At 31.5% G+C, this 144,179-nt stretch overlaps 4 protein-coding genes across 9 annotated transcripts in view; 2 read left to right on the top strand and 2 right to left on the bottom strand.

Moving 5' to 3' along the window:
• Positions 1-22,248, bottom strand: part of LOC103576305 (protein kinase C and casein kinase substrate in neurons protein 2) — a 160,070-nt gene extending 137,822 nt beyond the window's left edge. The window contains exon 1 of one of the 3 annotated variants that reach the window (XM_053742103.1): positions 21,891-22,248. The gene's annotated coding sequence lies outside the window, so the exon portion shown is untranslated. The remainder of the gene's footprint in view (positions 1-21,890) is intronic. The other 2 variants (XM_053742104.1, XM_014440621.2) reach the window with 2 other exon arrangements.
• A 12,239-nt stretch (positions 22,249-34,487) lies between these two features.
• On the bottom strand, positions 34,488-39,550 carry LOC128667253 (uncharacterized). The gene is made up of 4 exons (XM_053741686.1): positions 39,389-39,550; positions 38,257-38,547; positions 38,115-38,174; positions 34,488-34,604 (listed from the first exon to the last, which is right to left on the bottom strand). Exons 1-4 carry the CDS (start codon positions 39,434-39,436, stop codon positions 34,488-34,490), a joined length of 516 nt encoding a protein of 171 aa, XP_053597661.1. The 5' UTR covers positions 39,437-39,550.
• Positions 39,551-59,672: 20,122 nt separating this feature from the next.
• LOC128668676 (uncharacterized) lies at positions 59,673-62,123 on the top strand. Of its 3 annotated transcripts, none has more exons than XM_053742106.1 (3): positions 59,673-60,047; positions 60,680-60,742; positions 60,824-62,123. In XM_053742106.1, exons 1-3 carry the CDS (start codon positions 60,012-60,014, stop codon positions 61,025-61,027), a joined length of 303 nt encoding a protein of 100 aa, XP_053598081.1. In that variant the 5' UTR covers positions 59,673-60,011; the 3' UTR covers positions 61,028-62,123. The 3 variants fall into 3 exon arrangements, with proteins under 3 accessions (XP_053598081.1, XP_053598082.1, XP_053598080.1); XM_053742107.1 differs by having other exon boundaries at positions 59,673-60,193; XM_053742105.1 differs by having other exon boundaries at positions 59,673-60,242.
• An 11,074-nt stretch (positions 62,124-73,197) lies between these two features.
• LOC103578248 (N-acetylglucosamine-6-phosphate deacetylase) lies at positions 73,198-138,166 on the top strand. 2 transcript variants are annotated; one of them, XM_014440117.2, is made up of 8 exons: positions 73,198-73,239; positions 74,000-74,203; positions 74,276-74,550; positions 74,619-74,748; positions 74,805-74,893; positions 74,973-75,117; positions 124,345-124,521; positions 134,933-138,166. In XM_014440117.2, exons 2-8 carry the CDS (start codon positions 74,008-74,010, stop codon positions 135,133-135,135), a joined length of 1,215 nt encoding a protein of 404 aa, XP_014295603.1. In that variant the 5' UTR covers positions 73,198-73,239; positions 74,000-74,007; the 3' UTR covers positions 135,136-138,166. The 2 variants fall into 2 exon arrangements, with proteins under 2 accessions (XP_014295603.1, XP_014295601.1); XM_014440115.2 differs by lacking the exon at positions 73,198-73,239 and adding an exon at positions 73,396-73,620.
• The last annotated feature ends 6,013 nt before the right edge of the window (positions 138,167-144,179 follow it).

Below are 144,179 nucleotides of genomic sequence, written 5' to 3'. Positions count from 1 at the left end.
AATCTATAAGGTGTAATATGCTCATCGCGCCGTAAATCAAAGATGAATCTTATTGCATTATTTAAGGCACGTTGTAATTTCAAATCATTATCTGCATTAGAATCAATGAGAATAACAGAGCAGTAATCTATTAATGGTAAAATAGTAGTCAGAACCAATAATTTTTTAATATCAGTAGTATAATTGTTTTTCTGAATTTTCAGACAATATAATATTAGGTTGATCTTTTTAATAGTATGTGAGATATGATTATTCCAGGAGAGATCATTATTTATATGGAGTCCAAGGCATTTAGTTGAATTTACATTGGGTAGTTCAATATCATCAATAATAATGGGTGGAAGAGTGGTCCAATCAATTTGTTTCAGTTTACTGTTTGTTCCTATGATCATAGCTTTTATTTTCTTAAGATTTACAACCAGGCTATGTTCAATAGCCCAATCGGATATGGCTTGTGCGTCCTTAGTAACTAAATCAACCGCACTATATATATTACTAACCATAAAATGCAAGTAAATATATTTATCGTCTGCAAACAATCCATATTTATAATATATATTCCTACGTACTACCAAATTTATCACTATAAGAAATAAGATTACTCCAGATGATGTTTCAAGAAATTCAAGTGGTAAATTATTGTCATCAATTATTGATTGAGATCGCTTAGACAAATATGAGTAAAACCAAGTAATAGTATTTATAGAGAAGCCCAATTCGAACATATTTTTTAATATTACTTAAGAGTCAACAAAATCGAAAGCTTTACTTAAATCAAATAATACAATGAGTGTAAATTCACCTCTATCCATAGCATTTCTAATATCATCAGTGAATTGAAAGAGAGCAGATTGTGTACTGTGATACTTTCTGAAACCTGATTGATGTTTGTCTAATAGTTCATTCTCTTCTAAATAATTTACCACCTGATTTGCTACCAATCTTTCAAAAGCTTTACTTAAATGAGATAAATTAGCTACTAGTTGAGTATTCGATGGTGATTTTGGTGGTGTAACTTTGTTTAAAGGGATGATGTAAACCATTTTCCAAAGATCTGGGAAAGACCCATATTTAAGCAAGCGATTAAACAGATGAGTCAAATAGACCGTAATTGGCGGTATATGATCTCTTAACCATCTTCAATTGAGGGAGAGAGTCCATCCGGACTCTTACCTTTAGATTTTGGTAATGTTAGTTTTAATATTTTGGTTACGTCAACAATATCAATAATCTTCTATTCAAAGGTACAGTTTACTTGTCTACAATACTGTCGAGGTAACAAATCAAGAAAAGCAATATCACAGGGCGGATGGTATCTTACTATTTTTTCGAAATGTTCATTCAATTCTGAAGCTTCAAAATGATTTAATGGTGACGACACTCTACTTTTAACTAAACTAATAAAATATTTACATTACAAAATTTATAAAAACGTTAAAATTCGTAAGAATTAATTAAAGCCACAAATAATTCGATTTCTGTCAAAAAATAAGAATTCTGACAAAAAGAAGTTTCACTTTGGACCCTTATCACAGAAGTTATGAGCAAAAAAAAAATGAACAAAATGAGCCTATTTCTAAGTTTCTACGAGCTGTAATTTGTAAATTATTTAAATGTTAATTAATTTTCTCGTCAACTCGATGTTATTTTTTTAACACTAGCAATTCCGATGCCGAAACTTGCCGAAGCATAACGAAACATGTCGAAGCTGCGCTCGATTAGGAAATTCAAAATCTGAAAAATTACTTTTTTACTTTCTTGCTGAAAGACATATATATTTTATTTAAAGAAAAAATTAAAATGAAATTTAATTTTTATACCTATAAAAAATAATTAAATGGATCAATTCTTACCTTGAATGTTTTTTAACAATATTGAAAATTATATAAATGTTTTTTTCCGTAATTTATGTTATTTTTTATTAAAATCGATTGTCTAACTATTTTAATATCATAAAATTTTTAATATTTTCATAAAATTATTTTTTACAACTAAAGTATTAATGTAATATAATTATACACGTAAGGACGTTTGTGCGTAAGCTGAAAATAATTTATTTCGAATTACTCTGTCCTAGTGTCATAATAAACATACATTAAATTAAAATTTAATTAATTTATTTAATTTCAAATGTTGTTGAAAATCACTTAAGGTAAGTATTGATCCATTCAATTATTTTTTATAAGTATAAAAATTAAATTACTATTTAATTTTTTCGTTAAATAAAATATAAATGTCTTTCAGCAAGAAAATAACTAGTATCTTTTCAGATTTTGAATTTCCTAAACGAGCACGCGCGCAACTTCAACATGCTTCGTCATACTTCGGCATGTTTCGGCGTCGGAACAGCTGATGTATAAAAAATAACATCAAGTTGACAAGAAAATTAATCAACATTTAAATAAGTTATAAAGTACAGCTCGTAGGAACTTAAAGTTCCTACGAGCTAAAAATAGGCTTATTTTATTCATAATTTTTTTTTCGTTAAATTATATTGTTTTTTTTTATCCATGTGCTATAGTTTGTTAAATATTTGCGTAAAATCGGAATCTCGACCACTTTGTTATGAAAAAACATATTTGCAAAACATTTTTTTGTTGGATTTTTTCGGTTGTCGTACTTTTAGCATATTCAGAATCATTCTGTGAAAAAGTTAGGCGGCTAGGAATTTTGACCAACAAAAATCTTTATTTCGACTGAACTAATATGTGTCTTTCGCAAGATCGTGTAACAAGAAACCTATGTCAAGATTTGTGTATGTTGTACCGGGGTAAAATTCAAATATTTAAATTTGAATCAACTTGACTTCCCGCGATTGATCAATTACCTAGAGTACCCCGTACGCGTCAACTATTCTATCGGCTTGTCGCCAGGCGCGCTAATTTAAAGGGCTCGTCTAGCAGACCGATTCACAAGTAAAGTAGGGAAGGCAATTTTTCGAAGACTATCGAGAGGGCGCAAAGTAAATAGTTATAAGGGCAAGACAGTGCCAGTAAAAAGAGAATAGATATGGGCGATGTTGGAAAAATAAATCGATATTGGGATAATCGATTTTCTCAATAATAAATTACGTTTAATCGATTGTTGAGTAAAAACCCGCATGAAAAAGCTATATATTGTTAAACATATATGAAATATATATGGTGAGTATGTAATAAATATATGGTGGCAAAAATATCTATAATCATAAATATAGGTTTTTTACATGTATTGAATTATGTATTTTTAATAATATATCTCTGTTTATATAATGTTTCATATTTTTCTATATGTATATTCTCTCATATAATGCCCAATATATTTTTAACATAGATAAATGGTATATATGTAATTTATAAAGTATAATACAATAAACCTTATATATATTAATAAAAATTACAAGCTAAAATGTATCGTTGTTATTATGTAACACACCATATGACGGAAAATATGTATAGTATCATATATTTTTCAACATATTGGACGTTATATATTGTAAAATATATGGAGTACTATGTATTTTGCAATGTACTGGGAAACATATACAAAAAAAAATACATCATACTATGTATTATTTAATATACTATTTTTAATATAATATATCAATATAAAAAAAGGCCATTCGGCAGCAGAAATGGAAGGTAGATTTTTCGAAAGTAAATCATACTTTCAAATGTAAATGTGTCTTTCTTGAATAAGTCGATCGCAATAATTATAATAATAATAATAATAATAATAATAATAATAATATTGTTTCATATTTTTAATAATAATAATAGAGCTAGTATTTTAATATATTTATTATCATTATTATTTTATTGATAGTAAAATGTTTTAAAGATTAATGTAATTTTTAGTACAAAAAACATTCTCTCCACCTTCCATCTTGCGGTACTTAAATAAGTCGATCTATTGGAATTTGCAATCAAATTTGTAGAAATTCATTCCGATCTATACAGATTCAAATAGATCTTTTTCAAGCCAAAACAAAAAAATTAAAAAAAAATTTTAGGGGTTGGTTGGCCGTGCGGGCCAGCCCCAAAACTTCCCGCTGTTTTCGAGCTCAGGGAGCTCGAAAACATTAGTGCGGATGTATTTTCGAGCTCGAAAATACTATTACATGCCGTTGTTTTTTTATGATCTTTTCAAGCTCTAATAAATTACGTTTTTTACTGAAGTTTGAAAATTTAAGAATCGAAAATCATTCATAAAGAAGCGGTTTTAAAATTTAATCTCCGATTATGTTCAATAAAATCAGTGTATTAAAGCAGAAATCAATGTCAGGGATCAAAATCAAGATTTAAATAAGTTTTGACTCATATCAGAAACAATAAAATATTAAATTCCCGAGAAAAATATTGAAAATAGCATAAAATGTTATTTTTTTTAATTTTTCAACGCCAATATCTTTCGAACTAATAAATCGATTTTGTAGTTTAAGCTAGCAATCGGCGCGTTTCGTTGAATTCTAGAGCTGATTAAAATTTGAAATCGATCGGTTTAGCGGTTTAGCCCGTTTTTCACCATTTCTTTCTCCAATGATATCTCGCGAACGAATGAACCGATTTTGATGATTAAGGCGGCAGTCGACGTATTTTATTGATTTCTAGAGCTGATCGGATTTGGGAATTGTTTGGTTGAGTAATTTCAAAGATAATTCGCAAATAACTGTTTTTTAGCGATTCTTTCTCCCGCAACATCTCTCGAACAAATTAACCGATTGAGATGGCTAAGGCGTCAATCGACGCGTTTCATCAAATTCTAGAGCTTATTAGATTTTGAAGTCCATCATTCCAGTCGTTTCTGAGAAATCACTAAAAAACTAAAAAAATAAAATTTTTTTTTTTTTTTGTAATTCGCAAAATTTTTCAGTCTACTTGATCAAATGATCTAAAATTTTTAGGAAAGTTGATGGGAAAAAAGCTCTTTCGATTGCCGCCTTAACCATCCAAATTGGTTTATTAGTTAAAAAGATATAAAGAGTTTACATACGTACATACACACACACATACACACACACACACTCGGACATCATTCTGAAAATTGTCAGAATAGCGTCCTAGGACCTCAAAACGTCGACATCTGATGAAAACTCGATTTTCGAAAATCGGGGTGAAAACAATAACTTCCTGAAATTTTTGAAAATCGTCGATTTTCTTAGCGGGAAGTTAAAAAAATCTGAATTCCATAAATTTAATCCTATAAATATTCTAATAGCTTGAGAGCACTACTCAGATTATCCAATTGATGTTTTCTGTTGATTAAATAATCCTGACGACTGCTAAACTGAGATCTGGGACATTCCAACTCTTAGTTCTTCCTGTTCCTTGTTTAAATATATTGATTAAAAAGAATTAAAAATGATGAAATTCGAATTCTTTTTAATAATTTTAATTCTTTTGTTTGTATATATAAATATACAGTTTGCACGGAGTGACCGCTTCTCAATTCTTTTCAATCAGTATTTTTTAGAGGGTTATCTGCAATTGCGTTAATCCACGTCTTATTCATATCCATATTGAAAAAATTTAATACATAACAAACAAATGTATTTCAAAAAAAAATTAACTCATATTTTTGTTAATTATTTTAATTTTAAATATATATTATAAACAACCAAAATTAATAAATTATTTATCAAAAACGGTGCAGGCAAATATTTTGATATTTAAAAATTAAAACTTTATTATAAAGATCAAAGATTTCTTATGAAATGAGTAGAGAGTGATAATAGATTAATAAACAAATAAATCAATAACAGTTACAATTGATATTTATCTATTGTTAATAAATATAAATACAAGAGAGGTTAAACAGGCATATGACACTGGTATAGAGGCACTGTTGATTCGCTCCGCCATATCCCCATATATATATATATATATATATATATATATATATATATAACTTTAAAAATATAAAATAGCTGTAATGCTTACAAATAATTTTGTTCACAACAGAATACAACTTATGGAATTAGATTATCATGGGAAATGCATAAGTTATTCGGGATAAAAGCCATATTTTCTAATTTTCTTCATAATGTCAAAACTTTCAAGACTATCAAATTATTGGAAGAAATACTCAAAGACACAAAGTTTAAGGTTAAAATTTAAAGGTTATTACACAAGCTTTAAGGTGCTTTTGATGGGAATTGTCTATCTATTTTAGTTTTAAAATTATATGAGCTTTAACAGAGAATAAAAACTAATTTTTTCGAAAAATTGTAAAAATTTCAAACAGCAATCATTTCTAAACCAATCGAAGGTTTTAGTCCATCTCCGAACTTAACTGTGATAATCGTCTATAGATTAAGTGTAAAAAATTTCATTAGGATCTGATAAGAATTGTAGGTGCTATCGTGATAACAAGACCAGTTATAATTATAAGGCTTACAGGTACGTTTGAAACATCATAAGTAATAAAATATATACTTTGAAAATAAAAAATAGTAGTAAAATTTACAGATTATTTTATTTACAACAAAATGTAACTAACGGAATTAGAGTATAATGGAAAATACATAAGTTATGCGGAATAAAGAACATTTTTTCCAAATTTTTTAATTCCATCTGATTCTTTAAGAATATTAAATTATTGGAAGAAATAGTCAAAAAATAAAGTTTAAGGTGAAAAATTGAAGCTTATTAAATAAGCCTTAAGATACTTTTTACGGAAATTGTCTATCATTTTTAGTTTTAAAGTTATATGAACTTTAACAGAGAATAAAAATTGATTTTTTTCGAAAAATCGTGAATATTTCAAACAGCCATAACTTCTAAATTAATTGACCGATCCAGCCCATCTTCGAACTTGATCAAGATAATCGCCTATAGAATAAATAGTGAAACATTCATTAAGATTCAATAAGAACTGTGGTTGCTAACGCCATGACAAGACCAATAATAATCATAGGGCGTCGAGGTACATTTGAAATATCATAAGCAAAACAAAAAATACATTTAAAATGTAAAGTAGCTGTGAAATTTAAAGCTTATTTTGTTGACAATAAAATAAAACTGACGAAATTGGATTATCATGGGAAATACATAAGTTATCCGGAATGAAAACCATTTTTTCTAAATTTTTTGATTCTATCTAAACATTCGAGACTATCAAATTATTGGAAGAAATGGTCAAAACATAAAGTTTAAGGTCAAGAATTAAAGCTTATTAAACAAGCTTTAAAATACTTTTTACGAAAATTGTCTATCAGTTTTAGTTTTAAAGTTATATGAACTTTAACAGTGAATAAAAATTGGTTTTTTCGAAAAATCGTGAAAATTTCAAACAGCCATAAGTTTTGAACTAATCGACCGATTCAGCCCATCTTCGAACTTAACCGTGATAATCGTCTATAAAATAAGTGTGAAACATTTCAATAGGATCCAATAAGAATTGTGGGCGTAATCGTGATGACAAAATTGGTTACATTATATATATATATGAACATACATATATAAATTTTTTAACGAGTAGTAATTTTGAACTCTACTCAACCAATAATGATAGATTATGACAAAATTCCTAGAAAAATCAACCATGAGGACAAATACAAAAGTTAGATTTTAGAAAAATCTACCTAAAAACGATTCACCATAATATATATCAAACATACATAAAAAAAAAGTTATATTGATAAATACATAATTAATATATTGCTGAAATATATTTTTTTTTCCATACATTATCATATGTTAATACAGCAAAAATATGAATATTATTTTATATATGGTACAATATATCACATTATAATATTCATATATTTTAAAATATATTTTTTCATACATAAAGTTTTTTCATGCGGGAACATCGAAAAAAAACGATGTTTAGTTTGTACCTTATATCAGTAACACAATTATTCGGAAATTGTACTTTTTCCACGATGATTAGATTAATAAGACCGCTAATATTAAAATCAAATTTTAAAAATACATAGATTTTAACTGGAAAATAATGCAAAATATTTATTAAAATTAAAATCATTTGCTTTTTTTTTAACGTAACAAACATACATTTCAAAATTATTGTTATAATAGTAATTTTTCAACAATACGTAAATTTCTCAACAATTATAACAATTACTTTTTGAAAATTATTTTTAGGTAGATATTTTTAAAAATCTAGGTATTTTATTTGTCCTAATGGTCGATTTTTCAAGGGATTTTGCCATAACCTATCATAATTGATTGAGTAGCGTTCAAAAATACCATTCGTTGAAAAATTTATATATATATATATATATATATATATATATATATATATATATATATATATATATATATATATATATATATATATATATATCGGATAGAACCGACTTTTGAGGCCACGATTGCGCCTACAATTTTTAACAGATCCTGATAAAATTTTCCTCACTTATTCCAAGTGTAATTATCACGGTTAAGTTCGAAGATTGGCTAAATCGGTTGATTAGTTTAGAAGTTATAGTTGTTTAGAATTACTACGATTTTCCGAAAAATCGAGTTTTTATCCACTTTTAAGTTCACATAATTTTAAAACTAATATAGACATTTACTGTAAAAAGTATCTAAAAGCTTGTCTAATAAGCTTTAATCTATGATCTTAAATTTTCCGTTTTGACTGCGTCATCTAATAATTTGTTAGCCTTGAAAGTTTTAATAGAATCAAAAAATTTTGAAAATATGGTTTCCATTCCTGATAACTTATTCATTTCCTACTATAATCCAATTTCGTCAGTTGTATTTTAATGCAAATAACATAACTTGTAAATTTCACAGCTATTTTATATTTCAAAAGTATTTCTTTTATTATCTCGGGAAAAAATCAACATGCAAGACCGTGCTTGATCGAGCATGAATCAAGCAAGATGATATATGAATCATGTAGATCGTGGATGAATCAGGCATTGACATGCATGAATCATGCAAAGTCGTGCAAAGTCCTACTCAACCATATATTTCAATCATGAATAGTGATATACCGTAATGCATGAATTTGCACGATTCATGCTTGGTCAAGCCTGATCATGCATAATAATACTTAACCCAGTCAAGACCATCATGCACGACTGCGCATGGCTCTGAATGGACATCCATGATCATTCTTGATCATACATGACTAGCCATATCTATTTTCGAGCGGCCAGAATGATTGAACTCCAGCCTACATGACCGTGTATAGCTTTGTATGAGTGCATAATCAGACTTGATCAAGCTTGATCATTCACAATTATTTTTTCCGTACGTTATATGATCATTTATGAGCTTGCATGACTACGTATGACTTTGTATAGTCGTACACAATTCATGCATGGTGTTGGTCAAGACTGGTCATGCTCAACCATTTTTACGTCACTGAATCGACCATGCATGTACTTACAAGAGTGCTTATGAGTTTGTATGGTTGGGTATATTTATACGGATTTATACTCATACGAAATTATAATCCTGCAAGAACATGAATAACAACATAAATTTAATGATTAAAACGTCGATAGATTTATTATTAAAATAGTAAAATTATTTTATTTCGTTAATTATCTCCAATTTATTAACTTACTAATTACAAGAAAATAAAATTTCTTTACGAATAAATTATTACATACCTAAAAGTTATTTTTTAATAATTTCAAATTATCACATACAAAGTTTCCTGTACACTATACGTGAATTATCATCTTCACTTGATTTATAGTAAAAAAAAGTTAATTTTTGAATTTCAATGATAGATATTATATGATCTTTTTTAACTCGGTGTTCTAAATTACAAAAGAATTTCTTTTTTTCAATAACAAATTTCTCTAAAACGAAACACACAATTTTATTTATTTCTACAATAAAATTTTATTGATTCATAATTTTCAGTATTGTTAATTAAAGTTAATTTTACTGTCGAACTATTGATTTTTATAGTTTTATAAATCTCAGAAGTAAATAGTTTTTATTGAATTTCGCTGCTCTGCTATAAATTTGTAATCTTTTTGAGTCTATACTGAGTGATTCAAATAGATGTAACTCATTATCGTCTAATATTTAGTTGTTACAATTATTGCTTTTTTTTATCAATAATTAAAATAATTTTAATTTATAATTATTGATTCAGTTAATAATTGAAATTAATTTTTTTTTCAAAAAAATAATTAAAATAGATTTAATTAAATTTTATTTTTTAATTAATTGAAGAATTGAATCAATAAATTTTTGCGAAATCAATAATGGTAATCAATACAATTGCATTTTTTATTTTTTTAATTAATGATCAAGATTAATTTAAGTGTTCAATTTGCTTGTAATTTATAACCAGAATTCTTTTCATGCATTATTAAAAAAAATCTATCGATCAAATCTAAATTGAATTCCAATAATATTCTATTTTTTACAACCCTGAGTTTTTAAAAAATGTTAAAAATCTTCGTCAATTGAACGAGACAGGTCAGCCTAGTGGACAGCGGACGTGCTTTATAACACGAAGGTCGTGGGATCGAGACCCGTAACGGGTAAAATTTCAATATTACTTTTCAGCCAGTAAACACTAACTATATGACAATACTAGCAAAATAAGTTAATTTCAAGTTGAGTTATCGTTATTTTTATTTTTTCTTTAAATAATGCTAGGAATTGTATTCGAACAGGCCTGATCATGCTTAGTCAAACATGATTATGCTTGTTCAAGCATGATCATGCCCATATATTCGCCAGCCATGAGCATGCTTGATCATGCATGAGAAAGTATAATCATGCCTGACCAAGTATGATCACGCATGCTGATGGCTGGCAAATATTCATGCATGATATTAACACATGATCATGCTTGATCAGGTCTGATGATTTTTCCCGGGGAATTATCAAATTAAAATACTGTCCAGCCGAGTTCACTTTGACAAGACTCAAAATGATTGTCAACAAAATTGGATTCAAGTACCAAAGATCACCAGATGCGACAGAGCAACATTGAGGGGAAATGTTGATCGTAGTACAACGTTACTCATAAACTATATCAAAGTTACAGTAATACCTCTTAGTATATTAAAATGTTTCTACTTATATAAATGTAATAATAATTAGTCTAATTAGTTCGCAAGAATACATTAAACTGTTTACACGTACTTTTGTCTATCCTTGTATTAACGCCTATCCCTATCCAGCCAACATTATAATCATACATGAACAGATATGATCAATGCATTTTTTCCCGGAAAGCGTACGTAATACATAAGTCATAACAGTGACGTCATACAAAGAGGCATGCTTACATCAGTATGATGTCACAAGTTTTTACATCATACCAAAGTCATATAGAATATCAGATTTACGTCTAATTTACATAAAATGCCGTGACATTTCTATGACTTACGCATGACGTCAAATTAAGGTCATATTTTCACTAGGTACTCGGATTTGATCTGAAACACAAAGTCAGTTACCTCGGTTGATGAAATAAAAAATCAGTTATTTTATTGTCCGGAGACACACATACAACGTAAATATCAACGAAATACTTGACAAGTGACGTCAGAGTATTTTTCACGGCACAGCTCGACTGGGCGATTCCGAGTTGAGCGCGAGGCTCAAAATTTACCTGAGCCATGTCCGACTTGAGCGCAGGGTCGTAATCCGCGCGTCCGACTTGAGCGCCAGGTCGTAATCTCGTCCGACTTGAGCGCAATCAGTAAATTTATATCTGACCGGAGAGACACTCAACAGCGGTAATATCACCAAATGAATCTTTAAAATTTCACACGACAAAGTCTTGCATCCTCTTCTAAAAAGTTGATGACCGGATGTCGTATCGTTTTACGTCACTTCTGTGACTATTTTATTCGGTTGTCGATTGGTCGACTGAGATAGTGGCGGGATTTTTGAAAGAATGAAGGCAGGCGAAGCGAGCATGTTAGGTCTAGTATAGTAAACTTTTTAACGTTATGTTCCCACATGGCGGCAAAGCTCAATGTATATCTACACTAAAGTCACATGCCATAACCTTACTCTTCTGAAAGATCTGTTTTATTAGACTTTAGAAATATTTATAATAAATTCTATCTGTCTATTCCGATTATTTTTATTCGATTGTATTCTAGTGAACTGAAAAAGTTTGCGCATTGAGTTCAGAGTGGATGATTTTTTATTCGATATATTTTCCTTCATACTTTTCCCAAGCTTAGGACTAGCAGTCAGAAGTAATTTCTACTGGCAAGTTTAAAAATATTAAGAACCTAATATTCTTGCTGTATATAAATGTTAAATATGCGGCTTCAAAATGAAAAATATTAAAAGTTGTATTAAAAACCAAATGATCATTAAATTAATGCAAAAAATTGATAAAACCAGAAGTTCGGGCCGAACATTCAAATTCAGTTATGCGGACTACAAATAATTGTGAATCGTTCCATTCACAATTAAATTCAAATTTTAATAATGCCCCAAATTTATTGTTATTAATTGAAACATTATTAGATTTTCAGACAGAAATATATATTAAAATAAGTAGTAGTTTTCAGCCAAAAAGTAGAGAAATAGAAAAAAAAAGAAAAGTTTCTATTAAAGCGAATGTTGCTTTTAGAAAGCAATAGTTTATCTGTATTCGAGATTGTCCATGAAGTATCGAGACAATTTTTGCCAATTAAAATTTAATTTTTTATATCAATTTTTCGCATTAATTTAATGATCATTTGGTTTTTAATATAACTTTTAATATTTTTCATTTTGAAGCCGCATATTTAACATTTATATACAGCAAGAATATTGGGTTCTTAATATTTTTAAACACGCCAGTAGAAATTACTTCTGACTGCCAGTCCTAAGCCTAGGAAACGTGTGAAGGAAAATATATCGAATAACATTGAATGAAATATTGTTTTTAATTTATAAAATCTTTCAGTAATTCACTAAATTATATGGAGGCCCATTTTGCCCTCTTTCCCTTACTATATGTGAAACTATATTGAATTGAACTATATGAATTTTTAAAAATTCAGTTGGTTATATTGCCGTTGAAAGTTTCAAGTTGGTCAGATATAAAATTATTTCCTGTGCTCAAGTCGGACAAGGAGATTACGACCTTGCGCTCAAATCGGACGAGGAGATTACGACCCGGCGCTCAAGTCGGGAGCGAGGATTACGACCCAGCGCTCAAGTCGGACGCAGGCATTATGATTCAGCGCTCAAATCGGACGCGGGGATTATGACCCTGCGCTCAAGTCGGAATTTTCAGGTTGTTGGCGCTCAACTCGGCATCGTCCGCTCGACTGCCGAAACGAAGAAGGAACGGATAATCCGTAACTCTCAGAATTGCTCGAATGAAATAAAATAAAATAAAATAAAATATCAAATAATATTTTATTTCGGTAACGCGTTCACACACACTATCATACAATTATCACACGTAATAAATTAATTAATTCTTAATTATCATACGAAGGCGCTTCACTTGTTCATCAAAAATTCAATCGTACACTTTGTTCAGATATCGCGCCTATGCGTCGGCTTATTCACAAAAAGGCGGTTATTGTTCAATCGAAATCAATTCACTACCAGTTAATTGTTCGTTGATCAAAACTCGGATCGTTCTCGAAAGTCATAAATCAAAGTGTTTAAACGTCGGAATCCAAATTTTTCATTTGGTCGGAGTCGAATTATTGAAAATACAGAAAGTTTGGAATTTTTTACCTCGGCAATGGCTTATTTTACGAATAAGCCCAGCATACATTTTTGTAGGGAATTTAACACTAAAAAAAAAAAAAGTATCTCATCAGTTTTTCATAAATCCATCTGTTCACAAGTTATTAGAGCTCAAAGGCAAGATAAAGTAAATTTCGAGATCTGTTTACTTTTCCGGCGAAACTATCCGACTTATCATAAAATTTCATACAAACTTTTTTGTCGACAATTCTATTCCCTACAAATTATTTCTAGTAAAGTTTTTTTGAAATTTCACATTTTTCTAGTGATTTTTATTTTTATGTCGAGCTCTTAAAATCGATCAGAACAGCTACGTAACGTTTGACCTGAAGACAAAATACCCGCGACAAAATACCCGACGACGAAACACCCTCAAACCAAAATACCCGCAAGAAAGTACTCGCAAGCCAAAATATCTATAATTAATATACTATCAGATAAAATACTTACAACAATTATTATTATTAAATATGAATTTTGTGTGTGTAATTAAAAAAATTTACTCACACATGGAAAAGTGTGAAACATAGCGCCCTTTTTACGAATTTTGTGTGTGTGCAATTAAAATAATATACCCCCACAGAAAAAAATGTCAAAAGTGGCACTGGGCCCCTGAACCCTACCGGGGCTTCGCCTCTGAACCCCCTTATTGAGATACTCTTTATTCACGAAAAAAAAAAAAAAAAAAAAAAAAAAAACAAAGAGATTTTTTTCTCCTTACTTATTTTTTTTTTTTTATTTTCGGGACTAATTGTTGGGGATGAATTGTCTTGGACCCAAAAAGTACCACACCGTGTGGCGGGTGTTTTAGATTGCGGGTATTTTGTCGGGGGTGTTTTGGTTTGCCGGCATTTTGTTGTCAGATATTTTGGCATTGGGTATTTTGACGTCGGGTATTTTGACGTCGGGTGTTTTGTCGTGGGTATTTTGTCGCGGGTGATTTGTCTTTAAGTCAAAGATCGTGTCACCGATCAGAACACTACTTTTTTAAGAGGTTGACATCATAATGAAAATAACTAAAAAAAATACGAAATTTAAAAAAACTTTACCGGAATTAATTTGTAGGAAATAAAATTGTCTGCAAAAAGGTCACGTGATATCTTGTGATAAGTATGTTAGTTCAACCGGAAAAGTAAAAAGATCTCGAAATTCACTATAAATTTTAGTTCAAGCTTCAATAACTTTTGAACGGATGGATTTAATAAAAAATTATTAAAGACTTTTTTGTAAATCATTAAATTCCCTACAAACATACGTCTCGACCTTATTTGTACAGTGAGCCATTGCCGAGATATATGATTCTAAACTCAAATAATTTTTTTTTACGATGTTATTTAAATGGGAAATCAAAAATCACGAAGCGCCACCTCTTAATATTAATCTTAAGAGCTCAAACTTTATCAGAATTTCTTTTTCATCATCTTTAACGATATTTTCACGATGACTAAAAAAAAAAATGTCATTTTTTTGGCCCACCCTAATAATCATACATGGAATGTTATATATGATTATACACGGTTATACTAGGAATTTTATATGAACCTATATATAATTAGAGCTGATTAGATCTAACTGATGAAGGCTAAGTATAATCATATATAAGCCTATATATGATCAGGTCTAATTATATATGTATAAATATAAATAAATCTGATCAGACCTTGCTGATGAAAGCTACCCAGGTAGCGAAATGACGTCTTCATGAGTTCTGAAAGAGTTCCTATTTATGAGTTAGACGTCTTATCGAGATCTTAAAGAAGTCTTTAAGAAGTTCTCAAGATGTTGAATGATCCATCTAGCGAACTCATTAAGACGTCTTTAAAAAGAGTTCTCAAAGAGTTCTTTTTTCTGACTTCGCAAATAAGACTTCAGTATCAACTTACCATGACATCTTAATGAGTTCCTAACTTTGACTTCATTTTGACTTCAAAAAAGTTAAGAAAAAGAATACATTAAGACGTCACAAAACTGACGTCTTATTTATGGAGTCTTCAACAACTCTTAATTAAGAGTTTTTAAAAATGACACCTTTAAGAAGTCATTATAAGACTTCTTAAGGAAGCCTTCAAAAAGACGTCGTAAAACAGTCATTCTGACTTGAATACTGTCTGGGTAGGTATAATCATATATAAGCCTGTATATAATCAGATCTAATTTCACTTGAGTCTTTATATAATTAGATCTGATCAGACATAACTGATATTAACTTATATTTAGTTATATATATGTCTATATATGATTCGATCTAATCAGACTTAAATGAGATGAAACCTATAAATATTTAATTATCTATGTGGATCTAATATACCCGGGAAAAACTGATTGTATATGGCCATATATAAATGCGACATATATGGTCATCTATAGAAATTGGCGATATATAATGATGTATAATTTTATACGGCTATATATAGCTTGATATGACCATATAAAACTTGACCTGACTATTTATAGAAATTGACAATATATGGGCGTATATAGTTTGATATGACTATATATATATATAGCTTGATATGTCCATATATGACTGGATATGACTATGTATAGAAGTTTTAACTAAAATTTAAAAAAAAAATTTTTTTTTCAAGTATTTTGGCAACGCAGCGATTATCAGATCTGCGAGTAATTGAATTCCTAATCGAATTGGAAATTTTTTAATTCAGAGAAAAAACGCTCGACTTATTCATGACCGCACCGCTTCAGTAAGATTCGAACCCGGCACCTTCCGTGCGTACGAGAGACCGACGCTTGGATGACTAGGCTATGCGACCGAAAGTTACAACGAAGTTTAATTGAGCTATGTAAGATTGAAAGAATATAATCACTTTCAAAAAAGCAAAATATAATGATATTGGTTGATTGATTACTGTTATTACAGTAAAAATTGGTTAATTGATATTCGATGTGTATGATATAGAGATGTATGAAATTTTCGTGTTCACTTTTATGTATGAGTATGTATTATTATATATACCTATATATAGTTATATATATTCATATACAATAACAATCGAAAACTATATATTTCCATGTATCGTCATGCATATCCCAAATATGATCTGTATATGACCATATATAATTCGTTTTTCCCGGGTTACTTAAAAAATATTAAAAGGTTTCGGCAGCAATTTAAAAGTATAAATCCATATTGATTTATAGATGGATATTTATAAGTTTATGCATAAAAAGATTCGATTGAATCTATCTAATGAATTCTATTGTAATTTATGTACAAAACCAAATTCATTATTAGGTGCATTATTTACGTAGAATGTATCAATTTGATTATTTGAGTTGAGTGATGTCATGAATTTTTTTCAATTATAAGTGTATAGCAGACTAGAGGATCAGACTACCGTCCAGCGATTACCAGAGTTAAGCAGCATCGACGTGGGTCATTAATTAGACGGATGACCCCTTAGTATAGTAATAGTTAACCGATAGCCATTTTTTTTTGTAATTTAAATTTAACCGACATTTATAATAATAAAGACAATGAATCCTAATTAAATTACTTAATTAATAATTTACAGATATTTTCAATGAGATTTTGAAAATGAAATTCGTTCATACATGATTGTATCTAATCATATATGATTGCATATGATCAGATCTGACTAATTTTCAGATCTGATTATGTATGGACTCATTTCGTATAATTACATATAATTATACAAAATCATTCTTTATCGGGAAGTCTGTCACCCGTAATTTGTTTCCTAAGCAAGCAATGTACAAGATTAATATATAAACAACAAGATTCTTTTTTTAATTTCTAAAATTACATAGTTTTTGAAAAAGTAATGAGTTCTCTTTTAAATTTTGAATGTTTTCATTACTTAGCAATTGGAATTAATTGCTACAAACAATATAGGATTATGCTCATAAAAATATATATCAGTTACTTTTACGATAAATTTAATAGTTCAATAGATACTAATTTTTATTGAATTAATCAAACAGAATAACAATTTGTGTTGAGTTAAATTATTCCAAATTACTGCTTTATTTCAATTAGATTTAATTAAAAATTTCAATAGATTTCAGTCGGAAATTTCCGATTGAATCCTATTGAAATGGATCAGATTTCTCAACCAGGGTAATAAGTAAACTTTCACTTGCAGCGTTGCCGTCGTTGGTGTATCCCCCTCTTTCCAACTTCTCATGTTCATGCGCAGACTTGTGCTGACTGTTACCGACTGTTATTGTGTATGAAAGGTTATATGGAGGTAAATACACTAGTCCCAAAAATTAAGGGATAGAAAAAAAACTCGAAATTTTTGGGTGATTTCCAACATGCTGTAACTCGGTGAAAAACGATCGTCGAGTAAAAAGAAAAAAAGCAAATTGTAGCCTCAAGTTTCTAGTTTTTAGATCTGGACCTCAAATTTTTCTATCGGGCACGGTTCCGGAGTAATCTTAAGAAATCCGACGGAAAAATTTTCAAAATTTTTGCTCGTATTTCAACAAGTCTATGGACTTAAATAACTTTTTTTGGATAATCTGACGGTATGACTTTTTTAGAAAACATTATGCCCTTTAATTTAGCAGCCGCAAAAAGTCTCTACAACGATTTGGCGCCGAGTTATCATTGATTAACGCAAAAAGTCCATTTTGGCTTTGATAATCAATAACTCTGGGCGTATTGGTTGTACAGAGAATAGAAGTAGGATTTTGAAAACTGGAAAACATTCTCTGTAAGACAAAATTAGTGACTGTTGATGGAAAAATTTTTTTTGAAGAGACAATATTTATTAAAAAACAGGTAAAATTTCGCTTAATTAAGGATATTCGGAAATCTTGCTATAACTTTGGAAATAACGGATGAACAAAGGATATCGTCGTTTTTATTTTAACCTCAAAGTGTCCTGAAAAAACTCTAAAAATTTCAAAGCGCTGCGATTTTTCTTTCTTAGTGTCCCGAAGCTTTAAATTTATCGATTTTACCAAAAATCACCATAATTGGTAGTTTCTCGGTTTTTGTTCATTTTTTCGATTTCAAAAGGTTTTTTTCACCAATAATTTTGATTTCTTTGATCAAAAAGATTGTTTATCAAAAAAAATTGAATAAAAAAAAATTTTGAATATTTTTATTTTTTTTTCAAAATTTGTTTTTTTTTTGTTGTATCCGCAATGATTTATCATTGTCAATAAAAATTCCTCAACTTTTTGTTAGCGCCCGCATTAGCGTTTCCCAAAGCGTACCACGTGGAGATTGCACGGTCGAATTTACGCTTCTTACACACATACCGACGGTAAAAAAAAATTGAGGAATTTTTATTGACAATGATAAATCATCGCGGATACAACAAAAAAAAATTTTTTGAAAAAAAAAAAATAAAAATTTTCAAAATTTTTTTTTATTCAATTTTTTTCGGTAAACAATCTTTTTGATCAAAGAAATCAAAATTATTGGTGAAAAAAACCTCTTGAAATCGAAAAAATGAACAAAAACCGAGAAACTGATTTCGTTATATCCAAAGTTATAGCAAGATTTCCGAATATCCTTAATTATGCGGAATTTTACCTGTTTATTAATAAATATTATCGCTTCAAAAAAAATTTTTCCATCAACAGTCACTAATTTTGTCTTACAGAGAATGTTTTCCAGTTTTCAAAACCCTACTTCTATTCTCTGTACGACCAATACGCCCAGAGTTATTGATTATCAAAGCCAAAATGGACTTTTTGCGTTAATCAATGATAACTCGGCGCCAAATCGTTGTAGAGACTTTTTGCGGCTGCTAAATTAAAGGGCATAATGTTTTCTAAAAAAGTCATACCGTCAGATTATCCAAAAAAAGTTATTTAAGTCCATAGACTTGTTGAAATACGAGCAAAAATTTTGAAAATTTTTCCGTCGGATTTCTTAAGATTACTCCGGAAACGTGCCCGATAGAAAAATTTGAGGTCCAGATCTAAAAACTAGAAACTGGAGGCTACAATTTGCTTTTTTTATTTTTACTCGACGATCGTTTTTCACCGAGTTACAGCATGTTGAAAATCACCCAAAAATTTCGAATTTTTTTTCTATCCCTTAATTTTTGGGACTAGTGTATTTACTTCTTTTAATAAACATTTAAAAAATTTGAGATTGAGAAAATAATTTCTTAATTTGTTTCTTGATTTAATTTATAATAAATTTATAAAAATATTCTTTTCTGCCTACTATTAAAATATTTATATCTACTACCGAAGGCATTAACCTATGTTTACGTGATATTGTTATTTAAAAAAAAAATAGTTGAGTTTTTTTTAAGTTTAATAAAATTAAATACTAATAAAATTTAATTAAAAAATAAGTGTTTTAAAATTGTTTAAATAACTAATTACTTTAAACAGAGTTTAAAATTAATAAAAATAAAGTTGAAAACTTTTTTTCATGTTCGAAGTTTTACAATATTCCCGCCAGAAATAATACACCAATAGTAAACAACCAAAGCGATCAAGCAATGTTGCACTCTCAAAAGCATTCGGCGATACCATCATCACTTGACCAAAGTCGTTAGGTCGCGTTTGTTGACCAGTCCAGAGTTAATTTTGAACTATTTTCGATTGTTTGTATTTTAGTAGTTCGAGTCTAAACACCTTTTTTCAACCCGAAGAACTTAAAAAAAAAAAACAAATCTAGTAATAGTATATTACACATCAGGAAAGAGAGGTAGGAAATTATAATTCACATGTATAAGTGATACCTGAACCAAAGGCAAGGGTGGTGAAAATGTAAATTGGGATGTACTACCTTCATCCGAGGTGTGTACTATTTTTCACTAAATCTAAACTTGAAAGTTTATTCACCTGTTTGCAGAAAGAATGGCGCATGCGTTTATTTTCTCTTAAACGAAAAGTCAGACTTTCTTTTCGCTAAACGGGGAAGAAATTTAAACTTTTGGTGCAGTTACAGGAAAAATAGTTATGTAATTTACGTTCAATTATCTATTACAATAATTATCATCTGTAATAAAGTAAAATAAGAATATATATTTAAGTTGAATTTGTTGACGGTCAAAATTTCCGAATTTTCTGCCCCTCTCCGATTCATTTAGAGTTGATATATTTAGTTTATGACAAGCCTAGTTATATGGGAAAAAGGACCTTCAAATAAAATCTATAATTGAGATAAACGATTTTTAACTTTCCTATAATGAAATTGACAATTTTAAGAAATTGGGAAGTTATACTGATTTCAGTCCAATCTTCAAGAATCAAGTTTCTTAGTATGTGTTTGCATGAACGTTGCATGTATCATAAAACTTCAATGTTTAAAACTATCATCATTTAATTATGCTATCAATTTGAAGAGATTTTCCAGTATTGATATTATCATTTTATGAGTAAATATTTTCTACATAAAAATTCTGACATTCAAGTTTTACAGAATAGATGTAAATATGTCTTGTATTAAAAAAAAAAAAACCCGCCGGAAAAATATAACTTAATCAAAGAACATAATCAATTTGGATCGTTAGTGGTCTTAGCTATTTTTTTTCACGAATAGTATCACGCATCTGCTTACTTTAAGGTTATAATTGTCTTTTTTACTTTAAGTTCACTGCTTCCATTACTGAAGCTTGTAATTAAATCAACACAACTTATATTTCATTCTTCAAATAATAAAAAATTATATTAAATCTAATCCAAATAGTTAACATCACGATTCACAAGTACTCAAATTTGATGATATCTGCGATGAACTGCAATATTTGTTCAGGGTTTTATAAAACAAGATAAAAAAATTCAAGTGAATAAATAACATACATGCTGTATTAATATACATATACCAATTATTTCAATGTTTAAAGCTTTATAACTGTTTGAATAAACAGTCTTGTTCACTTAACTAAAACCAATAAATAACAAAAGTGTTGTCATAGTTATCCATTGAATAAGAATGACATTTTATAGATTTAATTCATTTTCCCATGGAGTTCCAAAACCGTTAAAAGTGAAACCTTCATTTAAAACAGGGGTTGTTCTATGCGTAAAAGAAAATAAAGTGCATTGATGGCACGTGGATTTCCGAATTTTGTTATTATTATTGTTGTTGTTGTCATGATGATGATTATTGTTATTATTATTAACATTATTATTATATTAATAATAATAATTATTATTATCATTATTATTAATATAATAATAATAATTATTGTTATTCTTATTATTACTATTATTATTAATATAATAATAATAATAATAATAATAATTATTATTATTATTATTACTATTATTATTATTACTTGTATGATTCACCTACGTTAAAATAATTCAGGTCACAATTACACCTATGTATTTTTGATATTCGATAATCACGTGAAATAATAAACTTGGATATTAATCAATGTCACTCACGTATTCCTTTACTCAACGATAAATATAAAATTGTCCCAACAAGAGAGTGTCCCTCGGGTGTTTTCGGTTTTTACTCCCACTGTAGGTTTTCTGTGTACTAATTATTCTCTCACTTGTCCTTACACATGCGCAGTTTATGAAAATTTGCTACTCAGAGCGATTTTCGAGGTTCACTCTCCCTGTGGGACGAGTTTACTATAGAGATTATGTACCATTAGCTATCATACATTCTACGTTTATATAAAAGCCACCGACTGATTTACTACCAAACTACTAAGATAGTGTACGAGGCGTGGCTTACTCAACGAATATAAACGAAACGCTTCGAATATTTCCGAAGATATCGCATACTTTGAATGACATCATCAAAAATCTTGAAAATTTGAAAAATTAAAATAATAGACATTCTGTAAGGGGGAGCCAGGGAGGTCCCTTCCCGGAATGTAGATTAACATGAAAAGAAAAAAGCAGCAGACGTATACTTTGATCGTAAAATAATTATTCAAATACCCTAATAGCACAGTTTGCTTTAGCATTGCAAATTGACGTCAACTTTAAAAACCAATTTTACCGAAATCTGTGACAGGAATTAAGCGACATATCGAAAGTAAAATGATAAACTAGTTTTGCAATCAATTTGCATAGTATGCTGAACTCATATTTACCCTCCCTGATAGCCAGGTGAGCTCAACCAACAGTCAAATTGTGCGTAAATTTGACGTCAAATTGAAGCCGCTTTTTGACGTACTCGAGACATCAAAAATTGAGCAGCAAAATTTGACTGCAATAGTAGCTCAAATAGACCTAAATCGTTTAGATTCGATTTTACCGTTTAATACATATTAAAGAAAAGTCAGCTCGTGACATCGAGCAACTATTCAACAAAGTAAATTCAAGAATCAAAAAGTAAAAAATATTTCTGTAATTGAGGTCTTGTTGACGTCACTTGTTGACATCGTTTTTTGCGTCTCAAATTTTGATGTCTCACAGACGTCAAATAGCAATTTTAAACTTACGTCAAATTTATGTGAAATTTGACCTCAAAGAGAGCTCAAAAGTCGACATTGAATTTTTTTATGTGTACCGTACGTCATTGAGACGGCAAAAGTTTCAGCTCAAAATGTGCGCTGAAACTCAGGGTATGTGGGTAGGTGATAAAAAATTTGGGTCATCGGGATTATTAGTAATTAGTAATTCAGGTAATAGGGATCTGGGTTATTGGGATACGTCTTATCGGTTACGTTTCCAATTGTAATCTGTCCAATGGACGTCTTCCCAACTTCTGCCACCAACTTTCTCACAAAGTGACCGTCAACGTATTGTATTTCCAATTTTGCCACGAACTTTGTCATAAAGTGTCTATGGGCTTCAGAAGTACCGACTTTAGCGGCCAACTTGGCGTCTAGTTGCGACTGTCATGTCCTCAGGGGCCGCAGGTGTCTCCACCTGTTAATTGATTAGTAAAGTTGAGATACATAAATAGGCGCGCATTTAAACTCCATGTGAAATTTATATATTAATACTTATTGCGTCTTATCAATATTTGGTCAATAATTTAGATAATAAATCGCCGTGGCACATACTTATCAAATTATATATTTAGATTATAAAAATTTGAATAAATAGAAAAGTAAATCTTTAATTTATATTCAGAGAAATATAAATACAGTTTGAGTGGTCTTAGAACATTTCCTGCAGAGTTACCAAACCTCGGGTAATTATCTGAACGGTGGATAAATTTGTTACATCCTGGGAGGTCACTAGGGTCAGAGCTGATGCCACCTCCTGGACAGTGGGCAGTTCGTTGTCACGCGGGATCAATTTTGAACTTAAAAACAGTGGATAAATTTATTGTTGACTACGATGCTGATGATTATGATTATTATTTAAAGAAATGATGAAGTTATGAATAAGGATAGATGTAATTGATAAAATAACTTTTATCTGAAGACTGAGTTTTATTATAAACTATGGACGAAAGTTGATCAATAATAACACTTGTATTCGTAAAAAAGTTCTCGGAGAGAAGTGAAGTTACATCAGACGGCAGAGAGGTCTGACCTCCACTCTTCAACTTCTCCCCACTACTGTCATGTTCACGGTCAGGCTCATACAATATACATATATATATATTAGTTTTTTATCAAATAGACTCATACATTTATACTTTCTACTAATACAAATTTGAGATATAAGCTTATACATTTACGTTCTTTACTTTATCCATTCTGCGTCTTCTTATTACTTATATTATTTATATTTTATTTTCCTGTACTTGGATACAATCTTCCAGTTAAATATTCTAGACTATCAGAGGTGTGTTCTATAATTGTTCTATATTTAGTTATTTGTTACAATTGACATTATCATTTATCGTGAAACATCATTATGATTATTCTAATGCTATATTTCAATATTTCTATTAATTCATTTATTATCCGAATCACTATTTGTTTAATATAGAACTATATATCAACAATAATAGTTAAGTTCTTGTGATATGGATTTCATTTATAAATAACATTTATTTATTATATATTTCCTTTTCTTATTTGTTTATAGAGTATACATTTATTTATAACCATATTTACTATTAAGTATAGAACAAGGTCCTCTTCATGATTTTTATGCGTGTGTTTTGTTTCGGTTTTAAATATCGGGTGACAGGAAAAGTTCCAAGACCACTCAAACTGTATTTATATTTCTCTGAATATAAAATAACGATTTGCTTATCTATTCGTTCAATTTTTATAATCTAAATATATAATTTAATAAGTATGTGCCACGACGATCTATTATTTAAATTATTGACCAAATGTTGATAAAGCGCAATAAGTATTAATATATAAATTTCAAATGGAGCTTAAATGCGCGCCTATTTATGTATCTCAAGTTCACTAATCAATTAACAGGTGGAGGCACTTGAGGACATAACAAAGGCTTAGGGGGATGGGGACACTTTGCCAACAAAATGTCTGTCTAGTCTGAAATTTACAAGGTTGGCGGCAGTGAAAGTAAAGGGGCAAGAAGGGATATTACCAAAAGTTCATAAAGGAGTTCACAAATAGAGTCATGAGTAATAATTGGTGCCATTGGCGTAGCGTTCAGGAATAGTATAAATATCAAATACAAGTACTATATTTAGATAAAGCAGATTTTACAAAATAGTCTGCAAGTTCATTGATAGATGGCATATTCATATTAAAAATTGGTTAGATAATAAATTTCTTAGGGAACTTGTATGAAAATAGCAAGCATGCCGATTGGTTTATAAATTGAAGCGAAGTGAATCTTTTAATATTATTATTTATAATAGTAATAAACAATTACAACTTATGTAAACTCTGATGATATGATTTTTATAATTCTAAATATAGTACAATAATATCTTTAATCAACATCTAGTGAGAAATTGTACGATAGTGCTATTATTATAAAAAAATGATCTTGTAACTAATTATAATAAGAAAGTTTAGTACATGTAAATAATATTATAATTATTTATAGAATTTTAAAAGCATTTTGTCAAAAATATTCCAAACACGGATTAATTAAATTTATACAATTTAATGATAAGTTTACTTTTGGTTTTCGATTGGAATATTTTTTGATTTTATTATTTTCTTGACATTAGAAAAGAATCGATTTGATTTACCTATAGGTTTTGTTAGGTTTAAAAAATAAATTAATTCTTATAATTTTTGTATTCTGCTTCTTATTGTTATAATTTAATTAGCCGGCGAAATGTAAGAACAAAACTTTCGTATAGAAACCTATTAGGTTACTTTATACTATTAACGTTCTTTAATTCGTTCTCAGATTAATCAGGGTTAGTAATTGATAGCTAACTTGGAATTTTATTCGATATAAATATTTTTGATGGACATCGATAAATATGACATTGTCCGCATGAAAAAGAAGAAAATCCTTAAATTTCGTTAAATATCAATATTTGTAATGAAATTTATGCACTTCTACATGATTTCTATCACGAACAAACAGTGCAACCTTGAAATTCTGATGTATGTCATTGTTGACCGCCAATTGAAGAGATAGATTCTAGCAGTCAATTCGGATGATTATATATAGGAATCGTATGGATTCGATTCCAATGCGAATTTTTTCAGTATTTATGTTATGCTCATCGTCATGCTGCCGTTTTTTTCACTAGAGATCGATAGACATGAAATCGTCCACTTAAAAGAGAGAATGCATGGTTTATAATAGAATGAATGACTATAATATGAATTAATTATCGAAAATGGAGTTCATAAGATACAATATTTATTAAAGACTTAGGAATTATTATGCTTAATAGCTTGATGATTAGAACAGTTAAATTTTACTACATATATAGGTAGATTTCGTTGATAAAAAATAAAATATATTAATGTTGAAGAAATATTAATTTTACTTTGCCATTTTCGACATTATCAAGCAAAATATTAATATTATTATTGTTATTCTTAACATCCTTATTGTTATTTTTATACAATTTTTTTGAGAAAAATAGTAGACTGCAAATAGACTGTAAGGCAGAAACAGAAGTAAATGTCAATTTTTTTTTATGAATCATCTATACAATCAGTACACAATAAAATTGAATGATTTTGACAAACCGGTTTCTCACATCTAGAGCAAATCGTGCGAACTTTTTTATCTGCCTTTCGAGGGCGAACAATACACCTGATAGGCTTATCTTTTTTTTGTCAAAAGTTTTCGGTGCACATTTGAGGGACCAATAATTCGCAGCTCCATCACGTAATTCTCGTGATAAGTACTGACAGGTAGCCCTCTTCTTTATCTGATATTTCACAAGTTCCAATCCAAGCCGCTTTAAAAATTCTTTTCGGGATAATGTATGATTGCATTTAGTGTGGCAAATAATAAAACTTTCTAGTCAGGCAACGTCGATCATAAAACACCAGAGTTTTAAAAGAAGTCGCTTGGTCTGTTTAATCGTAAAATACTTATTAAAAAGCTCGTCGATAGTAAAACCACACATATTTTTAGCGTCTTTTTTGGAGTGAACAAGTTGAATCACCGCAAATTTCCTCAGAAGTTTTACAATTTTCGTCTAATATCACCTTAGTGCCTTTATTTTGTAATTTCAATATATACTCAAGAGCATCTCGATGAGTCGAAGAATCGGTGTCGGAATCATAAAATTTCTTTTTATCCTAAAATTCGAAATTAGAGACATAACAGTAATTTGAATCCACAATCAAATACACAACGAAGCCTGGAGCTGTTCCAACTTTGTTGAGCCTCTCAACAGATTTAGTTTTTTATGTTAAATATTTTCTGCTTATGGTGATATTAGAACTTGTTTCAAAATTTTGTTTACAATTTTTAATAAACGCTCCTAATATCATTTCAATTTCATTAGAACCCTAGTGGAAATCGTTTTCTCGCAGCAGTCTGAATAATACTTGCAGCATTCTGAATAAAAATTCTACAAGTATTAATGGCTCTGAAAAGATCTGAAATATTCTGAAAAAAAAAAAATTTCCCAAAATTGTCAAAAAAAATGAAGAGAATGAAAAAATTTCAACTTGTTTTTTTGAGTTTGAAATTTTTTTTTTTTTGACATTTTTTGGAATTTATTTTTTGTCTTTTTCTTGCATTTGATTTGTAACGAATGCAAAGATTTGAGAAAAGTCGAAAAAAAATATTTTTTCATTCTGATTATGATTACACAATTAAAGGAACAAAACTTGTTCCTTTAATTGTTTTGCAAAACTTGTGTCAATCCAGTCCGCAAACGGCTCGATGGATCAATTTAAAAATTTGCAGGGTTATTAGGGGTACATTAAGCTAAAAAAGTCCCTGGCAACATTATTTTTTTTATCAATATTTGCAGAGTAGCGGTTGATTTACTAAAAAACCAAAAAAAGTCCTTTTTATGTACTTACTTCTAATGGATGTTAAAAATACAGAAAAATTTTTTTTCCCCAAAAATGATGAGGGGGTTTTGTAGAGGATTTATTCAAGTTTTTAACGCCGCCCTCCAATTTACTGTGCGATCATTGGTACCTGAAATACCGATGATCAAACCTAAAAATTTGATGAAAATGCGTCGAAACAAAATGCCTTTTTTTGTTTTTCGATACGATTATTTTTCATGAAATTACAGCGTTACAAAAATTACTAAAAAATTTCTAAAATTTTTCTGTTCCTTTAATTTAAGGCATGAGTGTATACTAGACTGGGCCAAAAAATCGACTATTTATTTTTTCGTTCGATACTGTGAAAATATTATTCCTGATGACCAAAAAAAATTATTGCGCAATTTTGAGCCCTTAATATTGATATTAAGAAGTGTATCGTTACGACAATTCGTTTTTTTGAAAGAAATTTCGTTTTTTACCCAAAACTAGTAAATCATCTATCTAAAAAATTTGAACAATTTATATTCTCAAAGGAAATTTAATTCTCTACAAAAAATCTCTCCTAATAAATTGACGTAAAACGAGCCGTCTTCTTGTAACCGTGCCGTAAATATTGATTTGTTTTTTAAATTCTTTGCTTCTATTTTGGATTTTTGTAATTACTAAAAATAATGAAATTTTTTCTAGTCAAGATACGTATTTTTGAAGGAAATTAAATGCTCTACAAAAAAGGTCTGTCAATATTTTTTGCTAAATTCACTCCTTCGCAAGTTATTCAGGTTATTTAAGTCGTTTCAACTCAACTTCAACCTTGAATAACTTTCGAAGGAGTGAATTTAACGAAAAATGTTAACAGACCTTTTTTGTAGAGCATTAAATTTTCTTTAAAAATACGTATCTTGACTAGAAAAAATTTCAATATTTTTAGTAATTACAAAAATCCAAAATAGAAGCAAAGAATTGAAAAAACAAATCAATATTTAAGGCACGGTGACAAGGAAACGGCTCGTTTTACATCAATTTACTAAGAGAGATTTTTTGTAGGCAATTAAATTTCCTTTATGAATGTAAATTGCTCAAATTTTTTAGATAGATGATTTACAAGTTTTGGGTAAAAAATGAAATTTCTTTCAAAAAACGAATTGTCGTAACGATACACCTCTTAATATCAATATTAAAGGCTCAAACTTGCACAATAATTTTTTTTTGGTCATTAGGAATAATATTTTCACAGTATCGACAGAAAAAAAAATAGACGATTTTTTTGGCCCAGTCTAATATATATTAAGGTGTCCCAAAAAAAACAAAAATTTTTTTTTAACCTGCTATGGGCTCAAAAGTAACTTTATTTTATTCAAAAAATCCTCACCAAATTTCAGTCATTAATATCTTTAAAATCGAGCTATCACAAATGGGGGTCTCTTTCCCATTTAAAATACACGTAAAAATTTTCTATTTTAGTTTTTCGTTATTAAGACTATGAAAAAAACTTTTTTTTTTAATTCCATCTAGTATAATTTTGTAGGAAATTAAATTCTCTACAAAAAAGTAATGAAGTATTATATACGATAAAGGAACTGGGGAAAAAGTTACAGGACTTTGAAGATCGACAAAAATTTAGTTTCCACAGTGTTAAATTTTTTTTTATTTTTATTCTATTAAAAAATTTATTTTTCAAATTTTGACAAGCTAGTCTTGAAGGAAATTTAATTTCCTACAAAATTCTACTAGGTGGAATTAAAAAAAAAATTTTTTTTCATAGTCTTAATAACGAAAAACTAAAATAGAAAATTTTTACGTGTATTTTAAATGGGAAAGAGACCCACATTTGTGATAGCTTGATTTTAAAGATATTAATGGCTGAAATTTGGTGAGGATTTTTTGAATAAAATAAAGTTACTTTTGAGCCCATAGCAGGTTAAAAAAAAATATTTGTTTTTTTTTGGGGCACCTTAATATATATATGGGGCGTTCCACGCCAAATCGGACACCATTTAGCTTTTGCATCTCGGATGTTTTGGAAACTTTTTTATCTTTTGGTATAGGTTGAAAGAGGCCATCATAATTTTTTTCAAATTTCTCCTTCAAACCACTATCGAGATATCAAATTTTGAAAAATATAGAGATTTTTTTTTCAAGCTATGCTCATAATGGGATAACGATGGGATCTATTTTTTTTCGGTTTTTTAAATTTTACATTCCATTTTTTTTTTAAAAGAAAATGTGTAAAAAAAATATCATGCTCAGGATTTACTATTAATAATTATCTGATTCACAATTATCAAAATTTTCAAATTTTATTTCCACAGAAAAATTATTAAACGTGTGTTATGTCCAATTAATTTTTTTTTATTAATTTATTTTATAAATAAATTTACGAAACTCCTCTTTACAAAAGCAGGCGAAAACGCAGCGTCAGTTTTACCACCATTTATGCGTATGAAAGTAGCACGACGATTTTTGCAATGATTGACGAATAAATAAAAACTTGTCGTCATTTTCCACCAATGACAACAATTTAATTACTCCTATCAAACATCAATTAAAAGTTTTCAAATAGCCTGAGCACCATGGCTCAGGGCCTTAGTTGTTGATCAAATTTTCAGATCTCGAGTTCTACGATCCGCGTAATACGGGGTCGTGGTTGTTGATCAGATCTTTAATTTCGAGTCCTAAGGTCCGCGTAAACGGCGTCGATAGCCCGTAATCTTATTGCAAAAATCTGTCCTAGAGAAAGCAATAAGTAACCGTCCTTAATAAAAGGTACTAGGCCGATATCATATCGTGTAGCGGTATTATTTTGTTAACAGCGGTTTATCTTATATTTAGATTCAGTTAAGTTGTAAATTGATAAAGGTACTAGGCCGATATTTTCATATCGTGTAGCAGTATTATTTTGTTATTTACAATTATTATAAAATTCAGTCCGGCTCGATCGAATGGTGACACAAAAAGCAAGTGTAATTATTTTCCGATCTCAGGTTGAGATAATCTGCGCATAGAAAGCCATAAGGCTAAATAAAGATGCATATATTAAAAATAATTAAAAATAATAATAATCAATTAAATGGTTTTACATCTTTTATAAGTGAAATCCATTGTAACAATTATAGTGTATAAGTGCTGTAATTGAAAAGTTGAATAAAAGACAAAAGATCACAATCTTAACCTAGTGAGTTCATTTGAAAATAGCACATAAGACTTTATCCTACAACCCCAGCCACGTCCATTCAACCAAATCCATCCGGAGGAGGCCGAGTGAGCTGCAAAGTTCTAGAGGGATAAAAGCCTGCCGTGTTAGAAGAAAGAATCAGCTAAAGGTAAGTGAGAGACAATATCTTTGCTCTCTGTTGATCGAGTAATAAATGCAACGTAACCAAGCTTGAAGGCGTTTGGGTTCACACTCTTCGAAAAACTCACATTAAATAATAAATATAGGAAGTTAAAATCTTCCTCGTATTCTTTATTGTTGTCCGCAACCTCCATATCGCTCGTTAAATTTTTCTATCGCTACCAAAGGGGGAAATTCTGGATAATTAATTTAAATCAAAGCGGCGGACATAACACGTGTAAGGAAATAGATGTGAATTAGTAATAATTGTTCTGTGGAAATAAAATTTGAAAATTTTAATGATAATTGTGTGTCAGATAATTATTAATAGTAAATCCTGAGCATGATATTTTTTTTACATATTTTTCTTTAAAAAAAAACTGGAATGTAAAATTTAAAAAACCGAAAAAAAAATAGATCCCATCGTTATCCCATTATGAGCATAGCTGAAAAAGTTGTAGAAAAGGTTACAGTTTGCTGTGAAAAGTTATGAGGAAAATCGATCAGTACGTGTTTTTTGTAAATCGACAATTTATACTTAAAATTTGAAATTTCAATAGTAGCGTGGTTCAAACAAATTTTTTTTTATTTTTCACTGAAAAGATGTCTAAAAACAAACATATTTTGTCTCTATGAAAAGTTTATTTAAACCACTTTTCGCGAAGTTATAGGCGTTTGAAAAAAAAATCTCTATTTTTTTCAAAATTTGATATCTCGATAATGGTTGGAGGAAAAAATTTGAAAAAAATCACGAAGGCCTCTTTCAACCTATACTAAAAGATAAAAAAGTTTCAAAGAAATCCGAGATGCAAAAGCTAAAAGGTGTCCGATTTTGCGTGGAACGCCCCATATATAGCAATGGTGCGAGGAAAAAATATTTTGCAGTTTACCTTTAATTATCATAACGAATGACATAATCAATAATGATTATTCTTTTTAACGTTATAAAAAAAGTGTTTTTTGACTTAATTTTTAAAAATTTACCAAAGGTATTTTTTGTTATCTTCGTGAATTAAACTCTCAATAAAGATCTGCGTTCTAAATATGTACATCGGTATTTTTACATTAACTAGTTTTTTTTCAATTACGTATTAAGAACTTTCGTGCAATATGGCTATACTACTTTTAAATTTGCTCAACTATTTACAAATGATTCATCAATGTAGATAAATATTCCTAATCACCAAAACATCCTTTTGGTATTTTAATAATATAATGTTGCCCTTGCACTTCACATAATATGCATGGCTGCTTTATCATTTCAGGCTTACATAAGCATAAATTTTCAGTGACAGTACATTTTTCAATATTGCGAACTGTTACATTTTTTGTTTGATGAAAAAATTTCTTATGTGTTTGTATTTTGTCATAGAAAATATAAATTTTTTTTTCAGCATTATCCGTGCTGAAGTAGCAAATATTTTTTATTTTTCCAATATTACCATTCTTTAGCTCTATGACAAAATCATTTATTTTTTGACACAAGCGGTAATTTTCTGAAGTATATCGTTTACCATTATAAATAAATCTGTTGAATGATCGACATTTTTCGGTCAGATTTAAAAGTTCCTGCTCTTTTATATTTAATTGATAATCTTTGCCTTTACCAATTAATATACAACCATTTACTTCAAAAGTTTTTTTTAGTCTTCCCGTTATGTTTTATTCGCAAAAAATTTTAAATTAATTGCTTTTCTTTACTTTATTACCTAATGATGGCAAAGATTTTTCGAATATATTTTCTAGCTACCTGAATATGAAGATGAGGTGGGCTTTTTTCCATTTTTAATACGAAGTGGTTCTCATTTTCGAAACAGAAAGCATTATGACACCATAATGGTCCAAGATTTAATATACTCTTTTCCATATGCAAAAGAAGGTGTATATTGTACGTCATCGCATTTTTACCAAAATATTCCTGATATAGAACCACATATTTGATTAAAAAAAAAAACCAGCCACAAACAATTCTTTTTTTTCAATCTTTTCTGATAGCATAATATTCAATACTTCTACTAGCAACGCCAAATGATCCAAATATTTCTTTGGGAGGATTCCATTAAGGCAAATCAATGAATAAAAGAGTAACCATGATCGCCATTCAGATGCTTTCCAAATTTCTCTTTCCGTTACGATTCTTGAAGACCGGGTTATGCAGGTTGGATGTTTGAAGCTCGTCATTCTCTCATTAATAATCTGTAGCTGATTTGGACTACCGACGTAATATTCTTTACCGAAAGATGTTAACAATATATCTGTGTACTGTTTCACTGCAACCAATAAAAAAGCATGCATATAATCTGGGGACATCCCATCAGCTAAATCAATATATTTCAAATTCATTAGCGATGATGGTCCCCAGACGCCCATAACATCTTTCTCATAATCACTCTGACTCGTGAGTACCATATTGCTTTTGATAGACGCATCAGTACGATCTGGAGGAATCGTTGTGGATACTGTAAATTTTCTATATCCATCAACACATTCTGTTGGATGCTCGCAAAATGTACATCCATATAAACCATTAAACTTTTTCATATTTAATAGCTTGCATCTCGCTACTGAATCAACAACAGCACATATTGGGATAAATTTGCTGACTACCATTATATCTCCTAATTTCCATTGAATGCCTTGCTCCGATAATTTATTCCCCTGATCAACAAATAGTTTCAAAAATAATTGCATATTCGGTTCTTTCTCATTAATCCATATACCACACATAATCATATGCTTAGTCTGTAGTTTAGGAGGCAATTCATTTATAATTGCATAGATGTACCAGGTTGCAATTTTACTCAATTTTAATGCTTGACAACCATCTGTATTAAATGTATATGTTAAATTAAAATTATTAGATAAGGTATTATTCCCAGTTGATAATTTTTTATATATTTGTCCATCGGTACGATCTTCTATTGTATTCTGGTCCAACTTTTCTTTAATTCTTTCAAAACTTTCGATTAAAGCTTCTTGTACTTCACAATCTTGCAATATTGTTTTAAATTGTGTTTCCATGTCTAAAGTTAAAAAAAAAGAAATTTTTGATGCAGTATCATCATTTCCACAATTTGCACACTTCAATTCTTTTGAATTTGAATTCTTATGAGCACCAAAATAAAACAAACAATTATTACAAAACATATGATAAGTAATGATTTGATCATTGAGCTGCATTATTTTAAAAACTTGATACTTTGATTCCGGAACCACTTTATCACCGAACAAAGTATTAATTATTGACAAAATTGCTGTTATAGTTGTCCACGATAGTTACCGCTGAACTCCCAACAGTAGCGTCATTAATAATGCTTCACCTCGTGTAATTGATGTACATTTACAAAGCGATTGATGGTAAAAATCTTCAGCGCTGTTTTCATTACCTTGGTTCTACAAGCAAAAATAACATGAAGCTATTATAACAATTATTTATTTCATAAATATGACGTCATTAAAATCAAAGGAGTGTATAGAGAACTTTTTTTACCAATTTATTAAGAAATTTGGCTATGCGAAGATCAGTTGAACAAATACAAAATCAATTTTTTTTTTTCAACATATGTTCTTTTGCCTTAGTTTATTATAATAAGAATATTATAAAAACGAATAAAATAACTGAAATTATGACTTCACGAGACAGAATTTTTAAATTCTTTTTTATAAAAATTCAAATAAGTGGTCATTGACTTATCCTTTTTTATTGAAATTTTTTCAATGAATTTTTTCACTTCGGGAAATTGAAATAACTTATGCAACAAAATTATTAAAATATTAAATAATTCATATAAGCATTACAATAGCAGTAACAAGAAGTCGAGTATTTTTATTGTTATTCAATTACATTAATATTTTAAAACATTAATTAGGTTGTAAGGCTTTGCAATTAGCGCTCCTGTACTTTTATTGCCTATGTTCATTGAAACTAAACTAATTTGGAGATATAAAAAAAATGTTTTTTTTTTTTAGTACGCCTTTCGGCCATTATTTTAGTTCTAATCGTTACTTCTTGAAGCCTTGAAGGCGGTTACGAAAAACAACTTCATATAATATCTTTTCAATACCCGGGAAAAAATATTTTTATCAAGTTATATCAAATGTTATTGAATTTCATAAGATTTTATAAGATTTCACAGCAAAAATTTATAAAAATTCATATAATTTTATAGAATTTTATAAAGTAAGATCTGAGTAAAGAATGTAATGAATGAATGAAATTTTATTAAATTTTGTATAACATTTTATGAAATTGTGTAAAATATTATGAAGTTTTACACAATTTTTTGAAATTTTATACAATTTTATAAGACTGTACAACGTAATTTTATAGAATTTCATATAATTTTATAAAATTTTATATAGTAAGATCTTAGTTAAGGACGTAATAATTAAATGAAATTTTATATAATTGCATGAAATCTTATAAAGTTTTATACGATTTCATAAAATTTTATACAATTTTATAAAGTAAGATCTTTGAAGGAAAGTAATAAGTAAATGAAATTTCACAAAATTTCATAACATTTCATAAAACTTTAGAGAATTTGATGTCATTATTGCATCTAGCGCGAGGTTGCATCTTGTAAAATTTGATAAAATTTCACACAGTTTTGTAAAATTTTATTGTAAGTAAGTTAAGTAAGTAAATTGTATTGTAAGTTTATAACGTTATAAAAACTGTCATATGACAGCTGTGTGCATACAGTTTTATCTGATTTTGCTATAAAATTTATTAAAATGTTATAGAAACATTGTCCCTGGGATCTTATTGAACTTAAAAAAATTTTTTGATCGGATCACACATGACTGATACATATCATACACATGAGTTTATACTCCCATATAGTTATGTCTACATATGATTAGACCTGATTACGCTCAATGTATATATGATCCAGAGAGCCAAAGCTGAGTATTTCAGGAAACCCTGAGTTTTTGCGGACTTAAATACTCTAAATCTTTTTTTTTCTAATGATATTCAAAGTAAATAAACAAAATTTTCAATTGCTATAAAAAAAAAATTCATTTTTGCGGGCAAAAATTTGTCAACTATCAATTTAAATTAGATCCTCATTACTCAAGGAACAGTTCAAAGGTTTCGCAATTAATTCAAAAATATGAATAATTAAAAGTAAATAAATTTAATCAATTTTTAACTTTTCTCGCCTCCAGCGGAAAGCGTCAACTTTCGTCCCGCTGTGCAAAACGAAGTTGCCGCTTTCTGCCTCCGTCGAGGAAAAAAATAGTATATACCTCGGCTTTGCCTCAGCCAACAATTACGTGAGATCTGAGACATTTCTAACTTTACTTCCCTAGGTGTGTAATGTACTATTATGTCCATTAAACAATCGATAGTTCAATTATTCAAATCGTTTTTTATATATAATTATAAATGAAATTATGTATAATTTAACCTGATCGTGTATGAAGAATAAGTCAAATTTGCAATAATGTCCGAATTATTATAAAGTTATATTATTATAAATGACTGCTATAAAATATGGTCGATAAGAATTCGTGTGTAATCTTAAATTCGTCCACGCATTTTCCATATCTACAAGTGGACAATAGACGAGCGGAGCAGACTCAGGGTAGCCACAAAGAAATGATTTCAAAATTCCCTGATATTCCCCGATTTTCCATTTAAATTTTTATTATCTTTTCATTTTTAATAATTTAATTTGATAATTAAATCATGCGAGACACCATAAAAAATGGCAATAAAATCAATTAATATTGCCTACTTTGGACTATTCGATGTTATAAATGTGTAAGTTAAAATATTTAATAAGAAATTTTATAATTCAAATAAATTTAAAATACACTGGTTACAAAAATTAAGGGATACTAAAAAAAATTTTAATTTCTTAGTAAATTTTAACAGTATGTAACTCTAAAAAAAAGGTCGTAGAACAAAAATAAAAAGGTAAACTGTAGCTTCGAGTGTCTAGTTTCTGATTTGGTCTTTAAATTTTTTTATATACACGGTTCCGGAGCAATCAAAAATCAATCATAATTATAGAAAAATATTGATTCAAGCTTGAAGACCGTTTTTAAGATGAGCATAAATTCGGTAAATGTCTCTTTTGATAGTTTTCTTAGAATTAATACGGAACCGCACAAAATAAAAAAACTTAAAGACCAGATCAGAGAACTAGAAACACTTAAAACTATAATTTGCCATTTTTGTTTTTACTGATAACCATTTCTCTTCAAGTTACAAGCTGTTGAAAATCACTTAAAAATTTGGAATTTTTTTCATATTCCTTAATTTTTGTAGCGTATTATTCTCGGTTTGTGGCCACCCTGTCAGACTACAATCCATCGATAACAAAAGTTGAGCTGCATCGAGGTGGAACATTAATTGGATGGGTGACCCATCCCAGAAAAAAAAAATGATTTTACAAAATTTTATAAAACTTTAGACTGAAAATGGCCTGGTAAAATTTCATAAAACTCTATAAAATTTTATCAAAATTTACCAGACCATTTTTAGCATAAAATTTTAGTGTATTTTTTTTATTGTTAAAATTTCTTAATTCATTAGGAACGAAAAATATTATTTTTTCTTCTACTCCTGCAGTAGAATAAACTTTATGAAAAATTTTTAATTATGAATTATTAGCAAATAGCTCCGATTACAAAATTTTTGAACTACATGTGTATATTATTTGGTTCTAATTATTTATAAAGATAAAATCAAAACTGCTAAAGTTTAGGATATATAATTTTTACAGCTTTCAGAATTTTTATATTTCAAAATTTATGAGAAATTCGATTTTTGATATTTTTCTATATTCTCACATTTTTATATTATTGATAGGGAAACAAATTTTTTTACTCACTCTTTTAATTTTAGCAACGTGATATTTATTTTCATTTTATTTGTATTTTTTAATATACCTCATCATGTCGATCATCAGCAGCCTCATGAAAGCGTTCATCTGGAAGTTCTTCTTCAGCCTAATCAAAAAAGCACATTAAAGATACAATATAAAAGAATTTTCTTTAAAACTTCAATTTCATATAATGTGAGGATAATTACGTCAAACCAAGCTTCTTTACATTCAGTTGATTCACTATATTCATCACGAAACCATAAATATCTTGTAGGTTCATGTTCATCTAATTCATCGTGTAGCCATAAACTTGAGCGACTTTCTTCTAGCTTCCCATTTTCCTTATGATTACTCATGTTCATATCAATAACTTCAACATCTTGCTTACTGGACAATTGTTTGTTATAGCCAACATTTTCCACAAAATAGTTTGAACTGTGGCTATAGCAATTTCCAACATCTTCGACCGCTGAATTTTTAATCTCTTGGTTCTCCTGCTATAACACATGAAGATAAAATTACAAATATTCCAATAAGGCTAAGAAATCATGATACTGAAATCATCAGATATGTGAACATGTTTTATTTTTTAAGCAAATAAATTACTATTGATAAAAAATTTTTAAAAAATTGCACTCATAAATTTTCTAAACTTCTACATGTGGAATTTTTTTTTTTTTGATTTTATTTATTAAAAAAATGTTTTAAAATTGTCAGATGTTCTGTAATTTCAGCATCATAAGAAATCAAACTATGCTTTTCAGCTAATGTTTCTCTTATAATCTTTTTGCGCTACAAACGTTCAGGTACTTCTAAAAACGTATCAGTTTATAAATTAAAATCATAAATATTAATTGCTTCAATTTTTTTGGCAACAAAATTACGTTTTTTTTTTTTCTATAAAATGTATTTGTTATTAAGATTTATATTATGAATATTTATTATATAATTATTCTTTACCTTTTTTTTAATTAATTATATCAATTATTTTTACAACTAAGCATTTTGCTAATTTATCGTTATCATTATAGAATAAATATTACTTAATTTATTCTAAACGCTATCAAATTGTTTCATTGAGTTTTCATGGTAGATGAAATCAGTTAATTTGAAAAAATTTCTGACACTTTAGCACTCCAATTTCAAAATAAATCATATTTCCGCTAAATTTATACTATTCTACGCATTTACCAACAAGAATATTACTCAGTTTCGTAGATTAATTATGATTTTGTTTTTCTTTAAAGCTTGCAATTTTTTAAACTAAAAAACATCATTATCACTAAAGTGTGCGTATTATTAATAAAGTTATTATTAGTCAAAATAATTAATACTTACAGTAATAATAAGCTGTTTCATTTTGTGATAGTAAGTTGAACGAGGCATTACACATTTGCCGTAACGATCGAGATATCGTTAGTATGGTCCCCGGCGCATGTTGGGGGATGATTGTAAACCGTTGGTTATTAAGTTATCCGAAGAATATATTTTATATTGTGCTTCGCTTGAAATTAAGGTTATAGTAACGGTTCTCAAAGAAAAAATATATTTTCGAGAAAAGTTTTTTTTTAACAATTATTAAATATAAAAAATAGGTCATAACAATCAATGTAGTGGAATAACCAAATAAAGGGTTATCAATATTAAACAAAAAAAAAACAATGTCTGAACAACACGTGTACTATAGGTACTGAAGTATACAGCCTGATACAGCTAAATGAGTAGGACTAATATTCGTTCTCTTCAACGCATGATCCTCTTACCCCCACCACTTGTTTCGAATGTAAACAGTCAGACCCAGAAAAAATTTCCTATCTCGCCGGGTTGCATATATGATATAAGCCTGAAGTTAGCAGAGACAAAAGAAAATAAAATATTTAACAACGAATATCTTAAAAAATTTTAATTATAAACAATTACATAAATAGGATAGAATATTCTATTGAAATAAATTAGATATGCTATTAAATTTTAATTATTTTTTTTTTTTTTTTTTTTTCAGTTCAATGTTTTGGATTCATTAAAAAAAAAAAAATAGTTTTTAACAAACTATCCTGACATTTTAAATGATCGGAATAACTTTATATTATTGTATCACTTGAGACAAACCGCTTTTCATTTCGCGATTTTTACCAGCAGCCACCAGAATTCGCGGGTTGAACCCTGGCTTAGGCTGGCCTCTAACAAATTTTATTTTACTTGGGACAGAGCAATGGGCTAGAGTTCTTGCAAAGCAAGGACCCGCACTTATTCAAACTCGGCAACGTATATAAAATTCTGTTAACTTACCTCACGGCTTATTATTTATAAATTATTCCTTATAATTAATTTATTTATCGTATATAACTTAGTCAATCAGTATTATGTCTTATTAAATAATTTTACCAGTGATTTAGGATATGACTAAAAGGTAGTAGATAGAATATGAAGTTATACAGAAAATATGCAAGTTTATTGCCAGTTATAATAATTCTCAATTACTTACAATAAATGTCGCTGAACAATACAATTTAGGTGGTCCGAACAATGGATGGCCACGTAGAAAGCGTTGGTTGTTTATATCAAAGAATACACTGATTTTATATTTTATAATTAATACGCTGATACTACAAATGTATCAGCGGTAACGTACTAATGAACTTAACAAATTAAATATGCCTTAGTCTCAAATAATAATAAGAATATATGATATATAATGAAATCGCAAGCTAAGTTGCCAGTTAGATGTAAAGTATAATAAGTAAATTAAATAATAAATGAATATAATGCAAGTAAATTGCCGGCTAATATTTAATTAAATTAGAATATTCGAATACGTCTAGACGCTAATAGATCCAAGATCGAAGTCTGAATTGTCTAACCGATAATTGAGGGTCTGGGACTTGCCGCTGAACTCTGTCCCCACTTCACCCTTACGGTCATGCGTCGATGTGAAAATTAGTCATGTGACCACGGCACTATGACTTGGGTAGTTTCAGACGACAAGAAGACGGGGAAAAATGGGAACCGCAAGGCTGAGGACGACGAAGACAATTCACATTGTCTCAATCCCCCCCACTAAGCCAAGGTTACCCTTTTGACCTCTTGTCTAGGTTGTCTGAAAATATTGCGAGTAGATCGCCAGAGATGCAAGTAAATTGCCAGATATGCAAGTAGATTGCCAGATGTGCAAGTAGATTGCCAGTGATTCTTATACAATAGGTAAAAAAAAATATGTATATTAAATTATTTACATTAAATTATTTACAGCAGTGCGAATAAATCGCTTGAAATTGCAAGTTTCAAAATTTTGCGAGTTAATCGCTAGTAATGCAAGTAGATTGCCAGTATGAATTTTAAACTTGAAGTGCGAGTCGATCGCCGGCTGTGCAAGTATATTGCCAGTGAATTTGAGTGTTTAAAATGCGAGTCGATCGCCAGCTATGCAAGTATATTGCCAGTAAAAAAAATAATTTTGAAAGCGATCGCAAGCCGCTAGGAGTATTGTGACTTAAATTCCAAGTCCAGCCACTCTAATCTCAATCCCACTTCGATCCTGGGACCTCGACCTGGATCCGGAAATCTTTACAACTTACGAACTAAAAAAATAAAATATACAATAAAAATAAAAATATAATTTTAAATATTTGTTTCCTACAGCCTCTGGGCTGTAAAGAAAGAATAGTAAAAATTTTTTTTTTTTTTTTTTTTTTTTTTTTTTTTTCTCTGCTACCAACTGCTACTGGACTCGAAGCTGTAATTGAAAATTATTACAATTGGCAACAATAATAAAATGAATTAATGAGATGAGTATGAGATTATGTATGTGTTTTTATTTAGATTTACAGTCTAAATCGGTAACGTAAGATATTTTATTCTAGTTTCTTGGTAGCGCGCAGGTGACTACGATGGAAGCGCTCAATGTCCTCCGGAGTGTACTTCGTTGAGATCCAATCTTTGTACCCCGGGTATCTGCGATTACAAAAGTTGCAGTGTGGGTCAAATAATTGGCTTGGGATGCCACAGCCTTGACAACGTCCCCGAATATAGTCTTTGTAGTTCTTGTCGTGTGGACGGAAGCACGTTGCCGTCGTCACTTGGTCCTGATAGCAAACATGGCACATGTCGGGTCGCCATGGTAATTGACATTCGGCAATTTTGTGGTCTCGTTGCCGACAATTCTGACACGCATTGGAGATGAACAACGACTGGGCTTGAGTCGTTACCGTCTGTGTCCATGATTCCCTCAATTCGGTATGGCATATTCGAGGCTTGACAGTGACACAAATTTTCTCAATTGCTTTACAGAAACTTGTGTAATCCAGAAAGTGAATACCATTATGGATCACAACTTGTGGTGTTGGATCTGTTGTGGCTGCGATGGAGTTTGATGCTGGAGTAGGTGGTAAGCCAGACAAAAATTGTTTATAAGCCTCTGTCGGTTGCAATGGAACCTCATACCTTGGCGCTGGAGCTGTCTGCGAATACGGTAACGAATTGGCGAACGTTACCATCTGGATCTTCGTTTTAATGTCTTTGGAGATGGCTCCCGAAGCTCGTAGTGTCAAAACTTCCCTTTCCGATAGCTCTTGGCGAGACATTCGCCTAGCAAGCAGTGATGATGGTGGAAATCTGGCATTTTCCGGCGGTGGACGTTGGTATGCACCATCGCGGATCTTGAGTCCTGGATTCGGACCGCAAGCAGAAGCTTGTTGAGCCAGTAATGGCAACACCGCTTTGTTGTTTGGCGTGATTCCGATGTCATACTCTACTTTGACTGGAGTAGAGGTTGTGGCTAAGGTCTTTGTGGTCTGACAACTGATATCGGTAACGGTCCGTTGCGTTTGCGAGTTGATCGCCTGGATTTTCTTGGCAAGTTCTTCGGGGCTTGGCAATTTAATATTTGCAATCATCTCCTGGCTTCGCTGGACTTGCTCATTTAGTTGTTGAAGTTGAGCCGTGAGGTGAGCAGTAGCACCTGATCCTTGAGCAGTTGATGACGATTTTAAAGAATCAAGTTGTTCTTTCAGCTCCGCGACTTGACCAGTGTTGGTCTGGATGACAATTTGAAGGTCCTCTAATTTTTCATCGATGCGTTCCATCCACTGGATGTCGAATCTTGATGTCCCAGATGATAGTGACGTGACTGCCGGACGGTGACTTATGGCACGGTCAATGCGAGCATGTAATTTACTAAATTCATCTTTCATGAATTTAGTCATCGTCTCGAACATTGCTGATGTGGGCGTGGCTGATGGACTTGACACGTAGAGTGCGGATGATGGACGACCAAAGTCGAGGCCAGTCGTAGTTTGCCATGGCGGCAACGCAAATTGGGGTCCAGTCGATGTTGCTGACCCAGTAGACCATGTTGGTGATGCTGCAACGGTGGTTGCAATTATCGGTGCCACCGGTGACGAAGTTGCTGTTGTCTTCTCAATAGCAAGGGGTAACTCAGCGGTGGATATTGATGCGGTGTTAAATATGGGTGATAATGAGTCAGATGATGGTATGACTGCATGACTTGATGATACTTCAGTATCAGACACTTCAGCCTCGGACTCATGAGATGAGGCTTCAGTATCTGATCCTGACTTTCCATGAATTTTAACTTTCATGATGAATGATCTGAAATATATTGAGAATAATCAGTTACATCTTCGAGACCGTCTAGGAATTTTTAAATCATTGTAATAGTATGTGCCAATATCGTTACCGGCATTATCTTGTAATTCAACTACTAAAGGACTTAAAATTTTAGAGACAATCGCGGGTCCCGAATACTTTGGTGCTAATTTAGCACTGTAACCGTCAACTTTTTTGCTTAATTTTTTATTTAGGTAATAAACTTGATCACCAATTTTTAAATCTATAGGAATGTCAGAAAATCTTTGTTCGTGTTGTTTTCGCGTGCGTTCCCTAGCTTTTAACATATTTTGCTCAACAAAATGTCTCAGTTCAACTGCACGGTCCATTCGGGCTTGCCAAACGGTAACGTCAGACACATCTAGATTTTCAAGAGGATCAGTGTCATTAATTAGTCGTGCGTCACGTCCGTGGTTTAGATAGAATGGAGAGACGCCTAAAGCAGTATGTACCGAGGTATGATACGCGAATTTTAAATCATCGATATGTTCATCCCAATCTTTTTGATTTTTGCTTGTGAACGCGACAATCATAGGTTTAATTGTACGATTGCAACGTTCAACAGGATTTGCGCAGGGGTGACCGATAGGAGTAGGTGTAAATTTGATATTAAATTGACTAATTAAATTAATTATATCTTTGTTGATGAATTCTTTGCCATTATCAGAAATAATTTGGCAAGGAGGACCCCAGTGATTAAATACAGACATCAGGTGATGTTTTATGATTTTTCCCGATTGTTGTTTCAGAGGAAAGATTTCAAGGTAGCGCGTATAAAGATCTTCAATAACCAGAGCATATTGGTTCCCCATAGTTGAACGGGTATATGGACCAATTGTGTCAATAGAAATAATAGACCAAGGCTGCGTTGGTGGTCTTGTTCCGATATATCCTTGCGGTTTTGTCTGATCACTTTTAGTCATTATACAAGTTTCACAAGCTGAAACGTAAGATGAGACGTCTTTGAACATTCCTGGCCAGTAAAAATGATCTCGTATCCGTTGATAAGTTTTGTCAATCCCAAGGTGACCTGATTGAGCTTCACAGTGTGCTTTCTCGATGGCTGGACGAATTTCTGATTCGGTTAGAACGACTTTCCAAGGATTTAATTCACCAAGTATTTCCTTGACAGCTAGTGGACGGTAAAAATACAACTTATCATCTTCATATTTCCATTCACGATAATTCTCTGGATATTTCTGAACAACTCGGACTTTCTCGTCATACCAAGCGGAATTTTGAGCAATTACATACAGTGAAGATGGATTAGAATCTGAAGCAATTAAATCAGCAGTCTCTGGTTCTTCGTATCGACGCGAAAGTGCGTCTGGAGCTTCATTTTGTGTACCCCGATAATGAACAACGTTGATGTCATAAGCGGAAATGTCAATTGCCCACCTGGCCAATCTACCTGCAGGATCTTTTAGCGAGTGAAGCCATTTTAATGCGGAATGATCAGTGTAGACCGTGACTGGTAAACCTTCAATATAACCGCGTAGTTTCCGTAAGGACCACACGACAGCGAGACATTCCTTTTCTGTTGTAGTGTAATTCATTTCGGCTTTGTTTAACGGTCGACTTAAACAAATAATTAAATTTTCTCGATCGAGTTCTGGATCATACTGAGTTAAAACAGAACCTAACCCAGTGTTGCTAGCATCGGTATATAAACGATACGATAAGTCTGGACGTGGCAATGACAATGTTGCAGCTTTTAACAAAGCTTCTTTCGTTTCCTCGAAAGCTTTTTCTTCGACGTCTGTCCATTCCCAAGGAACTCGGGTACTTGTTAATTTGTTCAAAGGACCTTGAACTTGTGCGACATTTTTAAGATGCTTATGGTACCAGTTGACTAATCCATTGAATCTTCGCAGTTCCTTACGATTTGTAGGTAGTTTATAGTTTGCAATTGGCTCCAATCGAGCTGGATCTGGTTTCAAACCATCTTCATTAATGATAAAGCCCAGGAAATGAACTTCAGAGCATCCAAAATGGCTCTTTTCTTCATTCATTTTTATTCCAGCCTTACGGAATCCTTCGAAAACGGCTTGAAGAAGAATTTTGTGCTCTTGTAAGTCATCACTGATTATTATCCAGTCGTCGAGATATGCGAAAATTTTATTTTCTGCTTCAGTGTAAGAAAACTGGGTTTTTAATGACTCAATAATTTTTCGTCGTACTATATCGGAAACTTCTTGGTACGTGCTGGGTGCATTTGTGAGACCGAATGGCATCCGAATCCATTCAAATAATCCTCGTCCATCTACACAAAATGCTGTGTACTGACGGCTATTTGGCTCAACTAAAACATGATGGAAGGCATCACTGACATCAAGTACCGAAATTACTTTAGCACCTTGAAGACTTGATAAAATGCGGTGCATAATTGGTAGCGGATAAGCAGATTTTTTCGTGACTTTATTTAATGGCCGGTAATCGATGCACATGCGCCAAGTATTGTTCTTCTTGGGTACCATCACTGGCGAACATGCCCAAGCACTATTTGAAGGCTGGATATAACCATTCGCGAGTAATTCGTCGACTTTATCATGCATCGCCTTCATTACTGGTGGACTTCGACGGTATGGTTTGGTACGTATTGGAGTATCATCTGTCAATTCGATACGGTGTTGAACTAAATGTGTTAAACCCAATTGGACTTGTTTATTTTTCTCAAATTCTTTTGCTAGGAAATTTTCAAGATCGACGCGTTCAGCTGACGATAGTACGTTTAATGATGCTTGATTTATGAACCCGGACCGAGAGAAAAATGTATGAATGACATGGCTGGTATTTAATTTCCAAGTACTCTCCTTGGAATTTACTTGGATATCTGCTAGTTGCCAGAAATCAAGACCAAGAATTACTGGAGTCGACAATTCAGATAGGACACTTAACCAAGTGATAATAGCATGACCATCGAGTTTAATTTTAAATGGAGCTCCACCACGAGTTTGCGTGGACTTGGAGTTAGCCATGGTTACTCCATGAGTGCTAGTGGGGTCAGGTGTGAGGTCTTGCAGTTGATATTCTTTGAGTTGTTCGTACGCAATCTCAGAAACATAACTGCGCTCACTCCCACTGTCCAGTAATGCTTCGAGCTCACATTTACCGATAAATATATTGGCAATCATGCGACTTACTGTTGACGGAGCTGTGAGGCTGTCTGAAGAGGTCAATGTGCTGAGTTTATTATCATTACTGAGCATTGGCAGTAATGTACTCTGTTTATTGTTTGAATTCATTTGAATGGTGAATTTTGGAGAGTAGGCAACGTTTTCACTCGAATCAGATCGATACTCGTCAATCTCTGAATCATATAAAGGACTATTATCCTCCCTTAGATCACAGAGAGGGGCATCGTCTGTCTCCGAGGTACTCTCAAGCTTTGTGACAGTTGGTTGTTGCAGTTCGTTTATTTCCAGGTCTAGTAGTAAATTTTTAATTGGGGATTTTAATCGATTTTTATTAATTTTATTTTGAGAATTACGCGACGGATTTATGGAATTTTTAATTTTGGATTTTAAAACTTTTACAGAATTTTTAATCTTTGACTTTTTAGTATTTCGAATTTGTTGAAAAGCTTCCGAACTGGTCTCCCAACTGGACTCTTCACTCACCAACTTGTCGGCAATTTGATCGAGGGGAGTTGAGAAATCAATTAAATCAGTATCGGGATTCTCATTACCAACCGATTTTGGAGTATCAGCAGCTATAGGATAATTTAAAAAGAATTTTCCACGACTGATGACGAATTCAGGAGCATCCGGATTTAATTTGAGCATATTTGATTTATCTTCAATATTGGCAATAGGCTTGTCCGAATTATTATTTGGTACAGGAGCCCTGGTAACGTGATTGGTGTCTACCAGGGCGCTTACGCGTTTTTTGGAATCGGAGGCCGTGGACGGAGAGGTAATCCTGCTTTAATACGTAATTCGTCGGTTACTGGTCCACAGCAAACTTCGGCAACGTGACCAATTTTTCCGCAACGACCGCAGACAGGAGTTTTTGTTGCATTATTATTTGATGATACTGGAATTGGATTAATAGGAGTTACGTTTCCCGAAGACATTTTTACCGTAGTTTGATCTAATTTCTCTAGAATAGTTTTCATCATAGACTCGAAATTACTTAATAAAGGAGAAGACTCAAAATCTACATTTTTACTAACTGGATTTGACTGTATTGAATTTTCAGTGTGTTTAGAATTATGAAAATTTTTATTATTGTTAAAATTATTATTTCTATTAAAATGATTGTTTCTATTAAAACTATTATTTCTACTGAGATTATTACTTGCGAAGTTATTATTGGGCGATACAGCAGAAGGCTGTAACGTCTCGATACTATTTACTTGACCTGTTTCTGTACTTTTTATAGAATTTAATTGGATGCAAGTTTTAATTCTACTATTATTTTCTTTACGAGTTTTAAAGTGAGGATTCAGCGCATCAGCTGTTGACTGCCAGGCGCTGACCCGCGTATATAATTCCGCGTATGTCATAATAGTCGTATCCGAAAATTTTTGTAAAAACTGAGAATTAAATCGCGAGGTTATAATTCGAATCTGCTTCATTTGCGGTAACGGATCTTCTAATTTTGCAAATTCGCTTTGCATCCGATTAATGAAGGCAACTCCTGTCTCGTCGCTGCTTTGTTTGGCCGAATATATCCCCTGCAGCACCGACTCGTCTGTTTGCTGAACCTGCCAAATCTTAAAAAATTCCTTGAAGGCCACCCAGCTGTGAAATAATCCTTCATTTTGGTAATACCACTCGAGTACGTCGCCGCGAAGGGTGTTAGTTATCACTGCATGGAAATTTTCAAAAGAAATATCGTTGCTGATCATCCGCTGCTCGATTATTTTTAGATATTTTTTGGCGTCAATGGGAGAAGATCGATCTTGAGACGGGAACGAAACATTCCAAGATTTCACGAGACGACTGAGATCATACAATCGCATGGAGTTAGATCCGCTCATATTTGAATTCCCCGCTGGAACTGTATACGTATTGTGCCAGGTTGACGGCTGAGCGTGTGGGTATGCTTGTACTGATGAGGCTTGTTGGTATGTATTTGTAAGTACGGGTACATTATTGTTGCTAGATGGATGTATGTATGTGTACGAGAGTGTCGGCTGAGCATTCGTATGCGTTGGAAGCGTATGAGCTGGTTGTGGGACCACTGAGTGCGCGTACGGTTCACGCGCAGGTAAGCCAGGCATGGTGAACTGTTGTCCGTTCGCTTGCGTTGCCGATACGGGTGCATGTGGCTGTGAGATGACTTGGCGAGTAGAGAGGGGGTTTGCTGCCTGTGACGTCACAGTAGCAGCAGGGAACAGCTCTCTCGGCATCCACATGCTTGATGCGTCTGGTTGAAAAGATGAGGGTGGAAATTGAGTACCTGGGGGTCGCAAAACCGTGCTCGATATACGAAGCAAGTGCTGACGTTCTGCCCGCAAAGCTTCGATTTCTGTCTGGAGGCCCGAAACTACATTTTGTAATACGGCAACGGAGGTCGTATTTTGGGACTCTGAAATTGGCACAACCCCACTAACATTGTGGTTGTGGACGCTAACATTACCGCCCGAACTGGTCGTACAAACATTGTTATTATTAACAGATTGACTTTGGGTACAAAGGGTACTATTATGTATCTCATCGTTCTGCGTAAGATCTACTAGATCATCCATTGCGCTTGATGCGGTGGGAAAATGAATAAGATTGCCCGGATTATTAACCGAAGTGACTGGGAGAGATGATTGTGGAATCGGCGTTCTCGGTAGTGTCATTTTGGCGGGAAAACTGTCTCAGTAAAATTTTTCAAAATAATAGTTTATAAAAGTTTATTATTAATAAAATTTTCCTAATCCGAACTAATAATAATCTTGTCAGATTACCAATAGGTTTATTTAATCACGAGTTATTGTAATATGAAACTTTAAAAATGTCAAGATTAATTATTTATAACTTAATAATTTATTTAAGTTATTGAGACCCTTGATGACTAATAAAAATTTTATTTATAACTTGTTTTGGGTTATTGAAGTTTTCAATGACTCATAAGATTTTTATTTATTAATGCAAAGATTCTATTGATAATTTACTTAAGTGCTTAGCTTATTTGAGAACAATTTTGTCGAGCAAAAGATATTTTATTTTAAACCGGAAACGAATATAGTAATCTGTTGTGTCGTACAGAAAATAATAAAATTCTTTACTTAGAAAATATTTAAACCAAAGTTTTATTTTAATATTTTAAGTATTTATTTTTATTAGTTACTTTGGGTTGTCTTTTGTGCGTAAGCAGAGGATAATAAACTGTGAAGAGTAAATACTAGTGTCTCGAGTTACAACACGTGTAGCTAGTATACGCTCAAGGTCAAAATATACGGAAATATTTATGGGAACGAAACCGGCACACAATATTACAATGATAAACAATTTTTAAAATAAATAATTTATAATAAATTGATAATAATTAAAATAAATAAGTTGAAAGAGCAATTAAATATTTTATAAAATTTTAATACAGGTGAATGAATGATGAATTATGAAATGTAATGGAATGATGAATGTAGAAAATGAAATTATTAATACTGGTAAAATTTTTGAGATTATTACTGAAAATTGTATAAAATTTTTGCTGTAAAGCCGTGAGAAAAATCAATAAAATTTTCTGTTACCCGTTTGAATTACTGCAAAGTCCCTGTTCGAGCGCCAGTTGAGACAAACCGCTTTTCATTTCGCGATTTTTACCAGCAGCCACCAGAATTCGCGGGTTGAACCCTGGCTTAGGCTGGCCTCTAACAAATTTTATTTTACTTGGGACAGAGCAATGGGCTAGAGTTCTTGCAAAGCAAGGACCCGCACTTATTCAAACTCGGCAACGTATATAAAATTCTGTTAACTTACCTCACGGCTTATTATTTATAAATTATTCCTTATAATTAATTTATTTATCGTATATAACTTAGTCAATCAGTATTATGTCTTATTAAATAATTTTACCAGTGATTTAGGATATGACTAAAAGGTAGTAGATAGAATATGAAGTTATACAGAAAATATGCAAGTTTATTGCCAGTTATAATAATTCTCAATTACTTACAATAAATGTCGCTGAACAATACAATTTAGGTGGTCCGAACAATGGATGGCCACGTAGAAAGCGTTGGTTGTTTATATCAAAGAATACACTGATTTTATATTTTATAATTAATACGCTGATACTACAAATGTATCAGCGGTAACGTACTAATGAACTTAACAAATTAAATATGCCTTAGTCTCAAATAATAATAAGAATATATGATATATAATGAAATCGCAAGCTAAGTTGCCAGTTAGATGTAAAGTATAATAAGTAAATTAAATAATAAATGAATATAATGCAAGTAAATTGCCGGCTAATATTTAATTAAATTAGAATATTCGAATACGTCTAGACGCTAATAGATCCAAGATCGAAGTCTGAATTGTCTAACCGATAATTGAGGGTCTGGGACTTGCCGCTGAACTCTGTCCCCACTTCACCCTTACGGTCATGCGTCGATGTGAAAATTAGTCATGTGACCACGGCACTATGACTTGGGTAGTTTCAGACGACAAGAAGACGGGGAAAAATGGGAACCGCAAGGCTGAGGACGACGAAGACAATTCACATTGTCTCACACTTTCTTAATACCACTACTATCTAATAGCACCTTCTTTTTTTTTTTTTTTTATAATCGAAAAAAAATTTTGGCACGTCATAATTACTGAAAAAATCTTTGAAAAAAAAAAAAAAAAAAAAAAAAATTCGAAAAATTTCTTGCGCCAAAAATTCTTTATTTTATGTGCGTACATCGACTGGATTATAAAGTATTTATAACGCACCAACTTCGGCAAAATATTATATATACATTATGTAACAAAAGATGAACAATAAGTGTGTGACATAAATATATTATTATTATGATTATAATTATTTTTAATTATTATAAAAGTGATCGATTTGATGATAATTAATGTTCTTACAATAGTACCTAATTGAGATAATACGCAAAGTACACTAGCACACACACACACACACACATACGCGCGCGCGCGCGCGTGTGAGTATTATGAATACTTTAAATAGGTATATTTTTCCAATTGCCGCCTGGACTGTAAGTCACAAAAGAAAATAGAATTTAAACATCTAGTTTAAATATATATTTTACCTAAGTGTTAATAAAATGGGTAAGAGAAGCACTCACTATGTGTGCGTACATTAAGAAGTGTAAAAAAAAATAATTTTTTTTTTTTTTTTTTTTTCAAGATTTCAGTCTCAAAAGTTTCTTTAGAACCTAAAAAAATCCTGATAAAAAATCAGCTCGATATCTCGAAAATTGCGCAGACGCTTAACAATTTTATTTTCCCATTAAGAATACACGGAAAAAAATGTATTTTTAAATATTTCCTCAAAAAATTAAATGAAAAATTTTTTTTTCCCAAAAAAAATCAAATTTCCCACAAAAATGTCCTAAATAGCCATATTCGTAACTCTAATGCAAAAAAAGTTAATGACCTCCAAAGTTCAAGAAAAATAGATTTTCTGTTAAAGATTGCGAATTAAAATTAAAAAAAAAAAATACCACCAATTAAACAACAACAAAGTGAAGACAGTAATTGCACAAAAATATTATTTTTGTTTTTTGAAATTTAGTGGCTTGTAACTTTTTTTTGAGTTATAGTTACAATCATGACAATTCAGAACATTTTTGTAGGGAAATTGATTTCCTGTATAAGTCTACCAGTCATAATTTTTTTACTTGTATTTTAAATCGGAAAATCAAATTGTCAAGCACCAGTGAAATTTTAGAGATATCTGACTAATTTCTTAGGAGGATTTTTTTTCGCTCCCAAAAAAACTTTTGAGATTATGCGACCTGAAAAGAAAAAATATTAATTTTTTTTAACACATTGGTCTACACACATTTTATACTATCAGTCTTTCACGGTACATACTCTCGAGCTAAGAGTTGTTTGGCGCATGCGTATATGATCAGCTGTTCTCGCACATAAATATAGCAGAGTTTAACAAGGTTTGACTCTCGACTGCAAGTGTTATTTCCGCGGTGACCATCCTCTTAAACGCATCAAACAGGCTCGCACAGGCCCAAAGATATAATCATGATGAGGTATGCTCAAGTTGAAACAATTTCAGATAAAAAGATATCTACGACGGACACAAAATTCATAAAAGATTTTAAAAATTACAACCAAGTGACTAAAAATAAAGTTTATTATGTACTGAAGTTCGGAAAATCCGTCAAATGCATAATATTAAAAACTGAAAGTGAGTATTTGAAAAGAAATTACTTTCGTAAAATATTTAAAATTATAATGAATTGTTAATATTTTTCAATAGTAGTTTATTTTACATGACATAACATTATTAATTTTTATTTCTTGCAATTTAATCTTTATCAGTTAATGTGATGTGGGTAAAAGTGAAAAAAACTATTTACTTTTCTTATTATTATGCTTTTTCAACAACAATAAAAATATTTTATTCAAATTAGATATTTTTACTATTTTTTTTTTTACATTTTAATTGACTCTATTGCTATATTTATTATTATTCAATCTATTCTCGTTGGTGAATTTTAGAATTCTCACTGATTAGTCGAACGGTAAAATTTTATTTTATAAAAAAGCGGGATGAACTATAGAAAAGATCGAGATCAAAGTTAGCAAGACCCAGAAATAATTTAAAAGATTAAGCGAGTTCACGAGCTAGAAAAAGGTTTTTTTTATCGAAAAAATTAATAGAAATTTCGAATAAAAAATTGTGACCTTACATTTACAACTTAAAATTTTTGAAATATAGAATTTGACGAAAGATGAGTGCTTTTTTTTATATTATGAAATTTTTTTTTTTTTTTTTACCTTTATATTATTTTGGATTAGTATCAAATTCAGCATGTTTTTTACATTATTAGTCCATTCCAGATAACTAAAAAATTGAATACATTAGCAATCGTGGGAATATTTCTTCCATCTTTTCATAGTTCAACTACAAATGAGAAAATTTTCCAAAGTGAAAACTAAGTTTTTAAGCATAGACTTAAATACATACAATTGTCAATTAATTAATTATTAATTAATCTTGAAAAATCTCCGAATGTTTGAAGTAGTAAATTTTTTTATTGTAACTAAAATTTAAAAAAAAAAAAATTAGTTAAAACACATCGATATCAAGTTTTTTAGTACCTAAAAAAATTTCTCTGGCTTATGTAAAAATTTCTTTTTGAAATTCAACTTATTTGTAAATATAAATACTATATAGGCAGTCAGATGTTATTCAGTGAAGAAAAAATTGAAAACCTTGCAAATTTATCAGTTACCCTGCTTAAAAAATCTCATAAGATCCGATAGCTTCTTATGAATTTTCATAGGAATTTTATGAGAATCAATGAGTTCTATGGGAAGCGGGAGTCCTCTTCTCATAGAACTTACTGAATTTTATGAGATTGTATAGGAGGTATTTAAAAAAATTATTTTCTCATAGATTCTGATAAGGGATTCTTTATAAGAATCTATCGGAAAATACAAATGTTTATAAAAAATGAGTTTTTATAAGGTTGGATGGGATAAAACATTCACGGGATTTATAGGGATCTATAACAAAATAATAAAATTTACAAAATTTCTATTCAGTTGAGAATGTATGAGGAAATGATTTAGTCACTAACAAATGGAATCTATGAGAAAATAATAAAATTAGCAAAATTTTTGTTTCTATGAGAACGTATGAAGAAATCATTCCGTCAGTAATGATGGGACTCTATGAGAAAATGATAAAATTGACAAAATTTCTATTTGGATGAGAATGTATTAGGAAATGATCTTGTCACTTACAACTGGAATCTATGATAAATTGATAAATTAACAAAATTTTTGTTTTAATGAGAATGTATGAGGAAATGATCCTGTCACTAATAATTAGATCCTATGAGAATATAACAAAATTTATAAACTTCCCGTTTGTATGAGAACGTATCCGAAAATATTTTTACCAGTCACAATTGGATTCTAAAAGAAAATAATAAAATTTACAAAATTTCTGTTTTAATAAGAACGCATGAGAAAATGATCCTGTCATTTATAATTGAATTTTATGAGAAAATAATAAAATTTATCATATTCCCGTTTGTAAGTTCAATGACTTACAAACGGGAATATGTCTCATATAAGTTACGGTATTTACGCATATAAACATATTAATCTAGTCAACAAGTGCCTTTTTGACGAAAATCTGTCCAAGACTACCGAAAATTATGATTAAGGTCTGATTTGATTCGAAGTGGTATCTATAAAAAAAAAATTAAAGTGGAAATTTGGGCCTGCCAAAAATTGTAAGTTATTAACAATTTAGTAAAAAAAAAAAAAAAAAAAAAAATGTGGTTTGGTTTGTTACAAATAGTTCAACAACTATTTGAGATATCCAAAATCTGTAAAAAGATCCTCAAAGAGCAGGAAATTTCCAAAAAAAAGTCCTGTCTCTCCGAACTGTACCAACAATATTTTGAAATTTAATTTAGCGGTGAAAATAGGACTAAAAACGTGTAGCAGCGCATGCACGTGCGTTAATAGAATCAATTTAACTGATTAAATATAAATATTAAGAAATAAAAAAAATTTGGTTCTTTCTAAATACATGGATTAACAATAATCCACCGAAAAAAAAAGGAATTTTATTTTTTTGATTATTTTGTTTTCTTATTGCTAAAAGCTATTTAACAATAATTTAAAAAAAAATTTTACTTACATTGTTCAAATAATTATTATAAACAAATGCATTGTTAATACGATTTTAAAAAATTTTTTTTTTGTGAATAAGATGCTTGATGAAAATAATGATTTTTAAGAAAAAAATCGTCCCTTAAAAAAATTTTTTTATTGCTAAAAAGCGCATTTGCTAATTAACAATTTTTTTTGTTGCTTAGTATTAATATTAATGAACTATTTGTTTTTTAATCATAATTTATCATGTTCTTTTGTTTTATAAAAAAATAATTTTTCATTTGTTTACTAAACAAACAATTAGTTGTAAACAAATGAATTTTTACGCTATATTTTTTTTTAATACTAAAAAAAAATATTAAAAACAAACATGTGTTTTTTTTTTATCGGAAAACATTTTAGGAATATTTGAGTCGAATTTTATCTGTTTTTTCTTGTAATTTAATCCATTTAATAAAGTTTAAAAATGACATTTTTCAAGATTATGAAAAAAGAAAAGAATCGATTGAGTAACTTTCTTTAAAAAAATGCATTAAATGAATTTAAAACTATTACAAAAAATAAAGAGAACATCATATTATCAAAATTTCAATGATAAATAAATATAATTTTTTTTAAGCTTAGTCTTGGCCATATATAGTACTGGAGAGTCTTAAGTAAAAGAAAAAATTTCGATTTCCAAATGCATGTGGTGGCCGAGCGGGCTGTAAAGCACTTGACTTTGAACTGTTTTCAGAGCTTCAATCAAGTACGATGCGAGTGAGATTATTACTTACTAATATTTATATGTTCCTATGCTAATCACAGACGAGTGATTATATTTTGTACGTTCGATAAGTTATTTTTGCGTTTGATATGCTTATTGTTTAATCAGCATTATTATTTTGATTATAATTTTGGTATACGCATACTATCTTTATTTTTGTTGTAAGTGAACTACTATTATTTTTTTGATATTGTTTATGTGAGTATGCGATATATTTGATTAATTAATTTTTAATTTAAATATATTTGAAACAAATGGTCATCAACCCGGTAGTTATTTAAATTTATTTATTTAAAGTACTGCTATCTCTTTTCTTGCTTTCCTTTTTCTGAAATCTGAAACTGTTACCCTGTCATTAATTTTATTTTCATTTTCATTTTTCTCCATTGTTTTATTTTGAGTTAATTTTGTTCGTGGGGCACACGAACTGGCGCCCAACTAGGTTGTCTAACCCAGCCTGAGCAGAGCTGCGGGTCCAGGGAGATTCAGGATATCTCCAGGTGGGACATTTTGTTTTGTTACTATTTTATTTTCAGTTTTTCAACCAACGGAGAGCCATAACGGCTATTGAGCGCCAACCACACTCCGCCGTGGGACGCGTAAAATAGAAGAGAACGTTATAAGTTTCTATCGGATTATGCTCGGTGCTGAATATTCTCATAGGTTCTAATATGGACTATCATTTTTCGATGGGACACTTTACCGATTCATTCTCATAAAATTTTTTTTATAAGAATCTATCGGATTTTTTAAGCAGGGTATATACACAAATATTAGACTGTGTCAAAATAAGTTTTTTTTTTTCGATTAAACGTATCTTAAAAGTTTCTTCGATATGAAAAAAAAAATTCTCCTAAAGTTTGATCTCAACATCTCAAAAATTAAAGTCGCGCAAAGAGGGGTTTCCTTTCCCATTTAAATAACATTTTAAAATTTTTTTGTTTTTATTTTTAAAATAACTACACAAAGAAATTATTTTTTTTTAATTTTGCTCTCGACTATTTTATAGGAAATTTTATTTTCTACAAAATTGTTCATGTCCATTTTTTTCTAAACTCAATAGAAACAAAGGAAAAAAATAAGTAATGAATTAATAACAGAAAAAAATTTATTATTTTAGCTTATCAATTAATTAACTCAATTCACTTCATTATTCATCAAAAATTTTTGAATTCAACTTTGTTTTGAATTGATCGCAAAATAAAATTTACAATAAAACAGAAATGAATTATAATTAAAATTAAAACAGAAATTAATTTTAATTATAAGGCCGAGAACATCAAAATAATCTTATAAATCAGACAAACAACACAGCAGACCAGGTAAAAAAAATGTAATCGGTACCATCATGTGAATATTTAATGTAGTAGATATGTAAAAATATTGAATTTGAATTAATTAGCTTTTCAAAAAAGTATGACAGTCCTGATCTTACCTTATACTTGGTAATTACGTACTGAAAAAATATATATCTGTGTTAAAAAGAAATATGCGTAAGAAATTATGTCTCATGTACGGGACATAATACATGAAATATATTATTTTTGTTCGGATATTTAATTTAGTATGGAAGTTAGGCAATATAAGTTCAATGAGACATATCGGTATTTACTCAACGTAAAAGTAAACTCGGTCGATTAACAGTAATTGCTACAATTTCATCAATATTTCAAATAATTAAAAAACCAAAAAAACCAAACTGGCTCTCTTTCAAACTGGTGACTTATTTTCACGTGCCGTGATAATAATGAATCAAATCCATTTAAAACAAACATTTAAGTCGAAATTTAAAGAAAATTAAACAAAAATTCAAATTTCATTGTTATAATAATTAGCACTCGTTAAAAACTCAGCACTAATAACAGTGCATGTGAAAAAGTTTTTCTCAACAGTTATTAAGTTTTAATAGTTTTTTATAGATATCAAACTATTATATTCATTAGTATATTAGAGTTGATTGACGGTGATATTTGTTCTTTTAATATTGTTTATAATTAGTTGAACATGAGAAAATAGTTATCTTGAAAAGAAGAACTTAAAACTTTATTATTTTTGAGAACTCCGGAAAAATGCATTTCGTCGTAAACTTAGTCTCTACAAAATTAATTTCTATTTTCAAGAATAACGTTATTTTCCGACACGTAATTTTTGATTAATTTTCTAAGACATATTATGCTTAACCAACCAGATTAAAAAAAAACTAAATGGTCCAACTTTTGATTTTTTTTTCAAACGTTTAAAGTTGCAACTGACAATTATTTTATTTTGTAAGTTTGGATTACAAATAAAAGCAAAAAAATTCGTTCACTATGCTAAAAAATTATTTTTGAAAAAAAAAAAAAAAAGATTTATTGAAAAAGTATAAGATTACCCGAATAATAATTTTGTTGGTATGTAGGTTGAAACTCTTTATTTGGTTGACATTTGTTGATGTATCGAGATATGAGGAGATCAAAACTGAAATGTACATATATCTACTTAGGTCATGAAATATACGGCGATCAACGTACAGCTGAATAGCTACACATACATTACAACTTTAATAGCATTATAGCTCCATAATCTAACACATGGCGTGCAGACTTACGTAGATGTAAGAAGTTTATTCTCAAGTAAGCTCTAAAAATTTTTGAAACACTTGTTGTGTGTAATCAAAATAAGACATACCCTCACACGAATATGAACTTCGAAATTGAATGCATAGATTATTTTATATTAATCCAAATAAATCAGCAATAAACAAAAAAAAATACACGTATAGAAAATTGGAAATGATTAAGCCTCTAAGCTAATCGATTTGTTCTAAAGAGCAAAAGACCATGAAGCTTAGGTCCGTTAAATAAAGTAAAAATCATTCAAACTTTGTTAGAGTAGCTTTTAGCGATTGTAAGATTCGATGGATATATTTGCTTAATTCAGCATTTTAGTGATTTTATTTACCTCTGTGTATCACGTGTGCCTTCGGAAAAAAAGTAATTATCAAAAAGACTTTTTTAAACAATGCTCAGCAATAAAATGTTAATTTAGGTATTTTTTTTAATATTAATACGGCCAATAGATAATTAAAAGTGCATTCACTTAGATTAAAAATACAAGCGAACGTGACATTGCGTAGTTTAATAAGCAAATGAAGGAAATGGTAAAAAATGCACTATCGATTGTAGATTGTTTTGCTTATATTATTATTATATATTATAATTTCAAGTTACAGAAAAAATTCCGCTTGTACATTGAAAGTAGAGCTTAACTTTGAATAAAATTTGTTTTTGGTAACTTAAATCATTACACTGATAGAAGGATTTGTTTAGGAGTAATAAATTGATTTATTAAATTTTTCTCAACTGACTTTTTTGGATTTAACAAATATTTAGTAATTATTAACAATATTTATTATAATGAAATAAGTAACTTCTTTATTATTAAGAAATATTTTTAATGCTAACAAAGCCTTATTAACATAAAAGAAATATTTGTTAGCACCAAACAAGGCTTGTTAATATTTAATAAATATTTCTTAGACGAATTTGTCGGTAGAGGGCTACACACGAGCCTGTAGTGGTGTACAAGTATTAAAAAAGCTATATGTGTGTGTCGTTGCGACGTCATATTGTTTACTCCGTTCTAGCTTGCATTGTTGGTTAAACGTAACCTACAACTGAAGCTCTCATATACTTAAATAATATTTATATCAGACGTGTTTTGTAAATTGTCATCCATATTATAACTATGAAAATATGGAAGCCTTGTTAATTTTATTCAGTTCAATTTTAATCAAATATAAAACCATTAAAAACACATGTACTATCAAACGGATTTTATGTTATTTCTCAGCGTAATTTAATATAAGAAATTTTAATTTGTTTATTCTAGTTATAGTGTTAATTACTATGAAATTGTATTTTGAAATTAAAAGAACAGAAAATTTTATACGATGGTTGTTTTAGTTATTTTTGTTTATAAATACAAATATTAATGAATGTGTGTAGCTGCATGCAAAAACATATATAGATATATATTCTTGAACTGTGTGATTTTATGAATTAAATTTTAATAAATAAGTTAATAGATAATTTCTTAAATATAAAAAAAAAATTTGTTCAAATAATAAAAAATATATTAAATATAAAATATTCATTTATTAATCATTAAAAAGTGATTCATTAAATGTTAAAAAGTGATTTATTAAATACTAATAAATCATTTTTTAAATGGAAAGAAATCGTTTATTAAATATTAACAAATCGTTTATTAGATGCTAAGAAATATTTATTAAATACAAAAAAATGATGTTTAAGAAATGATTTGTTAAATATTAATAAATATTTCTTAAATAAAGCTCCGTTAAGAAATAATTTGTTAAATATTAACAAATCTTTTTTAATACTAAGAAATCCTTCTATCAGTGTATTCAGCAGGTGCGAAAGTAAAAATTTATTTTCAGTCATTAATTATTTTTATTTGCAGGTTCAACAATTAACTACAAATACTCATGGGAGGCACGTTAATGTAACTCATGGCAGTAATGAGGTGAGTTAAAAAATATTTTGAAAATGTGAAAAAATATTTAAAGCAGTGAAAAGTCTTTCTTTATCTACGACTTTGTTTCAGGAAGTACAGAACAATAATAACAATGAAACAATAGAAAAATTAATGGAGGAAAATAGGCAATTAAATGACGAAATGCAACCAATGCCCCGTCAACGACATTCTGATGATAATAATGAAGATCTCCAACGACTACAACGACAACAAGAACAACAATTACAAGAGCAACGACTAAAACAGCGATTAGAAGAAGTGCTACGACAATGACAAAAACAACGACAAGAACAACAATTAGCAGATCAATGACGACAACAGCGATTAAAAGAACTACAAAGGCAACAGAAACTAAGACAAGTCAAGGAATTAGAAGAACATCGGCGACGACAACGATTAGTAGAACAACTTCGGCAGCAACTACAACACGCCGAAGATAAAGAAGATCAGCGCATAATTGACCCAGTTCACATTGGAGGACAAATATACGTTTCTAGCCTTTCACATATCGAAGCATTTAGACAGTATAAACCATCAAAATTTATAACGGTAATGTCACATGCAATTTGGGGGTATCGAAATTTGGCTCTTCGAGCGGTTAAAATTACTAAAAGAAACCAAAATAAATTGCCATTAACACCTGAAAAGAGAGTGGTCCTGGAACACCAATATCATAAATTTCTAAAAAAAAAAGAAATTTATCTAACGAGATGGTCATCATGGAACGAAATAACATTAATACGTATTTAAGACGTTCTATTACAAGTGCAGAAAAGAAAGCAATGGGATCAGGATAATGCATGTAATATGGAGATTTAAGTTGAAACAAATACAGATACTGAAATACTCGATTTACTAATTTGCTCATAAATAATAAGTAGATCCTTACCGATTTCCAGCTACAAAATACAAAAAAATAACAGTTATTCACAAATATTTTTTTTTTTTCCAACTGGTTCAAGTCTTCAACTGATTAAAGATAAAAGCTGCACTACACTGTGAAAATTTTCCAACAAATTTTACTATGGGTGCATTGTAATACCGGACCATAAGAAAACTGGTACAAAATTTACAAGTGTCCCATAGCAAAATGTATGCGCATAGGCCCCAATCGTGTCGTCTGTGCATACGTTTACTCTGGGACACTTGTAAATTCTGTACTAGTTTTCTTATGGTCCGGTGTTACAATGCAGCCATAGTAAAATTTAATAAGAATTTTTCACAGTGTATTAGAAATTGCTTAAAATTCGTAAAATACATCAGGAAATGAAGTAAAAGAAAATATAATGTTTATAATGTCTCATTTTCTAAAACATATTATACTTGCTGAAAACTTTCAAGATGTTACATTAAAAAATTAAGAACCATATATCTTAGAAGTGAATTATTTGTTCCACAAAAAAGGCATTAATACAAATTAATCTTAGCAGTTATTTACACGACATCATAAATTAAATATAAATTAATTTTTGAAAATTTTCCTTTTAAATTTGAAAATTCCGTACAAAATCAAGAAATCAAGCAATAAAATGAATAATTTTGGAAATAAAAATAGAAAATTGTCATGAGAAATCTATTAATATAAATATTGACAACTCAAACTTGAACGATATCGTCTGTTGTGTACTTAAGACAAAAAAGTCAGTTTCTTAAATTCAGTATACTCTATAAATTAAGGTGTGTCGAAAAATAACGTTTTTTTTTTTTTTTGGGACTACCAAAAATCGATGGTATATGACAAAATAAAAATTCCGTCAGAAGGTCAGCTCTTAAATTCAAGTTTTAGAGGTAGTAACTCATCGCGATTTTTCATTTCCCATTTAAATAACATGGGGAAAAAAATTGCGATGAGCTGCTTGTAAAATTTGAATTTAAAAACTGATCTTCTGTTAGAATTTTTATTTTGTCATACACTATAAATTTCTGGTAGTGTCCAAAAAGAAAAAAAAAAGATATTTTTTGACACACCCTAATATAAATATTAGACTGAGCCAAAAAAAATCGACTGTATTTTTTTTTAGAGTATGTTAAAAATATTATTTCGGATGCGGAAAAAAAAATATTGTGAAAATTTAAGCCCTTAATATTAATATTAAGAGGTCTATCATCGCAGTTTTTTAATTTTTTCTAATGAGCGGGTTTTTGTCTCATCACTCTAAAACCATGGAGGCAAACGAAATTGACTTGACCACATTTCTGAAAGGAAATTGAATCTTCTACAAAAATGGTCTGATTGAAATTTTTCGTCAGATGAACCGTTTCCTTATAATCATGCCTTCAACATTTGTATGATTTTACAATTTAATTGTTCGACTTTGGAATTTTGTAATTAATGTAAAAATAAGTTTCTGAAAAAAGCTAATAAATATTCTTGAAGGAAATTAAATGCTCTACGAAAAAAAACCTCTTAACAATTATTGCTAAATTCATTTCGTCAAAAGTTATTCAAGGTTAAAGTTAAGTCAAAACGACTTCAATAACCTTGAATAACCTTTGAAGGGCCAAATTTAGCAATAATTGTTAAGAGACTATTTCAGTTCAGCACTTAACTTCCTTTAAAAATATTCATTGGCTTTTTTTCGGAAACTGATTTTTACATTAATTACAAAATTTCGGTTGAGCAATCAAATTGAAAAATCATACCAATGTTCAAGGCATGATCATAAAGAAACGGATCACCTGACGAAAAATCTCAATCAGTCTTTTTTGTAGAGCATTCAACTTCCTTCAGAAAATTTACTTAAGTCGATTCCATTTACGTCGATGGTTTGAGAGTTATGAGGAAAAAACCCGCTCATTAGAAAAAACTAAAAAACTGCGATGACAGGCCTCTTAATATTAATATCAAAGGCTCAAATGTTCACAATTTTTTTTTCTCATCCCAAATAAAATTTTCAATATATTAAAAAAAAAATTGTCGAGTTTTTTGACCCAGTCTAATAAATATATATTTTACACACTCACACAAAAAGTTATGATTTCACTGTCGAAATATTATTTTGTATAAAAAGAGTTTCATGAGTTCTTTTATTATCTTATTACGAGCATTTTACAGTAAGACTAAGCTCTTTATGACTAAAGTTAGGAATATTTTCTGCTCCTAAATTTTGTTGATGTAGCTACGATTTTGCAACGTCGGAAAAGTACGAAAAAATTAAATATGATTTAAAAATGATTTAGTAAATAGGTCTTGTAAAAAAGTCTCGTAAGTGTATGTCATTTCAACAATATAAACTATTCAATTTTATAGCAATAATGTATCATTCGGATTAGAATTTAAAAAATTTGCCTCAAAGAGTTTTTAGGGTACTTGACACTTCCTTTTTTTTTTTTTTGTTTTTTTAAATAATTATTTGTGTTTTAATATTTAAGATACATTTGACAAGAAAAAAAAAATAGAGATATTTAATGACCAAATGTGTGCTTACAAAGGTCTGAAATTACAATGCTGATGTCACGGAGAATATATACGTATGAAAACGATGTCAAATAGCTTATAAGTATACGTAAACTCTTCAATAGTAAGAAAACATTTTATTATATTTCAAAATACCATAGAGCAATAGCTGTCCTTTTTAACCTTCCGCTAAGAAAATCGACGATTTTCAAAAAATTCGGGAAGTTATTGGTTTCACCCCAATTTCCAAAAACCGGGTTTTCATCATATGTTAATGTTTGAAGGTGCGAGGATGCTATTCAGACTTTTTCAGAGCGATGTGTGTGTGTGCGTGTGTGCGCGCGTGTGTGTGTATGTGTATGGATGTAAACTCTTCATATGTTTTTTAATGAATTGACCGATTGAAATGGTTGAGGTGGCAATTGAAAGAGCTTGTTGGCCGTCAACTTTTCTGAAAATTTTAAATCAATCGATCAAATGGACTCTAAGATATAGAAAAAATACAGAAAAAAAAAATTTTTTTTTTCAGTTTTTTAAAAATTTTTCAGAAATGGCTCGATCGTTCAATTCTATAATCTGATTAGTTTTAGAACAATGAAACGCATCGATTGCCACCTTAACCGTCTCAATCGGTCTATTCCTTTAAGAGATATCGTTGGAGAAAAAATGGTAAAAAACGATTTTTGTCGAAAACAACCGCTTCTAAAAGTATTTTCGAGCTAGAAGAGCTCGAAAATGTATTCACAAAAATGTTTTCGAGCACCCAGAGCTCCTAGAGCTCAAAAACAGCGGGAAGTTTTAGGGCTGGCCCGCAGAGTCAACCGATAGACCGATTTTTTTTTTTTTATTTCTCAAAAGTACAAGAAATACTACTAGTCCATAACCAGGTTATTCAAACATTCGGTTTCCCATATGCAGGCTAGCAGGATACGCCCATAATACTAACTTCATGTATCGGTCGACATACCCCAGTTAGTCAAGAGGAGGCGTGGTTCATCCCCTACCCTCCTGAGAAAACGCCCAATTTATTTTACATGCATTTATCTACGCCACACATTCTCACACACACACACCTAACTTCGAAACTGATCTTAATGTATAATAGAGAAATGTTGTAGTTTTGAATAATTTCCATCATGAATAAACTGTGCTAATTACGAATTTTGTTATACATCACTTTCGAGTGCCAAATGGGGCCTTCACTTTTGGCAGACAATGTGAAAGTGTCAGGATAGATTTCGTTTTTACATTTAAAACAAGAGCGAGCAAAATATACACCAACACTTCTGAATTGTCTACAAAAAATTATCTCTGTAATTGGCGTTCAAAAATTATGCACAACAAAATTCGAGTTTATCACAGTTTATTCATGATAAAAATCCTGCAAAACTACATAATATTTCGGTCAACCATTAATATTTTGCAAAACAATATGATTATTTTTATCGTTCGAATAAACAGTTGGATGTTTATCGATGCACATCAAAAAATAATAATTGTTAATTCACTAACAGAAATATATTGAAATATTACAATATGCTACAATTTCTCTCCGAGGGAAATAACCGCAGCACAGAGACAAACAACACATGAATACACAAAAAAATCGCATTGAAACGAAAAGAAACAAAATCCATAAAAAAAACTGCCAAATTGACTGCCAGAATTTAACTCTCCGGTTGGCAGTCAAAAAAAGACATGCTTTAGAATTTTAATTTCTCCCCACTTCCCTAATAGCACAGTTTGCTTAAGCAAAAGTTTACAATACAAAAGTTTCGTGGTATTTTTCATCGAATTTCCGTCAACTTCGGACTTTTCCTCTTTTTACGACAATTTGTATGCAACTTGCTATTAAATTTGACGTAAATTTACTGCCTAAATTAGAATACAAAGTCACTTCAAAAGTTGGCAAGAAAAAAGTTGTCTTTAATTTTCAGGCAAATTTTAAGTCAATTTATCGTTAATTTGCCTTGAAAACTTGTTAAGTATATTTTTACTTTCAAATTGTAGACAATCGTATCTAAAAATTTGCTTATCTTCTGAAATGGTAAGGTTGAACAGGACCGATTTTTTTTTTTTCGTAAAAGTTTACCTTTGAATAAGAAAAAGATTTACCGCAAATTCTGATTTTCGACTTTTGGTGTGAAGATGTCAGCAAATTCGGGCAGCAGATTTCAGGTAATTTCAGCATAAAAGTCAATTTCAATGCAAAGTCACTATTATGGTTGTTCGTGATGGGAATCGTGTAGAACTACAAAATGCTCCTATTGAAAATTGAAATTTTGCAAAATATTGTATTTCCCTGTTATCCAATCAGACAATTTCATGTTTATCGATGTCAATTGAAAAATAACCGCAGCATCATAATAAACAACAGTTAAATACTAAAAAAATTCGCATTTGAATCAGATTCATACGAATCCTATCAAAAATCATCAGAATTGACTGCTAGAATCTATCTCTTCAATTGGCGGTAAAAAATGGCATAGATCAGAATTTCAAGTTTGCACTGTTTGTTCGTGATAGAAATCATGTAGAAGTGCATAAATTTCATTACAAATATTGATATTTAACGAAATTTAAGGATTTTTTTCTTTTTCATGCGGACAATTTCATGTCTATCGATGTCTATTGAAAAAAAATGGCAGCATGACAATGAGAATATGTCATCTATTAATAAACTTGCAGACTATTTTGTAAAATCTGCTTTATCTAAATATAGTACTTGTATTTGATATTAATACTTTTCCGAAACGCTACTCCAATGGCACCAATTATTACTCATGACTCTATTTATGAACTCCTTTATGAACTTTTGCTAATATCCCCCCTTTCCCCTTTACTATCACTGCTGCCAACCTTGTAAATTTCAGACTAGACAGACATTTTGTTGGCAAAGTGTCCCCATCCCGGCGTGGGTATTTTGTTATGTCCTCAACAGCCTCAGGTGCCTTCACCTGTTAATTAATTAGTAAACTCGATATATAAGAAACGCGCATTTAAATTCCATTTGAAATAATATATTAATATCCTACAACACTTATTGCGTCTTAACAATATGAAGTAAATAAATTAAATTACAAATCGTCGTGGCACATACTCTTTAAATTATATATTTTTATTATAAGAAAGTTAAATAAATAGATGGATAAACTTTATTTTATATTTAGAGAAACATAAATACAGTTTGAGTGGTCTTGGAACGTTTCCTGTCACCTGATACTTAAAACCTAAACAAAACACACGCATAAAAATCATGAATAGGCCCTTGTTCTATAGTTAATAGTAAATATGGTTATAAACAAATATATACTCTATAAGCAAATAAGAAAAGGAAATATATAATAAATAAATCTTATTTATAAATGAAAACCATATCAGAGGAACTTAACTATTATTGTTAATATATATATTTCTATATTAAATAAAGAGTGATTCGTATAATAAATGAATTAATAGAAATATTGAAATATAGCATAAGAATAATTATAATGATGTTTCACGATAAATGATAATGTCAATTGTAACGAATAACTAAATATAGAATAAATATAGAACACACCTCTGATAGTCTAGAATATTTAACTGAATGATTGTATCCAAGTACGGGAAAATAGAATATAAATAATATAAGTAATAACATAAGAAGACGTAGAATGGATAAAGTAAAGAACGTAAATGTATAAGCTTATATCTCAAATTCGTATTAGTAGAAAGTATAAATGTATAAGTCTATTACGTAAAGAACTAATATATATATATATATATATATATATATATATATATATATATATATATATACATATATATATATATATGTATATATATCTATGTATTTTGTATGAGCATAAGTGTGAACATGAGAGATCTCTCTGCCGTCTGATGTAACTTCACTTCTCTCCGAGAACTCTTTACGAATTCAACTGTTATTACTGATCAAGTTTTATTTATACTTTATAATAAAACTCAGACTTCAAATAAAAGTTATTTTATCAATTACATCTATCCTTATCCATAACTTCATTGTTTCATTAAATAATGATCGTAACCATCATCACCGTAGTCAACAATAAATTTATTCACTGTTTTAAATTCAAAATTGGTCCCGCGTGACAACGAACTGCTCACTGTCCAGGAGGTGGCGTCAGCTCCAACCCTAGTAACCTCACAGGACATAATACGGCTGTTAGTTGGGCACCAGTTTCTCGCCTGTTATATCCTGAAAAGTTACTAGGATCGGAGCTGACGCCACCTCCTGGACAGTGGGCAGTTCATTGTCACGCGGGACCAATTTTGAATTTGAAAACAGTGGATAAATTTATTGTTGACTACGATGATGATGATTATGATTATTATTTAATGAAATAATTAAATTATAGATAAGGATAGATATAATTGACAAAATAACTTTTATCTGAAGACTGAGTTTTATTATAAAGTATAAATAAAACTTGATCAGTAATAACAGTTGTATTCGTAAAGAGTTCTCGGAGAGAAGTGAAGTTACATCAGACGGCAGAGAGATCTCGGACCTCCACTCTCCAACTTCTCCCCACTACTCTCATGTTCACACTTATGCTCATACAAAATACATAGATATATATATATATTTATATATATATATATATATATATATATATATATATATATATATATATATATATATATTAGTTTTTTACGTAATAGACTTATACATTTTTACTTTCTACTAATACGAATTTGAGATATAAGCTTATACATTTACGTTCTTTACTTTGTCCATTCTACGTCTTCTTATGTTATTACTTATATTATTTATATTCTATTTTCCCGTACTTGGATACAATCATTCAGTTAAATATTCTAGACTATCAGAGGTGTGTTCTATAATTATTCTATATTTAGTTATTCGTTACAATTGACATTATCATTTATCGTAAAACATCATTATAATTATTCTAATGCTATATTTCAAAATTTCTATTAATTCATTTATTATACGAATCACTATTTGTTTAATATAGAACTATATATCAACAATAATAGTTAAGTTCTTGTGATATGGATTTCATTTATAAATAACATTTATTTATTATGTACTAGCTGACCCGGCAGACTTCCTACTGCCTCAATCGATTGTAGAGCAAAATAAAAAAATCAACTCTGTTTATGTTTCCACTATATAAAATTGATGTATTACCGTACGATGGATGGTGTGGCTCAATAAGTTATAGATGAAATTGAACGGAATATGGTATAGTGCCGGATAGCTCAACTGGTAGAGCACTCGGCGCGATACCAACATGGTCTAGGTTCGATTCCCAGTTCGGGCTATCTATTTTTTTCTCAATTTATCTATAAATTGTCTTATTGAGAAGGTTTGCATGTTTTAGGTTTCCACTATATATTAAATTGGTGTAATACCATACGATGGACGGTGTAGCTCAATAAGTTATAGATCAAATTGAACGGAATATAGTATAGTGCCGGATAGCTCAATTGGTAGAGCACTCGGCGCAATACCGACATGATCTGGGTTCGATTCTTAGTTCGGGCTATCTATGAGGCGTTCTATGCCAAATCAGACACCATTTAGCTTTTGAACCTCCGATTTTTTTTTCTTTCAGCATAGGTTGAAAGAGGCCTTCATGATTTTTTTCAAATTTTTTCCTCCAATCGTTTTCGAAATATCGAATTTTAAAAAATGAAGAGATTTTTCTATCAAATGCCTGTAACTTCGCGAAAAAAGCGTTAAACAAAATTTTTAAAGAGTCAAAAAATGATTGTTTTTAGATTTCTTTTCGATCAAAAATATCAAAAAAAATTTTGAACCACGCTTCTGTTGAAATTTTAACTTTTAAGTATAAATTGTCGCCCCCTATATTTTTCTCAATTTATCTATAAATTGTCTTATTGAGAAGGTTTTTATGTTTAGCTTTCCACTATATTAAATTGGTTTCCACTATATAAAAAACCAATTTAATATAGTGGAAACCTAAACATGCAAACCTTCTCAATACGACAATTTATAGATAAATTGAGAAAAATATAGATAGCCCGAACTGGGGAATCGAGCCCAGACCATGTCGGTATCGCACCGAGTGCTCTACCAGTTGAGCTATCCAGCACTATACTAAACTCATATTTATTCACCTTTCAAACCTTCTTTGGACTTGCACAAATAATTCAAGATCAAAATTAGCCAAATCGGTTCAGCTGTTCTCGAGTTTTAGCGAGACTAACGAACAGCAATTGATTTTTATTTATATAGATTTCCTTTTTTTATTTGTTTATAGAGTATACATTTGTTTATAACCATATTTACTATTAACTATAGAACAAGGTCCTCTTTTATGATTTTTATGCGTGTGTTTTGTTTAGGTTTTAAGTATCGGGTGACAGGAAACGTTCCAAGACCACTTAAACTGTGTTTATATTTCTCTGAATATAAAATAAAGATTTGCTTATCTATTCGTTCAATTTTTTTAACCTAATTATATAATTTAATAAGTATGTGCCACGACGATTTATTATCTAAATTATTGACCAAATGTTGATAAAACGCAATAAGTATTAATATATAAATTTCAAATGCAGCTTAAATGCGCGCCTATTTATGTATCTCAAGTTCATTAATCAATTAACAGGTGGAAGCACCTGAGGACATAACACGCCAACTTGGCTGCCAGGGTAACTTTTTACGAATAAAAAAAAAGTCGGTAATGATCATTCTTATCATTTCAGAAGATAATCAAATTTATACATAAAATTGTCTACAATTTGACGGTAAAAATATACTTAACAATTTTTGAAGTCCACTTAACAATAAATTGATATTAAATTTGCCTGAAAATTAACGACAACTTTTGTAGTGAACTTGCATTCCAATTCGGCAATTCGGGCAGTAAATTTACATAAAATTCAATAGCAAGTTGCGTACAAATTGTCGTAAAAAATGGAGAAGTCCGAAGTTGACGGAAATTTTACGAAAAATTCAACGAAACTTTTGTAAGTAAACTTCTGCTCAAGCAAACTGTGCTATTAGGGTACATTTTTTATAGTTCTACTATAAAACTTAGCTAAATTCTCTTTTTGCCGGTTTACATTTAACCACATCCAGTGCTGCCAGAACGTGCGATATTTTTACCCCCTCCTGCCATTACACTCAATGCTATTTCACCTCAGGAGGGGGTAAAAATATCGCACGGTCTGGCAGCACTGGCCACATTGCTCTTTAGCCACTTTCATTGGTAGGCTTTCCCGGTGGTACCCCACGTAATAGCCTTGGGCCTAATCGGTCACCACCGAGAGCGCTCAATTTAGTTCATAATCCAATGGCGAACTAGTTCGTTCTTTTAGTTCATTAGTTCTTTTTTTTAAATAATTTAATAAAAACAATAAATAAAGAAAAAAATTTATTTATGATTATTGCTGGTTCAGTTTATTTATGGAACATAAAAGTTTTTATTTAAATAAGAATGAAAAAATAAAAGAATTTATATTAATCATTAGTCAACAGCTAGTCTCGTTTCTAGTATAATGCGTAATTATATTACAATACTTAAAAAATGCTAATTATTGCAATTAAAGTTGACATTTTTTTATAGCACATCAAATCTTTTACTTAAGTAAAAATGAAAAAATTAAATAATTTATATTAATCATTAGTCAACAGCTAGTCTCGTTGAGTAATGATCTAATATATAGATAGTCTCTCGAAATATCAAGGCGCGCACAGAAAAAGTAAATAACTCGGTTGGTCACATAGCGCCAGGTCTAGTAAAACCGACACTAAAAAAAATATAAAAAGAACTAAGAGCGAGATTGTTATGTCCTCAACAGCCTCAGGTGCCTCCACCTGTTAATTAATTAGTAAACTTGAGATATATAAGAAGCGCGCATTTAAATTCCATTTGAAATTATATATTAATTTCTTACAACACTTATTGCGTCTTAACAATATTGAGTCAATAATTTAAATGATAAATCGTCGTGGCACATACTCATTAAATTATATATTTTTATTATAAGAAAGTTTAAATAAATAGATAGATAAACCTTTATTTTGTATTCAGAGAAATATAAATACAGGTTAAGTGGTTTTGGAACGTTTCCTGTCATCCGATACTTAAAACCTAAACAAAACATACGCATAAAAATCATGAATAGGTTCTAAAGTTAACCGTCAATATGGTTATAAACAAATACATATTCTATCAACAAGTAAGAAAAGAAAATATATAATTAATAAATGTTACTTACTAATGAAAACCATGTCTCACCAGAATTTAACTATTACTGTTAATATTAAATAAAGAGTGACGCGTATAATAAATAAATTAAAGAAAATATAGAAATATAGCATTATATTAATTATAATAATGTTTCACAATAAATAGTAATGTCAATCGTACTAAATAATTAAATATAGAATAATTATGGAGGAATACACCTCTGATAGCCTAGAATATTTAACTGGAAGATTGTATCTAAGTACATATAAATAGAATGAGTAATAAGAAGTTGTAGAATGGATAAAGTGAAGAACGTATATGTGTAAGCTTATATCCTAAATTTGAATTAGTAGAAAGTATAAATGTATAAGTATAATATTTAGTAAAGAACATAGATAGATAAGAATATATACATATAAGCATGAGTGTGAACATGAGAGTAGTGGGGAGAAGTTGGAGAGTGAAGGTCCGAGATCTCTCTGCCGTCTGATGTAACTTCACTTCTCTCCGAGAACTCTTTACGAATACAACTGTTATTACTGATCAAGTTTTATCCATACTTTATAATAAAATTCAGTCTTCAGATAAAAGTTATTTTATCAATTACATCTATCCTTAATCATAGTTTAATTATTTCATTAAATAACAATCATAATCATCATCATCTTAGTAAACAATAAATTTATCCACTGTTTTCAAATTCAAAATTTGGTCCCGCGTGACAACGAACTGCCCACTGTCCAGGAGGTGGCGTCAGCTCCGATCCTAGTAACCTCCCAGGACATAACAAGATCATCGACGAACTAGTTCGCATAGTTCACCTAAAGGAGCGCTCTTCCGACCTAGGTCGTTCGCAAACTACCCAAGACTATCACGTAAAACATTTGTCCCGTGTTATCTATAACATGAATGTTTTTACAAAAAAAGACTGAAAAAAAAACAACAGGATTGTTTAAGATTAAAAACAAATTTTTTTTTAATTTTTTGAAAATATACAAATAAAAAAAAACATTTTTACGTACTTGGTGTGCATTCACATTAAAAATTTCTATTTGGCCGAGTTATATTTTCTAAAAATTGATTTTATTTATACAAACGAAGTCCGTTTAAATAATTTCTTTTCTATTTGTTTATTTTCAACAAATTCAAAAAAAAATATTTTTTTTCCAATTTCACATCTTAGTTACTTGGCATTTTTTGTGATTACAGTCTGTAAAAACAACAATGCCACAGATAACAATAGATGAACGTTTAAGGTTCATTTGACGCAATTTTTTTACAGAGAATTTTTTTTTTGTGGAATCTCAAACTAAAAGAAACGATTCTAATCGATATGCAATGTTAAATGCTCATATGAAGGGTGATTAAAAAGCATTAAAAAGTATTAGAATTTTCTTTTTTAAATATTTTTAATTCGTTTCTTTTAATGGGGGATTCTTCATGTATAGATACACAAATGTATGTGTGGATGTATGCATATGTATATTTATTCATGCACATCATTACTGTTCCATATTTCTTTTTTATCAAAATCTTTATCATAAGAAATCCTGATAGCTGAATACTCATTAAAAAGGATAGAGTAGAATATGTAAAATGTAACATATTTTCTGAGTTTAAGTATATTGTTTTCAGTTGACAAAATGAATGGTTTGCAGCAATTTCATAATTGTAAATTATTAAGAAATGGAAAATTAATTTATGATAATTTGTGGGTACTTAACGGAGTAATCGTTGATCCGGAAAAACTTTTTTACGATGAAAAAGTTAAAGCCGAAAATGTTATTGACTGTCAAAACGCTATTATTTCTCCTGGATATATCGACCTTCAAATAAATGGTAAATTATTGTTTATTATGTGTAGGTGTATTCAGCATAAATTTTTATTAAATGGGTTGTTTTCAAAAACAGGTGGCTTCGGAGTTGATTTTTCATACAATGTTGATCATGTTGAAGATGGAATTAATAAAGTTGCAAAAAATTTATTAGCACATGGTGTAACATCATTTTGTCCAACTTTAGTTACATCATCTGATGAAACTTATCGTAAAATTCTACCAAAAATTAAAAAACGTCCAGGTGGGAAACATGGTGCTACTGTTCTTGGTGTACATGTTGAAGGCCCATTCATTAGCCCTACTAAAAAAGGTGCACATCAAGAAATATACATTAAACAGTTCCATAATGTAGGTAATTTACATTGATTTAGTGAATTCCATTAATTAATTTCTATATGATTTGAACATTTATTTAGGGATTCCAAACAGTCATTGATGCTTACGGAGATCTTGAAAATATTTCTTATGTAACTTTAGCACCCGAAATCGATAATTCTTTCGACGTTATTAGAGAACTGTGTGACAGAAACATAAAAGTATCCGTAGGTAAGAAAAAAAATGACCAAAATATAGTACGTAGTATTTAATTATAAAATATGTAGGTCATTCAGTAGCAAATTTAAAGCAAGGTGAAAATGCTGTCAAACACGGAGCATCATTCATAACACATCTTTTCAATGCTATGCTACCGGTAAGTTCAGCAGATTTCAGCTTTTTAACTCACAAGACTTATAATAATTTTGTGATTAACAATTATTATCTTTGGTTAGTTTCATCATAGAGATCCTGGTTTAGTCGGTCTTTTAACATCTGATAAAATTTCATCCTCAAAAAAAATTCATTTCGGTATCATTGCTGATGGAGTTCATACACACCCAGCAGCACTACGTATTGCTCATCGAACACACCCTGAAGGTATGTACTTCAAAAATACTTACAGATATTGACTCAAATATTGCATTATTTCTCTAATTAATCTTCTGACTCATAGACATGTCAAAATTATATTTTTTGTTATATATGTCGATTTGATAGCTTAGATTTGTTTCGATCGATTTAGATGAAATTGAGTCAAACCTGATTCATTTTTGAATTTGAGTCGATATGGCTAGATCTAGTCAAACCAAATCATATCTGGCTAAACATCATTTTCACATGCCCCTTCCCGGAATGTCTAGAAAATTTCCACGCCCCGTAGACTAACTGTCCGAGTTAAATCTTACCTATAGTTAAAATTTTCAAAAGAATTTTTTTTTAAGTTTATTTTCGTAATGTACACATTTTCGAGTACGCACACAGAGAATTTTTTGTCAATACGGCGAATATTCTTTAAGTTACACGCATATTTGTAATTACATAGGAGAACGGTTGAAAGTAGAAGGCCGGAGCGTGAGCTGTTTATTGCGACTCATTCTATTGTACAGAAGGGTACTATCGTATTCAGATGCATCCCTTGCGGTATTGAAAGTATTCTGGATACACTCTGGAAATATTCTGGTAACACGATGCAACCATATGGGCTCCAGAGTATTTCCAGAACAGTTTTGTGCCGTTTTTCGAGAGTGAACCCAGAGTATTTTCAGAGCGGATACGGAGTAAATCCAAAGCTTTTTTGGAAAGTATTCAGAGTAGATACAGAGTGACACAGTTATGGATCCACGGTGAATACAATCTGGTACCACAGTGTTTCCAGAATGTTTCCAGAGTGGGATTAGAGTGAATACATACTCAAACCAGAGGGTATTCAGAGTAAATAAATACTGAAAAAAAAAATTTACCGAAATACATTATTTGTAGAATATTCAAGAGCATTTATTGAATACAAAAATAAATTTTTGCCATTACCTGGAACGTATTTTATATTTTTGGATTGTAAAAATTAATAATTCAAGAAAACAAAAATATTAGCCATTGTTGTCACAATGTCATATAGCATCTACTATATGACCATCGGAACAGGCACTTGTCACTGTGTCAAATAACGGAAGAATACACATGCCAGAATTGTTGTCAAGTATAGAATATGAGAACTCTAAAATAGATATCTAACCAGGAACAGCACAATAGTCTAGGAGCCCTCTATGATTTTTTTTATGATTAATAACAGGCTAATATTTTCCGAGCGGCTTCATTCCTACAAGACGCCCAATTTTTTTGCTTACAACGGTTCTCGGTAATGGCATATGATGTAGTGCGCAAGCGCCAATCATGTCATTTGGGCAATGGTAAAATTATTATTTGTAACAACACATTTTTTTTTTTAATGAGGAAGTTATCAATTATAGAACTCAGTTAAACGTTTATCCTACAAATTAGCTGGTTTTATCACAGTGTCCTCTACTTCTCAATACGTAGTATTTATTAGATGAAAAAAAATATTATTAACCAGCTCATTTTTCTCTGGTTGGTTACTTAAAATTTATAACATTTAATAATCATATTGTTCTACAAATTAAGTGGCATGTTTTCTTAGTTCGACACTTATAATTCGTCAATCCCACGGTAGTACTTTTTTGATCAGCAACTGTAGGACAAAAATATCATATGATTTGATAGTTAAATCTGTACCTGAGTATAGCAATGTCTTACAAAAAAAATCGGTCTGTCAGTTGACCTTGCGGGAAAGCTACAAAACTTCCGCCATTTTCGAGCTCCTTGAACTCGAAATCATAGTTGAGAATGCTTTTTCGAGCTCTTCGAGCTCGAAAATACTTTTGTAGGCCTTTGTTTTCGAAAAATAACGTTTTTTACCATTTTTTCTACAACGATATCTCTCGGACGAATTCACCGATTGAGACGGTTGAGGTGACAATCGACGCGTTTTATTGAGTTCTAGAGCTGATCAAATTTTAAGATCGATTTATCAAGACGTTTTTGAGAAATTTCAAAAAAACTGAAAAAAACTTTTTTTTTAAATTCTTTTGTTAACGATTTCTCTTGAACGTATGAACCGATTCTGATGGTTAAGGTGGCATTCGACGCGACTTACAAAGTTATAGAGCTGATTAGATTTTGGAATCAATTCATTAAGCGAATTAAAAGTTATTCTAAACAAACATTTTTGAAAACATTTTATTTCTGAAATATCTCCGAACGTCCCGTACCGATTAAGCTCAAATTTCCAGTGCTTATAGTAAATAACAAGCTGCGTCGAATGACACCTCGACGATCAAAATCGATTCATCCATTCAAAAGTTGCAGAATAATTACATACGTACGTACGTACGTACATACATACATACACTCGGACATCATCTTGAATTCAGTCAGAATAGCTTCCTAGAACCTCAAAACGTCGACATCTGTTGGAATTTTGATTTTTGCAAATCGGGATGAAAACAATAACTTCCCGAAATTTTAGAAAATCATCGATTTTCTTAGCGGGAAGTTAAAAATGACACGTGTCACTAGTCCTGCAAAAATGATGAGAAATAAAAAAAAATCATTAAAAGATATAATAATATAATAATAGTGGAGGAGGGGGCAAAATAGGCCCCCCTTAAAATTTTGGATACTTCGATATATTTGGGGAAAAAATGAGCCCCCAAAAATTTTTAACATAATTGTTTGGGCGAGATGAGGGGAAAAATGGGAGACTGGGGCAAAAAAAAATTATATTATTATTATTTGAAATTTTTTATGATGTGAAATTTGTGTTTTTGACAAGTTTTCGACAGGTATCTATCTGCTCGAAAGTGTTCCGAAAGTGCATCGAAAGTGCTCCGACAGACACTTCCCAGGGATTTCCCAGAGACTTTCCAGGTACTTTTAGGCGAGATGCCAGAAAACTGACAAATAACCAATTTCAAGTAGCAAAGTATACAAGCATGAATATCATTGGACTTGTAAACTTTAAGTAAACCTTCGGACGCCACCGTCTATCTTACGGCTTTAAATGAATTATATTAGATTATATATTAGGGTCCCCCCAAAATTTTTAACATAAAAAGTGTTGGGGGGGGGGGGGGGTAAATGGGCTGCCTAGACTTTGAAATACTACGAATATTTTTTACCCAAACGATTTTCTAAAACTTTTTAATAGAAATGATTAAAGATTTATGATAAGGGCTTATTGAAGGGGGATTAATTTGAAACATTATATGTTTTAGCACAATAACTCAATTTTTTCGAATTAATCGAATAGTAACTCAACAAAAAACTTTAAAGTAAGTTATTTTAAGGTCCAAATCTTCACTATTAACTCTTTTTATACTAAATACATAGCAGAAAGTTTTAAAACATAAAACAAGCAAGAAACATACATTGAGTTTTCTCGAGGGCTTCTTTTACACAACTTTTTAAGATTTTTTAATTTTGATAGACACAGCAAATAAATAGCAAAAAGCAGAAGGAAAAAAAGTGAAACAAGCTGAAAAACACATTATAAAATTTTTTTGAGGGGCCCATTTTGCCCCTCCTCCCCTTAGATATATTAAAATTCAACATAATTAACATAATTTGAATTTATTACTGAAATTTCAAAGAAAATTTGGATTTTGAAAGCACATTATAGCATTTATTTTTTTATATTTTAATTTTTAGTAGTGATATGCCACTTTTTATGTAGGATAGTAGTGGAATTTTGTATTATACTTTATTCTTAAAAGAAAAATGTACAAATTAGCTTGTTACTAATCAAAAAAGTACTACCGTGGGATTGACGAATTATAAGTGTCGGACTAAGAAAACATGCCACTTAATTTGTAGAACAATATGATTATTAAATGTTATAAATTTTAAGTAACCAACCAGAGAAAAATGAGCTGGTTAATAATATTTTTTTTTTCATCTAATAAATACTACGTATTGAGAAGTAGAGGACACTGTGATGAAACCAGCTAATTTGTAGGATAAACGTTTAACTGAGTTCTATAATTGATAACTTCCTCATTAAAAAAAAAAATGTGTTGTTACAAATAATAATTTTACCATTGCCCAAATGACATGATTGGCGCTTGCGCACTACATTATATGTCATTACCGAGAACGGTTGTAAGCAAAAAAATTGGGCGTCTTGTAGGAATAAACCCGCTCGGAAAATATTAGACTGTTACTAATCATAAAAAAAAATCATAGAGGGCTCCTCGACTATTCATGTTTAAATATATGAAAAAATTATATTTCAACTATATATATAAAAAATGTAATTATGAAAATATATTGTTAATTTAACCAACAACATAAAAAAAGTAATGTAACAAAATTATCTATTTTTGATGTACTTGAAATACATTTTTTAAATATTTTCATACATTTATATTTATTTATTTGAAAATACAGGGAAAGGGAGGCAAAACGAGGTACCCCTAAAATTTTATAAAAATTATCATTAATTTTTTAAATGTTTTCTGAAGATTCCAAAATATAATTTTTCTAAGTAAAATTGAGCATCATTTGAAATTTTATTTGTTAAGCTTCTTCGGGATTCACTCTGAATTTTAACTTTTAATTTACTCTGGATACACCCTGAGGACACGTGTAAAGCACTTCGGTTTCACTGTAAATTCGCTCTGGTTAAGCTGTGGTTCTACTCTTAAGAACACTTTGGATTCGTTCTGAAAACTTTCTGGCTTTACTCTGGAAAGACTTTCGTTTCATTCTGGACTTGCATTGGGTTTGCTCAGAATTTGCTCTGGATTTACTCTGAATTTATACTCTAGAATTACTTTGAATACACTCTGAGAATACTCTGGATATGCTCTGGTTTTAGTCTGCTTTCGGTCTGGTACCACTCTTAAAAAGGGCACAAAACCGCTTTGGAATCACCATAGAATCAGTATAGTTCCATTCTGACTCTGGTTCCAGAGTGGTTCCAGAATATATTTCATACCACTAAGGATGGAGAGTTATTGTAGTATATTTACCTTCTTCTGTTCCCAAATTGGAAAATATTGAAGAGTATTAGTCAGTCTAGGCAGGCAAATCAAGCAGTAAATTTGTTAGCTCGTTTGTACTTTCTCCTGTGACTTTTTCATGAAAATGAAGTACAAAATAGAAATGAGGTCATCTTCTAAAATGCAATAGTTGAAACCGAAGACCATTCAGGTTCTTCTGGAAAAATGGATGTCGATGTAGTAGTTGAACTGTTCAAGCGTTTGGTTGAAAAAATAAGAGTGCAGTACAGAAATTCCTTTGGAGACGGTGACTTCAAAACGTACTTGGGGAATTTAAAAGCTGCTTCTTACGGTGATATAGAAGTTATGAAAAAATAATTTATTCGACACACTAATACTGAGAGCTACAATCAACTGATATGGAAAATTTTTTCAAAAATAGTTTCGTCTGGTTTGAAAACCGTGGAAATGGCTGCATACATAGCTACCAGCATATTTAATGAAGGTACAGCATCACTATTGTATTATATGAATGCAATAAGAAAGTCACTCGGGCTCAATATGCGTTCATATGTTAAATGAGAGGATGCATAGTGCGTGACGATGCATACACGAGAGGGAATGATGGTCCGCAGATTATACCGACTAGAGTTATCAGAAGCTGCCGAAGGAGTAAAGAGTCCCTGATCAAAGAAAATAATGTACTCAATGATGAATGTAAATCTATACAGTATGAAAATTAAATTGTTTTGAATCATTTTTGATTGTTTTCAATCATTTTTTTTAACAGGGGTTCATTACATGGCCCTAGAATAGATGACTCCATATAAGTTAAAAAAAATTTTTTTTTAATATCTGTAAAGTGCTTTTGAAATTTTAAACGCGTTCTTTCGAAAATGTATTTTCAAAGTCGGTGAGCAAGATTTCTCGGAAACGGCTAATCCGATCAGTCTCAAATTTTGAGACAAGCTTCTTAAGTACTTTTCTTAGTAATTACCCGCATGGAAAAATATATGGGGCATTCCACGCCAAATCGGACGGTTTCAAAAACTTATTTTTCCGATTTTCTTAATTTTTGGGTATTTTTTAGTATCCATCAAAAGAGGCTTCCTGGTAAATTTTGAGATTTTTTTGATCAATGGTTCAAAAAAAAATTGAATTTTAGAAAAAACCGCTCTTTTTATGGTTTTTTGATCATAACTTTCGTAATAATGGTCGAAATTGGCTCTTTAGAAAATTTAATATTAACGATTGTTTCATGCTTTGCGCGTTTTCGAATAATTATATGGAATTTTTGAGCTCCTGTAATGATCTTAGCTGTATTGTATAGCAAATCTAATGTTTCTTTTGCTTCGAAATAGTTGCTTCTTAATAAATAAAAAATTTATTATAACTGCTCATAAATGACATTAACTTTTACTTACTGCTTTTAAATCCCTACTCAGAACAAAAAAATATTGAAATGAATTTATAATATGCAAGAACAAAAACAAGTAAACAATGTCAAAAATCGGTACTTATAATCATTTATAACGAAAAAAAAATATTTAAATTTTCAAAAATCGAAAAAAAATAGTAATTATGGAATGCCCACTATCGGACGGGCTTAAAAGTTGCAGAATGGATAGAAGTTAAGATAGAAAATTTTCAAGGAAATCGAAGAACACATCTTTTTTGAAAAACACAGTTGAAAACTCAAAATTCAAAAATCTCGATTAAAAACATTTCGTACATTTATTTTGTATTTTTTTCTGTAAAGGCCATCTAAAAACGAAAATTTTGAAAAAAAAACATTGAATTTCGACCATTATTACGAAAGTTATGATCAAAAAACCATAAAAAGAGCGGTTTTTTCTAAAATTCGATATTTTTTGAACCATTGATCAAAAAAATTGCAAAATTTACCAGGAAGCCTTTTTGATGGGTACTAAAAAATACCCAAAAATTAAGAAAATCGGAAAAATAAATTTTCTGAAACCGTCCGATTTGGCGCGGAATGCCCCATATATGTGCGCAAAAAATAAATATGTCAATTAAATTTTCAGATAAATGTATGCATAGATGAAAGCATAAGTATTACATAAAATTTAACATATATAATATATATATTATAAATAGATGCTATATAAATGGAGACATATATGTGGCTATATAAGTAAAAATATATGTAGACATATATATAGACATATATTTCTTGGTATATGTGCACATATCTGCAGAGATATACGTCTACATGCATGTCAACATAAATGAAAACATATATACGAATCATATGGCATATAAACAAATGTATATGTCGATGTATATATAAATATGTATGTAAACATATATGTAAAATGTATGTCAGATATATGTTTTAAATTTAATTATGAGTTGAGGAAAAATTTTTAAAAGTATTCTACTATACGTATACAAATATATGACATAAATCATTTCACAAATGCCGCTGGGTAATAGATGGCGTGACTTAATTGATATAAACAAATTGAACTCTATTCGGCACGAGGCCTGGTAGCTCAACTGCAGAGTACTTGCGTAAGAACGGGGTCTTACTGCAGCCGCGTTACAGTAAGGAGCGAAGTAAGGTTAGATCGCTAACTACCACTTCAAAACATAAAACCTAAAATAATAAAGTTGCCTCAATAAATTGAAATATAATACATATATAATAAACATAAATCCTAATCTTTGCCTGTTTAAGAAAAAGTGCATCATTCAGCCTCATAAAAATAATAACCAAACACAGCGACCCATAGGGCACATGCCAGCAATGGCGGCCCAAAATTTCAAGAGGAAAGCGCCATTGGACTTGTCAGACACATCGAGAGTAATAAAAACAGCAAGAAACCTCATCACCAGCGCAAACAAAGGCAAGTTAGAAACATTCGATATAGAGCCACTATTCAAGAATAGCAAAACAAATAAAAATGTTATTGCAAAACCTAACCTAAATAACTCTAGGGTTCGCCCTAGTTCTACTACGTCCAGCGTAGATATGACAGTTGATCAACCCACCGATGATACAGTAAAAAACAGCAATGAAGAGTGGATATTCCCAAAAAAAGTAGCTAAAGTACCAGCTGCTACAAATAATGATAACCCATAGATGATAAACACATACGACGCACTGAGTGGTGCTCTGGAAATCATCCCGGAAAGTCAACAGAACGAAAATAACACCGGAGTTCAAGAAACTTCTCCGCAGACAGTGACGGCCAACAAACTGAAATACAGGCCACCACCTATTTTTATAAACAGTGCATCAATTAACGAAACAATTGACAAACTAATAGGAGGAAATATCAACAAAAATATGTTTACGATTTTTGCAAGCAATGACAAGTAAACTATATACGCAAAAGACGCCGTATCATATGATTAAATAATTAACTGCCTCAAAAGTAGCACTGAATTTTACACATATACGAAAAAAGAGGAAATACCACGCACAATCCTACTCAAAAACATAACGGGTAACTTCACAGAAGAACAAATAGCTGCTGAAATTGCTGAGCTTCAAATCCCACAGGTCAGTGTAGTGAAAGTGAAAAAACTTCCAACCCGTCAAGAATTAAACAGGAAACATTACATAGTACAAATTGCGGCTGAAAGTAATCTTAAAAATTTACTCCAAATCAAGAAACTCTGTTATCAAAAAATTAAATGGGAGAGACTAATCAAACCCAAAACAATGCAGTGCACCAGGTGTCAACGGGTAGGACATTCTGCTTCATCTTGTGGGATGAACTACCGCTGTGTAAAATGCGGAGAAAATCATCCTAAAGATAAATGCTCTATAAGTGACACTGATGACAAATCAAAACTAACTTGTGCTAATTGTAAAGAGAATGGACACCCTGCAAACTACCAGGGCTGTCCATGTCTCAAGTTTGTACATGAGCAAAAGCAAAAACAAGCACAATCAAAGGCCGCTACAAGACCGACACATTTGAGTAACAGGGCCAGAAACCAGCTAAGTGATCATTTAATTCAACCAAATCTATCATACCAGCAAGCTTTAAGAGGACAAGGACCCAGCACGCAAGAGATACCCCAACTACAACAACCTAAAAACTATTTGGAACCACCTGCATGGGCTACAGAGCTCCAGAAAACAATAGCCAACCTAGCCCAAGAAATGAGATCAATAAACAACAGGATGAGTTATATTGAATACAACTCACAGCGACTAGACTTTATATACAGCTTCCTTGGAATTTCCTATGGCGAATAAAACACCAAATATTCAAGCAAATCCGACCCAGAACCTCAAAACAGAATGTAGTGCAAACACAGTGTTAAAAATCATGGCTATCAATGTCAACTCAATTCAAACAAATAAAAGAAGACTCGAACTCGTATTACGACTCCAACTACATGACCCAGACATAGCGTTAATTAGTGAAACGAAACTCAAAGAAGTCCACAAGCTCTCACTCAAAAACTACACTATCATCAGAACAGACAGACCTAAAGCAAAACAGGGAAGTGGTACTGCAATAGCAATTAAAAACCACATTAAACATGGAGTAATCTATCATCCTTCTTCTGCAGATAATACAACACTGGAGTATACAGTTATATGTCTACATCATCCTCATAAACATCACGATAAAACATACATCATCAGTTTATATGCAACTCTTGACAACAAAAGAGCGTTCAGGGACGAACTTGACTATCTTTGCGCTAAGCTAATTCTGGATAACGAAAAAACATCATTCGTGATCGCTGGGGACCTAAACGCGAGGCGATAAGACTGGGGGGACACAAGAACAAACGAACGTGGAAAGTACTTAATTAACTGGGAAAAAGGAAACAGCCCCAAAGCTGGGAGTTAAATTATATCCACCTAATGGGCCCTCCTACGTGCCCAGTCAATCATATCTTGACTGCTGCATATCAAACTTGAACCTCATCAACCTAATCAAGAACAAAATCGAGACAGCAGATTATGACAGTGACCATAGGGCACTCATTTTCTATGTGCAGTTGAAATCCAATGTTCAAAATACCCAAGAAATCAAAAAATTTAACTACAAAGCCACTAAATGGCCCAAATTTATAAAACATCTTAGCAAGGAATTTACAGCAATGCCACCGAACGACAGAACTCTCTCAATCCCAGAAATAGATACATATATCCAAGACATCACAGCATCAATATTAAACTCCATCGAAGCAACAGTCCCAATCTACAAAAAACAAGACAGTGTCCTCAAGTACATTAATGCTAGAATTAAAAAATTATAGAAAAACAAATCAGCCCTTATCACTAAACTGAATAAGTTAAAGAAACTTCAACTACTTCACTACCTCCAGCAAATAGTAACCACCAAAGAAACCATCAAACTAATAAAAATTGAACTTAAAAAGGAACTCAGCAAATCTATTGCCAATTATTGAAACAACATGATGAGACAAATCAATTACAAAGACCCGGCAGCATTCTTTTCAAAACTCAATAAACTCTTGAGACCAAACCGTAGCTTGAAAATAGAAAATCCAACACTTGATATCAATTCTGACCCAATTACCTCAAATTTAGTTGACCACAGTAGAGCAATAATTGATTTAACAAAAAATTCTATTACAATCAAGGACTCAGTGGTCAAACTAAATGTAATTGGAGCTCATTATGAAAAAATAAACTCATCAAGATACCTAAACAATGGCACTGCACTAAAAAGATAGTAGACAATACAGTTGATGAGGTGAAAGTGAAATTGGAGCAGCAAAAATCAAACAGCATAACACATACCACTTTTAACAATGACAACAAAGCGGACCATCCCAAGAACGAAGAGGCGAACCAACTCTCCTTCTGTAACTCTTTTGGAGTTAAAAAAATATTAGAAAAATTACCGAATAAGACGTCGGGTGGGCCAGACGAGCTACCAGCAATTCTAAAACATCTCTCAGAAACAGTAATTGCAGCGCTAACCATTATTTTTAATAATGCGATAAACCATGCTTACTTCCTTACCGCATGGAAATCAGCGAAAGTGATACTGATAATGAAGCCGAACAAAACTCCAACAAAGCCAGTAAGTTATCGACCAATTAGCCTGACGAGTAACCTAAGTAAGGTGTACAAAATTCACATAAACAAAATGATCAACAAGGTTTGTGAGGACAATAAAATCATCCCTGATCAACAATACGGTTTTAAGCAACTTCACTCAACTGTACACGCCACCCACACAATAGTAACAGACATCTTGCAGGGATTACACCACCAGGAACTCATTGCAGCCCTCCTCATAGACCTCGAAAAAGCCTTCGACTCGGTCTGGCTAGCGGGCTTGATTTACACATTCATTAAAAGAGACTTCGCTGATTGGCTGATTTATCTAATATTCGACATGACTCACGATAAATCATTTAGGTCTTGGGATAGCAACAACTTATCTTCAAACACCTTCCACATAAAAGAGGGTCTCCAACAGGGCACCGTGAACTCCCCAATTTTATTCAACATCTTCACCTGCAGACTCTTAAGAATGTTTGGTCTGAACTCCGAGACAGACGTACACGGCAAAGCCATTGCAGACCATTTTATAACATACATTATGGGAACAAATCTACAACTGCTGAGAGACAACCTAGAAGGCCTGCTAAATAAAATAAATAAGTTCTATCAGCAATGGAACTTCAGAATTAACCTTGAAAAATGCGAGACAATCATATTCCGAAGGTCCCATACAAGTATAAATAAAATAAGAAAACAGCACATAGATGAATTCCAAATTAGAACTGAGCACCCCGACACTAGAAAAATCATGCCAATACCATATAGAAATCAAGTGAAATATCTGGGATTCCAGCTAGACCATCTATTAAAGCTAAATGAGCACATCAACAAGCAACTGCTGAAAGCCAACAAGGCCTTTCAGGCTAACCGCTGAATTTTCTACAACAGAAATCTAGGGATGAAAGCCAAAGTCATATGCTATCAGCTGCTAATTAGACCAATTATAACTTACGGATCACCAATCTGGTGGAACAAGAATGCAGCAACAATGGAAAAATTAAGAGTCTTATCATAAAACTGAACAGAGATTACTTCAACAACTTAAAAAAAACAAACAACAGCGAATTAAAAAAAGTTAACTCCATGGTCCCAGTTAAAGCAGAGAAGTACAACAAATCTGGGTATATGTTCCCACATATGTTCATGTACTATGATAGTCTTGATTTAATACAGGATTACAACAATTTACCTATTATTTACCATCATTCACATCGAATAAACGACAAGAGAATTCTGTAAAAGGCCGAAAAACCCTGTGACTTTGGAGCTAACTACTCGACATCATTACCCAAAAGAGACCAATTAGACTTCCACAGACTTAACAGCAAATATTAGTGGCTCACGGAAGAGACACCACACCGGAAGCATCTGAAGCGAAGGAAAGCAAATAGGTGGACGGCCCTCTTGTAGTACTGGCCAACTACGAATGTATATAGTGAATATAATGTACAGTTCTGTCATTAAGCTTATTACATTAAGACTTAAAATAAATGTAACTGAAGTTGCGACCGGTCAATTGAACGCCAACATATATAGATATACATTATAAGGAAAAAAGTAAAAAACGAATAAAAAGTTTTGGGTGACCTTTACCCCCATGAAAAAACATAATAATTGTGTAGAAAAGCCCTAGATTCTCATATCTCGTCAATTCCACGGCCTTCGAGTGCCGGAAGTACTGGAATTTCCAGCTTAAAAATTTTTAAACGGCGAAAAAAATTCTGGCTACACTTAACCTCTCTGGCAAAAATTCTACCATGTCTGGAGTCACGGGAATTTTATGTTGTCACAGTTTCTTCCCCCTCCGAGTGTTGGAAGTACTGGAATTTCCAGCTAGAAGAGTTCGAAACGGCGTAAAAAATTCTGATGACAATTTACCCATCTGGAAAAAAATCCACCATGTCTGGAGTCTCGTGAATTATATATTTTCACCGTTTCATCCGCATCCGAGTGTCGGAAGTACAGTAATTTTCGGCTCGAAAATTTTGAAAGGGCGTAAAAAATTTTACACATAACCCTGTTGGCAAAACCTCTGGCATGTCTGGAGTCACGTGAATTATATATTTTAACCATTTCGTCTGCATCCGAGTGTCGGAAGTACTGAAATTGTCAGCTAAAAAATTTTGAAAACGGAAAAAAAAATTCTGGCTACACTTTATTCCGCTGAAAAAAATCCAGCGAGTTTAGAGTGACCTCAATTTTCTATTTTCACCGTTTCGTCCGTCTCCCAGTGTCAAAAGTACTGGAATTTCCAGATGGAGATTCCAGTACCGACACTCGGAGGTGGATGAAACTATGACAACATAAGATTCAGGTGACTGCAGGCATGCTAGAATTTTTTCCAGAGGGGTAAAGTGTTGCCAGAATTTATTCTGTTGTTTTAACATTTTCCAGCTGGAAATTTCAGTACTTCCGACACTCGGAGGTGGATGACACTGTGACAACATAAAATTCAGGTGACTCCAGACATGGTGGATTTTTTTCCAGAGGGGTAAATTGTCATCAGAATTTTTTACGCCGTTTCGAACTCTTCTAGCTGGAAATTCCAGTACTTCCGACACTCGGAGGTGAATGAAACTGTGACAACATAAAATTCCCGTGACTCCAGACATGGTAGAATTTTTGCCAGAGAGGTAAAGTGTAGCCAGAATTTTTTTCGTCGTTTAAAAATTTTTAAGCTGGAAATTCCAGTACTTCCGACACTCGAAGGCCATGGAATTGACGAGACATGAGAATCTAGGGCTTTTCTACACAATTATTATGTTTTTTCATGGGGGTAAAGGTCACCCAAAACTTTTTATTCTTTTTTTACTTTTTTCCTTGTAATGTATATCTATATATGTTGGCGTTCAATTGACCGGTCGCAACTTCAGTTACATTAAAATAAGATGAGGTTTTGTATAATTTTACATCTTAACATTTAACATATGAACAATATTTATGATAATTATTAACATTTTACAGAGACTTAAACTAAAAAAAAAAAAAAATTACTATAATTCAATGGTATAATGATTGTGAGCAGCCAAATTATAGGGACCAACAATCAAATATTCTTAAGACTGCTATAGCTATTTTTTAAGTTGATTTGCGGCTATGTACTCATGAAATATAATATTAATGCAAATAAATTTGTTTTTGAAAAAAAAAAAAAACTTGCGTGAGAACGAATTGGTCTGAGTTCGATTCCAAGCTCGGGCGAACGGAATTATTTTTCTTTAATGATTAATAAGCCCTGCACTGATAAATCCTTTTTTATTCAAATTCCCAAACCGTTTCCTGTACCAATTTCCATAAACAAAAAAAAAAAAATTGCAATTCTTGTCGACTAAAAAATTATTTTTGAAAATATTTATTTTTTGTAGGCCTATATATATGCGTGCATATATGCATTTCTATATGTAGACATATACGTAGACACATATTTCTGCATATATGTAAACATATATGGCTGTATATACGTCGACATATATGTCTACATACATGCCGACATATATGTACGCATCTATCTCTGCATATATACCCGATAAAAAAAGATTTTGTATAATTATATATAATTATATATGAGTCCATATATAATCATACATGATTAGATATAATCATGCTTGAACGAATCTAGTCATTTTCAAAAGCTCACTGAAAATATCTGGAAATTATTAATCATGTAATTTAATTAGGATTTATTGTCTTCATTAATATAAATGTCGGTTACATTTAAATTGAAAAAAAAAAAAAAAAAAAAAAAAAAAAAAAAAAAAAAACTACCAGTTGACTATTATCGTACTAAGGGATCACCCGTCCAATTAATGATTCACGTCGATGGTAGTCGGATCCTCTAGTCTGATATAGTTAAGACAAATTTATGGCATTACTTAAATCAAATAATCAAATTGATACATCGTATGTAAATGATGCACCGAGTGATGAATTTGGTTTTGTACATAAATTACAATAGAATTCATCAGATAGATATAATTAAATCTTTCTATCTATAAACGTATAAATATCCATACATAAATTGATATCGATTTGTACTTTTAAATTGCTGCCGAAATCTTTGAATATTTTTCAAGTAATGGGGATTTAAGTTTAATTGATAGTTGACAAATAAAATTGGATAACATTATTATTAAAATTGTCACATTATATTGTATATATAACATTATAACATTATGTTATATGTATATTAAACCGATAGTTTGAAGACAATTCTCCGATTAAACCGATTCTTTGAGGACACTTTGATTGTTTGAGGACTGGCTCAAAGATTCCTTATATCTAACCGATACTTTGAGGTCCGATATTTTGAGGACGGCTCCAAACTATCAAAGACGTTTATACTTTTTTATACACGATAGTTTGAGCCACCTTTTTTTTTTTTTTTTTACGTGATATATGATGTTATAAAGTCGCTGCACTGATTTTTTTTTTATATACTGTAGAAAAAAAATTATTATCCTCATTTTACTATTAAACCGATAGTTCGAGGACTGTCCTCATAATATCATATATTAGGACCAGAAATGTAAATGAGTTATGGATGTCTTGGTATATTCATAAAAAAATATGATCTAAAGATTGCTAGGTGGTGCGAAATTTAACACAATGGCTAAATGTTCCTTAGCCATTAGATAAGAAAATTATAATCCCAATGAATTTAAAAAAATTATAATAGGAAATTTTGTGTCAAGAAGATTCAATTGAGATGATTGAAAGAGTTATCGAATTAATTTTCCAATAAAGTTAAGATTAAAGAAGATCGGAACAACGTTTTACATTGAGTGTATGCTGTACTGTGGCCCAAAAAAATTTAATTCAAAATTTTTTCGAAACCTGTGTGAAAGTTCGGTAATTTAACACGTTTTAAAAACCTTTCTCAAAAATCCACTCGATAAAACATGTAGAAGAATTTGCTTGCAAATTTTTAAAATTACAAAAATAATCAGAATTCATATTTTATTCTAAATTTTTACTTTGAAATCCATAACAACCTCTGAAAGTTAATAAGCTAAATTTGACTAAAACACTAACATTTTATATATTATTTAAATGTGTAATAGGGTGGGTTAAAAAAATCAATTATTTTCTTTTTTACAAGCGTCACGGAAAAATGGGTTGCGAAACACCTTAAAAAAATTCTCACCAAATATGAGCTTTTAATTTTAATAGGAAGATCCTGCTCATCTCAGTTTTTTTATTTTTTTCTCAGTCCAATAGAAAAAAATTCATGCCTCATCATTGATTGATTGATTGTACAGAAAAATGTTCTTTAATAATTTTATAAGAAATTTACTGCTTTACAAGAAAGGTATCTTATATTTTTTCTGTAAACCTCACCATTGGAATGATATTGAAGATTTAAGTTTGATTATTTTAAGACAAATTTCATTTTTGTTTATGAATTTTATAACTCAACAATAAAAGACTATGATAAAATGTGCAATACAAATTTTGTGTAGGGAATTAAATGCTCTATAAAAATGGGGTCTTACGTTTTGGCGATTAAATTAAGCGTTCAAAAGATATGTATCATTAAACTTTCATATTTACTGATTTCGAAAGTTTTTGATTAGATATTCGAAAAATTTCAATTTAATTTTCAACTTTTAAAAAAAATTTACACAAATTTTAGTTTTCATCAACAGAGATACTTCAGAATATTTTTTTAGTTTTTTTTTATGTGTAAATTTACCAATTATTTGCTGTAAGTAGGCTAATTTTTTCGGTGCTCTTTAACAACTTGCCATAAAAATCGAAATTACTCTTCGTAGAGAAGAAATTTTCCCTAGGACAAAATCCAGCTATATTGGAAAAATTCTTAACGACGTTTTGAAGACGTTATTGAAGAAAAACAACATGATTTGATTTCTAATGATTAAAAATGAAATGTTTAGTTATTATTTAGTTATTTTAGTTTAGTTTAGTTTAGTTATTATTTAATTATTGAAAACAAATTTGCAAAAATGTTAAAAATAAAAATCAAATAATACTTACATTAATAACAAAAAATGAAAACGTATGAAATTCATAAATTACATTGAAATTTTTCAAATATCTAATCAAAAACTTTTGAAATCAGTAAACATGAAACTTTGATAAATATCTTTTGAACGCTTAATTTAATCGCCAAAACATAAGACCCCATTTTTATAGAGCATTTCATTTCCTACAAAAATTTGTATTGTGCATTTTATAATAGTCATTTATTGTCGAGTTACAAAATTAATAAACAAAAGTGAAATTTGTCTTAGAAGAATCAAACTTAAATCTTCAATATCATTCAAATGGTGAGGTTCACGGAAAAAATATAAGATACCTTTTTTGAGGAGCATTAAATTTTCTACAACATTCTCGAAAAAATTTTTCCTGAACAATCAATTAATGATAGGGTATAAATTTTTTTCTATTGGAATAAAAAAAAAAATAAAAAACTGCGATTAGCAGGATGTTCCTATTAAAATTAAGAGATTATATTTGGTGAGAATTTTTTTAAGGTGTCTAGCAACCCATTTTTCCGTATCGCTTGTAAGAAAAAAAAAATATTTGATTTTTTTCACCCACCCTAATGTGTATTGAACCAATAGTTTGTAAACAATTCTCAAACTAAACCGATTGTTTGAGAGATTTTTAATAGTGTGAGAAACGGATAAAAGTTTTCCCACGTCTAACCAGTACTTCGAGGATGGTTTTAAGCAATGAAGTCCACCCTGATTAAAAAAAAAAATGATTTAATATATGATAAGTGTATATCTATATATTAGACGATTCAAATTGTTTTAAATCATTTCATATCATTTCTTTAAATGAGGGCGGTTATTATAATACTTTTCTAAAAAAAGTGTTGCAAGTGCCATAAGGGCGTATTTCAGCAAATTCTACCGTTTTAAAGTTATGAGAGCATACGAAAAAATCGTCAATATCTAATAATACGTTTTCCCTTGAAAAGTATGAATATTAGTATTTCTACTAAGCTTACGCAATTTGATTTTTTTTATACACTCTTATAGTAATGATTGCCATAAAAGAAGTGTAAAAAATTTGTTTCCTAGAATCATGCTTTTTGATATCTAAAAAAAGCATAATCTAGAAAAATAATGTTTTTCGATTCTGAGTTATTTTCTCAAGGCTACACATAAAATTAAAAAATCAATTTTTTTTTTTTTAGATTTATGTTAATGGATCACCAATTAGATTTTTCAACCTGAGTACGTTCTATTTTTTTTTTCTTTGGAATTTCTTTTCACACGTAAAGTATGAGCGTTTTTGACAGTTTGGATCCCTAATCGTAGTAACGGTTGTATATAAGGAAATTTTCAGCCAGTCCTCAAACTATCGAAATGTCCTCAAAGAATCGGTTTAATTGGAGAATGGTCCTCAAACTATCGGTTTAATACACATAGTTTATATATTAAATTCAAGTTTGTTAGTGAAAAATAAGTTTTTTGAAGTTATAGAAAAAACGACGTTTTTAAAGTTTTTTTTTTGGATCCATTATATATTAACGCTCTGATTAAAGTCAAAATAAATTCAAATCTTTGTTTTGATCAGTTACATCGATTTGTGCCTTAAAACATTTATTTTATTGAACATAATTGGGAATAAAAATTTAAACAACGCTCGTTCATTAATGATTTCTGTCTTTAAAATTTTTGAACTTAAGAATAAACGTAACTTGTTTGAGCTTAAAAAGCTCATAAAAAATAATCGCATGCAAGAGTATTTTTGAGCTCATAGAGTACGCAAATGTACTCACACCAACGTTTTATCACGTTATAAAGTTTCAAACTTCCATAACTTGTATAAGATTTTATAAAATTTCATATTCTTATAAAAAAACTTATAATTTTATAAATAAAGGATGCAATCTATAATAAATGAATACAACATGTTATATAGTTTTAAGAATTATATAGTATTTCATAAGACTCCATTAAATTTTGCAAACTATAAATTTTGTGCAGCCAAGTTTTACTAAATAGTATAAGAGTTCATAGAATTTTACTGAACTCCGAATTATTTTACAAACCTTTATAATATATCAACGAATTATTATCATACAATTGAATTTGAATTTTATTACATTTTATGAAATTTTACAAAACTTTTTCAAATTTCGCAAAACCACATTAAATTTCGTGAAACTTCATGAAATATTACAAAACTATAAAATTTTTCATGAAATCATTTTCTTTAATACAGGATTCAAACTTATATGTAATTCTACAAAGAGTTATAAAATTTAGAATAATACTTTAAAACTTTATGGAATTTGACTAAATTTCATAGGATATCATATATTTCGTATATGAAGATATTAAGTAATTTTATATATTCATGAAATTTCATGAAATTTTATAAAACTTGTTACGTAAATTCTTTTTAAACTTAACACTTAGATAACCCGATTAAACGTACGAAAAATTTACCCGTAACTTATACTCAATAAATTTCCTCAAATACTCAAACTCAAAATACACAAATCGGGCTACGTTACACTTCGCCCACCGATCACTCCTCTCATTTCCTCCAGATCCTGACGGGCGCCAGCCGACTTTTATTTCCCCGGTATCGGCAACCGGTCTAAACGTACACGTAAATTAAAACCTAAGTATCTAAATCCTTCGGAAAGGAGAGAAATGAACGGGGGTAGCGGCATGTCCTGGTGCGCTCAGTATGCTAGGTTGTGGAGAGAGGGTCGCGGTTCTCTTTACGCGGAAGAAGCCGATTAATTAAGAAGTAAATTAAACAAAATAACGAACAGAAACTAAATAAAATATCGTAAAGATGACGCAAGAGTGACGCGAAGGGCCTACGCGGCCCGCGGTCGGGTACTCTCGGTCCATCAGACAATAAATACCTGGGTATGACATCGGGAACCTCTCGTGGACGACGAATCACAAAACTTAACACAATTCTAGATAATAATAAAATTACAATAAATAATGCGGTAACTTAAGACGGCAAAATCACGACAAACGGCTCCAAAACTCAACATAGAGAGCCACAAGCTCCAAACAGCATTAGCCAAGGGTGTGGTCAAGGCCTATCTTTTCGGCTCTCCGACTCACGACCGCTCGCTTCGAGACCCTAAACTCGACTACTGGGTCGACTCGTACTTGCGCGACTCCAAAGTCCAACTCACGGCCACCATGGTCAGTTCTCAACTCCCGTGCTCTCGTCTCCTACTCCATTCATGTCGCCTCTCTACTACTCCCAGTCACTCTCACATTCTCGCCTGTCCATCCATTCTTTCCCCACCGCATACAAGCCGCGGACTCGCGGGTCTTCCCGCGGTATCACTCCCCGTGATATCCGAAGTTAGCGAATCTTTGGCTTCCTCGAGCATCGCAAACGAGGCCTGCCATTCCCAAATAAACGTAAACGTACCCCAGCTAACTCCGGGTACCAACTCGCAGGGGCGGCGACATCTCAGTCGCTCCTCCGTGATCACCACGTCAACCCCGAGAGCTAAGCCTAGGCCTAGTCGTCATCACTGGTCGGGAGGCACGGTATTTTGGCCACTATCCGCAACACAGCTAGACATCCCTCGTTGAATCCACGCTCAACCACACAAACACTCCAAGACAGACAACACAACGTACCCACACTCGTACTCTCCACACACTTACTTCACCGCACACGTACTCCATACTCTCTGCTCACTATTCCCTACACTTAACTCAACACACGTACTAACTCTATCACTCTCTAACACACAGACTCACGCTTACTTCCCCTCTAACTCCATCTCCTCGGCAATGTAACGTCACAAACTATATGAAATTATAAGAATTTTTATAGAATTTTATGAAATATTAGAAAATCATCATCTTGAGACAGAATTTGAATGGCATAAAATTTTTCCAAATTTTATAAAATAGAATGAATGTGCATTAGGGTGAGCCAAAAAAATAACTAATTTCTTTTTCTTTAGTTACCGTCAAAATATCGTTCAAGATGATAAAAGAAAATTCTGATTAAGTTTGAGCCATTTATATTAATATTAAGAGGTGCCGATTTGTGATTTTTGATTTTCCGTTTGAATAACATGAAAAAAAAATTTAATCTTGCAATTTTATGCCTCGGCAACGGCTCATTGTACAGATAAGCTCAAGATACTTTTTTGTAGGAAATTAAACGCTCCATAAAAAAAGTCTCTTATCATTTTTTGATAAATCCATCTGCTCAAAAGTTATTAGATCTTAAAATCAAATTAATAGTAAATTTTGAGATCTTTTTATTTCCCCAGCAAAACTACCAGACTTATGATAAAATATCATGAGATTATTTTTCTAGACAATTTTATTCCCTACAAATTATCTTTCACAAAGTTTATTAAAATTCCGCATAACTTCTTAGTTATTTTCGTCTTAATGTCAAGCTCTTGAGAAAAGTAGTGTTCTGATCGATTTCATGAGTTTGACATTAAAACGAAAACATCTAGAAAACAGTGTGGAATCTAAAAAAAACTTTATTTGGATTAATTTATAGGGAATAAAATCGTCTAGAAAAATGATCTTATGATATTTTATTATGTCTGATAGTTTTGCTGGGAAAATAAAAAGATCTCGAAATTAATATCAATTTGACTCTAAGATCTAATAACTTATAAGCAGATGGATTTATCAAAAAATGATAAGAGACTTTTATTATAGAACGTTTAATTTCCTACCAAAATCCATTCAAAAATTTTACAGGTTTTTTGTCACCTCTTTTCCAATTTAGAAAAAAATTTTTTGCTTTTTATTCTGATTTTTTAAGATGTTAAATAGATTCGAGAAAAAAAATCGGTCTACCAGTTAACCCTGCGGGTCAGCCCCCGTCTTCCCGCTGTTTTCGAGCTCCTTGAGCCGCGTCGAATAACACCTTAACGATCGAAATCGGTTCATCTGTTCAAGAGTTATAGATATTTACAAACGTACGTACGTACAGACATACATACACTCGGACATCATCGTGAAATTCGTCAGGATAGCTTTTCAGAACCTTAAAATGTCAAAATCTGGTAGAAATTCGGATTTCGAAAATCGGACCGAAACCAATATTTTTTTTTAATTTTTGAAAATTGTCAATTTTGTTAACGGGAAGTTAAAAAATCGTTAACACTCTTATGTGGCTTCAAGCACCTATACCGAGAACCGTAAGGGCGTATAAAAAAATTCAAAATCAATTAAATTTGTTTTTTAACACTTCTCAACGTACAGATTCTCAAAGTACAGGTTAGGTATAAGAAAACTTTGACCGAGTCCTCAAACTATCAAAATGTCCTCAAACAATCGGTTTAATTGGAGAATCGTCCTCAAACTATCGGTTTAATTAGAGAATCGTCCTCAAACTATCGGTTTAATACACATATAGTTGATATATACACAATTTAAGTTTGTTAGTGAAAAATGAATTTACTAAATTTCAGAAATTATTACGGATTTCTACCAAATATCATGAATATTATCATACTTTATAACATTTGAGAGTATTTTTAACTCAAATTTTACGTGGTTTTTTAATTTCCCTCTAAGAAAATTAAGATTTTCTCTATTTTTAAAATCCGGGATAGCGACGGCAGCTTAAAGACAGTCCTCAAAGTATTTGCTTTGTCTTCACGGACTGTCTTGACAGTTAGGTTGTTTTGAAGCTGCATGGTATTTTTCTGATCTCTATTTAATTTTCCTCTCCAGTTTAGAGCAGAACCATAGTTGAATCAACTAGATTAAATAGCCCAAATTAGATCTGTTAAATTTTTTATTATTAATAAAGTACTCGATTATTTTGCGTAAAAATTTAAGTAGAGCATATTTATCAATTTGAAATGGTAAAAATGACCTATAACAATTTTTGTTTTGCATGTTAATAATATATGCTACTTCGCATCTGACCCATTTTAATATTGTTTAAATTCGAATGTTATCATACCTATTATTAACCTTTCAAGTTTAATAACATTTGTATGATTAGATCAATTCCAATTTGGTATTAGTAAAATTTAAAACTGCTTTTCTTGATGCATCCATACTTGTAAATAACAAATTCTTGCGGAGCTTACTGCTGGTTTCTTTTCGATTGATTTTAATTTAAATTTAGTTGTAGTTTATTCTCAGTATCTCTATTCTGAAAAATATTTTGTCATTGGTTAAAAAATAGTTAAGTTGAGGTTTTGTTTATCGGAGGTTTTAAAATAGTTTCATTTCTTGCATATTCAAACCATTTAATGAAAGTTTATATTGAGATTTTTCGAATCCAGAATATGAAAAATCTTCTGATATAATCAGAGTTCCGATTAACCTAATAAAAATATGACAAAAATTTCAATAGCTAACTAAATTCTTTACGAAATAGGCGTTTTTATTTTTATATTTATTTATTTCTTTGTTTATTTATTTTTTTTTTTTTGAGGAATTTGATTTTTAGCTACTGTGATCGGAGACATTTCTATTTTCTTTAATTATGTAACTTTGTTAAAGATTCTATTTCAAAACAAATAGATCTTGACTAATTTTTTATTTCTTTCCTTTGTATTGACGCTGAGTCAATTTAAATTTTAGTTACACAAAAAAAAAAATTAATAATTTAAATAATGAGTATTTTCTTAAACAAAGTATTAACTCAAATTTGGTATAATTCTCGAAGTTTAATCTTAAAATGTTTATCTGACGAAGCTAAATATTGTTAAATTATATTTTTTTTCCATAATAACAGGAATTTCTTCATCGTTTTAAAAATTGGAAGAGTTAGTAATTTTCCTGGATTACGAAAAATCAGGTTTAGAATAAAGTGTAACTGAAAATTCTACTAAGACACTAAAATATCAGCTTTTTAAAAGATTTTCGTTTGTCACAACACCGATTCGTAACGAATAAATTATTCTTTGTTATTTTATTTTATAACTATTAACTAGCTTACAAAGTCCAAACAGTATAAAAAAAAAGTAATAAACATTTTTACGTCGTAATCTATTGTACTGATGTGGCTTGCATCTTATCAACTTTATAAAAAGATGTCTTATAAATTTATAATTTATAAAATTTCCCATGATTGTCATCAAGATCACAAGCAGTTAAAGTGAAATTCGATAAATTTTTATGAAATTTCGTACAATTTCATAGAACTGATCTAGAACCAATAGTATTGCTATTATTGAAATTTGTAAAGTTTTATAAAATTTTATAAATTTTTTTCTGAAACTTTGTAAAATGTCAGAATTTCGTAAAATAAAAGTTTTCACAGCACGTCTTTATCCAATGCTGCTACGGTGTGTCTGCACTCATGTATATGCATCATGGGCAATCGGTGCGGGATACACGAAAAACTTGCATTGATAGGAAATTAAGAATAAAAAGTTATCCATGAGAAATGATATTTCAAAGCCTATAGCATTCAAATTTTAGCTTTTCTAATTATTATAAAAAAAATTTTTTTACGATAAGATTTTTTCTCTCGTAGTCAAATGTTCGAAAAAAAACTTTTTTGTTGCAGCGGACCTTTTTTGTTCATAAATGATATTACCACAGAATTTTTGCTGATTACACTTTTTTCCTTTTTAATTTATGTGGTTTTAAACGACTCCACAAAGGTTTAAATCGTTTCAATCTCAGAATTTATCCAAAATGAATTTCGTTTCATTGATCTTGTGCTTGATTGTAGTATTAGGAACTGATAAAAATATAAAATTAAAGACAGACCTCAAAATAACAGTTCTCAAATTAACATTACTTTGAGGACAGTCCTCAAAGTAATAGACCCCGAAATAACTTAACTTTGAGAGAGTCCTTAAAGTATGCGTTATCCTATTCGCATAGTTTGAGGACGTTTCTCCGACGTATTAGATAGTTTGGGGATAGTCCTTGAACTATCATTTTGTCCTGTATTTCGCAAAAAAAAATGTATAAAAAAAAAATTATTTGCATGGGACTCTGCGAGGCGTATGTAACCTATTTTCGACCAAAAAAATCGGTGTCTCAAACTATCGGTTTGATATACATATATATATATAGGCTTATATATAATTAGATCTGATTATATATAGGTGTTCAGTCACGAGCTTAGGCAATTTGAAAAGCTTCGTGCATTTCCGCTACAGCCGTGAGTTGCCAAACTCGCTACTGACCTCAAGTTCAGAATAGTGCCGGGTCACTCGCTATTTTGGCCCGGTACATACAATTTTTAGCTCATGGCCGGGTCAAGTTGGCATGAGAGCCCCGCTACCAGCCGACCAATCAGGAAAATTGGCGGTTAACTATTTCCTGTTGGCGCATTTTTGAGCCAATGAGAAAATTCGTTTTATACATCGAGGCTGCCACGTCATCACCAAGCGGCCACGTCGCTTCCAACTACATTTTCTCCAGGCCTTTTTCGCTCCTGAATTCAAGAGTACAACCTCGTACTTTAAAACCGCTCTGCTTTAATATAATTATTCTTGGTTTAATTCGCTATCGCGTATACATTTTGTTGCATTCGCTGTTTCATATTATCTTCTCACAGTTTTAAGTGTAAATAGTGTCAATCAATATCTAATTTATTTATCATAATAATTTGTGTAATTTTTAATTCGTTAAGATTACATCACGCCTAAAACAGATCCTTTTTGCGCGTTCGCTCACTTTACAATAGGCTTATATATGATTATACCTAGCCTTCATCAGCCAGATCTGATCAGATCTAATTATATATAGGCTCATATATGATTATATATAATTCCATGTATAACCATGTATAATTATATATAATTCCATATATAATTATATATAATTATATATGATCTCATATATAATCATATATACTTATATATAATCAGATAAAATCATTTTTTATCGGGTATGTACTTATACGTATACATATACGTAGGTATGTATTTTACAATTATCAAAATATATATTTTTTGTATAACTTAAAATATATTTTGGCGCAAAAAAAAATATGTTGGAATATATATTTTATATAAGTAACATATATTTTTATATATATGACATAAATAATACATATACGTTTGCATATATTTTTCGCATATATATATTTCCATGCGGGTAATCGGAGGTTTTATCTCACCGATAAATGTTGCACGCCTCGGACACGAAGCGGTAGAGGATTTCCATTTTGAAAACAATTTAAGGGCTAAGATTAGGTCAAAAATCGTTTTTTTTTATAGCAGTTTTAAAAATAATTATTTTTACAAAACAATTTCAAAATTTACCATTATATGAATTCAAATTTTTACTTTAATACTTTAACAGGTCGTCTCAAAAAAAATTCTTGAAAAATATATTTTTTGGGCCTCCTCATTGTCTGTAACTTCTTAATAGAACTCGAATAATATTATTAATTATAAATGATTTTCTTACCATTATATTGACGAAAATAATTACTTGCTTTTTTTTTTCATCAGTTATTAATTTTGGGACGAAAATAACCATTTTCCTTAAAATTTCTATCTTTAAATTCGTAGCTGTAATGTCAATATCATAGTCGTTGATATTTCTATTTTCAAACCACTTTCACTTTTTGTGAAATAGTAGTATTTAATCCACTGGTAGGGGGATAATCGAGAGTTTGACTTCTCACGTACACACTAGCATTGAACATGCTTAAGTGCTGGACAAAATGAACGATAAAGGCAGAGAATCGAGACTTGAGAAGGCTCACGCCGACGTTAACCGTAACGACTTCTAAGGATAAGAGTTCTGTGATTGTAAAGTGTTTAAAAGTGCTTTAAAGGGTAAAGCAGAATGTAAATTGTGATTGAGACTTTAAGTACAGCAAAATGATATTCAGTAAGGCGGACGATACGACTGCATCGCAAAAAAAATGGAAAAAGGTGTCCATTAAAAAAAATCTCCGACAACAAAATCGTAATGACGCAAATGAATAGGCAAAGATTGTAACTGTCCAACAGCATTCGCGTAATGCCTCCATAATCAGTAAAGATGCAAATACATCACAAAAAGAATGTGCAGCTAAATCAGAAGCTCAGTTAAGGTCGCCAAGGATATCACCGATTCTAGTTACAACAAACTGAAGATGTAAATATCTTTTAAAAAACCTTTATCGAAGAATATTCAGGCAAAGCCACTTTTCAATAGAGCCCTAGACCATGCAGTATGTACACAGCTAGTAAGAATGACTTTCACGAAGTCAGGACACTTTTTACCTCAAGAGCTGTTTGAAATAATACACATGCAATAAGCGACGAAAAAACTAAACATCTTGTCCTGAAAAGACTACCGAATTTATAAATCGAAAACCTTGCCTCCGAAGTACTAAAACGGATTTTTCACTGCCAGTGATCTAGCGGAGTGATGGTCCGAGTACCAGAACAATTTTCAACCTTGTTCAATAATTATTAAGTTGGGCGTCAGGTGATCTAATAATCCACCAATTAACAAATCTCATAAAATACGGCTCAGGGTGGCGGATCGGGAAAAGGTCAGAGACTTATGATTACGATTGAATGATGGTTTAATCAGTTACAAAAAAAAAAAAAAAAAAAAAAAAAACAATAATCACGCCGTACTCGGCTTAAGACTTGATGTAAACGAAAGTAAATGAACAAATAACACTTCTGTTCATCATCAAAATCATATCCCATTCAAGCTCGATAAAATAATTATAATTAATCTGTTTTACACCTCAGTGCATACTCAATACAAAGTTCGGCTGGCAAAATAAAATAAAATATAATTTTATTTTTCTGACACTCATATACAGCGTACGTCTTAACAAATGACTTGACGAGTGACGTCAAAATATATTTCACGGCAAGACGCGGCTGCCGTTATGAATGAGACACAAATAATCTGTGATTTTTAAAATTGATTAGAATAAAATAAAATAATACAAAATGAATCGTAACTCGGTAAGTCGTTCAAATTACTCTAATCCGAGTATCATATGTAATTGATCAAATAATATCCGTAAAACAAAATAACGCACGATAATGCACTTCGTTTGTTCAACGGAAAACTTCCGGCACTTCGGCAGTGCTACACCAAAAAACGTTGATCACTTATTCACCGAGTCTTTGGCTGGTTCAATTATTCCATAAACACTCGAATTCGTTTACACGTAATTTTTTTTCACAATTCAGTTACTCTTTTTGATCGAAAATTGAAATTGTTCCAAACACAAAAACGCGGCCGCTACGCTTAACGTCTAAATCCGATCTCCATTTCAATCCATGCGTTGAATAAATTCCCCGTTCAAGTTCGAAATTCCAGTTATAGGTGGCACCAAATTTTGCTCAATGGAAAATTATCCCTTATTTTCATATAATTTTAAACCACTGGTTGGCGTAGAATTTTCCACATGTTACACTACGTAGGCACACTATTATAGGCAACAATAATAACATATATAAAAACAAAACAAACCAGTGCACTACGCGGAGAAAAATATATTGTGACATGTACGATACAGTATACTAACTGTCGCGATACTCATTTCGCTATTTGGAGGTTAATGCGAATATTGATGCGTGTAGTGCTAACAGCAACACGGATCGTGAGTGGGACTAGAATGGATCGCGACGGTAGCTCTACGGATCGCTACTTGTACGATATGCTAATCACTATCCAGTAGATCGTTTCAATCACAATATTTTCTCCGTGTAGCATACAGTCCCAAGCTTAAAAAATCCGATAGAATCTTATAGCTGTATGTATAAGGCCCTGTACTTAACTATAGCACTTCTCGTAGAACCCATTCATTCTTATAAAATCTCTATAGGAATTTATAAGAATCTATTGGATTCTATGAGATTTTCTAAGCAGGGTCTTCTATGTGTGGCTACATTCGGGGCATTTAATGTCAAATCAACCACTTTCAAAACCTGACCCCAAGCCCATTTTGATCAGAGTCTCTTTATTTCCTGAGATGGCAGCAATGTTTTGTCTAAGAGAAATATAGACTCGTGGTGGCTGTGGTTAGATACCACACGCAATAAGGACTTTTGGTTATACTTCCAGTTAATATACACCTCAGTCACCATTCGATTATATTTCTCGGCTGAGAGTGTTATCTGGGTCGGGGATGGGGATGACCTCACAGCGCGTGCATGCCCAAAAGGGCGCGGAAACGGCCTCCAGTAAAACGGAGATGGACTATGGTCCCGTTACCATAATTAATTGTAGAATTAAGTAGTAAGTAAATATAGTTCATTGGTAATATGTCTCATAATAAAGCGCAATGTGCGTGGAAAGTAAAAAGTAGTGTAAAATTTTTACCGTGTGTATATAAAACAATACAAAAATAAAATTATGCATGACATTTGATTTTAAAAATTTTAACTTACATCAATTAAATGTAAAGTTAACAATCATTTTTTACAAAGTTATTTATTTTTTACATAATTCCGTACAAGGTTGTTGTTGTTGTAAAGTTTTAAATTAGAAGTAGTTATTTTGAAATTTTCCAACATTAATTCAAGAATTTCGGTGAAACGATAAGTTTTTTTTTATTTATTGCTATATGCGATAATTACTTAGTTATTAATTAAGCAGTAATTATACTTGCGGTATTAAAAATATTCTAAATACGCTCTGGAAACATTCTGGTAACACAATGCAACCATAAGGACTCCCGAGTATTTCCAGAACGGTTTTATGCCCTTATTTGAGAGAGAACCCAGAGTATTTCCAGAGCGAATACGGAGTAAATCCAAAGTGTTTTTTCAGAAAGTATCAGAGTGGATACATACTGACACCTTATACATCCACAGAGAATACAAATTGATACCAGAGTGTTTCCAAAATGTTTCCAGAGTGAGATCAGAGTGAATACATACTCAAACCAGAGGGTATTCAGAGTAACTGAATACTGAAAAAAAATATTTCCCGAAATACAATATTTTTAGAATATTGAAGAGCATTTATTGAATACAAAAATCAATTTTTTTCATTACCTGAAATCTAAATATTATGGAATGAAAAAAAATCATAAATAAATAATCCACCAAAAAAAAAATTTCAACCCCAATTTACCCCGTACCTCTTTAGCCACTTTCATTGGTACACTCGTTGTCATTAATGTCTGGTCCCCCAGACTATAAATTCTTAACCAAGCAGGGGGCCAGGCAATATTGACAATGAGTGTCCCTGATTAAAAATACTCATTGAAAAGGATTGAAAATTTTTTTAATTCTTTTCAATCCATACGGAGGTTTTGAAAAGTACTGAATGGAATTGAAATTTTGATCATTTGAATACTTCGTAATTCTTAAAATGGAATTCAAAAGTATTGAAAGGAATTGAATCTTTCATCATTTCAATGTCTTCCAATATGGAATTATTTTGGTATCGAGAAGGATTCAGAAAGATTCAAAAATTTCAATTCATATTAATTCTTTTCAATCTTACACTCGATCCGAAATATCGAACTATTTTGGTATTGGGAAGGATTCAAAAAGATTCAAAAATGTCAATTCACTTGAATCTTTTTCAATCCCACACGTGACCCGAAATATGAAATTATTTTGTTATTGAGAAGTGTTCAGAAAGATTGAAAATTTCAATTCATTTGAATCTTTTTCAATTCCACTCTTAACCCGAAATATGGAACTATTTTGGTATTGAGAAAGATTGGAAAAGATTAAAAAATTTCAATTCATTTGAATTCTTTTCAATCCTACACTCGATCCGAAAATCGAACTATTTGGGTATTGAGAAGGATTGAAAAAGATTAAAAAATGTTCAGTCACGAGCTTGATTAATTTAAATCAAGCTTCGTGCATTTCCGCTCGGTTCGGGAGAAGCCGAGCTCGCTACTAACTGAAGGTCAGAATAGTGCCGGGTCACTCGCTATTTGGGCCCGGCACATACTATTTCTAACTCAGGATCGTGTCAAGACGTCCTGAGAACCCGCTACAAGCTGACCAATCACAAAATTCGCTTCCTGTTGGCGCGCTTTTAAGCCAATGGGAAAATTCGTTATAGGCAGCAAGGCTGCCACGTCGACACCAAGCGTCTCGACGACTCAACGACGCTACCAATTCATTCTACAACTAGCTGTCTAACCGCTTCGCTCAGAGATTCTACAACGTGTCTTTGCTACGTGCAACCTCGTGCTTGAACCGCTTCGCTTATTAACTTGTGTGAAACTAAATCAAATCGCTACGCTAAATTATCCTCAATTCTTAGTCAGTAAATCAAGGCTGCTATTTATTGAGAATAAATAAATTATTCTTGTGATAATAAGTTAATTGTTAATTAATTATTATTGAAGTAACCGCTACTGACCACGTGTCAATTTTTATACGTGAATAAAATATCTGAGTTGCATTCGCTATCGCGTATAAATTTATCTAGTTGCATTCGCTATTGTATATATTTCTCATAATTTTAAGGTGTAAATCAGTGTAAATAAATCTATAATTTAATTTATAATAAAATCTGTGTAATTTTTAATTGTTTAACAAAACTCGCCTAAACCAGATCCATTAGTTTTATTCGCTCATTTTACATTTTGGTCCTTCGAGCCGGATCTGGCGAAATTTAAACAATTAAAAAATTATTTTAAATTAAAAATAAAAAAAAATTGTGAGAAAAAAAAAAGTGTAGTGTCAGTTCTGTGTCGTGGAAATCGCTAAGTGCCGTGGGCATTGCTGAGCACTGCTAGAGTGCTGCCCAGGGTGATCTATTTTACACACCGGTGTAAAAAGACTTTTAAAATAGAAAAGATCGAAAACTTAGCGTCGGTTTCACGTCATCGCGTCCATTTTGTGTGCCACGTATTAACAAGATGGCCGCCGAAGCTCAAATCGCTTTTCAAATGCAACGCATCGACACGATGCGCAATATGTCCAACCGCTTGACTGACGCTGTACTCGCTACCCAAGGTGCCGCCGCCATTGATGCTGAACTCGCCATCCTGACGGAGTTGTGGAACCGCTTCAATTCGACTCACAAGAGGCTAACCGAAGAACGATTGTTCAGCATTACCGCTTATGCTTCAACTGTTTGGGACGCCACCGCTACGCTGATTGCAGAACTAAACAAAAGTGCCGCCATTGTGATCAGCCACATCACACGTCGACTCATCTTGACGATGGTGCTGCCGCTAAACCAGCACAGGACGCTCCTGTAGCTGACCCAGCTCATTCGCTCAATGTTTTACTCGCTACCGCTATTGTTAAGTTGAATTCGCTAACAGGAAGTACATGTACAGCCCGTGTACTTATTGATCAAGGATCGGAGTTATCCTTTGTGACGCATTCGCTAATCAAGAAGCTGGATATTCAACTCAGTAAAGCAGCTGTACCATTACGTGGAATTGGTAATGTGTCAGCTGGGCATTCGCTTGGGTCATGCAAGATGACGCTGCATTCGCTACACAACAACGCTTCTATTACCATCCAACCTCATGTGCTTGCTCTATTGACGGTAAACTTACCGTCATTTACGCTAACTAAGAAGAAGAAATGGCCGCATATAACTGGGCTACAACTCGCTGATCCAGACTTCTTGACATCAAGACCTATTGACATCATTCTGGGTGCAGCACCAGCTGCACATATAATCAACGCTAAAATACGAAAAGGAAGTGAAAATGACCCAATCGCTCAGTCAACATCACTTGGTTGGATCATATATGGATCTGTGGACACCGCTACATCAAAATTGACCGCTCATGGTCATCATGTCGCTGTTGATGATCAACTACAAGACTTGTTAACCAAGTTTTGGTACCAAGAAGAGCCACAGACAGAATTCGCTACACGCTATACTGAAGAAGAAGAAGAGTGTGAACAACACTTTGTCAATACACACTACAGACAGTCTGATGGTCGATATGTCGTTCGCTTGCCGCTTAAATCTTCGCCAAGTCAACTGGGTGATTCGCTCAGAGCTGCACAATACGCTTTACTACGTCTTCGCAAACGACTGGAAGCTGATCCAGTCTACAAGAAGTTGTACTTCGACTTCCTGAAGGAGTATGAAGACTTGGGGCACATGAAACGTCTGAAATTAAAGGAATTACCACCGAACAGCTACCTGTTGCCTCATCATGGGGTTCTGAAAGAGCAGAGCACTACCACCAAGCTCAGAGTGGTATTCAATGGGTCCTGGAAAACTACATCTGGCGTATCTGTCAACGAGATACTTCATGTGGGCCCAAAGATCCAAGTTGACATCAGTGATGTACTTATTCGCATTCGGTGCCATCGCTATTTATTCGCTACTGACGTTACAAAAATGTTTCGTCAGATTGCAGTTGACAAGGAAGATCATCATCTACAGTGCATACTCTGGTTTGACGAAGATGACATCCCAATAGTATTTGCACTCGCTACTGTTACTTATGGAACAACATCGGCTCCATATCTCGCTGGAAGAGCACTCTTACAACTCGCTGAAGACGAAGGGAAAAAATTTCCGAAGGCTGTCGAACCGCTAACTAATACACGCTACGTTGACGACATCTATGGAGGTGCAGATGAACTCGCTGAGGCAATCCAAGTTGCTCTCGACACAAAAAATATGTGCGCCACAGGATGTTTTCCGCTTGCCAAGTGGGCAAGTAATTCAACTGAATTACTTTCTCAAGTCGCTCCAAGTGAAACCCAAGAAGATACACCAAGAGAGCTTGGGGATACTACAGTAAAAGTGCTCGGGCTAACCTGGAATTCAACACAGGATAAATTCCAGTTCGGATATTCGCTTCCAGAAGCATCACCAACAACTAAACGCACAATTTTATCTGAAATTGCTCGCTTGTTTGACCCACTGGGTTTCTTGGCACCGATTATCGTGAGAGCCAAGATGTTCATGCAGAAGCTCTGGCTGCAGAACTTTGACTGGGATGCTACGCTATCACCGTCGCTTCTTCAAGAATGGAATTTGTTTCGAGATGAACTACATCAGATCTCGAAGATTCAGATACCTCGCTGGAATCATGTTAAAAATGGTGTATCAATTGAATTACATGGATTCTCTGACGCTTCACAACTCGCTATGGCTGCTGTAGTTTATCTAAAAGTTACTGACGCTACTGGAAGCTCCAATATCTCGCTAGTGTGTGCCAAAACACAAGTTGCACCACTGAAGCCTATAACTATACCAAGAATGGAGCTCAATGCCGCTGTCTTACTCGCTCAACTGATACTCTACGTCAAGAAGGTTTTGAAACTTGAAAACGTTCCAGTTTTCATGTGGACAGACTCCGCTGTATCCTTAACGTGGATACGAAACAACCCAGCTAGATGGAAAGTCTACATTCGCAACAGAGTTACCAAGATTCAAGAATCGCTACCAAGTGTCAACTGGGATTTTGTTCCTGGAAAACTTAACCCAGCTGACTGCGCTTCAAGAGGTTTAACAGCAGCCAAACTAGAACAGCATTCGCTATGGTGGACGGGACCAAAGTGGCTCAGTCAATCAAAAGATAACTGGCCATCTTTTGATATCCCTACGCAGACGGTATCACATCTTGAAGAACGTCCAGGTCTGGTTTTTACCATCTTCAAGGCAGATTCACACCCGCTATACACGCTACTAGAAAAATTCTCTAAGTTGTCACCTTTACTTCGCACGCTTGGAATCTGTCTTCGTGCCATCGCTAAATTTAAAAAAGTGCCACAGTCCACACTGGACACACCACTCTCTACAGTTGACCTGGAACTCGCTAAGACTTTGCTGATCAAGTATACTCAAAGTCAGTACTATTCGCAAGAGCTGAAACTATTGAAGGATGGTGATTCTCTACACCGAAGTCATCATCTCGCTAAATTGATTCCCTACGTCGACTACAACGGAGTACTCAGAGTCGGCGGTCGCTTGAAGAATTCGCTGCTGGATGATGAACAGAAAAATCCAGCTATTTTACCAAGGTCATCACGCTTAAGTACGCTATTGATAGATCATTCGCATCAAAGAACACTCCATGGGGGAACTCAATTGACTCTCGCTGATCTACGGAGATCTGTCTGGATAGAAGGTGGTCGAGTTCCAGTCAGATCACATATTCTTCGCTGCGTCGTGTGCACGAGACATAGAGGTGTTCGTGCACAACAATTAATGGGACAATTGCCATCCGCTCGTGTAAGACCATCTAAAGCATTCTTACACACTGGAATAGACTACGCTGGGCCAGTAACACTGAAGACTTTCCAAGGTCGAGGTGCCAAAACCTATAAAGGATGGATCGCTGTGTTTGTATGTCTCGCTACGTCCGCTATACATATTGAAATTGTCACCGATTACTCTACTGACGCTTTCGTCGCAGCATTTAGAAGATTCACTAGTCGAAGAGGCGCCTGCAGTATCCTATACTCGGACTGTGGTACAAATTTTGTAGGAGCAGACGCCACGCTAAAGAAAGAATTCGCAGCAGGATCGAGACAGCTAAAAGAACTTCAGTATTTACTCGCTACAGATGGCACAGACTGGAAGTTCAACCCACCAAGTGCTCCCCACTTTGGTGGCAAGTGGGAAGCAGCCGTAAAGTCAATCAAGTTCCATCTCATACGAACTATTGGTGAATCGCTATTGACTTACGACCAACTCGCTACAGTCTTAACACAAATTGAGGCTGTGTTAAATTCAAGACCGATCGCTCCGCTATCTGAAGATCCTGCAGATTTAACCGCTCTAACTCCTGGACATTTTCTCATCGGTGAACCACTAATCGCCGTACCTGGGCCCTCGCTACTGGAAAATAATTCAGCTACGTTGTCACGCTGGCAACAATTACAACAAATGTTCCAGAGATTTTGGAGTAGATGGTCATCAGAGTACCTGCAACGTCATCAATCTATTTCGAAGTGGCATAATCCGCAAAACAACATCAAAGTGGGTTCATTAGTCTTGTTGACTGATGAAAGATTCCCACCATCAAAATGGCCGCTTGCTCGAGTACTCGCATTACATCCAGGCAGAGATGGCCTGACTCGAGTAGTCACGCTGAAGACCGCTACCACGGAACTTGTACGACCAATCGCTAAGCTGTGTGTACTACCAGTGCACTCTCCAGAAGACAATCCAGTCGACACAGTCGCCAGCGCTGGGGAGAATGTTCAGTCACGAGCTTGATTAATTTAAATCAAGCTTCGTGCATTTCCGCTCGGTTCGGGAGAAGCCGAGCTCGCTACTAACTGAAGGTCAGAATAGTGCCGGGTCACTCGCTATTTGGGCCCGGCACATACTATTTCTAACTCAGGATCGTGTCAAGACGTCCTGAGAACCCGCTACAAGCTGACCAATCACAAAATTCGCTTCCTGTTGGCGCGCTTTTAAGCCAATGGGAAAATTCGTTATAGGCAGCAAGGCTGCCACGTCGACACCAAGCGTCTCGACGACTCAACGACGCTACCAATTCATTCTACAACTAGCTGTCTAACCGCTTCGCTCAGAGATTCTACAACGTGTCTTTGCTACGTGCAACCTCGTGCTTGAACCGCTTCGCTTATTAACTTGTGTGAAACTAAATCAAATCGCTACGCTAAATTATCCTCAATTCTTAGTCAGTAAATCAAGGCTGCTATTTATTGAGAATAAATAAATTATTCTTGTGATAATAAGTTAATTGTTAATTAATTATTATTGAAGTAACCGCTACTGACCACGTGTCAATTTTTATACGTGAATAAAATATCTGAGTTGCATTCGCTATCGCGTATAAATTTATCTAGTTGCATTCGCTATTGTATATATTTCTCATAATTTTAAGGTGTAAATCAGTGTAAATAAATCTATAATTTAATTTATAATAAAATCTGTGTAATTTTTAATTGTTTAACAAAACTCGCCTAAACCAGATCCATTAGTTTTATTCGCTCATTTTACAAAAAATTTCAATTCATTTGAATTCTATTCAATCCCACACGTGACCCGAAATGTGATATTATTTTGGTATTGAAAAGTATTTAGAAAGATTAAAAATATCAATTCTTTTGAATCTTTTTAAATTTCTCGAAAGTTTAGAAATTCTCATATTATTTTTTGATTCAATAGAATTGAAAAGTATTAATTTTAGGTACAGATGAAAATCCGGTAATATAGAAAGTATTCAAAAGTATTCAATTCTCATCTTTTTCAATCCTTTTCAGTGAGTATTTTTAATGAGGGGTAGGCTTTCCTGATGGTACCCTTTACATATTGCCAGGAAAGTTTCAACGAAAACCGCCGATGAGCAACGTTCGAGTAGCCCAAAAATAGCCAATACCGAAAGGACATAGCTTTATAAAATTTTAAAATTTTCTTTTCTAGGAAATTTTACAGACATTAATAAAAACGCACTGAATGAAAAAATTTGCTATAGTAACATAAATCAAGGTTACGCAGCTATTTGTTATGATAGCAAAACTATCTTGGTTGATGCAACGAAGTGACATTTGTTGTAATAAGTAAAGTGAAGTTGCTGTTGTAACAAATGATATGTATTGAGGAAAAATTTTTTGAATACGCATAGAATTTTGTGTTTTAATTGGATGAACGATATCATTAAGAAATCATCACGAGTTTTGGATTTTGGACATAAATTGTGTTTGTAAATTATGGCTAAAATATTAAACGCTATTTATTTTGAAAAGTATACCAATATGTCTAAGTATAGTTAAAAGCAAGAGCCTTGAAGAAGTGATATTCTTGATTCAAGAGAATATATCGCAACGCGATAATATCTGAGGTGAAGTAAAATTTTCTTGAGTCAAGAAATCTTTATAAAATCTAATTTAATATTTAGCTCAACGCATGTCATTTGTTATAACGGCAACTTCACTTTACTTACCATAACAAAAGACTATGCCGAGTTAAGCGCGAACTACCTGAGAATTTCGACTTGAAAGCCAGGTCTTAATCCCCGCGTCCGACTTGAGCGCCGGGTCGTAATCTCCTCGTCCGACTTGAGCACAGGAAATAATTTTATATCTGATCAAATTGAAACTTTCAACGGTAATTCAACCAACTGATTTTTTTAAAATTCATATAGTTCAATTCCATATAGTTTCAGAAAGTCATAGTCTGTCATGTGACATTTATCAATTATACCATCTAACAACATTTTATATTGTATCGACATATTCCCATAAAAACTATGCCTCCTTAGCTACTAAATAACTTAATGTTTTCACTATATAGTAAGGGAAAGGGGGCAAAATGGGCCTCTATATAATTTAGTGAATTACTGAAACATTTTATAAATTAAAAACATAGTATTTCATTTAATGTTATTCGATATATTTCCTTTCAGACTTTTCCCAAGCTTAGGACTGGCAGTCAGAAGTAATTTCTACTGGAGTGTTTAAAAATATTAAGAACCCAATGTTCTTGCTGTATATTTATGTTAAATATGGGGCTTTGAAATGAAAAATATTAAAAGTTTTATTAAAAACCAAATGATCACTAAATTAATACAAAAAAATTGGTATAAAAAATTAAATTTCAATTTGCAAAAATTTTCTCGATACTTCATGGACAAACTCGAATACAGATAAATTATTGCTTTCTAAAAGCAACATTCATTCTGTTAGAATCTTTTCTTTTTTTTCTATTTCTCTACTTTTTGGCTGAAATCTACTTTTTATTTTAATCTATATTTCTGCCTGAAAATCTAATAATGTTTCAACTAATAAAAATAAATTTGGGGCATTGTTAAAATTTGAATTTAATTGTAAATGGAACGATTCACAATTATTTGTAGTCCGTATAACTGAATTTGAATATTCGGCCCAAACTTCTGGTGGAAACGTTGAATATTCTGCTATATAAGTATCAAGTACATAATCGCAGAATTTTTCAATTTTCAAATTTTGAGGAATTCGTTTCATAAAATCACTTCTGAAACATTCATCAATATCTCGTGGATCTAAGAGAGGTAATCCGAAAAAAATTTTTCAAAAATTGACCTACAATGAAATCTACATTTTATATTCTGCTGTTAACCCCAATTCTCGAATTTTTCGCCACCAACTTTGAGCAAGATGAAACTGACAGCCTGCAAATCTATTATTCGGGAAAGTTATTTTAGTGCATTATAAATTGCTAATTCAAAATCTACATAAACGACATTAGGAAACAGTTACAGGGCTTTAAATGACAACGAAAAATGAAGTTCACGTTTCGTTGAGATTTAAATTCAAAAAACAAATATTTTTTAAACTTTATTTTTCGTTGACATTTAAAGCTCTGGAACCTTTTTCTCATTCATTTGACGTATATATGATATCAGATACTTTTTGTAGGAAATTAAATTTCCTTCAAGACCGTGCTTGTCAAAATTTGAAAAAAAAAAAAAAATTTTAATAGAATAAAAATAAAAAATAATAAAAAAAAATTTAACACTAAGGAAACTTAATTTTTGTCGATCGTTGAAGCCCCGTAACTTTTTTCTAGTTCGTTTGACGTACATAATGCATCATCACTTTTTTGTTAAAAAAATTTAACTTTCTTCAAAACTATTCTAGGTGGAATTTAAAAAAAAAATATCTTTCATAGTCTCAATAACGAAAAACTAAAATGAGAAATTTTTACGTGCATTTTAAATGGGAAAGGGGACCCTCCTTTGTGATAGATCAATTTTTAAGATATCTGGCTGAAATTTAGTGAGGATTTTTTTTATAATATAAAGTAACTTTTGAGCTCATAACAGGTTAAAAAAAAATATTTGTTTTTTTTTGGGACACCCAAATATATTTATATACATATATACTGTAACATGATGGAAAATTCGACATCGACTCGTGGTTTGAATTTATTTCAAATAAGAAATAGTTACCGGATGAGCAAATTTTAGTGACATGTAGAATCGAAAATTTCGACTTCGACCGACTAATTGATCCAACCCATGGATCGTGATGGGAGATCGGGGATAGACTTCGGACTGAACGGCCGCGTTTTTGTATTTGAACAATTCGACTCCGACCAACCGACCTATTTCGATTCCGAGTTTTGAACAATCTGATTATTGATCAACGATTAATTAAAGTGACCGACACCGAAATTCCGAGTGAGCGATAGCCCGACGACTGGGAACAAGCCGAAGCCTCGGTGCGAAACCTGAATACAGTGTGCAACCGATTTGTAAGTGAACTAGTGAACCGTGGTCATGTAATAATTATTAATTAATTCTCCGTGACAACTGTATGATAGTGAAATTACGCGTTACTGAAATAAAATATTATTTTATATTTTATTTTATTCCAATCGAGCAATTCCGAGAATTACGGATTATCTCCTTCTCATCCGTTGCGGCAGCCGAGTCTTGCCATGTAAAATACTCTGACGTCACCGGTCGAGTATTTCGTTAAGAACTACGTCGAGTGTGTTGATGAAATAAACGGCGAGTTTTTTTTTCTTTCGACAACTGACTGTTATTTTTTTTTTTGAGCAAAACTGACTGTTTCCGATCAACTACGTTTTGTTGTACTTTGGTTTATATCGAGTCAAGCTGACAACGGCATTTATTATGTTTGTGTAACCGACAATTTGTGTGAAACCGATCAGTTATTTTGTCTATTGAATATACGACTAATTTGTTTAATTCTGATCACTTATTTTATCGTAATATTAACTGCCTGACCTTTCCCCGATCCGCCACCCTGAGCCGACATTTTTTTGTTTTGATAATTATTTAGTTGGTGATTATAAAATCACCTGGCGCCCAACTTTAAAATTTTGAACAAGGTTGTCAAATAGTAAGTGTACTCGGACTTCACTCCGGTAGATCCCCGGTGGTGAAAAACCCGTTACAATACATATATATATATATATATATATATATATATATATATATATATATAACATAAAAAACAATATTTCGCTTGATGAAGAACAAACAAAATACTGTCGCCGGAAAAGTAGCACTCTAATATCTATACTTACATACGCACACACACACACACACACATATATATATATATATATATATATATATATATATGTGTGTGTGTGTGTGTGTGTGTGTGTGTGTGTGTGTGTGTGTAAGTATAGATATTAGAGTGCTTTTTTCCGGCGACAGTATTTTGTTAGTTCTTCATCAAGCGAAATATTGTTTTTTATGTTAAAACGAAAATTTCTGCCAAATTTGAGCTCTTAATTCCAATCCCGAGTACTTTCTATTTGATTTCCAAGATTTCCAATTTAAAATACACGTAAATTAAATTACTTCTTTTTTAACTTTCTAATACTCAGCTGCGTTTTATGATATCGACGCGGTTTTTGTCGCAAATTGTAGGGCATTTGGTGTTCTTCAAAAGTGGCCATGGTTACTTAGCTGTAATTCTAGCTGTTTCACTGATGTCCGCTGAGGAAGTCATTTTTTGTATCAAATTGACCTTTAATGGCTTGCAGAATGTAAACCAATGAATGTACACCAAAAATGTAAATAGAAATTTTATAGGAAATTCTATTCTCTTCAAAAAAAGTCCTATGAGTCAAGTCGCTAAAGTCCATAGTTTCCGAGTTATAGGAGTTTTAATAATTTAAAAAATGTAATATTAAAAAAAAAAACATGACAATTGCTATTATATTTTTTAAATTATTCAAACTCCTCTAACTCGGAAACTATGGACTTTAGTGACTTGACTCATAGCAATCGGCAGCCCATCGATATTAATAATAATGACAATCAAGTCCAGTAGAGTATAATAATCAATAGTTCTCAATTGATCAGTCAAGGCATTTTTTAACCCGTTATGAAAATATTGACCAGAAGGAACCACGAGTTACTATCAGTGTTTCCGGTGTACCGAGTAAGGTCCGGGAATCGAGCAGTAGATTACTGATTTCTTCTTGATTCGATATTTTTAATATTTTTAGGAGTTTATTCGCTGCTTCACGTGATATATTGAAATCAGTCACCCTCTGAGCTAGTTTCGACGGTAAACTTGTTTCATTGATAGCTACTAAAGCATTCTTTTTTAATTGATTACAGATCAATAATATACGTGAGTCAGAATTGCCACTAGTTTCACTGCCAGAACTGTAATTACTTATTTTATTTTCATGAAGTTTTTCGCCATCAATATTATTGTCTGTATTAATATTTCTTTTATTATTAACATCATCCAATTCATCACAAGATATATTATTACTAACAAAGCATGAATAATTTTTTACTGTTTCACTTTCATCACTAGATGAATTTTCAGAATTATGTAGTTTATTTAAAAAACAAAGTATTCGTTTTTTTTTTTGACCTTTACACAAATTTTAAAAATTTTTTTCTTTTCGACATTTTGCTATTGTATTTATAATAACTAATTATATGTAATTACTTTAGAGCAGAATCAATAAATAATGGTTATAATCATTGGTACTTATAGGTTACAATTACATTAGCTGACGAAAGTTGAGGTTATAATGGTCTCATAAGAGAGTTATTTTTTTGATGTTCTAGAGACATCCATAAATAGTTATCATTTTGCTAACTTTCAAATTTCTTTTAAATGACCTCATCATAAAATTATCAAAACGTTAACATTTTTCTGAGCTCTTAAAGGTAACATTTTTTGGATAACATTGTGTCATATCTTTTTGATATTGATGCGGGACGGAATATTGTTTACTGTGTAAACATACATCTAATGATTAATCCTATTTAAATAATTTCACTTGAAATGTTTCATACACGGACAAAAAAATGTTGGAAAATCCAAAATTGCACACTCCAATCGCTCGTTTTATTTTTAATCATTACTTTTATTATTTTTTTTTTTTTTTCATAATGAATTTTTATTCAACTTTTGAATTATTAACTTGATTTTTTTATTTCTTTATTCCAGTTTAATTTTTTTTTATTTACATTTTTTCTATAAATCCCGAATTTTCGTTGTAGATGTCGCTCTTTTTTTTCAATCCGACTGTTTTACGCCAGTGCTGCTGCCAGTAGTTGATAAGGAGGAAAAAAAAGAAATTTACTTTTGTAATAATAACAATCGTAAAAATAAAAATGGCAGCTAAATTTTTTGTGAAGAATGAGTTTTATTATTTTATTGAATTACAATTAAACTAGACAGATTTAGATAGTGATTTTCAATAGGGGTCTTGTGGTCAATAATAAAAAGATAAAAAAAGAAAGGTTAGGCCGATTAATTGTGTCTATCGAGAGTTATTTGGTTTACTAAGTTTCATACAGAACAATAGATAACTCGTGTCACTGGGATTAATATAATTTATATTTAATTAATGAAATAATTAATCGACTTAATATTGGGTCGAAATTATTCTTTAATAAATTGTCTTTGTGTTGGTATAAAATCTGACCCATTGTAGTGTAATCGAAAATTAATGTGAATGAGTCAAAAATTTTAGAGCGATCATAAAACACCTTCAACGCTTTCGCGCTTGAGGTGTGCAAAATCTAGAGATAATTTAATGTAAGTGAATGAGTCAAAAAACTTAGAGCGATCATAAAGCAACCTCAGCGCTTTCGCGCTTGGGGTGTGCAATATAGTAAAAATTACAATATTGTTGTAAAATTTACTAACAGATATGAATAAATACGTTCTGTATTTTATTTATTACAAAACATTTAGTCAAATTCACTGGTTGGCAATTATTATATAAAACGATATTAAAAATTATTATGCGAAATGTATTTCTCTTAACTCGGTTACATTTTTTACTATCTGTATATTAAGTTTTACTACACGTATTTTCAATAAATACAGATTTAAGAAAGTATATTGCACGACTCATGATGCGAAGCATCAGAGTGTGTTTTACGATCGAAAAATTGTTTTCACCTCACTCCGGCAAGTATTTCAATTATTATACCCTTGTTGGTTCACGGAATTAAGATATATTGCATACTATTTTGAAGATAATTTAATTGAGATTAGTTCCATACTTTTCAAAAATTCATTTAGTTCAATAAAAACGGAAAAAACACTAAAATATTAAAAAAAAATTCCTATCCGTCAAGTATGAAACCCGTAGACACGATAACTTGCGAAAAAATTCAGTAATTAAATCAAATTTTTTTTTAGAAAATTCGTTGAAAGATTTGTAGGTTCCGTATTGCAAATAGCTCAGTAACTCAGTACACATAAATGCTGTATAACTATATCTATATACATCTATACCCACTCTTGGGTATAAATGTGTCCTTTTTGTACTTTGTACTTTGATGTAGTTAGTTAGTTACTTGCCATACAGTTGAGCGATTCAGAATAATTCTTTTGCTAACATAATATACTATAACGGTGAGCCCTGGCTATTGCGTGTCCAATAACCACGAACCACAGTTAAAAAATTTTCCCGAATAAATTAATTTAATTAATAATTAATTATTAAATATAAATATAAATTACTATTATGTTTTTGCTGGTTCGGAAATCGGGAAAATAGATCTCAGGATGTAGGTAGACTCGTTCTGACCGAACACGTGGCTGAAATATAACTTATTCTAAGTGACGCTGGTAATAAGAAAATTTGTTATCAAGACTCTAATATGTATGATTAATTTTATTTAACCAAATTCGAAATATTATTTACATAATAGTTTCCCCATTTTTATTAATTATATTTGTTACTTTATTAATTAAGATTTAGCATCCGGCATTAAATTAATATATTATTAGAATGCACAACGAATTATTGGACGTGGGGAGTAAGATTTATAATTAATTAACATAAATACTTCGTTGAAGAGAGAGAAAAAGGTTTGTGAATAATTTGTCGAAACTTATCTGGTTGTACGTGGGCTTACTGGAGTTATCGGTCTCCGATTGGTTTCGGGCTTCTTGGACTCGAGGTCGATCCTTTTCGGGCAGACGTTGCACACCAAACCACCACACTCACTTTATAATCGAATTTGGGTTTTTCCTTTAACCAGGCGAAGGAGTCGCAAAATCTCCTTATTTAATTAATTCGAGTAAAACAAATTTCACTTATAATAAAATCAATAATTTAGTTAAATATATAAGAAAAGTTTCGATAAATAAAATTATTCTGGTAATAGACTAACCGAGATAGAACTGAGTGTTGGACTAAATGACTAGATATAACAAACTAATAAACTAGATATCGTTAGGCCGACTCGAATAAATTGTTATGAGTCCTGGTGCTAGAGTAGGGACCTCGCTAAGCGTCCTCAATTCACTCTAGGTGACGGCCAGGGCCTAAGTCCTCGAGCAAGTGTTTGCTGGTCCTTTTATATCTTAATTTTTGAGGGTCGGAACTACCCCATTGTCGTCTAAATTCAATTAGAATTTGATCTAGGTGGCCTCTGACATGGTCCCAAGTGACTGGAAAGTGTTAATTAATATACAAATTATTCTAATAGATTGCCGTAGAATCAGTTAGATTTTGCGCTCGATTTTCAAGTCGTAAAATCAAAATGCACGTTTACAATACTTGTTGTAATAATCCTATCAATTACTTATAAAGTCATTGATCTAATAACTATAGAAACCATAATTTAACCGATTCCTTTGCCAATTCCCAACAGGTTATGGGCCCAGGCACCCTAATCGGTTAAAATTGTGTAAATAAATTGTAACAAAAGATACGTACGAAGTAAACGTTTAATTAGTGATTTGGTGAGAAGATCGCAGCTTATTTAGTAAATCGGGTTTGTAAAAGTGATCACAAAATGGCGGCCACGTTCCATATAAATGTCTTAACGGACGAAAATTACAGTACTTGGAAAAGTCAAATGAGGTCCGTGTTGAAGGCGTCCGACCTATGGGGGTACGTAGATGGCTCTATATCCAGACCTGCAGATACAGATTCGAAATTAGCTGAATGGATCCGGATGGATGGAAAGGCGGAAGCTAAAATTTACTTAGCCGTGCGTAAGAGCAATTACACAACGCTGGATGGACTTTCAACATCAAAAATAGTTTGGGATAAGCTGAAAGAAATGTTTCAAATCAAAGGACCCGCACGAAAAGCATCATTACTGAAAAAAATAGCTTTAAAACATTTGCAGGAGGAAGGCGATCTAAGAAAACACCTTTCGGAATTCGCAGATGCAGTGAAAGAACTCAAGAAAATCGGAGTTGTTATAGTAGATAAATTACTCGCCATTTTGCTATTGTACAGTTTGCCTGATTTATTCATGAAGTTCGGGACAGCTATGGAATCACGGGACGAACTACCTACCGTTGATGTGTTATCGACGACAGATCGCGTTGGTGCGAGGTATACTTTATAAAAAACAAAAGTGAGGTTTTAAGTGTGTTTTGGAAGTATAAAGCAGAAGTTGAAACGTTAACAGGAAATAAGATAAAGTCCCTGCAGTCAGATAATGGGCTAGAATATATGAACCGCGAATTTGATGATTTTTTGAGCTCGAATGGTATCAGGAGGAGGCTAACAGTACCATGTACCCCCCAACAGAATGGAGTAGCCGAACACAAAAACTGGACTTTGGTTGAAATGGCACGGTGCATGATGCGTCAAGCTGGAAGACCACCATCATTTTAAGGAGAAGCTATAAACAGCGTGTTACATTCGAAATATATACCCAACTACAGCGTTAAATGGCCAAATACCGTTTAGAATATGGAAAAAAAATTACCAATGGTAGAATTTATGCAAATATTTGGAGTGAAAGTGTACGTCAAAGACAAAACGCCGAATAAAAGTACATTTGACTCTCATGCAGTGGAGGGAATCTTTGTCGGATACGACGCACATTCGAAGGCATCCCGGATGCAGATACCGAATACGCGATAAGTTATCGTATTCGAGACGTGAAATTTATGTCGAAGTGAGCGTTCAGACACGAGCATTAAGAGAAACTCGACGAAAATGAGTGGGGATGTGATAAATTCGAAGTGGATATACGGAAGTCAAGTATCCAACAGATAGAGCTACCCAAAACACAAAGAAAAATCTTACGTGCCATCAGGGGAAACGTAAGAAAATCACAGGGGAATACCGACGTCGAGGAAGAGTCCACGGAGCCGAATACAAGATCAAGAAAGAAGGGGCGACAATATCATGGGAAATATTAGTAGACGCCCCGAAAAGAGGGAGGGGGCGCCCGAAAATTGTTCGAACCGGATCCGTTGGAAGACCCCGCAAAGTATACAGGTTCGCCCCTGAAGATGTAGACAGTAGTGGGGATGAGAAAAGTTACGATAGCGGTGGGGATAAAAGCACGATAGTCATCAGAACACGATGACGTGTTTGCCAATAGAGCTGTACATAATCCAAAGCATTGGACAGAAGTTAGACCGAGCGATGACGCTGATAAATGGAAAAGAGCCTTAAAAGATGAAATTTATGCTCAAATTAAAAACAACACGGGGATATTACCCAAAGGCCAAAAAATCGCAAAGTTATTGGTAGCCGACTCATGTTTTGCACAAAAAATACAGTGGATGGCGGAAAGAAGAAAGTAAGACTCGTCACGAAGAGATGTTCACAACGGCCAGGGGAGGATTTTTACGAGACGTATTCCCCGGTAGTTAAATCTACCTCAATTCGAACCGTAGCGGCAATATCAGCAGAGCTAGGGTTGGAAATTCACCAAATGGATGTCGTAACAGCATACCTCAACGGCGAATTAGAAGATAACGTATATATGGAAGAAACTGAACAATTAAGCGACATACTAAATAAAATTGTAGAAACTGGGAAAATTGGGTCATATGACACTATTAAGGATACCAATAGAAGTGGAACCGCGAAAAACTGACACGAGCAGATTCGTGATAAACGAGATTGCGTATGCTTGTTAAAGAAATCCCTATATGGTTTATAGCAATCGGGATTACAATGGTACAAGAAACTTGTAAACAAATTAAAACAATTAGAATTTAAAGCGTTACCACAAGATTCTTGTTTATTTATGTCACATGAAAACGATAATAGAATAACGTTGATTGCGATATATGTCGATGACATATTGATTGCCACGAATAATAATGCCCGGTTATGTGAGATAAAAAGAGAGTTGTCATGCGAATTTGAAATGAAAGACCTCGGAAAAGTTAAGCATTGTTTAGGTATGGAATTTGCACGAGATGAAAAATTTTAAGTGTATATAAATCAAAAGGCCTATATTGAAAAAATATTAGAGAGATTTGGTATGACTGATTGTAAACCGTCACCGACGCCGATGGAGTTCAATTGTAAACTCACAAAACCTGATAATTTGGACAAAAGTCAGATGCAAATGTATCCATATCAAAGCCTGATCGGCGTATTAATGTATTTAGTAGTATCCACGAGACCTGATATTGCGTATACAGTTAATTACTTTAGTCAATTCAATACTAATTATAGTATAGACCATTGGAAAACCGCAAAAAGGGTATTAAGATACCTTAAGGATACAATCGAGTGTGGAGTAATGTACGAAAAAACAGGATTACCACTATTTGGTGTGGTAGATGCGGACTGGGAATAGAATACGATTGATCGCAGGTCGTACTCAGGTTACGCATTCATATTAGCAGGAGCGCCTATCAGTTGGGAAGCGCGGAAACAAAGAACACTAGCCCTATCGAGCACTGAAGCAGAATACATGGCCATATCAGAGGCAACCAAAGAAGCTATGTACTTAAGAGAAATTTTTAATAACGCAGGACTCGGCATTGAGTGTGTCATAATATTTAATGACAACCAAGGTGCAATCAAATTTGCTGAAAACAGTAACTTCCACGCAAGAACGAAGCACATTGATGTGAGACATCATTTCATTCGCGAGGTCCGTGATTCTGGTATCCTTAAGTTAAAATATTTGCCTACCGATAAGATGCCAGCTGACGTTCTAACAAAGAGTTTAGGTGGAACTAAACACCGTGAATGTCTGAAAAATTTGGGAATGTCGTATGTGTATGCGGAGTAGTGCGGGCACTACACTCATTACTTTGAGCGGAGGTATTGGGAATGACGAAGTTAACGAGTCATCAATGTCGTACGGGAAGAGGAGCTTTGTTGGATGACGTCAACAGTCTCACTCTTAGATATAAATGTGTCCTTTCTGTACTTTGTACTGTGATGAAGTTAGTTAGTTACTTACTAACAAAGTCATTGATCTAATAACTATAAAAACCACAATTTAACCGATTCCTTTCCCAATTTCCAACAAAAAATTATTACGCGTAATATATTTTTTGCTATCACGATTATATTTTTCAGCTCACAAGATTAATTTACTAAGTTAATTATAAGTAACCTTAAGCCGGGACAAGAGCTAGCCCAGCGATTTGGCCACCGGTTATACTATAGTAACTATTGTTTGGATCCCGTGATTCTAGCTATCTCGATAATTTTTCAAAATGAAAATTTATGAGGTTGATTTTAGGCATCTAATGGCATTTACTCCTTAAATAAATATATTTTATGATATATAATAAATATTTTATTTATCAGAAAAATTAACTGTTTTTTATAGGTCTTGTACTTGTGACGGATGCCATTTCTGCACTTGGTTTACAAGAAGGCTTGCATCGACTCGGCCAACTTGATATCGAAATAAAATCTGGTCAAGCATATATAGCCAAAACAGATACATTGTGTGGAAGTATAGCAGCGATGTCAGAATGTGTAAAATTTTTCAAAAAAGCTACAGGTAATTTTATATTTCATCAACTAGACTCTCATAATTCTAACCTTCTTTCATATTGCTATAATTAACTTCGATCATGACACACGTTGTATTATTATATTGTAACGGGTTTTTCTCCATCGGGGATCTACCGGAAGTGAAGTCTATGTATACTTGTAGTTGGCAAACCTAAAACAAAAAAATTATCAAGTTGGACACTGAATTACTCAAGCAGATCTGAATTACGGAAATTCACGATATGATACGATGATTTATGGAGAATGACGGCCCTATTGTAAATTACGGCTTTTCCACGCAGACACTGGTATTCTACCGTAAATTTTGGAATTCTATCGCAAATAACAGTTCTTTATCGCAACAATTTTTTTTTGTTTTTCAAGTATACTTATATTATAAGACCTTGGGTAATCTCATATCTGGCCGACTTACTCAAATTCAATCTTTGACACCAAATCAAATCCATTTTTAAACCGATCAAATTCATGGATCGGCGACGGGACGAACCTTAGGGTCGAAAGACCTCACACTCTTTAGGTGAAAAATTCTTTCGGCAACCGCTGGGATTCAAATTCACGCCTCGCCAGTGATGGATACGCAACGCATGTATGCCCAAAAGGGTGAGGAAACGGCCTCCCGTCAAACGGAGGTAGACTTCGGTCTGGTTACATTAACCAAGTATCGAGAACTACTGTACTTTACCATGTATTGTTGTATTATACCGTGAATCACGATGTTGTACGGTGAAGTACGATTGCGATATCGTATTTTGCGCTAGTTTTATGGTAGGTAGCATACATTTACCATAAAAAGTACGTTCATCTGCCGGGTTACAATAAACAAAATAACATAAAGCAATAAAAACTTGAAGATTTAAAAATTACCTCTAATATTGAAAAAATATGCTAATAGCATAACACCAAACATAACAGTGAGAAATGGTATCGTTGTCTTCAAGCTCTATTTATTTCGGACTGTTCAGCGAATTAATAGATAAATAAAAAATCTGGAGCTTTCCATTGCCGCTAGGATCTTTCAAATCGGCTAATTAGTTCAAAAGTTATGAAAAGTTTACACACATACACACACACATACACACACACTCCCTTATTAAAAAAAGCGATTTAAAACGATTAGAAAAAAAATTCTAAATACTTTTTAATGCTTTTGAATACTTTGAACACTTTCGAATCGCCCTTCTTATGGGCATTTAACCATGCAAATCGTTTTAAATCGCTTTTTTATGTAAGGGACACGCGCGCGCACACACACACACACGCACGTGCGCGCGTGCGTACAGACACTCGGGCATCATTCTGAAAGTAGTCAGAATAGCTTTTTAGGATTTCAAAATGTCGACATCTAATGAAAATTTGATTTTCGAAAATCAGCATGAAAACAATATCTTTCCGAACCTTTGAAAATTTTAAATTTTCATAGCGGGAAGTTAAAAATACAAATAATTCGATTGGAATATCTGAGTTGAAAAATTTCAAAATTAAATTATTATATTTACAGATCTATTTTTTCAACTTCCCGCTAAAAAAAATTAAAAATTTTCAAAACAGTAATGTTATTGGTTTCAGTCCGATTTTTGAAAATCGAATTTCTAACAGCTCTTGACGCTTTGAGAATTCAGGAAGCTACTCTGACTATTTTTAAGATGATGTCCGATTGTATGTATGTGGGTATGTACGTACTTACGTATGTATGTACGTATGTATGTAAATATTCGGTAACTTTTGAACGGATTAACCGATATGGCTTTTTAAGGTCACGTTCGAAGCGGCATGTTAATTTCAACTAGTTTTGTAAAATTGAACATAATTAGCACGATACGTTCGAAGATAGTTCAAAAATAAAATTCACTCAAATTTTCTCAAAACTGTTTTTTTTTTTTTTTTTGGATAACTTGCAGTGTACTCGATGGATTAATTCGAAAATTTAATCAGCTCTAAAACTTTACAAGCTGCGTTGGATACCACCTTAACTATCACAATCGGTTACTTCGTTTCAGGACGTTCCCACCAAGCAGTCGTGCTCAATTTTAAAGACGATTCTCCCTATGTCAAGTTCTATTACTATAATGAAAACTAGTTGAGGCACAGTTAACTTTTTTGCTTGCTCTCACATGCGTAGAAGTCCAAAAATATTCATATTGTGTCGATTCTTCGATCTGGCAAAGTGGTTTTCTTTTCTCTGTTTCTTCTTAGGTGGAGACGCGTGTCGTAGAATTTGGATTTTTCGAAAAATTTTTAGAGGTTACTTTTATATTAGTAATTGTAGATAAATATTTATTGAAAAAAAAATTGATACTAAAATAATCAAAGCTTTAACAAGTATGTCTGAGACTAAAAGCAAAAAAATCCGGCCGTCGGTTGGCCCTACGGGCCAACCCCAAAACTTCCCGCTGTTTTCGAGCTCAAGGAGCTCAAAAATATTAATGAGACTATATTTTCGAGCTCAAAAATCTTATTGCATGTGATTGTTTTTTTATGAGCTTTTCCAACTTTAACGTTACGCTTTATGCTAAAGTTTAGAAGTTCATGAATCAAAAATCATTAATGAACAAGCGGTTTTTTAATTTTAATTTCCGATTATGTTCAATAAACTAAATGTATTGAGGCAGAAATCAATGTCAGTGATCGAAATCAAGATTTGAATGAGTTTTGGCTTAAGTCAAAGCAATAATATATAAAATATCCGAGAAAATGATCAAAAACTGTGTTTTATCGATTTTTTCGTTGATAATATGGTTTAAACTAAAGAACAAGTTTGATGACACTATATGATTATCAAAAGAGACCATAAAGAGGAAACGTTTGTAAGATTCTAGACACATTTTAGTACAGTACATTTTGATTTATCTGGAAAAAATAACATAGAATGTTATTATTTTAACTTTTAAACGCTGACATCTTTTGAACTAATTAACCGATTTTGACGTTTGTGGTGGCAATAGGCGCATTTTATTGAATGTTAGAACTGATTAGAATTTGAAAGTGATCGATTCAGCCGTCTTAAAGACATTTGAAAAAAACCGTTTTCTGCCATTTCTTTCTCCAACGATATCTCTTGAACAAATTAACCGATTGAGATGGTTAAGGCGGCATTCGATGCGTTTTATTGAGTTCTAGATCTGATTAGATTTTGGCGTCGATTGTTAGATTCGTTTCTGTGAAATCGATAAAAAACTAAAAAAAAAAATTTTTTTTTTTTGTAATTCGCCAATATTTTCGAGTCTACTCGATCAAATGATCTAAAATCATCAAGAAAATTAGTGGCCAACAAGCTCTTTCGATTGCCGCCTTAAACATCCAAATCGATTCATTAGTTAAAAAGTTATAGACCATTCACCCACCCACACACACACACACACACACACACACACACACACACACACACACACACACACACACACACACACACATACACAGGCTCACACACACACATGCACATACGCATACACATACACATACACACACCCATACAGACACTCGGGCATCATTCTGAAAATAGTCAGAATAGCTTCCTAGGACCCCAAAACGTCGACATCTGATGAAAACTCGATTTTCGAAAATCCGGGTAAAAACAATAACTTCCCGAAATTTTTGAAAATCATCGATTTTCTAAGCGGAAAGTTAACAAGAAGAAATTCATGAACCAGCTCAACGTGAAACTCCAGATTTCAAACTTCCCGCCCGGTGTAACTTTGCCAAGTTGCTATATCTCACGATTCAAGCAACGACAGAAAATTCGAAAACTGTTAAGAGTAGCTAACTTTTAGCTTTTTTTACAACAAAGTAAATATCGTTTTTTTTGTTATTTTTACAGAAACATATTCGTTATATCTTCAATTGATGATTTTCAGTTTTTGAACACAACCGTAAGAAAATTTATATTTTTATTCATGAAAACGTGTGCTACACGAAAAACAAATTCTAGTTAAAATCATAATTTTTACGATGTAGCGTTGGAAATTTATAACGTAAACCGTATTTATACCCGCGATGGAGACGTGATACAAAACCCGGAGTCGTATGTGGTTGTCCACGTGTATTAAAAATTATAAATAATAATAATAAAGTAACTCAAAATAATAAATAAAATAAAAGTGTGCCTGAACCAGCTACTTAGGCTGGGTTAGTGCACGAGGGCGCCAGCTTTACCTTTACCAAACGGACAAAAACAATAACGCTTACCTGACCGTTGATCTGAGGACAATTGATCAACGACAATTGATCCGTGGACAATTGATCCTAACGACAATTAGTCCGAGCGATAATTCATCCGCCGATAATTGATCCATGCGACATTTCGTACTTAATTTGATAATACTAATAATTTTTTTTTTATTATATATATATAGATATGTTTATTTTCTCATCACTAATTATGTGTGTATGTAATTTTAAAAATATACTCGCATACAAATAAATGTGAAAAATTACGCCCTTTTTTTACTAATGTTATGTGCGTGTAATTTTAAATATATACTCACACACAAATAAATGTGAAAAATTACGCCCTTTCTTCACTAATTTTGTGTACGTGTAATTTTGATAATCTTTATTTAATAATACAAATAAAATTTTTTCGGGTAAATTATCGCTCGAATGAATTGTCGCTAGAATTAATTGTCTACGGATGAATTGTCGTTGGGATCAATTGTCGACGGATCAATTATCGCGGATCAATTGTCTTCGGATCAGCGGTCGTTTCACCACAATAACAAATCAGAGGAGAGATCACGGAACAAAATCTCGAGCGAGAATGTATGCACCAAACGGAATGACAACCAAATAAATATACAATGAACAAAAATAATAATAATAAATAATTACTACTAAATATATCCAGGAAATACATAAATAAATATTGGCTATCACTGGGTCTCTATTTACGAAATTATTTAATTCGAATATTTTTATAAACGCAATAAATGATTACAATACCTAATGCCAATTTACTATTATCAATTTTTTATAACAAATTTTTATTAAATAACAATATGCTCAATTTAGCCAACTAATAATGATAAAAATCAATTTAAGTTATATTATTAAATTATTCACTGAGGAATCAAGTTACAAATTAGAAATTTTTACTCAATATAAGTAATATAAATTCTAAACAAATAAAATAATAATAATCTTTTTCTTCATGTTATATTATTTACTCTGGAGAGAGAAAGACGCGGGTACTCAACATACACTTGGCAACACTGGGTTGCAAACCATTAAATTGTAACATAAATTTTACCCAGAAAAATAATATTTTAAATACTCAAATATAATTTTAAAATAATATGTGAAATACTCGTGTAAGACAAGGAGCCACTTTCGCTATCCTTGTCTAATCCTCTGAGGAAGTTATTCGACGCGTCTCCGTACACAGAAAAAAAAGGATATCTTGGAGAAAGAAATTTTTTCTTGCCGCAAGAATAGTTTTTGCAATTTTGAATAAAAACGAAAATTTTTCTTGGTTCAAGAACAAAATTTTCTTAAATTTAGTCATTTTGGCATCAGATTTTTTTTTTATTTAACCGATATAATATATGTTTCTTGAAGTAAGAAATCGTTTCTAAAAGTGAGAAAAATAAATATTTTGCCCCGATATATAATCAATTGTCCGAAAAGTAAAATATTCTTTCTTGAAGAATAATTTATTTTGAATCGAAATGATTTGTGACTCGAGTCAAGAATTAAAAGTTCTCGACTCAATGGTAAGAACTATCTTGACTTAAGTATTTATTGTGTTGCGGCAAGTAAGCGTAGACGTTTGAACCAACAGCAACTGCGCTCACGGCTCAACACAAAAATTCTCTTGGGAAAGCTAACTGTACTATACTAAAGTGGCGGTAGTGTAAACTCTACATTGTACAGTGTGCTAACTGGATATGGGTAAAGTGAACGAACGTTTAGGAAATGGTCGGGTAGCATAACTGGTAAAGCTCTCGCGTGTGCCGAATCGGTCTGGGTTCGATTTCTAACATGAACAAACAATTTATTTTTCTCCATTTGTTCATAAGCCATTTAATCGAGAGAGTTTATTCCTTATTCTCTCTACTGCTGAATTGTAATGTTCTGAATATACGCATACACTTTCCTGCTTGACAACATTTAATATTTATATTAGGTTAGATTAACTGAAAAATATAGATCGATATATTTTTTTAAATAGAGTCATTTATTTTCTTGAATCGAGACTACGTTATTTTTAAGTCAGGAAAAAAAATCATCAATGGGAAAATTTCATGTCTTTCGTTAAGTAAATATTTGCATGATTCAAAAAAAGTTATTTTATTAAGTTAAGATTATAATTTATTTAAATCAAAATTAAAATTTTTTCATTCTAATAGATCGTTGTCTTGAGTCGATAATGTAGTTTTCTCAAACTGAGAGTAATAGTCTAGGAGCCCTTTATGATTTTTTTTTATGATTAGTAACAGGCTAATATTTTCCGAACGGCCTCATTCTTACAAGACGCCCAATTTTTTTGCTTACAGCCGTTCTTGGTAATGGCATATAATGTAGTGCGCAAGCGCCAATCATGTTATTTGGGCAATGGTAAAATTATTATTTATAACAACACAATTTTTTTTTAGTGAGGAAGTTATCAATTATAGTTTTCCCATTTTTATTAATTTTATTTGTTACTTTATTAATTAAGATTTAGCATCCAGCATTAAATTAATATATTATTGGAATGCACAACGAATTATTGGACGTGGGGAGTAATATTTATAATTAATTAACATAAATACTTCGTTGAAGAGAGAGAAAAAGGTTTGTGAATAATTTGTCGAAACTTATCTGGTTGTACGTGGGCTTACTGGAGTTATCGGTCTCCGATTGGTTTCGGGCTTCTTGGTGTAACGATTGATACATACGAATTGCGATTTAACTTCTGAAATAACATTATTCTTTTTTTATTTTCTTTATGAAAAGATATACTAGCCGCACCCAAAATCTTCGTATTAAGATCCTCTCACCTTTTGCAGGTACCTATGTAAGTGCATGCACGATGAGTAAGAATAGACAAAGATCGATAGATAAGACAATATACCTGCCTCACTCTCTCTCCATCAAAAAGGGCAGAGCCCCTTTCTCAAACCCAACTACGTCACCTAGCTGTATACTCATCTTGCATCCACATTACCTGCGTACATCTATTTACAATACATTCATAAGAGAATGTGTATGCGTGTACGGGCGTAGTACCGAAAAATATGTATAGCTGCGACTCAGCGGGACACCTGCACGTGTGCACCGGTCCTCTAATTAACTCAACGGTCATAAAAATTTTACGACCATCCAATTTCCATATTTCGAAATCGCCGCGTATGTTCTAATGATATGACTAAACTCGGACCTATGTACATGATTATTCGTTTTGTATTAGAGCACTTACACATTCTTTGTTGTTTACAAAAACGATATCATCCAATTTCCATATATGGACTTTTCTAAATTTTTAGAAAGCTATACCCGGAACTGCGTACTTAGTCATTTGTTTGTCGAAGATGATGAGCTGTACCCAACGATTGCATCAGAAAACACATGACTTTCCCATCAAAACTAAAGTATATAAACTGCCGAAAATCTAACGAAGGCAGTCAATCGCTAATCTGAACGAACCTCTGTCGGATCTCGAGTCACTCGCTCCGAAGTTCTATAAGTTAAAATCTCCAATTAGTTCTATCGGCCCAAGTCCGATTAGTACCGCGAATCAGAGATAAAATCTTAATCGTTGTCCACGTGACGGTCCACCGCCTAGGCAATCGGGCTCCTTGGCCAAATACCTAGATTTTAATCTTGCAAAAATCGTGGTCGATTCGACTCATCAGGATCATCGGTCTCGTGACGGTCTATAGCCTAGGAAACCAGACTCCTAGATCGAAATCCTAAATAAAAATTAAATACTCATACTCGTACTCGACAGATAGGGGAGTGTATCCGCTTGGCACCCCAGTAGCTCCGAGTCCGAAAAGTGCATCAAATTCCGCTGAGTAAAATCCCTAAGCCACGGGCAGGGTCCCAGCGAATTAAACAAAAACAATTCCGCGATCATAAATTCAAAGTGGTGAATTGCGAGAGAGTGTGATCAGCGAGATTGTAAACCACCTCAAGCTGAGTGGTAAGTTAATCATAATTGTTAATTTTAGTACACACATGTAAACAACATTATAATTTTATAAGAATATACAGATTCTTTTTCTTTTTTTTTAAAATCATCTTTCTCTTATTTATACCTCTTACTCTAACATTCCTAAGTTAACGGGTACAGAAAGAGACAGACGTACAAGAACAGGGACTTCTCGAGGGCCCATATTCACCTACCTGCTTCCCTCTCGCTTTAAAATTCCTGACCTACCCTAAAGCCACGCAGGTCAACGATCGGGATTGTCTATCGTACTCCCGCTCGGTACGAAATAGACTTATTTAGTAATCAAAACTTGCCAAATATTAAACATTCTCACACTAGCCACGTGACGGTCCTATTAGGCTCCTTGGTTGAGTAATAGAATAAATATTGTGGGTAATTTCACTAAATAATTAATTAATAATAACCCTTCGCCCGTCGCCTTCACTCTCTCCGATCGTGACATTGGACTCGAGGTCGATCCTCTTCGGGCAGACGTTGCACACCAAACCACCACACTCACTTTATAATCGAATTTGGGTTTTTCCTTTAACCAGGCGAAGGAGTCGCAAAATCTCCTTATTTAATTAATTCGAGTAAAACAAATTTCACTTATAAAAAAATCAATAATTTAGTTTAATATATAAGAAAAGTTTCGATAAATAAAATTATTCTGGTAATAGACTAACCGAGATAGAACTGAGTGTTGGACTAAATGACTAGATATAACAAACTAATAAACTAGATATCGTTAGGCCGACTCAAATAAATTATTATGAGTCCTGGTGCTAGAGTAGGGACCTCGCTAAGCGTCCTCAATTCACTCTAGGTGACGGCCAGGGCCTAAGTCCTCGAGCAAGTGTTTGCTGGCCCTTTTATATCTTAATTTTTGAGGGTCGGAACTACCCCATTGTCGTCTAAATTCAATTAGAATTTGATCTAGGTGGCCTCTGACATGGTCCCAAGTGACTGGAAAGTGTTAATTAATATACAAATTATTGTAATAGATTGCCGTAGAATCAGTTAGATTTTGCGCTCGATTTTCAAGTCGTAAAATCAAAACGCTCGTTTACATACGGTGGCGCTTGAACCACTACTATATACTATAAAAATTAATGGTAATAGAGTGTAAAACGAGTGTCAGTAGATTAGTGTAAAACTATACATACCTGTGTATTTTCAGTGCAATTCGAATTATATTAAGTTAACACTGAAACCCACGATGGAAACAGATCCGCCAGGGTTTCAACGATAAAATAATAATTTATTCAGTGTGCAACGTGGCTGGAGAAAAGTATTGATTTTTATCCTCACTATATCGACTTACTCTCCCTTCGGTCGATATTTTTATCTATAATATACACACATATGTGCTACTGACTGAAATAAAAATGTCGATTCAATACATAAAATTCAAAATTCTTATTGAAACATAAACATATAAAACAATAATATTAATAATCCATAAATAAATCATAATCAAATAATTGCTCGAAATAATTTAAATACTTGAATAATAAAATATTATAATAATTAAATGCGCTTTAAATTAGCTAGAAGGTGTTGTTAAATTCACGACGAGATGGGAAAGCGCGCGCAGTGATTCACGTTTGAAAAATCTTAGCGGATCGTACAATCGAATCTGAAAAATTAAATTTAGAATATTTTCCATAGTATAATCATCATTTCCTCATAACAATCTTTTTAATTGTAAGTTATACTGGTGCAAGAAATACGTCAAACACTTTTTCATTGCACCGTGTTCAATATCTTTAATATTCTTACTTACGATACCATGAGCAAGACATACAAAAATCTTGACATAGGTTTCTTGATATACGATCTTGGGATACGAAAGACACATACGTAGAAAAAGACACTAGCAGCGAGGTGTCTTGTTCAAGATACTTACTCGAGAATCTTGATCAAATACGTGTTATGAGGGTAGATTGATAAAAAAAAAATTCAAATTGTCAACGATGAATTGAAAGTTTTATGTGGTATTTCGATAAAAAATTTTTTATTTCTCTTGTAAATCATTGTATTTCAAGATATAACATTACGTTAGATCAACTTAGTTGTCTATTTAAGTAAATTTATTTAAGTAACCATGATAATTTACGTGAGTCAAAAAAATATACTATTACCTGCATAGCAATCACACATTTATTCGAATCAAGCAATATCTATTTGTATCTGCAATTTAGTTTTCTCTATGCTAATGTAATGTACAAGAAAAAGTGACTGAAAGTAAAAATAATTTTTGTCGTAGGGTGCTCCATTGTCGAAGCACTTGAGGCTGCAACTTTACATCCTGCACGAGCTCTAGGACTTCAGTCACACAAAGGAATACTGAACTTCAAAGCTGATGCTGATTTTTTATTACTAAATGATAATCTCGATGTTCTCTCAACTTGGATTGCTGGTGAATGCGTATATCAAAATCAAACTGCTAATGTTAGCCGTTTTGCTTGAGATACAATACAAATATATGTATATACATATATATTAGGGTGCGTCATTTCGGAGCAACTTTTTTTTTTAAGTGCATGTGAAAAAAACCATAGTTCAACACAAAAAAAAAAATTTCACACAAGAAAAAAAATTCTATGTCGATGACAGACCTAGCTCATTGAAAAATTCGATTTTCCCATTTAAATAACATGGGAAAATTTTTTTTTTAGCTTTAAGTATTTTTAACTCGTTTACAAATAAATAGATCGAATAGACTAATACATATTTTTGTAGAAAATTGAACTCTCTCCAAAAAAGGTGTCCTATTCTTTTTGATAAATCCACCTGTTCAAAAGTTATTAGAGCTGGAAGTAAAATTGGAGATCTTTTTACTTTTCCGGCGAAACCATCAGACTTATCACAAAATGTTCTTGGGTCTTTTTTGTTAATAATTTTATTCTCTACAAATTATTTTCAGTAAAGTTTTTTCAAATTCCGCATTGTTTTCTAGTTATTTTCAATTCAATGGAGACGTCTTGAAAGAAGAAGAGACCTTTTTTGTAGAGCGTTCAATTTCATACAAAAATATGTATTATTCTATTTGATCTTTTGATTTGTTAACGAGTTAAAAATACTCAAAGTTAAAAAAAAACAATTTTCCATGTTATTTAAATGGGAAAATCGAATTTTTCAATGAGCTAGGTCTGTAATAGACGTAATTTTTTTTTTCTTGCGCGAAAACTTTTTTTTATGTTGAACTATGATTTTTTCCACATGCACTTAAAAAAAAATGTTGCTCCGAAATGACGCACACAGTAAAAAATATTGTGTATCTGTGTTAAAAACGGTCCGTGTTAAATTTTTTGTGTTGATTATTTTGTGTCAAATCAACACATTTCTTTATGTTACTTTAAAATTTTCAATCGATTTACTATTCAACACTTCAAAAGTGTTACCTAGTATAAAAATCGATACTATCAAAATTTATTAAGTGTTACTTTAAAATCAACACAAAAGAAGTGTTGAAGCGGCAGTAGGATTATGTTAAAAAAAAATGTCTCCCTACTATTCACGTGGGTAGCGCCATCAAGCATTAGTCCTGCTTAGTTAGTTATTATTTTCGTGACAGTGATTTTATTTATTTTCAATTGGACATACAAAAATTAAGTTGACAAAGTTCATGATTCGTATAGCTTAAAAAAAAATACTTAAAAAATTGCACCTGTACCCTGGTTAAAAATACTGATTGAAAAGAATTGAGAAGTGGCCACTCCATGCAAACTGTATATCTATATATACAAACAAAAGAACTGAAATTATTGAAAATAATTCGAATTTCATCATTTTTGATTCTTTTCAATCAATATTTTTAAACAGCCTTGACGGTTTTAAATGGTGGGTACACCGTGTAATCATCGTGGAATCACGGTAAAAACGGGTAGCGGCGCATGTACGCGCGTTGATAGAATCAATAGCACAATCGAAAAAAATTATTTTAACCGATTAAATATAAATATTAAGAAATGAAAAGAATGTTGTACTTTCTAAACACATGGATTAATAATAATCCACGAAAAAGCAATTTTACCCCAATTTTTCAATTGACTATACTTTTGTTAATTAGTTAATTTTTACATGTTGAAAGTTTATATAAAAATCCTGATTATTTTTTCTAAACTAAGGATTATTTTCACTTCTTGAAGTTATTCTTGAAAGGGTTTAGAAAAAATCGCGATTGGAAAAATTAAAAAATTTCGATTTTCACTTTTTTATTCCCAATCTAAGGAATTGAAAAACTAAAAATGTAAATAAAGTAATCAAGAAAGTTATTTATTTATATTTCGATTATTTTGTTTTTTTATTGCTAAAAGCTACATAACAATAATTTTAAAAATTTTTTTACTTACATTGTTCAAATAATTGTTATAAACAAATGCATTGTTAATAAGATTTAAAAAAATTTTTTTTTGAAATAAAATGCTCAATGAAAATAATGATTTATAAGAAAAAAATCGTCTCTTAATAAAATTTGTTTATTGCTAAAAACCGCATTTGCTAATTAACAATTTTTTTTTGTTGCTTAGTATTAATATTAAGGAACTATTTTTTTTTCAAATCATAGTTTATCATTTTTTAAACGAACAATTTATTGTGAACAAATGAATTTGTAAAATGAGCGAATAAACTAATTGGATCTGGTTTAGGCGAGGTTAATTAAACAATTAAAAATCACTCAGATTTTTTCACAAAATAAATTATAGATTTATTTACACTTATTTACACTTAAAAATTATGAGAATTATGATTAATAGCGAATGCGACTAGATAAATTATACGCGATAGCGAATGCAACTCAAAGTTATTTTATTCACGTATAAATTGACACGTGGTCAGTAGCGGTTAAGTCAACAATAATTAATTAACAATTAATTATTGGCGAAAGAGCAATTTATTTATTCTCAATAAATAGCAGCCTTGATATACTGTCTAAATATTGAGGATAAGTCAGCGTAGCGATTTAGTTATAATTTCACACAAGTTAATTACTGAAGCGGTTCAAGCACGAGGTTGCAAGTAGCAAAGACACGTTGTAGAAACGTCTGAGCGAAGCGGTTAGACAGATAGTTGTAGAAAGAATATAATAGTAGCGTCGTTGAATCGTCGAGAAGCTTGGTGTCGACGTGGCAGCCTTGCTGCATAAAACGAATTTTCTTATTGGCTTAAAAGCGCGCTAACAGGTATCAGTTGATAGCGAACTATCTCATAGGCTGACCAATATAAAACGAATTTTGTGATTGGTTAGCTTGTAGCGGGTCCTCAGGACGTCTTGACACGATTCTGAGTTAGAAATTGTATGTGCCGGGCCCAAATAGCGAGTGACCCGGCACTATTCTGACCTTCAGTCAGTAGCGAGTTCGGCAACTCCCGAACCGAGCGGAAATGCACGAAGCTTGATTCAAATTAATCAAGCTCGTGACTGAACAGAATTTTTACGCTATATTTTTCTTTAAATACTAAAAACAACTATGTGTGTGTGTGTTTTTTTTTTTTTTTTTTAATCGGAAAACATTTTAGGAATATCCGAGTTGAATTTTATCTGTTTTTTCTTGTAATTTCATCAATTTAATAAAGTTTAAAACTGAAATTTTAGATCAAGATCATGAAAAAAGAAAAGAAACAATTGAATAACTTATTTAAAAAAACTGCATTAATTGAATTTAAAACTATTACAAAAAATAAAGAGAACATCATATTATCAAAATTTCAATAATAAATAACAATAATTTTTTTTAAACTCAATCTTGGGCATATATAGTACTGGATAGCTTTAAGTAGAAGAATAAATTTCTATTTCTAAATGCATGTGGCGGCCGAGCGAGCTAAAGAACTTGACTTGAAGCTGTTTCCAGAGCATCAATCGAAGGGTCGTCAGTTCGAGTCCCATCTTATGTCGAAAAAAATGAAGATTTCTTCTTTACCGAAATTAAAAAATAATATATAACTCCCAGTGGGTTAAAATGAGTTGTCACTAGTAATTAAATTATTTTTTTTAAACAAAGAAATAAATGATTTTATTTTCTTATTCAATTCAACTGAAAATAATTTCACAATTTAAATTATTCCAAATAATTTTCAATTATCTGAGGAAACAGAAGTATACGATATTACTCTCATTTTTTTTTTATTATTATCTCATAGAATCCCATAAGTATGTCGCCTACGAATTAACGTAAAAATAATAAAACTATTTTCTCATTCATTCTTATACAACGGTAAGAGTGGTATAAACTTGCACCCATAGAATCTTATAAGAAATTGATGCATTGCAAATTATTATCTCATAGATTCCCATAAGAATGTCGCTTACGAATTCACGTGAAAAAAAAAAAACTATTATCCCATGCATTCTTTTACAACAAGAAGAAACAAGACGTCAATATTTCCAATTAATTCTTACGAAATGTAAGTATGACACATTCCTACTCATTCCGATAAAATTGTGAACATGTACAACAAATTTTATATATGAATGAATGAGACGTAAGTTCAAGGATTTGGTAAGGTTTTATCGGATTATACTCGGGCTTAAATATTCTCATAGGTTCTAATATGAACTATCATTTTTCGATGGGACACTTTGCCGATTCATTCTCATAAAAATTTTTTTATGAGAACCTATCGGATATTTTAAGCAGGGTCAACACAGTCTGTGTTGAAAAATAACACAAATATTGTGTGGACCGTTTCTAACACACAGATTGTGTAGATTTTAACACAATATTTTTTACTGTGCACCCTAATATATATATATATATATATATATATATATATATATATCTCCATGTATTCAATGAAAAAGTTCAATACGAAATCTAATGTTTTGCATGTATACTCTTGCGGTTTCGGTGTCACTGTGAATTCACCGTAAATCAGCCGAGAATTTACTGTGCATTAAGTACTTGGTACCGTAAAGGATTTTTCCCGTTAATCTACGGTAAAATGACAGTATATTTTTTTTATTGATTCAAGTCAATATTCTCGAAAAACAATGTTTATATATAATCATGTATAATTATATATAACTATATATTATCATATATGATTGTATATAATCTTATACATATATCCATATATAATTGTATATAATTATTAGGGTGTTTCAAAAAAAAAAAAAAAAACAAATTTTTTTTATGGTATTCAAAAATTGAAAGTATAACTAAAAATAAAAGCTGACCCCCCGGGTCAGAAAAATAACTTGATTTTGACTTTTTTGAATTATTTGACTTGCTTTTGATTTAAATAACTTGATTTTGGCTACACTTGCTAACTCATCGAGTTGACTTGATTTTGACTTTCTAAAGGAAGTTAAAATTACGTATTGCTTGTTTCTTTTTTGACTTAAAAAAACACGCCAAAAGTAAGTTAAAACTGAGTTTTATTTTTTAGAGTATAATAATTACTTTTCCTAAAATTATTTCAATTATCCCGAGTAAAAATAAAATTTGACATTTAAAAAATTAAATTTTCATCTTCTGCCCCAACACCGCTGCAACACAGCCGTTTGGAGGACAAAACCACCGCACGCTAAATTCTTATTCTTTGCCGTCATAGCCGCAACACCGCTGCAACACAGCTGCACGCTGTTTATTTTAATCCGAACCGTCGCCGCAACACCGCCGCAACACAGCTGCATACTATCATTATTTTATAAAAATCTCTGCTGCAACACCACTGCAACACAGCGGTTCCGGGTGAAAATATTTATTATTATTATTTCATTTAATTGAATAGAATAGAAATAATTGTAATTATCAAATACTTATTTAATTGTTCGGAAAAAGAGGATTATATATGACCATATATATTAAAATTCTTCAATATATACATAGCTATGTAGAGAAATTTCAAATAAATTAAAAAAAAGGACTTATTCAGTTACAGTATTTTTTTTTTTTTTGTTCAATCATTTTGGTGATGCGGGAATCATCATATATGTGTTTAATTTAATTTCTAATTTAGTAGAAATTTTTTATTTCGCGAAAAAACGCTAGAATATTGACTAACCACGCACGCTTTAGTGGAATTCGAACCCGGGACCTAACGAACGAAAGACCGACGCATTAACGACTAGGCTACGCTACCGACAGTGACTACTAAGTTTACTTGTGCTATCTGAGATTGAAAGAATACATCATTTTTAAAACAGCAAAATATAATTGAAAATCTATTATTATTAAAAACAAAAAAATTTCTTATTTTTTTTTTCGTGTGCTATAAAATCCGGTATGTAAGTAATTGTGATATGTGTAATTTCGGTTATATAGTTATGTATAAAACTGTTTAAAAAGTATATTGGCTCTATATATGGTCATGTATGGTCATATGTAACTCGTTTTTCCTATACGATTAACTACTATGCTTACACTGTAAAAAATTGCGGAGTAAACGCGGAATGAATACGGAGTGAACGTGGAGTGAATGATTTTCTATTTCTTTTATCCCCCCGAAGTGAATTTCATTCCGAAGGGAAGTTTTAGAATATATGAATCATAAAAAAATTACTAATACATAGTGAAGTTAGGTCTTATATATTTGGACATTTATATTGACTACAGAATAATTACGAGCTCCCTTTACATATATTCATAAGAAATAATTGTTTAAAATTATAATCTGTTAAGAATAAAAAATTTTGTTCGGATCAAGTTCAAGAAATCGATTTTTCATTTTCGCTCATTAATATGTTTTCACTCAGCCACGAACTGTCATACAACTTTCATCGATGATATCACGAAAGAAAATTGTATATTGTACCAATATCTAAGCAATTCCCATGAAAATTATGTCACTATAACTATTAAATAATTAAATGTTTTCACTATGTCTTATATAGAATTATAACTTAGTGAGTTACTTAAACATTTTATGAACTTAAAACATAATTTTTCTCAAAATTTTGAAATATGTTTTTAAGTTTCACAACTTGAAATTTTTTTATGTTCTAATTTGAGTTGCATGCAATTTTTTTTTAAGTACCATAATTTTATTTAAAAAAAAAATACTATGGCCGAAAAAAGGCCGAAAACAGGCCGATTTAACTTTCAGCCTGTTTTCGGCCAAAGATTTTTACTCGCGATAATGTTATTAAAAAACAATATATAATCTGGCCGAAAACAGGCCAAAAAAGGCCAATTCATTTGTTGGCAAAATATCGGCCGATTTTCGACATCTTTAAGCAGAATAATAATTTTTCGGCCGGTTTTCGGCCTCTTTCAATAAAATTTTACAGTTTTGGCGTGGTTTCGGCCAAATTAAGCTGTTTCGGCCTATTTTTGGCGAAATATTTTCACCTGGGGCTCGCTGATCATATTTAATCTGAACTTCAAAATAAGTCACATGATAGTATGCAACTTAGAAAATTGTTTCAAAAATGATAAAATATATATGATTCGTCTGTCGAGTGTTGCGGGTATGGTGCAGCTGTGTTGCGGCAATCATAATTTTATTTCATCATAAACTTTTTGCTGCGGTGTTGCGGGGATTGAGAGCCCGTGCGGCGCTGTGGCAGTGGTGTTGCGGCTATTTTACGTTTTAACTCGGGATACTTCAAAATTTTAATGAATTATTATTTAAAAGTCTACAGGTTGAAAAATTTAATAATTAATAAACACATAAATATAATTTTTTTGTAGTTATCATACGGTTATTTAATTTATTAAAACTTCTTAAAATTATCTTGAAACAAAAAAACATTTTTAATTAATCTGACCGTAATGATAGTTGAATTATGAATTCGAATACAATAACGCTTATAATCTAATATATTTTTTAGTGAAACGAACAGTAAAAAGAGTAAATACGAGAACTTACCGATATTTATGTTTAATGCATTTAAAAAAATTCAGTTAAAATTTTTTTTATTTCTCATTAGTACGTAGAATTTTTCTGGTTGGTTATTTTATTGTCTACATTATATTGCAACATTTATATAATTATATAATACATATAAATTCCACACCATTATATTATTGTACTAAACAAAAAAAAAAAATAAATAAATTTTTTTAAATATTTCTACCGGAATAATTGACAAATTATTGATATAAAAAGTAAATTTGATAAAAGTGCACATATATATCTTATGAAGGAAAAAATTTAACATGTATAAGGGACAAGGTAAAGTTATTTGTGGCGCCTATATTCAAACTCACCAATAGTGTTCGGTTTTATTTACTGATACCGCCACCACATTGTGTGTTACCAAAGTAAACGATGCCATTATTATTGCTACAGTGACTTCTTATTTAACGTGAAACCAAACTATTTACTAATAAAAATAAATGATTTTATATTATTTTAATCAAAATAACAAACATGAGATACGCATGGATACACTGGATTGTTAAAAATAAGATTGATGTAATACCTACATCTAAAATCCCTTCGACAGCATTAGAGGAAGGAGCTCTAACCTCTCTAATCTAGGTGGATAAAAAAAAATAAACAATCATCCAAGCATTCCGTTCGAATTTTAGAAATTGATAGTAAGTATTGTTCGATTTTATTTTTAATAATTTATAAAAATCTATTAGTGAATAACCATAGTTAAAGGCTATTTTAGAATATATTAGAAATTAAACAAAGCTGTTCTAGGTATAACACTGAAAAAAAAAATTATTTGAGCCAAATATATCGTATATTTTGATATGGTCAAATAAATATTTAATTGTGAGAAAGTAATAATATAATTGAGCAATTGAATTGCGTGAAATAAATGATTAATTTGGGGTAAAGAATCGATCCGATTTCTGCAAATAAAGGTCAGTTGGGCCATGTGCTCAAGTATCACCAAATTTTTCGTTATTCGTCAGAAATTTAATATCTTTATCACAACTATATCATTTATTAGCCTCAAATAAATTATATATTTCAGTTAAATTATAAAATTATATGAATCAACTGTCATATTTAGTTGTACTAAATATATGTATTTGTTATTAAGAAATATTCAAAAAAAGCCACAAAGAAATAGATTTATTTGGGACAAATATTTCTTTTTTTCGAGATGTTGGATGACGTATGATTTTCATTAGAGTTTTTATTAATTTCATGTAATCTTATACTATTTACAATTTCAGATATTTTAGGACATATATTTTGAATCATTCTACTCAACCTCAAAAATTTACTCTGCTTTTCAATGTTTGTAATGATTCATTAAAATGATTATTTAAATGAAAAAAAAAAAGTTTTAATACGTAATTAGAATCATTAAAATTTAATATAATATAATTGTGTACCCTGATTAAAAATACTCATTGAAAAGGATTGAAAATTATTTTAATTCTTTTCAATCCATACAGAAGTTTTGGAAAGTATTGAATGGAATTAAAATTTTGATCATTTGAATACTTTGTAATTCTTAAAATGGAATTCGAAAGTATTGAAAGGAATTCAATCTTTCATCATTTCAATACCTTCCAATATGGAATTATTTTGGTATTGAGAAAGATTCAAAAATTTCAATTCATTTTAATTCTTTTCAATTCTACAGTTGATCCGAA

The sequence above is a fragment of the Microplitis demolitor genome, chromosome 9 (genome assembly GCF_026212275.2).
Source record: "Microplitis demolitor isolate Queensland-Clemson2020A chromosome 9, iyMicDemo2.1a, whole genome shotgun sequence".
Taxonomy (NCBI): Eukaryota; Metazoa; Arthropoda; class Insecta; order Hymenoptera; family Braconidae; genus Microplitis; species Microplitis demolitor.
This window is presented reverse-complemented; position numbering and strand designations above follow the sequence as displayed.

Coding starts and splice junctions, on each gene's coding strand:
- LOC128667253 (XM_053741686.1), bottom strand. CDS start 39,436: ATGCCTCGTTCAACTTACTATCACAAAATGAAACAGCTTATTATTACT. Junction 38,175..38,256: donor GTAAAGAAGCTTGGTTTGAC/GTAATTATCCTC, acceptor TTTTTTGATTAG/GCTGAAGAAGAACTTCCAGA. Junction 34,605..38,114: donor CTGATGATCGACATGATGAG/GTATATTAAAAA, acceptor TTTTGCTTGTAG/AACCAAGGTAATGAAAACAG.
- LOC128668676 (XM_053742105.1), top strand. CDS start 60,192: ATGTGTGTAGCTGCATGCAAAAACATATATAGATATATATTCTTGAAC. Junction 60,243..60,679: donor GATATATATTCTTGAACTGT/GTGATTTTATGA, acceptor TTTTATTTGCAG/GTTCAACAATTAACTACAAA. Junction 60,743..60,823: donor TAACTCATGGCAGTAATGAG/GTGAGTTAAAAA, acceptor ACTTTGTTTCAG/GAAGTACAGAACAATAATAA.
- LOC103578248 (XM_014440117.2), top strand. CDS start 74,008: ATGAATGGTTTGCAGCAATTTCATAATTGTAAATTATTAAGAAATGGA. Junction 74,749..74,804: donor AAACATAAAAGTATCCGTAG/GTAAGAAAAAAA, acceptor TAAAATATGTAG/GTCATTCAGTAGCAAATTTA. Junction 124,522..134,932: donor ATTTTTCAAAAAAGCTACAG/GTAATTTTATAT, acceptor TTTTTGTCGTAG/GGTGCTCCATTGTCGAAGCA.